The following is a 144,179-nucleotide window of genomic DNA, read 5'->3' on the forward strand; positions in this document are numbered from 1 at the left end:
TTGTGCTCGAATTTGATTTTTAGAAATGTATTAAAAAAATCGATAACTGCAGTTCAGCACCAGAAATTTTGGTTGCTGGTGTTTTTTTGCATGCCCTTTCGATTTGGCTTTGTCCAGTTTAAACGTTTTCTGGAGCACCCTCAGTTTTTATTCAACTTAAAATGTTCTTGCAATGCCGACGAATAAAATTTTGATTCAAAATGAATTAAAATTGAATTGCCTTCATTTTCCTTGTAAGATTTTTTTTAGGTAACTGAAATAGAAAATTAAAAAAAATTCAACTGCATAAATAAAAACTGAATAATCTTTATCTAACGTTTAAAAAAATTATAAAAATTAAAAATCCATCTATACTTAAAACTTGATTTGATTTTCATTCCTGACAAATTCATTTAAATACGTATACGTTTTTGTTGGATGTATTTCTTAAACCACCAGGTGGATAACAGTTTCATATTTCTTCTTGCTTTTGTGTTAAATATTCTTGAAGAAAGTTGAAGAAATATTAATTAAATTGATTGAATATTTTACTGGAAACTTTAAAACAGCTTGAAACCTTCGCCACTCAATTTGGGTGTTTGAAAATGGGATTCTTGTTTTAATACACCTTTTCAAAAAAATTCTTCTTCGGTTTGATGTAAAAAAAAAAAAGCATAACGTCCTCAGGTCCAATTTAAATATTGAGCATTTAAAGACGTTTATCATAGACTGAAGTTGAGGGTGAGACTTCTGCATACTTTCGTGAGAAGCAACGAATTATCCAGCAAGAAACGAGTATTCCTATGAATTGGTGTAGTCTATGAATTTTTCGTCAGTTCTGTTCAATTCTGAAATTTCCCAATTTTCTGCGAGGAAATTTTTTCATTTCTACGAGGTAAAAAAAAGTAAATCCATTCAAATGAAATTTAAACAACTTTTATTTTTAATTCCTATTAAAATCATTTTTTACTATTTACAAGAATTCATAAATAAATAATTTAAATGTTCATAATGCGTTAATTTAGAATACATCGATGTCATTACATTTACTGATTTTTTTTTTAATTACAAATAGCAGTGATATGGCATACCATACCCATTCGATTAAATCTATTTTTGGTAACTGATAACATTAGTTAGGCGTATTAGGCCGTTTGATATTTTTATTTTTTCCTTCAACAGTTACATTTTCTCGACATGTCGAACATTGTATGTAAAAGTTATTTCCTCTCAGTAGGTAAATGATCGACAATACCTAATTCTTCGATTAAAATTAGATATTACACACATAGGTAACATGATAAAATTTTTGGTAAATAGGTTCGCATTACGGAAGATACATCTTTTTTAAAAAAAAAAACATTACAGCAGATTTTTTGTTTGTTTTGTTTTCAGGCAGTCAAGTCTACGATAAAATGAGAAAAAAAAAGGGAAACAAATTCACAAACACAAATACAATAGTAAGTAAAATATTTTGTACAAATATTGCACGTAGTACGTAGAATAAAAACCCAACAATAGGTCCTAAACTATATGAAGTCCTTTTGCTATCGAATCAACATGTTCTTTGGCTTTCAGTCTTAGCGCTGCTATAGACGTGGACTGAGGATCAACTGAAGTTGTAGGTGATGGTAAACTAGTCGTAGGTGAAGTATTTCTTGCTGACATACTATTTACTGTGTCCATGACACTGGCCACAACCGGTGGTGTTAGATAACTAGGATATCCGGTTTGCGGATGGGATAGGAATCCCGGCAGAGCTGAGAGTAAAGGTGGAGTCAGCCAGGGATCCATGGGTAGTGGAAGGCCAGCTCCTGGTACACGACTTAGAGAGTTTACACCGTGTTGGTATTCGCTGATACCGAGTCTTGCAGCTTCCATTTTCTCTTGGCGGCGCCATTTGGCTCGGCGGTTTTGGAACCATACCTGGAAAAAAAGAAAAATATTTGGTTATGGAAATTGTTGGCTGTACGGTTTGAGGTTACATTGTTATTGGGAAGTTGAGAAGGGCGAGGGGATGCGGGAGGGAGAAGGGTTTCTCATAGAATGAAATATGTACATGTAGAATAATACTCCTTCAAATGTGCAATTATGCAACTTATTCAACATCGTTTTTCGTCAACTAGCCTTTTGAAAATATATACCTGCAGTTCAAGTTAAATATCAGATGGGAATATTTTGAGGAAGAAAATACCGTTTCCTCGCAAGAAAAATATCTCCCAAGTCTCAATAGATTTGAAAACTAAGAAAATATCACATGGATGAATTGAAAGACACGAATATGACGGTGAATGATGTTGACAATTTTTGATTTGAGTGTTTCAAAAAGTCATTTTCATTTGCCCAAAAATGCAGAAATCCTCATAATATTCAATTTTAAAATATTTTTTGAGAAATTAGCAGTGAGAGTAACTTTTACTTTTAATATTATTGAAAAAATTATGAATTTTTATTCTGTCAAGAGAACCTTTTAAACTCATGCTCTTCAATTTAAACGAACCCAAGCTGGATCGAAAAGCGCGTTCTAAAACCTTCGTAACAAAAATTTCATTCATTTATGGATTTTTGAAGAATTTTTGAAAAATAATAAAAACTCAAAACAGCTGTTTTAAAAGCGATTTTATAAAAATCTGAATTCAGTACCCCACGTCTCAATTTTTCAGTATTTTGATCCTCTTTCCTTGTCAGATTAGCCCAGTTTCATGGTTACGTCATTTAATTTTGCTCAAAATTTCTTGTAGGTTTCTCATATTGAAAAAAAAAGGAAAAATCGCCATCATTGGCTCTGAAAGTTGAGTGTTTTTTGAAAGTTCAAATTTTAAAATCTTTCCAAATTTTTCAGCTGTTATTTTAAAACTTGTAAAAAAAAATTGAGAAGCATACATTTTTATGATATTTACAACTAGTTATGAACTTTTTGTGAGGGGATAGAAAAATAAGATTAGAAGAGAGGGGTGTGGAGCCCCAAAAATTTTAGTCAAAATGTAAAAAAAAAATGTCAAATATTGTGTGACATAACGTTTTATTTTTCTACAGCGGCGAAATTAACTTATTTTTTTTTAATTTGACTTCCAGTTCCTCATTGGAAAAATCGTGTTCATCAGGTTTTTGTAAACGCTGCATGAATACGAATATCGACTCATTTTTCAGATCCGGTCCCTCCAGCGCCCCAATTGGCCCCAAAAATTTCCTAAAAATTGAAGATATTTTTGTATTTGACCATTATTCAGTTTGTTTTATGGGCTCTCATTTTGAAAAGTGAGTATCTAAAGGGACACTAACTCAGCGATCTTGAATGAATGAATACATGAAAATCGATTTGTCACTTCCGCATTATTTTTCAACCTTTTTTCAAAATCAGGGGGCTGGTGGAGTACCGAAAAGTGTATTTTGAAAAATGAGAGAAAATTCGTAGGTACTCATTTGTCTTGAAAACTCAGTAAGAAATACCGAATACCTACGCCATCTTTGGTTATAGAAAAATTTTTTCAAGTTCTCAATTTATTAATAATACCGCCAATTTACGTTATTTTTTTACCTCATATTCATTTTAATACACAAAATTGACATTTTCCCACCATTTTTTTGATTCCATTTCATTATTCGACTGAAATGAAAAAATCACATCACCGTCAAAACTACGAAATCTATAACCGAAAATGGCGTATTTCCATACCTAAGTAAACGACACATCACTCCTCATGGTCAGATAGAAATAAATCCAGTATTTTAACTCAGCAAAAATTTTATGTGTTGAAATTCATTTTTTGATTTTTAGCGCACTTTTAAAAATTAATGTTTGTCCCATTTTTCTAGAAAAAAAAAATTAAAATTTGACCAAAATGACAGAAAAGACTGAAATTTAGCTTGTACCATATTTTGAACCTTCAGAGTTGATTGGTGATGGTTTTGAACGGTTCTAGAGCCCCTAGATGATTTTTGAATCCCCCATGTAGTTTTAGACCTTATCATCAAAATAATATTTTTATGCCAGTTCAAATCCAAAATTTTCTTAAGCGATTATTTTTGAAAAAATGTTGAAAATTCAAAAACTTTAGATTAAACCTACAGCAATAGATTTTTAAAATGTATGATGAACTGATGAATCAGTCGAAAGGGCCTCAAAGATGCTAAATCCGAATTTACAGGTGCTGAATTTCATTTTCATCTTACTTGAAAATGTTTTTCAAAAACTTGAGTATTCAATCGATTAGGGAAGTCGAAAATAAGGTACCTACGAAGCAAATAGCCTTTAATATTAATTTGATCAAATTTTAATTTTTTTTCCACGAAAAATACCTTTGAATTTTGAAAAATTCTACAAAAAATCGAGAAATGAATTTCAGATCCTGACATTTTTGCTAGTGGTGTATTTTGGGGTTCTATTTCGATTCTTCGTTGTCTTGTTGAAAATTTTTTGTGTGGGTTGAGGTACTTTCCGTATCAGGGAAATTGAGATCCATTTTTAAAAATAGGTTCATTAAAAATAGAGTAGGTACTAAAGAAGGGTTTCACAATGATTTATTTTTAAAATTTTTCAAGTGTAGGTTTCAACTTATGCATTTGTTATGGAGTTGAGCTCTCACCTTGAAAGTTTAGTTTCAAGCTTTTTACTAATAATTTTAAACCTCTCATATGTATAATATTTTCTACAAAACTACACAATCACATTTGTTCCAAATTCATTCAATCTTGAGATAAAATCCTTCAAAGTTTGACAGTTAGGTACACAATAAATCGCAAATGTGTGAAAATTATAATATGAGACCTTCACAATCCTCCCCCAGCTTTTTCAGGTCAAAACATACTCTTCCAAGGAAGTCATTTCCCAACAAAAAATAACGGAATTTGGCCAAACTATAAAATTAGCTAATTCTTCGATGAATTTTGACAAGAAAAAAATCTAACATAACCATAAAGTATTTTATCGCAGAGCTCATCACATTTCAATTTTGAGACATGATGTTTCCAGACATATTCGTCCGATCATTCAAATTATCAATTAAGCTTTGAAATATTAATGCGTCCTTTTCGTTTACTCCTGCGAAACGACTATCGCGTCATTCAACTTCTCGACGTTAATAAAATTGCCTATCCGGATCGCCGTAAATATCGATTTTTCGCATTAATAAAATTGGCTGCTTAAAATGCCTCATAGTATAAAAATATACAGGCAGGTAACTTGTTTTTAGGTACCTAATACCTATCTAATCTACTATATTTAGTTTGAAAATCCCACTATCCTGCTAAAACCCTAAAGCTGACGACCAAATGATGGGACTTAATTAGCTACGTTGTTATTTACTTAGGTAACACAGAGAATAAACTTTATTTCGGATAAAAGTGAATTTTGAAAATTTAAATTAAAATAGAAAACGCTGCGAGTTATCCAAATAGTGCGGTTTTTAATCATCAATACGATCGCGTAATATACACTATCGATGATAGTGCGCGGTGAAATGAACGTCGTCGTCGGTCGGATACGTGGAATGGAAAATTAACTAGAAATTAGAACCGACTTTCGTTGTTCGATTCTAACAATTTGGGAAAATTAATTTAAACAAATAATAGCTGAAAGCATAATACGAGAGAATTATAATTACGCTGAAATAATTTATTACTAAACTCTGTAAATTAAGAACCGAAGTTTAGAAAACACGCTAAATACAAAAGAGAATTATAGGTATCTCGTTTCAATTGAATTTTGTCACAGTGAAATGAAATTTGTAATTAAAAACTTCAACTTGTAATTTTATTTATTTATTCATGTCGCTCAACGAAAATAATAATCTTCCTTTTAACGACAACGCGATGGCCAGAATTAAGTTATTTGCTCGAATGGAGAACTTTTTTTTTTACGTTATCGTGTATCGTGTAATTTACCTAAAACGAGAAAGAGAAAAAAAACAACGCTGAAATAGAAAGTCAACTTTCAATAACGTATACGTCATGAAAAATTACTTCGTATGACAGCTTTTTTTAAATAAGTTGAGATTTTTTTTGCAACGAAAAAAAAAATCAACTATCGAGGGAGAAAACAACTTTGATGGAGTTTTTTTACGAAAATCTTACGCCGTGTGCACGTAATGAATAGAAACAATTACCTTGTTAATTTATCAAGAAAAACTTTTCTGAAAGGTTTCCGAAACATTAAACGTTTAATCAATTTTCAATTTAAGTTTTAATATAGAGAAAGGTAAAATTAACCGAAAAAAACGCCCTAGTTAATTTACTCTTTAAAGGAGAAAATTAAATTTTAATTATTTTATCGATAATTTGAATAAAGCAAACTCGAAACATTTTCTTTTACGCAGTAATTATCGAGGAATTTATAACGTTGCTGAAAAATGACGGTGTAGGCTTAAGAGACGTGAGTGTATCCGTCAGAAAAAGCTAAGTGAAAATGCTTCAGTTTTCAAACTTCAAAATCAATCATGTTGAGAACTTTGCTTAGGGCAGTATGAAAATTTTTTCTAATTTTGATTCTCAAAAATTTTAACTTTCATGGAACAGGAGGAGGTAATCTTGAGCTAAAATTTTTCATTCTATTCTCAAATCTAAAGCATATGAGAAGTTATTTCATCATTCATTCTGCAAAATGGAGAAGGAGGGGCGGGGGGTCATCATTGTGTAAACAACCTACAAACAAGGCTCCATAATCCATCTCTCGTTATTGTGTCGTTTTAATAAAAACTAAACCAGGTTTTCTATGTACAAAAGTACTCGGCGCATCGTACAAGTATACACAAAATATTGTCATCCTACAAACATATAGAAAATATTTACCGTAGTCGATAATAATTGCAGTTGTTATCATGTAAAAACTCTAGCCACGTGTGCGACACGTGGCCGAACTAATGTCACTGTATTATGCCACCGTTTCGACTATACTAAGAATACTAATTTACGAATCAGACCTTCGGCTTCTGCTACCCCCAGAACGGTGGTTAAGCGATGTAAAGTGACATATCAAATACGTACTCGTTATTAAATAAGTCCGACGCCTTTCGGCAATGCTAATTAAATTCGCCTCCGGCTAAGTAATTGTGTTTTCGAGAACGGCAGCGTGGAAATTAGCGACGCCCTTTTTGTAAATAACTTTTGCGGGTAAATAAATTTAACAATTCGGGCTATTACGCGCTTTATTAATATTTCTAAACTATGACAGAATTCTGATCGTGTTTCAACGGCTGGCTTTTACGCGAATTTACGCCAACCGATTTGCATTTGTATGAGTACGATGGAAATAATTATTTTCCGATGTGTAATAATGATGAGGTGGTGGAGGTTTTTGGCCTGAGGACTAGAGAATAAAGCTTACTGCGTGGGGTGAGTGCTTCAAAAACGTATCACTATCAATGGCGTGAAAATGATGTTGTTGTGGATTATCTTTCAAATGGGTTATGTTTTTTTTCCTCTGCCGATAAGTAGGTCTTGATGTAAATGATGAGAGATTTAGTTTATTTTTAATTTGGTGATTTAAAATTTACTATTAGGGTAGTTTTTATTTGTATGCGTGAATTTTTTTTCGATTTTTCTTGCTCATACCTACTCTGAGAGTGGGAGCTTTAATTTTAAAAAAATTGAAAATTGCATCTTGCCAACTAAAAATCAAGTCCAGTCAAATTCTAAAAAAATTGTAAAAAATGTGATAGAAAATTTTCATTAAAAATTCTCAGTTTTTACGTCGAAATTGTTCTAACCTAATCTTTTAAAAAATCATGATCTTGATCGTTCGAACAATGTTGGTCCTCTTGCATGGAACCCCTCTCCAACGTGAAAAAAAAACAAAAAAATTGATATAGAACAAGTCAGTAAACATTGTTTAAGAACTTTTAAAATGCATTTGTTGTATGTAATTTTTCTGAATAACTCCTTTTTGAGAGAAAAATCACCTCGATTCCCCTGCATAGAGCTCCAATGTAGCTGAAAAAAGTTATTAGAATGAAATAATAGAAGTATTTTTGAAATATTTCATTTTTATGTCGAGAAATTCCTGTAAACTTTGAAATTATATTATCTCCTTTTTGAGAAAAAAAACTTCGCGTGATTTCTAGAACAATGTGGCGAGCCTCTAGAGTCAAAAAAAAAATCAAAAACATGAAATGGATCAGTTTTTTTTTAAAATAAATGACGGGAATTTTTTTCCTGAAAAAGGCATGATTAACGTACAGCAATTTTTAACACAAAAATCGAATATGTTGGAAAAATTTTTTTAAACATTTATTCATCAGATTCCTTTGATTTTTTTCAGTTTTGAAGGACTTCTCACGTCACTTTTTTAAACCTAAAAAAATTAAAATGTAGGAAATTCATTTCTCATCAAGTCCAACAATTTCAGAATGGGGGGAATTAGGAACATAAAAAAATGAAACTTCTAATTAATGATTACCCTGTTGACTATAACTAAGTATACGTAGAAGACACATTGAGGTTATTTTTAATGGAAATTACAGAAAGGAATTATTAGACTGGTATGATCTTTTTTTTCCTTTCAAATTTTGAATATCACATGTAATTTTGTTCCAAGCATTTCTGATTGGTTGACTACCTTTCTCTCCTACTCTACTCCATATAGAAATGTTGTTCTGGTGACTCCTACTGAGTCCTGCCACTTTCTTTGTGATCATTTAGGCTTAATAGTTGAATAGTTATAAGCCTATTTTATCTTATTTTTGTCATAATCTGAACTTTTGAAGTATAATTTTGAAAAGATGAAGTTTTGAGGAACATAAAATTGAAGTTTTGCAACTTTTTTTTCACTTTTTTCAACATTTAAAACTCAAAATTGTGCAGGTAAAACCAAGCATCCTATCAACAAAATGCACTAAACTGAACCTGTAGAGCTGAAAATTTTTATTCGCCTGTGGCCATTGAACTTACAAAATTCAGGAAAAACTGAGTATTCTTATATTAAGAAAATACTAATTAGAACTCAACATTTCCTAATTGCTTGTGGTTGTTAAATTCTGCAGTGTTGCAAGCTCGGGGGAAAATCTCTTGTTCAAGGGATTTTTTTCAATTCTAGAGAAAAAAATATACAAGTACCTACCTGTGCATTTGCGTTTGTAGATTCAATATTTTAAGCATAAATAATGCTAAGTAAAAATACAACTAATTAACCTTCGAAGTTAATTTAAAAAAAAAATAAATAAACTGCTGAGAAATGGTCTAAATTTTTGCAACTTGTTTTTCATTTTTTTCAACATAAAACTCAAAATTGTGGCAACATCATATTAAATTGTAGAGCCTGATTTGCTTTCTGTTAGAGTTAATGTTACCTGTACGTTGGTTTATTACATCCTTCCGCCCCCCCCCCAATTATTCAATAGTTGAATAGTAGGTATATTTTAAACAATAAAACCATCCTGCAGAAAAATCAGAAGTAGGTGGGTACCTACTACCTAGCTACCTACCTCGCTGATATTAAACAACATTACAGTTTCATTTTCAAAATTCATTCAAACAGCGTACCCAGAAATTTTTGTCCAACGATATTTTGAATCATTTTAAATGTAAATAAAAAACATGGACATTTTTTGTCAAATTTGTGATTTTTTGAAAATTGGGTTGGCAACACTGCGATTTTGCTTTTCAGAAATACCATTCCCATTTTCGTAGGTAGGTATGTAGATACTTTTATAGAGTAGCTCATGTACTTCTTCTTGAGATTATAATGAATAGGAGTCAGACTGGTGCCAATATCACCCAAAAGAACCAATATTATGACAATAACGTGCGCACAACTTTCATTTTCGCGATGAATTTTTCTTAGATTTCAGAGATGAAATCAACTTCTGAACACCTTTACCAACTCAAAGTACTCCTACTAATGAATATTATTCAAAAATTGATGAAAAATTTACGCCCTAAAACGATTATACTCACTCATCAACCCCCCCCCCCCGCCCCCAATATCAACCCTTTCAACAAACCCGAAATTTTCCCAATTCAGTCGAATTCCGACTAATTAAACTAGTCGATCTTCGCGTGATTCAGAATCACTTAAAACCCACACAGGGAACCGCGGAGCGGGTTAACACTTGGCCGCGAACGAATTACCCGTCAAAATGATTAATCTTCGTGCAAACTACCACATGACTTTGACTGCTTATTCAACCCTTTAATTACGAAATCGTCAAATGACCTTATATGTACGATTGCGTTCATTGTAATGAAAAATTCAGCTAATTAGTAACAAGATTAATAACCAGCGTGATGACTCGAGTTGTTGTTGAAGAAATACTTGGCAATTTGAAATGACCTACAGTGTGTTGCTTTTTAAATTACGCATTCGTTGCTTTTTTTCTCTCTCCTTCTTTTTCCGCAACATACTTCACATTACAAAAAAGGGCGGTTCGAAATCAAACGTATTGTATTTCAATAGCAGTTTTTTTAAAGGACGAGTATAATAGATGTCTTTTTTTTCAAATAACATAAACAGCTGGTAACGTACTAATATAATACTCAAATTAATTCACTAATAGGTAGACAAATAATACCTACAGGGTGTCAGAAAAGGAAACATCGATGGTACATCTGTTATACTTTTGCTCGTACAAATACCAAATAGATGCAGTGAAATGGCAGGAGGGGAATAGTTGATATTTTTATAATGATCTGTGATACACAATTAATTTTGTAATCTTTGTGTCAGTTTTGTGATATCTCACATTAAGTTGCTTCAACTAAACCTGTAATAAAATCAAAATTGCTGAGAAGGGGAAAAAAACGCAGTCGAACTTTTCTGACCACCCAATGCGTATTACAACACTCTCGCATTTCATACCTATGTATGCTACACGTACTATAATAGCCGGTTGAATTATCGAAACCTATGTATTAAAACACCCCATGGATCAAATTACATACATAATACCTTTCGAGTTTATCTAATGTTAATATTTTTAAAACGGCTTTCGCACAATGCACAAATACCTATCGAAATTCCAATTGGAAATGCATTCGCAATACCTATGTAGGCCTATGCGCATCACAAATACTTATACGATAGGATGGTACTCGAAAGAACATAATTTTACACCAAATTACCTACAAATAAATGGAAAACAAGGCAGCGTATAGGCGGCTAACTGGCGAATGAAAAAATCGAGTCCACTGTATAATCGTAAAAGAGAGGTGACAAAGTTAAACAGGAAATTGTTCTGGACTGTAACCCGTCGTCGGCTGACAAACAAGCGAAAAGAAATGGCTGGAAAATATTCCAGTGATAACAAAATTCTCGTTCAATATTTTTTTCCATCTCTACGAAGTGAAAAAAATTGCACCCCACGAACGTGGCTTTTTTCTCGTCAAAACACATCCAACTGGTCAAACTAATACGGTACCAGCCCTTGGAAACGCGGCACCACCTCTTGAAATCTAATTTAAGCGAAACCACGTCGAGAGAAAATTTTAAGAATCACTGTTTAAACGTAAAATATAAGAATGAAAATGTGACCCTCTTATAGTATAACCAGGCCCAAAATATAACTTTCCTGCTCAAGGCAGTTTTATGTACATGGTTGACACATCTTACGATGTTACGATTTCATATAAAGAGAAGAGAGCGAGAGAGCGAGAAAGAAAGACACAACTGTGTATAGTACTCGTATACCGAAGCTGTATATATATATTTTCACGCCACGCTACAAAATGGACGGAAAATGAGTTTCAGATTATGAAAAATTGAGGAAAATTTAATAAAAAACGAAGCGCAGAAAAAGACGGGGAGAAAATGTATATAATAATGTTGTTTATGATATTTCTTTTTGTCAAGGTAACTCAATTTTGTTATTACCATTACTCCGTCTTTTTGTGTGCAGTAAAAAGAAAATAAATTGAAGCTCCTTTTTGAAAAATTTCTTTTGCGTAGATTTTTCTTTTCCTCAGACAAACTTTTTAAACGCAATTTTCCTTCCGTGCTAATGATAATCGAAATTCATAAATAACCTAAAAAACTTAAATATGCTAGATGTGAAAACGCTCGTAAATGCCATTACCTTGTATACCTAGCGAATTGTCTCTTAAAAAATTTCTCTTCTTGTAAAATAAAGCAGAGCACTATACGAGCATGACGGTGTATCCGGGAAGAACATTAATTTTTTTCAAAAGTATAAACGATTTGTGTAATATAAGATGAGTAAAATGTAGGATATGAAAAAGGTAGTGTTGATGAGAGAAAAGAGATTAAATTTAACGCGCTATTTCTTCGATCAAGCAGGGCTTTAATTTTTACATTTATGCTATCCTGTGTTGTGATTTTGCAGAAAATTGGCACTTTCTCATTGAATAATTATACATAATGTATGACTGAAAAAATTCGAAAAACTTTATTGAATTACTTAAAATGAGTAGGTAAGCACAAGTCACGTGAATTTTTTTAATGTTTAGATACCTAACGTGAAAATGAAAAGAAAAATGAATATTGTGTAAAGAAGGCAAGATTCCTCACTGACTCGTGCTTGACCTTACAAGAGAGGTATCCCAACCAGTAGAAACATCTTTTAACTAATAAAACAAAATCGAAAGAGCATGAAAAAATAAGTCACAGGTCAAATTTTAGGCACTGAAATGCATTTTTCCATTTTTAGTGAATTTTTAAAAATCAAATTTGGCCCAAAAATGTGAAAAAATATTTTTTACCAAATGACCAAGAAAGTTGTAAGTTGGTTCCTGCATATCCTGTTTTCGACCCCTCTCCCCATTAACTGGAAAAGGATTCAAACCACTTGAGCAGTTCTGGAGCCTCCAGCAGAATTCTGACAACATTTTACCCAATGAAGTTGAAAAGTTATACTTGTTTTTATACCGTAATTTCAACATGCGCAGTCAATTGAAGGTGGTTTCAAGTATTTCTTGAGTCTACTGCCAGATTTTGAAAATTCCAGATTTTTAAAATAAGTCATAAAAATTGTACAAATTTACGCGATTGAACCGTCAGTAACCGATTTGCAAAAATTACTTGTAATTGGTCAAGTAAGCAAATTATTTTGTCATTTTTTTGAAAATCTAGAATTTCCAAAATATGACTTTTCCAATTCCATTAGGTAAAATGTTGTGGAAATCTCGACTTTCAAAAATCTTAAGGGGACTCCATTGAACTGCTCAAAACGGGTTGGAACCGTTTTCGATCAATTTGGGGGGGGGGCGATCAAATTTCAGCTTTTTTGATCGATTTTGTAGAATTTTGTTTTTTTTGCATTTTTTGCCTTTGATTTTTCAAAAATTTATCAAAAACCGAAAAGTGCACTTTAATTAGCACTCAATTTTTTTGTGATTTATTTTTGTATTCCTACTCTCCGAATTCAGCTATCAAATTTTTTTGTGAACATATTTTTTCGTTAGAAAGGAGTTTTTACATTTTTCCGAATGTTTTAAGGGATGTTTTTCTACACTTTGAATCTCTGAAATAATTGAAGCATTTTTTAGAAAAATTTTCTGTTGTACATAAAATTTTGTATTTTTTGTAACTAAATTTAAGCTTTAAGAAACCGGTTCTTTTTTTGGAAATCCTCGATTTTTTCTTGCAAAAAAAAATTGTTTACAAAAGCCTGAATTGTTGCACTTTTTAGATAGGTAGAGGTACTCAGTTTTCTTATTAGAATTTAATTTTTTCAATTCGAAGATCCGTTTTGTGATTTTTTTAAAGCGAATACTTCTTTGCACCCTCCTCCATCACCTTTATTTGAGCTGGAATTTGGCTCACAAAAAGATCATGCTTATGTATGTACTGTTCTGGACCAAATTTTGAGCTGTCGAAGTTGATTTTTTGCCTATTTTTATTGAAAGCTGGATCATTTTCGAGTCCATTTCAGAAAAAGTTGAAATTTTTCAGTACATACCTATACTCGTATGTTGAAATCTCTTCAGAAAAGGTGCCTAATCAACTTCAACACGCAACACTGTTGCAGACTCTCAAATCAGTTTGAAAGTGGCTTCGATCTTCTTTTTTTTTTGTGAGGGGAGGGTCAGCTTTAGGATGTGAGAAAATTTTCAGCATTTTTTTTCAGAATTAGGCGATTTAGGGTTTATTATCGAACTTCAAAAAAATATATATTTTAGTCTCTCACTACAGACTCATGAAAATCTTGTTCTAAAATTGATACAGGGTGCCAAACTAATGCCAAGATCAAATTTTCAGTCACCGGCACGAAAATCCAACATTTAAATTACGAAAGAGGGTATTTCAGGGATTAAACTATACCCTCAAATTTGAGGAAATCTAGAAAATTGCACAAAAATTGATAACTCATTCTCAGTACAGATTTTAAGGTCGGCCCAAAATGAGAAATTATTCCTCTTTTGTACCCCTCACTCCCTCCCTTATAGTTTACTTCCCTCATACTTTTCATTTTTTTAATACCCTATTTCTCATCAAGAAGAGTAGAATTTCTCAAAGTGAAAGCAAATTGAAAATTTATTACAACTCCAAGCTTAGAGAGGGGAAAAATGACTAATACTGCTAAAACTATTCATTTTGAGTGGGAAAAATTTTTAAATTTTGTTTTGGCGGTAAAGTCGAGTTTCAAATTTGATGATTTTTATTTTTTTTGTGCCTGAAATAATTTTTATTTTTGTACCCAAGCCTCTCAAAATTAAAATGAGGGTAAGTAATTTTACTTTTTCATAACCGTATTTGAAGATTTTCAAGCAATTTATTTTCTATTTAGTATCAAATTAGTGCAAACAACCACAATAACAATTAGATTTGCAGCTTCCAAGTACGAAATAATTTCAACATGGAAACCTCCACCCCTCCTTCCAAAAAAATCACCAAACTATTTATTTTACAAACCTCGTCACATTTTGTTGCTTTCACAAGCGGCAAGAAGTTTGGAAGGAATAAAATGGCGTTTTCATTAGTCGTTGTGCAGAAAAGAGCGTGGGAGCGAGAGAGAGAGAACGAGAGAGATAGGAGAAAAAAGGCGTTAAGGTTTTCGCAAAAGACGCCGTTACTTGATTAATTTCGCATAATAAACGCTTAATTAATGTTCGATTAATAACCGCTAAATTGAGCGTTAAATTCGTTATAAACTCGAGAAGGGGAAGATATAACGTACTACCGCGCCATTTTCTCATTTTTCGAATACCCCGCGAGAGCACCTTGCTTTAAAAGAAGCCTCCGAGCTGTTCCTTTTCTACATCGTCCGTTTTATCGAATTAAATTGTAACGGGCGTATGACGCATGCTCGTTTAACGGAACCCTCGAAATTATTTCCTGCGAATGTTCCCTGCCTATATTTAAATTTTGCCAAACCGCTATCGTCCGAATTATTAAGCAAAGTAACCCTTGTAACTTTGATAACGGTGGCGTTAACAACGCAAAGCAACTTCCATACCATCACATTGCATAGACTCTTATACTACATAGGATATGAAAAACGATGCGTTGAGAAAATTCTACAGGTTGCTCAAGATGCCATCTCGTCGTCACTTAAGGGGTTATTTTTGCCGAACCGAGGAGTCTCGTACCAGGCGTATCCTATACAGTCTTCTGCTCTAATCGTATCCAAGTTCAACAACGTAAACGCCACCGGTGTTTTTTGTTGGAAAATTTGCCCCATACAGGTAGGTACCCTTGATTTTTCATCTTTTCTTACTTAAATGCTGAGAAAATTGAAAATATTTCCATAATAATAGACAAAAAATTAGTTTTCCTTATTCAATAAAATAAAATGGTTAAAGATATTGGAATATGTGTAAAAGCGAATTTTTATTCTCGTTTTACTCGAGATAGTTCGAAACACCCTACCTATCGACTCAACGCAACGTCGTCGTCGCATGGCAAGTGAAAAAAAGTACCTATACCTATGTAAAATCCCAATGTATGTACAAAAATAATGGTTTCGTATATATCGTAAAACGTATATAGATATTTTATTTTCTCAGCAAATAAATGCCGAAAAAACGCAATTTTTTTCACTAAATAGTGAAACAACGAAAAATAACAAAAAATCGAATTCAATTCTTCGCGAAATATAAAATAGTATTAAAGTAATGTAGCAGAAATTTCAAAGTTTATATATTCGTGTAAAAATACGTAAAGAAATTGTTTAGTCTTTTGTAAAGCGCAATATCAAAATGAAAAAAATAATACCTACGTGAAATTTATTTTTATTCTTTTGAAGTATGTACATATTTTTACCATTTCGTTCGCAGGCTGAAGGAGGAGACTTTTTATTTTATTTTCCAAATAAAAGGGTAGCTCTAGCTCAACAATATGAAGTATTTAGAATCGATGGATTTGTAAAATCTTTCGAATTCTTTTGGCAAAGTGAAAAACTCCCGAATTCAGATTCGGGTGAATGAAATTTTCAAGTGTTTTTCGAGGTAAAATTATACGTTCCGTTCCCTATAAAAAATTTTTATGCAATAAAGTATTAGATTATGATCAATTTCCTCGAAAATCAAATTTTCTGAAATGAAAATGACCCAGTATAGAAATTATAGGCCTATTATATTTGAAAAAAAATCATCATCGTATCAAAATACCTGTGCATAAATGTCTAGGTGTCTGCATACATGCAATTAAATCCGATTAGAAGTGCGGATAACGTTTCAAGCACACGCTATTACACGTGATTACATCTACTCTATAGTCTAGTTTTGAACTTCATAAAATTGCATTCGTATAGAAATATCGATTTATGAGTGTCTAGACGACAATTTTTTTTTTTTGGCAGGAAACTTGCATTAGGGGGGTATGATACTTGCCTATGTTTTATCTGATTTTCACACAATAACTATGCTGGGAAAAATTTTACAAATGAAATGTGCCTATGTAGTTAGGCCTAATTGAATCTGGGAAAATTGTAGATCGAAGATATAATCGTGTAAAATTTATAAATTCGTGTGGGATTTCCCTTTTTTTTAAACCACGTCTGATCCAATTAAATTGATACCTACAATTTTTCCTTTTAAAAATCCACGTTTAATTTTTCCCTTGTATTATTGACAAATCGCTCTTAATTGAACTGGAATAACTACAATTTTGGGATATTTTTATGGCAAGAAATTTGGTTTTCACTCTTTCAGGGAATATGGAGGGAGGGTACCTCACAAAATGCGATTTTCAGGTTTATATGCTATCTTCTGCTGCTTGAAACTGATAGGAATGACCCTAGATTTTTTTTCAAATTTTTAGTCTTTTTGAAATTGTCAAATTAATGTGAAGAGTGGTCAAAAATACTAAAAGTCGAAAAAATATATTACCTATATTTTTACATTTTTCAGTGTTTTTTTTTTACCACCGATAGTTTGTTTCTAATTTTTCGAAGCTAGATCAAAAGAACATACCCTAAAACTCTCCTCAAAATTCCAAGAGCCGAAGTTAATTTTTGTATTTTTGGCGAATTTTTTGAAAACTCGAAAACTTTTTCAAAACGTTTATTTTTTTAACGGAAGAGACCGATTAGGATTATTACTTAATCTATTTTAAACCTCTTTCATAAGTGAAAGACAACCACTTTTGAGGCATTCTGAGCCTACAGTAAGTTTTCAATTTTCCTCTGGAGTTTCAAATTAAGTACTCTGAAAAGCCAAAAATGAACGTTAAACAATGCCGAGATTACACTTGTTGCTCTTTTGCTATCTGAAGTTTAGGTTTTTTTCTAAAATTTTGCTAGAACGAAGTCCACAACAACTATCGAAATCAATTTTTACCTTGTAAATAAACTTTGAAAAATTTTTCTGTAAAATGTCACGATTTTTTTGAAATCACTCCCGTTACAGAACCCTCCTCTCACCAAAAAAAAAGGTCCCTTGAAATAATGTAAAAAATAAACGGCCAAGTGTTTATGATCCTTCGTTCAATAAATTCACCATTTTTTTATTCAAACATATTTATGGCAGAATAATTTTTATTTTATGGTTTTTTGAACGTACAAATTGATCTTGATCAAAGAAAAAAAATTATTGAACATTATTCAAAAATAGGGAAGCATATCGTTGTACAAAAAGATTTAGCGCTCATTGCCTCACTCCTGTTTTCAATTTTCTTGACGAAAGAGTCAATAATTCATTGGAAAAACAACATATTTCTGCTGAACAGAGGTATCCAGTGTTGCCATCTGCATTTTTTTTCTATGCCAGTATGCCAGATAGAGGGGAAAAGTATGCTGAATTTCCAAAAAGCAGAATAATAGTGATGAATTTTTTCATATCAGATTCCGAAAATATCCTCTCAAGTCTATAGGTATGTCAGTTTTAGAAATTTTCGACCGTAGTTATATGAGGAAAATTTGAGTTTTTTTCGCTCCTTTATAATATGCCAAATTATGCAAAAATCCCAATCGAATTATTCCAAAACTTAGGTCAGGTTATTTGCATTATTTTTTACTCTCTAAATTTGAAACAGTGAAATTTCACTGCTTAGCAGTCACGACATTTTGGCTTCTTAAAAGCAGTAGTTTTTTACTGCAAAGCAGTGAAAAATCTACTGAATTGGTCAGTAAATATCATTTTTACTGATCAAATCAGTAAATTTCTTACTGTTTTGCAGTAAAAAACTACTGCTTTTAAGAAGCCAAAATGTCGTGACTGCTAAGGAGTGAAATTTCACTGTTTCAAATTTAGAGAGTAGAACTCTTTTATTGAAGTTTTACCCCCCCCCCCCCACCCACCCCGAAATATCAGAAACACTTCAACTCAGAATTTTACGGAGAAAATAGCTGTAAACTGCACAAAAAATTATTAAAAGTTGAAAAACCAATCACAAAAAGCTCTAAAAAAGTTTTACAGCTAGTTTTTATTTTTTGCAAACAATTTTGCTATTTAACCTAAATTTTACATTCTTTAATTTTGATGAGTAATTTTCAGTGAATGGTTGCAACTGGTTTTTCAATTAAGTTGGTGAATTTCTAAAGCTGGGGGAAATAGCCCATCAATATGATGAATTTTTCGCAAAAAGAGTTGGTAGGTTAAACTTGAAATGTAAGCTTGAAAATCGGTTCATTTGCTTAAGACACACTTTCCCTTCCCTTCCCCCAGAACTACATAGAACTACTTTTGAACCAATCTGGAGCTCGTTTTTTATCAACTTTGAAGGCTTCATTCAGGTTGAAAGTGGTTGCATGCAATCAATTCTGGGGACAACTTTAGAGAGTAAAGAAAGTTTCCAAGCAGGTAAGTATGTTTTGCAAAAATATGTGATTTTGGAACTTTTTGTAGGTAAACATAGGCACCCAGCAAAAAACTCTTCTGGGAACTTTGAGCAAATTTTTAAGCGAAACGTACCATTTTATGAGAAAAAAAAAACGTAGAATCATATAAACTCAACTTACCTATTCAACTAGAAATCTTCAACAATTTGCCAAAATATCCATATTCTTTTACGAAGCACAATCCAAAAATTTTCAAGTCCCCATGAAAAGGTTTAGATTTTCTCAATACACAAAATATGTCAAAAATGATTTTTCTTCCGTAACATAAAAATTGAAAATTATTAGAATTGTTTTGGTTCGATGTTTTCATGTTATTAGAAAATTCTCAGTAAGTGGGAGGGAAATGAAATACGATATTTTACGTATTTAACTCGTCCTGTTGATAGCAATATGATATCAGGGCTACAGGGCAAAAAGAAAGAGATGAAATGTATCCGTTGATAAGGCGATAAATGAAATTAATTAGGTGTTGAAGTACATTTAGATTCGAGGGGAGAACATGCCTTGGAAATGTGTATTCCAAAAAAAGACTAGATTTGCGAAAAAATTCCACGAGACCGGGTGCGATAGTGGCAATGCCGAGGGAATATATAGAGTAACCGTATCGGTGAAGCAACATTCAAACATAAACCGTGAGAAACGGACACGTGCATCATTTTCTCGCTTTTCTCGGTAATGGGATGAAGGCATCCATCCAGAAAATTCATTTGTTTCCATATTCGCACTACCCCTCGTGTTTTTGCGCGTTTTCGTCGAACCCCTTAAGCCAATGAAATGGCGAGGAAATAATGACTCGGATCATCGAGTAGGCTCATTTACTTAAATGGAAATACAAGCGTAGGATATCTACAAAAACAAGCCTTAATTTACTCATTTCTCGGTACTCGTTTTCAGGAAGCTTAAACGTTTTAACCATTAGCGATGCGCATTTATATACTTATACTCCCGGTGTGTAATGGAATTTTAAACGTTTAAATGTCGATTTTGTTTTTTTCGTTGACAGCCCCCCTCCCCTCCCCTACTATTCTTCCTCCGCCTCTTCTTATACTAACATAACGATGAAGCAGAGTTTAAATGTTTTTTTAATTATTCGCAGTTGTGTTTTTTCCTTTTTCCTATTTCACGCCGCCGAGAATACATCGTAGAATTTGGAAACGAGTTTAATGAAAGTTGAAATTAAGAACTTACGTTTACATTACTCAGCTATTTAATAAAAATTGTCCCCTGTGAAAAGCGGTTGAAATTTTTCGCAGCAGGGATTTTTATATTTTTTCATTCGCCAAGCAGAAAAAAAATTATCGAAAAGAGTAACAAGACTAATGCGGCTTTTCATGAAAGTTTTTTTTAGCCCTGTTCACCTCACGTTGCATTACATACATGCGAAAATTGGCCAATAAAAATGTTTATTTTATTTCCAGCCTTTTCACATCAAATAGAAACTTGAGGGAAATCTAGGGAAAAATTGCTTGTTAAAAACCTATTCAGAAAAAAAATCCAATTTCGTCTGTTCGACAAGCTTGTTACGTATTTTTCTGTCAACGCCTTTTTTAAATCACGCGGGAAAACGACACTGTCATAGCCATCACCACCCTTAATATACACTTTATTAACTCAGCACACAAATTTTGATTTTCAAACGCTCTCGTGGGATTTGTAATTTAAATTAAATTTCGCGCCACGTTTACGTGCGCTTAATAAGCGACCTATCTACATATACGCGGTTCATATTTAAATGCGTTTGCAAGATGGTTTTCAATGGTTTAGTCGAATTATAAACGCTCGGATTTAAGAAGTCGTCTAGAAAAGTAGGTATATTACCTGTGTGGGTTTAGTGAATTTTTAGATGTGTTTATTTCGAACTTTTTTCATAAAAATGATGTTATTTAACTAAAGCAAATGTTGACGTGTAGGATGTTGGTAAATAATATTTTTTTAAACAATTTTTTTGGAAGGAAATTAGTATTTGATTGTTTTTATTTGATGTTTACGACATGTAGGTTTTGGAAATTGTCAATATTTCCACTAATTCTACTGTATTTTTTTGCAGGACGTGCTGAGTAACTTGAGAAAATTCTCTGAGATATATTTGAAGGTGTCAAGACATCTTATGAAGTCAAAATCTCAATGTAAGTTTTTATAACCATGAAGTTTTTTCTTAAGCTAGATAGTCTTTAGTATCTGGAATAAAGTAGAATAAAGCAGGGTTTTTGTTGTTGGGGGAGAGGGGGGGTCCTTTCAATTCCATGGCTACAATTTCGGTTAAAAATCAGTTTTCATTAAAATTATTTTTTTGACTGCAAATTTGAAATACGTGTACATATGTAGATTAGATATTATTCTTCAACGTTTCAAACATTAATTAAAAAAATTACATTTCTAAAAATTATTTTTTCCTGCCAAACTATTTGAAAATATTAAAATGAACCACCTGCCCAAGTATGACAATAAATTTGAGGCCTGATAAAATCTGCTCTTCATTGCATCTGGTCTGATTATTTCTGAAATGGTGGTATTGGTGGTATTGAAATTTCCCTCAAAAGACTTCACTGAAAATGGGACTTACAATCAATTAACTGTTTCCTTCATCTCACCAAAAATTTTATATTTCAATAAGTTGAATATCACATAATTTCCCTAGCAATTCTATAGATTTTTCAGCCTCAAAAGCACAGAAACGTAATATTTCCTCGCAAAAATGCTCTACACTGAGCTTGAAAAATCTGGCTCCGAGGTGTTTTCAGAAGCCTCTTATCAGTTTTTTTAGTCAATTTGTATTTTGCTCCATTTCTGTGAATTTTTCCTTGCAAGGCTGTAAAAATAGCATGAAAATTGACAGAAATTGAAATTTTTTCAATCATTATTGTGAGTACTTACAAAAAGTCTTCAGATTTTAAAAATGAGATAGAATTAAAAATTTGTGTATTTTGTGCTTTTATTCATGCTGTTTTTGAATTTTAAAGTTCGAAAAGTCAAAGACGAAAAAAAGTTTAAAATTTTGTTCAAAAATCCTGAAAATTGAAATTTTTTATTAAAAAAATATTGCATCATTGTGAAAAATCAGCTTTTTTATTTCTTGAAAATTTTGGTTTTCCAGAACTGAGCTCTTCCTTTTTTTGGACGAATTCAACTTCCATTATGGAAACTCGTTCTGAATAGGTTTTGGATTAAAATAGAATTACAATCGATTCAGTTCAGTTTTTTCAAACTACAAACCCTCCCTTCCTTCCTTCCTATTTTTCTGAATTATGTATTTCGTTATTCCGTCACAATGAAATGTTGGGTAGTGATTTTCAAATTAAATTGTTTAAATGTAGGTACCTATTTTTTGATAAACTTGGTGGTGAGCAGGGTATCAAACAGGTAGTAAAGGTAGTGAAAAAGTAGTGAATTTGGTCAGAAAGATGAAATTGGCAACATTGTTGGAACATGTGACGTCAGTTTTAGCCGATAAATTTTCTCCCAATTTCAATTTTTTTGAAAATTTTCCTGTGAAAAATTTGACTGTTGATTTTTTTTGTGTGTGAGGACAGTGGTGTAGCCAGGGGGGCAAAGGGGGTCATTTCCTTCCTTGCGAGCAAAAATTTGATAATAAAATATGCAAAAATGGACGTTTTTTCGTTTTTTGGACTTATTTTTTTAAAACTTTTCGCCCACGCTTTGCTCGAACAGTAATTTTACCTTCATTTTCATAAAATCATCACACATCACGAAAGGTTTTCAGAAAATTACCTCTAATTTCGATTTTTTAATGCCTAAAAATTTGGTTTTGCCCCCTCCTTGAGAAAAAAAAATAAAAAAGAGCAGTTAAAAATAGATTAGGCCTACAAAAAATTTAAAAAGCTGACAGCTAAATTTCATTTTAAATTCTTGCTGGATTTTTAAAAGTCAAAATTTTCTACATGTCCCATGAAAAAAAATAAAATTTTAATAAATTGGGGTGGAAGTCCATTTAAACTATTCAACTATATATAGTTCAAATCCGTACTCGATTGATATTTTTTTAGGAAAAGAAAAATTCTTAAATCCATCGCAAACTTCAGAAAAATGTTTGTAAAAATTTATAAAAAAAGCAAATTTTGAATTGAAGAAAAAAATTCTGGAGAAAAATTCAGACTAGAATAAACAGGAACAGGTTTCAAATAATTAATAATTCAAAAAGGCCGCAATAATGGTTGATCCAAATTCACAGATGCTAGAATTTTTTGATGACCAAAGACCTCAGTCTCAGAGTGGTTCAAAACTACCATCAATCGATTTAAAAGGTTGAAAATAATATGTAAACTGAACTTCTGCTTTCTACTGTACTGGATCAACTACGTATAATTGGCCAATTTTGAATCCTCAAAAATTCGCCAAAAAATGAAAAATTTAATTTAGGATCATGAAATCTTGCCTGATGATGCATTTAAAAATAAGTACGATGATCATTGATCAATTCATTTTTTGTGTTATCAATTCTTTTGATTAAAAACGACGTTCTTTGGAGTTATGCAATCGTCCATTTGATTTTGAGCGCTGTTATTTAAGAAAACATAAAACTCCTCGAATGCCTCAAATTTTAAACTAGACAGTTGAATTCGATTTGTAAACTTCCGTGCGGGTCTCCATGCTCCGAAAAAAATTGAGAAAAATCAACCCAAAGGTTCCGTTTTTAAATGATGTGCAACTGTACCCCTTGCAACCCTCCTCTCATTAGCACTGCTCAGTGCTCATCTTCAAATAATTTAAGGCACCTATTTTTCAATTCGTCGCCTGTGCATTGGCATTTTACTTAATTAAGATTTCAGACGCTCTGCTATGCTGGCTGAATGAAGAGATTATGCAGCGGGTAATTTTCGAAGAGACCCTTCTTTTTCGTTTTATTTGTATACGAACGGACGGGCAATTATTATTCAAATTATTCAAAATGGCTACTTGAAGTTTTTCCTTGTGATAGTGTTTTTGACGGGAACGCCCATTTTCTGCGAGTATATGATGTGTTCGTTTTAATACCCACATGTTTCAAAAAATTCCTAGACTCGAGACCATTTTTGAAATAGGTACGTATGTACTAAAAATTAACCCATTACTCCAAGTTTGAAAAAAAGCAAGATTTTAAATTAATTTTAAAAATCTTTCATCGAATTCGCATCGCTGTAAATTGAACGATGAAAGTGGTGGGTTCAAAAGAACCCTACACAAAAGGTAAATTATTAGCACAAACGCGAGCGAAAAAAAATGGCAAAGTTTTCGAATCGGTCGACTAAAAAGCTAACGATTTGAATGCGAATTGAGAATATTATTTTATTACGAGAAGTTAAAGCTTTCACGTGGATTAAATTAAATTTCCCGCGCAGAAGTGTTCATCAAAACTGCGAAGAATAAACGCGATGTTTCTTAAAGCTTAATCTATTTTGGTTAATTTCCTCGTTTGAAATGTAATTCGAATCGAATAGCTCGAAATTATTATATCGAAAATGGCGCAACATCGTCGGGCATTTTCAAAAAAAGGAAATGATTTATTGAAAAGTTTCCTTTTCATCGCGATACATCATTTTATACTTCTTATAGGTATTGGTGGCGGGAATTTAATTTGCTTCTTTTATTCAACGTCTCGTATTAAAAACTTTGATGATGCTGAGTTAGGTATATTAGTAAAACTTACTTGGACTCGGACTTCGGGCAGGTTGACTTTCATGGCTAGTTCTTCTCTACTGTATACGTCTGGATAATGTGACTTTTCAAAAGCTCTTTCCAGTTCATGTAATTGATAAGTTGTGAACGTGGTACGATTCCTTCGATGTTTTTTCTTATCTGGAGATAGGCCATTGCGAGAGGACATTTGATGAGACGATGATAAGCCGGAGTTACTAGTTAAGTCGCATACTTCGTCTTCGCTTTCTTCGGCATTGACCGATTTACAGCTCAGATCTGATGGGTTATTAGGTGTACCCGAAGTGTCGCTCGAGTTGCAACTATTTTCACCTATAACAAGGGGCAAAGCAAAAGAATAAAGAATTAAATACCGATTGTATCTTAAATTGATTTCATTTACGAATTAGTAGGTACTGGTCTCTTAGCATTGCTGGGTTAGACGAGATGCTGTCAAATTGATAGCTTCGAGTTGGAATTATTATTCGACACAATGTTTTAGAAGTTATTCGAACCTCGTGCTACCACGCCTCGTTCTCGATAATTGCTTAATTGGGGAAAAATACGCTGAGTAATCTTCACAAATACAGCTACTTTCAATGTCAGGGGTTACAACAGACTATATACTCGTAGGCACATTTTTCCTCAACAAGTCCGCCGTAAAATCCCGCATTTTACCCTTAAATCCCTTTACGATGATGATGATGATGCTGTCCTGCGGTATACGAGTACATCTAACCTCCCATTCCTTTCGCCTGCGTCGCCAATTCACTTAGAAGAGTTCATCTCGAGTAAAATGTGTATACTCGTATGCTATCCCTCGATGTAAAAATATTGTTTGGCCAAAAGTATCGAAATGATCTTCGAATCACTGACTCGGTAATTCGAAATTTATTAATATGTTTACATCTAAGTGCTTTTTGACACGCGCAAACGGGCATTTAATTCCGTTTGATTATATTGTGCTGCCGCTATAACTGCAGCGGTGAGGTTCCTTAGCTCTCGGGATGCTTTTAACAGAAGCTACCTCTTCTTTTTTTTTATTCTTTATTTTGATGAATCAGATTATCTTGTCAGACGGGCTTTTTATTTTAGACTATATGGACTGTCAATTCCGATTATGTTGTTCTCTATTATGTATTCTCTTTTTATTTCTCGCTCGATCTGGTTATTAATTTAGTAGCAGCTGATGTCGAATTATAAGAAAATTATTATCGATCGATGTCACACTATACGCATACCATGTACTCGTACAGAGGTACCTTATCGAACAGGTAGGTATATACCTATACCGTGTGTGTGCTGCGTATCGAGTAATTAGGATGAGAAAAAAACTGCTTCCTTATTTATGAATCTAGCGCGTCGTTTTTATGAATGCAAATTATACTCGGGGTAGAAAAAAAATTACCGTCGTTTATCAGCCTCGTTACCTTATATTAACGTATATTATTCATCGACTTAATCGCTATACCGGTATGTACTTTTAATATGGCACACAATGGTACAGGTACACGTAACGTAATGTGAAATCGATGATGAATCAAGTAAAACTTTTAACACATTAAAACAACTGTCATAGATATAGGGTATAGCTAGATACTACTCCATTAACATAAAAATAAAATTATATGTATATTTTCTTTTCAATTTCTATCAATAACTTACTCTCGAAGTAAAGTTTTTCCATGATAAATTGGTCTATTACCTATCGAAACTTTAGTTCAATATTTATGTGTACATATTACTGTAGAATAGGTAAGTACTTGCGGTTTATACTTTTATTCTTAATATGTACTTAGATCAAATTCCAATTGTTTTCTGATCTGACATCGAGAAAAATGGGTGATTATTGAACAATCATTGAGTGATTTTGATCCAATTATTATCTATCTTTTACCTACCTATTCTTTGCGCCATTTAATTATTTAAGGATTGGAGGAGGAAAGGGTAGCGAAGTCTCTTTTGAAAGAATTACCAATTATCAGAATCTGTATTTGGCTCCTATGTAAGTGATCAATATTTAAAACCTAAAATTTTTTGTTTCACGAACGAATGAAACATCGAGTATTTTAACGAACAAAAGAATAGTCAGAAGTCATGGGTACTAAATTGAGGATAATTACAGACAAAAATTTCAAGTTTTCAAATAATTTTTTGATTTGAGTTTTTTTGGCGAATGAATTTTTGTGTAACTTTTGGAGACAAAAAAGAACAGTTTTTTAGAAGTTTGAAATTTATTGATAAGATTCGTGATTCACCTGGAAATTCGAGCCTAATAACTCCTTCGAAGCCATTTTGTTAGAGAACAGCTGTTTTGTTCGTCTCGGAATTCTGGAAAATTATTTTGAAACCACTTTCCTTTGAACTTCATCACCAAAAACCAAAATAATGAATTTAAAAAAAAACAAATACGAAGTGCGGGTCCATTCTTTTGTGCTCAATGCTTGACATTAACAAAAAATTTAATCAAGAGAGGCGTTTTTGACTATTTTTTTCCTAAAAAAATGATCAAATGGGATCATTTCGTATAAAATCAGCCCTATTTTGAGTTTTAGTCCTCTCATTTGGGCTCGGATTTTTTTTTTCAATAGGTTCCTTATATTGGGAGAGTAGGAAACCCGCTGTCCTTGCAGGCAGGGATGGAAAGCTAGCTGAAAGGTAAAAGCTAAAAGCTAAAGCCGAGGAATTTTGGGGGTTTTGAAAGCTAAAAGCTATAGCCAAAAGTTTCATTTTTTTCAGCTTTATTTCAGCTTTTTTGAAAATTTATTTGGTTCGGTTTCTGTTTGAGTTATTTTTCCAATTTTCACATTTTACTTTTCTCCTTTTTTCAGTTTTTTCGTTTTTTTTTGTTGTGGTTGTGAATTTTTATTTTTCTTTCAATTCACCTGATTGAAAAAATTGTAAAGCCAAAAGCTGAAACCCAGAAGCTAAAATCGAAAAGCCAAAGGATTTTTGGAAACTAAAAGCTAGCCGTTAGAAAGCTTTATGAGTTTGAAAAGCTAAAGCCAAAAGTTTCATCTTTCAGCTTTTCATCCGTAGTCTTCCAGGCTCCAAACCTCTTTGGGGCAAGTGGGATGTTTTTTTTTTAGAAAATGTTTATCGCCATAATAATGCTGAAATTTGGAGTTTGATTTCTCGAGACTTTCGATTTGGGAGAAAATTTGTTTTTGAAATTTTGAAAGTAATTGAGAGAAGTTTCAAAAATTTTCGTCAAAAGGTTCAAAAAATCAAAGTTCAGTTTTAAAAAAAAATCTATAATATTATCAAATGATGCCAAATTGTGGAGCTATAATTTAGACATTTGGAAAAAAATCTAGGAAGCTTTCAATCTTACAATATTCGCAAAGGATGAAGTTTTCGAGGCGTGTTTCGCAAAAATTGTGGGGGGAGCTTCAAAATTTTGGTCAAAATGTAAAATTTCAATTATCGAGTGACATATCGTTTCACGCGTTTTCGAGAGCGCTGAATACGAATATAAACTAATTTTTTCGATTTGATCCATTTCAACGCTGCCAGATGGTGCCAACATTTTTTGAATATTGAAAAAAAATCGTGTCACGTGTGGTTTATCAGGTTTTTGCGAGCACTGAATACGAATATAAGCTTGTTTTTTGGATTTGAGGTCTTAAGAGTCCTCAAATACTCCAATACCTAATTTCATGAAAATTGAAAAAATTGTGTGAAGTATTCTTAGGTTAGATATTGAGATTTTAACCATATTGTTCATGAATTATTGCATAAAAAGATCTGATGAAACCGATTTTTCCCCTTTCCGAAATCAACGAACCTAGAAAAAAATTCCTAACAAAATCGGAAAATCCGAATCCAAAACCGAGCTGATTTGACAAGAAATTTTGACTGCTGAGGGGTTTGACCTTTTTTGGTAAAAATAAAAAAAAATAATTTCAAAATGGTTAAATAAGTCTTTTTTTTTCTTATGTGGAAATACTGGTGTAATGGGGTGGGAGGGGAAGGGTGAAAAAAGTTTGTTACAAAATGATATCAAAGAAACCTCGCAAAACAGGCAGATCTTTGTTTTAACCTCAATTCGGGGATGAAGAACCATACCTATTTACCAAAAAAGAAATAAATCGATGACAGAAATTGTACATAGGTAGTATAGCATATAATAATGATAAAACCGATGGGAGTTATTCGTGATGTTTTATCAAGGGTGTTGTGTTGTTGAAAAAGGGGTGAATTCAGAGAGTGTAAACTGTGAAGCAAAGGTTGATCGAATTTCGACTCTCTTTTTTTACGGATCAGTAACGAGTTGACAAGAAGCAAAAAAATACTGTCGAATTGCCGGCTCTTAAAATTAATATCATTTTCCTGTGATTTTTAAACGAGTTTTTTTTGTTGTATGTAATTGTTGATTAGAGATCATCTTACTCCCTCCTCTCTATCACCAGAAAAAAAATCATAAAAGTTTTAGGAATGAGATAAAAAGTGAGAGGACTTTGACATTGAGATATTTCGTTAAAATATCTACCTGTTAAAAAAATTGAAAGATTTTCTGATTTTACAAATTCATGTTCGAATGAACCCTTGAAATTTCAATTTCATCTAATCCCTTCTCCAATTACATATTTTATCTGAAAAATTCTGAAAGATTTTGAGATCAATCTTGATCTTGATCAATGTGCACGATATGTGGCGATAATATCAAAAGCACTTCGCAAAGGGACCGATAGTTTCAGTCCTGTACTTAATCCAAAAATAGGCCATCCAAGTTTAAAACGGCCATAAATAGGGTATAAAACAATATACAGCGTTTATGTAATTCATTGCTTGTAATGGTTTTAAAAATTATAATTGTATTAATAATGAATGTTAATATCGTTACGTCCGTTATACACAATTAAGTTTATAACTGTTAGAAAGTTTGCTGCTGGTAATAAAGAAATAAAAATTTGGTTACGGGGATGTCGTCACGCACGTTATCGAAGCCGGGTATTTCGCTATGTATTATAATGAGTAGATCGCGTGCGGAAGCTTTACCAGTTAAGTTTTAACTTAATCTGATTAATTTTTTCTATCCCACTTTGACATTGACAAATTTTATTTTTACAACTCGATTACCAGTCTGATTTATTTAAAACGTTTTTAGAAATTCTGCTCGCTTAATTTTCATATTGTACGAAAAAGGCTGTAATGATTGTTGTAAAATTTAATGGCTTGATTAACGTGTCGTTATGGTCGAGCCGAAAAAAAAAACTTATAGAAAATTATTAGTTTTACGCCTTATATTTTCCTATGCTCTTGTAATGCTCGTTTCTCGTTGGTAATTACTTCCGTTTTTACCAAAAATGTCATTAACCTGATCGATTCAGAAACGAGCTACGATTAATTGAAAATTTACTCGTAGTTTCTTCGAATTCGTGCGTGGACGTTGTTTATTTGCTAGTTCAAACGGAAATCTCCAGATGGATTTGTTTAGTACGTCAGCGTATAAAAGGTTGAAATTTCATCCGACAACAATTTGCCATATACGAGTACCTTCCACGTTCTCCGATTGGTATATGTTTTCTACCCGGATGAACATTCCTTTGAAATATTTGCCATCGTTGGTACTCGTAACTTGGTACCTATTTGTTTGGAAAATGAAAGAAAAACCGTTGCGTGGGTAGCTTGTAGCTGCGAAAATTGTTTTACAGATCATCCATCGGCATATTATTATTTGTAAATTTATGATGGAATTCTTTTCAGAAGGGTCATTGACGGCGACAATAAATTGAGTGGTGGTGATAGCAGGACCTGTGTAATATTATTTATTGAAACCCTTACCTTTGGAAAAATTATTCTGGATTATTGTGGCCATAAGCTTTGGCAATATGTTCAGGAGGTGATTGCTTTGGTCAAGATGGACATGAGCTTTCTAAACCTAGCTCCAGAAAAATATCAATCATACTCAATTTGTAAGAAATTTTATGCTCTGCAATTTTTTCTCTCTTTTCTCTTAATTTTTTTTTCAAGTTATCCTTAATTTTTCTCAAAAATTAATTTTTAAGATCAAATTTTTGATTAGTAAACAGTGATTTATATTTGACTTGGAATTGGAAAATCCAACTTATACGTATTATCCATTACCTATTTTAAAATGGTTGAGCCATAGAAAGGTACTCTACTTTTCAGAAATTTTATTTTCTACAATTTTGTTTTTCTTCATTTTTTTGCAGGATTTTCCATTTTTCTCGAAAATTATATTTTGTGGTCATTTTTGATTAATGAAGAGTGATTTATTTTTCCAGAGCGAATTTTGTTTCTGAAGTAGGTATTTGAGCTGATTAAGGAAATTCAACTCGAATTATTGATTGTGATGAAGATTTTATTTTCAATTTTTCTATCCCAAAAATCAATTTTCGAGAGCACGAATAGTCCTTAGTGGTTTTAGGAGGCTTTGGTTTTGAAATACTTTGAGCAGAAATTGGGAAGTTCAACTTTATTGAATAATTCCTTTTTGAAATCTTGCAATACGAGTTACCCTGCACATTTGAGAGTTTTCAGCTCCAAAATTTGTGCGATAAGAGATAAGACCTCACATCACATCCTTTCCATTTCATTTTTTGTGTTTTTGGTCTCTTTCGTTGAAATCAAGATCATTATGTGATAAAAAATTTATAAAAATGTCCATTTCCACCAAAATTAAAATTCCACGATCGAACTTGATGCCAATTTCATTGCGAAGGGGGGGGGGGAATGAGACCAACTTGTTTTTCAAAAGTTCGTGAAATCAAAAATGGATTCCAGTTGAAAACTTTCAGAAGAGACAATTTATTAAAAGAAAACTAGAAAAACTGAGCACCTTATTTTTTTGAAAACTTGAGAATTAAAAAAATTGTGAGTTGATGTAAAAGAAATTCAATTGGACAATTTTGGATTCCTGACTTGAGCTCTTTATTATCCAGGTAGAGATCAAAGATCGCAAATTTTAAAAGTAAGTAAGTACCTAAGTACCTACTTACTTAGAAGTTATAAAAAAAATTTTTTAGTCTTGAATTTCAGTCTCAGGTACCTAAATCTTCTGTAAAAATTGCAGGTATTTTGGGGTAAAAATATTTACTTAGCGTTGAATAAATTTTTTTACACAATTTTTTCTGATTTTTTTTTGTAAAACTTGTAATATAATACCTACTTATCTTTTAATAAGTTTTTCTGTGAAAAAGACGAACGTGAAAAATTACCATTTGTGAAATGACGATGCACAAAATATCTCTACTACAGCAGGTTTTGAAAATTTCAACTTTTTGAGTCATAATTCAGGAAGCAAAGATTTCAAGATAAAGATGCAAAAATTTTGCCTCACCCCCAAATTTTTTCAAGTAGGTAATTATTTTTGAATTCAACAAAAAATAGTATATGAACGACGATTCAGTTTCGTTAATTAAGCATTCAAGTCATGAAAATTTGAGAGGAGAAATTTGAAAAAGCACAATATTTTGTTTGAGAAACCCTAAGAATTTTCAATAATTTTTTCCTGTACTTGAGTAGAGAATTAATTAACAGGAAAAACAGTTTTTCAATATTGTTTAGGCTGAAAAATTTGTTTCTGCGAACTCCAATTTAATATAAAAGGTAGATTCCAGATACTGCCCCCTCCCCAAGCTTACTGAATTAATCGTATCGTTGTTTAGTTCCAAATGGTAAATTTTCAAACGCGATGAGGTTTTTATAGGAAAGTTGAAAACAGTGTTTATTGAGTTGAAAAATTCATTTCTGCCATTACAAGATTTCTACACACTTTTCAATGCTCCCTCCCCTCTCCTCTCCTCCCTCTTCATTTAATCTTAATTGACCTGAGACTTCAGCATATTATTCTTCATTGAAAAATTATTGAGTTGACTTAGATTTGTCTACTGATAGCAAGTTTTTCAGCTTTGTTTTTTACTTTAAAGAAAATATCATAGAAATAGGTATTAGATATTTTAATGACAAATTTTAAATAATTTTTTCTTTTTTTTTCTTTTTTTTGCCTTTATTTTTGAATACGGAAGTATAAATTTTGCATTTTCAACAAAAATTCCAAACTGTGATAAAATTAAAAGAGTACCTAGTTTTTCCAAAATAAATTTTGAATTGCCATTCATTCGAGATCATTTCTGAAAAAGTTAGTCCTGTTTTTAGTTCAAGCCGAATAATGTTCGTTCAAGGTCAAGTCAAGCTGAGGATGGGAGACCTAAAATTAATTGGTTTTCAAGTCGAAAAAACTGGACTTCCAGGAGTATAAAATGTTTCGAAGAAGCAGACTTGAAAAATTGACTCTCATTTAACAATTTCGGTTTCCCTTCGGACACTACTCTTTGGACTTGTCGATTCAAATACCTACCTAATTGAATTAACTGCAAAATTAATTTTTTGGTGTTTTTTTAAAGGCAATACTTAGTCAGGAAAGTAAAAATTACACAATTTTTGTAGAAAATACCTCGTAAAAATTTGTAAGTATAAACGCACACCCAACTTCGCTATATAAAAATTATACCTATACGCTTCCTTATTAAAAATTAAGCATATTAAAGAAGGTCTTGACCCGAGATATTTACTACCTAATTAACACCGAATTAAAAATTGATTTCAAACATGCCATAAGCTCATAGATATATTATAGACATATTGATCGACACATTGACGAAGGTCAGCTCGAGACTAGACCTAACGTTGATTTCATTTAAACTATCGCGCACTGTCTTCAATTCTATGGAATATTGTGTGAAATAAACTTAATACGTACAAATCGTTTTTATTATTAGCGTGATAATGGCGAAGTTCGTGCATGTTGCACGCGCAAGTAAACATTATTAAAGCAGCCATAAGGCCGAAGACGGGGGTGAGTTAAGCGATTCCATAATCGCGTGCTATGGCCCCGACTAATAGACAACGTTGTACCCTACTTGCGACTAACCGAGTACACTAACTGTTTTAATTGAAGCAAACAGATGATTTGATCTATAATAAACCCTTTCCTAATATAATTTTCGCTAATGTTGTGTAATGCAATGTAAACACGCTCGACGTCTCTCTCTCTCCTTTCACGCGCGCTCTTTCTTTCTCTCTTTCTGCGTTTATTTTTTTTGTTATTTTCTAATTATATTCTCTTTTTCTATTTAATGGACGTATATTTTACTAATTTTCGAGTTTCCTTTGCCGCTCACGTAACCCGTAATTGCTCTGCTTAGTGTTATCAAACTTAGTGAAGTGGTATCCGCTCTAATGTTAAAAATCAGCCCATAGACTAGGTGTACAGGTAGCGCCAATATGATGAATTCTCTCAACTTCTAAACGTGTCAGCTGTGAAAATGTACCTAGGCTGCAATAAAAATTAAAAAGTGGCGTATTTTCTCACCTACACTTATTGCTTACTACGGGATAGGTGTGACTTGTTAATAGAAATTTCCCGACTATAAGTCTATAAGGGCGGTCAAATGGTTTTGCCTCGTGACTGCCGCGTTCGGAGCCCGAGTAGTTTTACGAACTACCTACTTTTATTGGTGTTATCGTGTTTAACGGAGCTTAATTGGTAATTGTTTTCCGCTTTCTATTAACTTTGCCAATTTTGCTATTTAACGATATCTATCGTCTCAGTAGACCTTTTTCCTCTTTCTTCCTGACCTAGCGTTGTTAGTACTTTAGGGTAGGTGTTCGATATAGGTATTGATGTTGGTCTTTTGGTCAGTGGGTTTCGCTTTGTAGGAGAAAGAAAGAAGGTAAAAAGTGTGAAAATATTTATAGAGGCAATTTAAAAAATCAAAAAGAGGGATTTGAGCAAAAAAAAGTGGAAAATTGATGGCTTAGGTACTTACTTGGTCAATTTATTGTGACGTGAAATGTTGAAAGGGGTCGAACAGGCACATTCTGATTTCAACGAATCCACGATAGATCAAAAAAATAGTTCTAGATCCCATGTGACCAAAATTTTTGATTTGAAGTTGATTTTCAATTTTTGATTAATTTTTTAAAATTCAAGGAATGGAAAAAAGAGATAAATTTGCGTGAGGAATTACAAATTACTTACTTACTTACTTTCGATGGGCTGAAAATGAACTTCAACATGTAATATAACTTTGATTGATGTTTCTTGGTGAATCTCTCGACCATTTTAAACCATTTTCTTGAAATTCCAAGGCAATGTAAATTTTAAAGTGAATTTTTGATCTACCAATATAAATCGATTTCAGGAAAAAAAAATGGATTTGTTCAACCGATCGACTCAAAAAAAAATCGCTTTAATGCCATCCCAGACCCTGCTCACTCCTGCTGCAAAATTTAAAACTTTTTCCTGAAAGTCAAATCACTCTGGAAGGATTAGAAATGAGCTTAAGCTCACATAATAGCATAATTTCTTGATCAGTGGTTTGATCACATGATTTTGTAACAGATTAAAATAATCTTACTTATGTAAATTTAATCTACTAAAATCTGCAGAATTGCTTCTCTCCCTAAAGCTCTAAGGTATTTCTACTTGGTAAACAATTTCTTGAGAATTTGATCACCTACTCCCAATTAAGTGCTGAATCGGTACATTTTGGTTTGAAAGTGCCATTTTTGATCGAACCCTAAAAATTTGTGTGAGGTGAACTTTGAGGAATAATTTAGTTCTCTTAGGGACTCATTTAGAGAGGAGGTCATGTGCTCCGAAATTTTTGAAAACAGCCAATCAGTCCCTTGATTAGATAATTTTTTCACTAAAATGTAGGTAATCAATAATCATATTTGCGGTATAAAAGTCTTGACGAGTGACGGTTTGAAAATGCCGAATAAATCAGTTTTGTCCTTAAAATATTTTTCTTTCCATTTTTCATTTCCCAAAAAATCGTGAAAATGAAAGTATTTGGGCCAAAAATGTACCGTTTTTCATGTGAAAAAAAATGTGGATTGAAATTTAATGGTTAAATTTGTACTTACCTAATGTTTTGTACCATTTTTTAAAAAAACGTAGGTACTTACCTATTTTAAAAAAATATTGAATTTCTGAGTGGAGAAAGGTGTCAACGTTTTGAAGCAATAAATTATTTTAATTTTTAAGATTTTTAATTTTTTTAAATTTATAATTTTCTGGTTTAGACTTTAAAAAAATCCCGACGCGAGGCAGCAAAAAATATCTACGAAATGAATGAAGCTTTGATGGCAATTTTTTGATGTTTTTAAAGAGCTCCACGAATATGAGCCCAGTTAGGTAATTTTAGTAAATAGAAAAGGTGTAAAAAAAAAGTATTAATTTGTTATAATTTCTAATTGAGCATTTCTGTTTCATTACTTGAAATGCTATATTTTGGAGGGCTAGGATCCTAAACCTTTAGAATTTAGGTTCTCAAAACTCTGAGCATAATTCTTCGGTTTCCATGAATTCGGGCCTTTCAGGCATCAGACTAATGGAAAAAGTATTCAAAAGGAACTGATTTGTTGAAATTTAAGGGTAACACTATTTCCTAGTAAGTATGAGTAGATATAAAATGTATTTCCTGGCACTGGAGTAAGAATTCTTACAATACTTTTTAAATTCAAAAGTATGTGGAAACTTATGTGAAAAATTTCACATAAACCTTCACATAGTTTTTCATTCAATCAAATGCAAAAATATTTACAAAACTTAGATATTGAAATGAAATGCAAAATTTTTTGCAATACTTAAACATTTCAAACAAATGCAAAAATTTCATCAAAACTTGAACATTTCAATGAAATGCAAAAATTCATTCAAAACTTAAACATTTCAAACAAATGCAAAAATTCATTCAAAACTTAAACATTTCAATGAAATGCAAAAATTCATTCAAAACTTAAACATTTCAAACAAATGCAAAAATTTCATCACAACATTACCATTATACCACTAGTTAAAGAAAACGTTATCTCTAATAAAGTGGTAACACAAACACCAACACCTTTATCATAGAAACTGATTCTTTTAACTAATGAATTTTTTCCACTGTGAACGAATTTTTTTGCATTTGAAGTACACCATCTTTTAGAAATTGATCCATTAGTTAAAGAAATCAATTTCAATAATAAAATGGATAACCAAGCACCTTTAAGAACATGTGAGAAGTGTATGTGTAAAATTACATACAAGAACTATGCCAGACATTTAAAAACAAAGAAACACAATGAAGTCAAGATTAATGTGAAAGAATTAAAGACGGAATTGAAGTGGTATGGAATGAAAAATGTTGATAAAATGAAAAAATCAGATTTGTTAGTGAACAAAGATAAAATCAAGGCTATTAATATTGATAGAGAAAAATTGTTGAAATTATCAAAAAAGAAATTGATTGAGTTTATTCAGGATAACAATTTCAATATTAATAAACAGTTGAGAAAAGATCAAATAGTAGAAAGGTTACTCGATTTTCACTCAAATAAAACATTACCTCTGCCCAAATGGGAATTTGTGGATGAAAATTTTAAATCAAGACATGCTCAATTTGATATGAAAAATAACTGGGATATTAAAGATATGTCAAAGTTTTTACATTTTATGAAAAAACATGTTAGTTCTTTACTTCAAGAATGGATGAAAAAGCATAGTGGTATTAAAGTGAATTTTTGTGTTTCTACAACTTATGTAGACACTCGAGATGAAACAAAAATTGCATACAAACATTTGCAAACTAAGAATGATAGAATTACTAATAGAAGTGAATTAACAAATGGAATTTCAACTTTAATGAAGAGTGTACTTGATAGACATGAAAATATCATTGATGAATTAACAGGTAGTCCATGGCGAATAATATCAATCAATAGTTTTAGAGTAAATATAAACAAATATGACCCGCTTAGAGCAAGTTCCTATATTGATCTTCCAAAAATTTTAAAAGATAAGAAAGCAATTATAAATGTTAAAAATACTGATAATAAATGCTTTTTATGGTCACTTTTAGCATGTTTATATCCTGCAAAAGATAATCCACAAGAAATAATAAAGTACAAAGCATATGAGAAAACTTTTGATAAAGCTTTGAAAGATATTGAATTTCCGATGAAAATTAAAGACATAGAGAAATTTGAAAATAAAGTGAACCCAGCTGGCAAAGAATTAGCTGCGCTACTAGTAGCGTATGGTAGCACCGCTACTATTACTAACACATTCACAAATTTTTAAGTAAATTACACTTCACTTTGCAATGTTGTAGTATGAGAAGTGGCGGTGAAATTGGCAGTGTATAGCTGTGCTCACTACCATGGCGTAAATATGCCATGCTACCGTTGCGCTACTAGCAGTGCAGCGATTTCTGCTCCTATTCGCCCAGCTAGAAGCGTTGTTGCTAACCATGCTGCTAGCGGCAAAAATAGGTGCGTTTGGCAGCACTCACCACCAAAGAAAAAAAAGACTTGTCACGGTAGCGCAACCAGTAGTGCAGCTATCTACGCTCCCACTCACGCTATGGTAGTGAATACCGCTTTGCGCTACTAATCACACAGCTAGCGGTGCGAATAGAAGCGTACAGCGGCATCGCACCTCTATAGAATTTGGTGGCATCCGCAGTAGCGCAACTAGTAGTGCAGCTATTTATGCTCCCACTCACGCTATGGTAGCAAATGCCGCTTTGCGCTACTAATCACACAGCTAGCAGTGCAAATAGATGTGCATGGCAGCACTCACTGCCAAAGAAAATATCCGTGAGAAAAGTGTGTTTTAAACATATTTTTTAAAGGTATTTTATGATGAAAAACACATTTTACAATATTGAAAGACTTTCTCAGGTAAATGACGAAAATTGACGAATATTTGCAACGTAGTTATGTGTCGTAATAAAAAGGCAATGACTTAGCCAAGTGTGAAGTGTGGAAGGAAGGGGACCATCCCCCCTCTTGCAAGCAAAACTTTGAAATGAAACACGCAAAAATTGACTTTTTTTTTTAGTTTAAGATCCATATTTTCAAAAAATTTTCACTCTCGCTTCGTTCTTGCACTAATTTTTCCTTCATTTTTACAAAATCATTATTAAATCACGAAAAGTTTTTTGAAAAGTACCTCTATTTTTGATATTTCATGTTTAAAAATTTGGTTTTGCCTCCCCCCCCCCCTAAAGAATCCTGACGACATTTTTTCAAATATTCCACCAAAATAAAAAAAAATTGAAAAATCATAAAAACCAATGAAAAGTTTTTTTTAAAATGACTTTTACCGGTTTTACCTGTAGGCCACAATTTTCATGATTTCCCCATAGGCTCTTTTGAGCCAGTCCGCGCCCCACCACTGTACAACTGGTAGTACAGCTTTCTACACTTCGCAAACTGTGCTGCTGGTGGTGAAATACCGCGCACTGCCCTAATAGTACTAATCAAAAAATTATAGGCTGCCAATTATGGGTCACTACAACCAGTTGATATCCTCCTACCTATAATTAATTTTTAATAACATCATGGAACAGTCAGTTAATGCGAATACGTAAATTTTCTCGTAGAATCTATTCTTTCTTTTCAGTTCTAAAATGTACATATCTGACAAATTAATTTTCTGGTTGGACTGTTCGCGTTCGCGAAGATTCAACATAAAGAGTGAATCACCCACGCTTCCACTTTTCCCCTCCATTCGACTTCCTCTACCTCGGCCGTTGTGGAATTCGATTCCGGTTTTCTTCAGCCTATTTTTCAAAGCGCGTTAGCACGTTACATACTAACTACAAACACAATATACAGAGACAGACAACAGACAGTGTCTGTTTCAGATTTTGTTGAAGAAACTTGCATTAGCAGGTAGAGGTACTAGGTATACGTAAAGGTGAAGAAGCACAGATGCTATACATAAATAGAAAACATGTGAAAGAAACAATAGGTTGAAATCGTATTGTTTTCAATCTGGTAAAGGTATTGTACAATGTACAGGTATGTTGCAATGATATTCGAGAGGAAGACTTTAAAATATATCAGTCTGAGACAATTTAAAATGAAAAAAGATCGGCCTGCTTGTAAAATATCGGCGAATGACTTTTTTTTTGATTGCTTGAATAAACTCTAATGCCATTACGATTTTACTACCTAGCTGAAAAAAGTAGCGCGATTCTAGTCACTGATTTGTTCACTTTGTACTTTGACATACCAGAAATTTAAAAACACATCGCAGACCCCATTACTGTATGGTTCAATTTTACAGATAATTTTATTGTCGTTCTAATAGTAGGCCTACTACATTTTTTAAAAAAGTCTTCCTCGAGGAAATCACGATCACGAATTTACGAGCTGAAAAAGGTAGAGAGAAGACCATTTTTTGTGCATTTTGGAGTATAGATAATTAATTTGTACCAACTTTTATACCTATCAGTTTGAAAACCATGTTTTTTGAGTCAAACAGCGCCAATAAATGCTATATTGAAATTGAATTTTCTTTTACATATGGTCTCAAATTTATACGAGCACCTGTTCAGTCTGTTACTTAGTTTTGAGATGTTTAGTTGACTGAAAAATAAAACATTTTAATAACATTCCCTTCATTTTGACGAAAATTCGGTAGAATTAATATTTTTTGAGGGTACTGCTGCGTAGAAAATTTTACCCCTCATTCAATGATACCAAATCCAGAAATATCCATACGATAGTTCACTCGTAAATGCGATTTTTCTATTTAAGCGCTGCAATTTCCCCAGAACAAGTCACTTGAAAGAAATTCCACCAAAACCAACATTGAATTGCTCTCTAAAAAAAAATCATTTGGAAAATTGTAATATTTTTTTCAACCATTATGAAAGAAAATTTCGAGCTCTTTTCGAATATGCAATTGAAGTTTCTTTTAACACGGTCCTTCATGTATTTTTGAGGAATTTTGGCACCTTAGATACGCAAAAAATAGAAGTACCTACCTATCTAATGAAACAAAAATCTAATTTTTAAGAAAGGAATCGACATAATTTCTTTCAAACGGTTTAAAATTTAGGGTCATCCATTCGTCGGTTTTCATACTACTTAATTCGAGAAATTTACTTGACCCCAATGCCATACATTTATAAGAAATTCAACTTCATTATCAGGAAAATTGAGTAACATGAATTCTTTACGATTATCATTCTGCAGAAAATTGCATGTCTCATGCAATGATACCGAAATCATTGAAATCTAACTCGATAGTTTCCGCGCAAACGCGATTCTGTCTTAAATTTGAATATTTGAGTAAAATCTTGCACTCAATTCAATAGTAGGTATTAAAATCATTGAATTTTGCCTGCTCTTTCATTCGAAAGTTTTTTTTTCTCATTTTGGCATAAATGCTCCTGGGAAAGATAAATACACTCCGTACTCCGTGCAAAATGCCAAATAGGTACTCTATAAATCGGTCTGCGTAGGCACACATGAGTGCCTAATAATACAAATAACTATCAAATAGTACCTAGGTACTTATTATATGTTTTTATGAAATACTTACTTGAGAGGAGTGAGAGTTCTAAATAGGTATACGTAGTTATAAACTGGTACCTACTTCTGAATCACGATAATTTGCCACAATTTCTGAGAACGAAACAATTTATAGAGGTTTTTTGAGAGGAAGAGGCTGGGATAGGGTTCGACTGAAAATTTGATTACTGATAGAGGGGGAATTAGAAAATATCCATTTTGCCGATTGATAGCATATTCATAACATCATAAGACTCATAAAAATTTTCATTTCCTGTTTTGGATTTTTGGGAGCCGAAATTGGTAGAAATTTCTTAAATTTCAAAACAAGAAACAAATTGACACAAGCGAAGCAAAGGTGACAGTGTTCGAAAATTTGATTTCCAGAGGTCTAAGAACAATGTTTTGTTAGGAAATCGATTTTGAACTTTTGAAAATTTTGTATTTTGAGAAAACTACGAGTAAATACGAGTACGATGTTTTTTCATGGAGCAGGTTTATTTTTTAGCTTTTAAAATTTTATAATTTGAAAGATTTGTTTAGGATGTTAATTTTGAAAAAAAAAAGAGAACAGGTCCAAATGAGGGAGAAAAGCTCTTGAAGATGTGTAATTCGAGATCGAGAGGCATACACATAATTATATAATAACTCTTAATATTGTTCTGTTGATTAAATCAATGAAATATTGTCAAACATTTACAAAAATTTCTCGAATTAGTAGGCCTATAAAAACAGGTGAATGGATGACCGTAAATTTGAAACCGTTTGAGAGAACGTATAATTTTATCGAAATAATAATGAGTAGGTAATAACGGAAACATTATGTCGATCCCTTTCTTAAAGGACCATGTTGAAAGAAACTTCAATAGCATATTCAAAAAGAGCTAGAAATTTTTTTTCATAGTGGTTGAAAAAAATATTACAATTTTTCAAATGAATTGAAGAGTCCACGGAAAGAATACCAGGTAAGTCACTTTTTTAAACGTTTGTGTTACGGCGTTTTAAAGTAGGTATCAGAATGCTCCAATTTTGTAGTGAATTTGAATTTCATCAAAGTAATGGCTGGAAATACATCACACAACATCCTACAAACACAACTTGAGGCATAGTAGATAAAAAATGAAGAGAAACGCCAGTCACGAGTTGAAAAGTCACTCTTTTCGTGAAAAAAATCAAGCAAAGAATCGAAAAATTAGTGTTTCGCAACAACTTGAATTCAATAAAAATCGATTATTATGATGACATAGTGAAAAATGTTCGCAATTTAAATACTTAACGATGTTGAAATTTTCTTCCTGTCGCCTCACATTTGGTCTCAGCTCATTTCTCTATCCTCCTCTTTCTTTTAAAGGCCATTTTAACCACAAAGAAATCGATTTTTTTCAAAATCCAAATGGACTACATTTTTCTACTCCTAAGCGTGAATTTAATTCAACCATAAACTCATTTTTGAAAAAAGTGACTTATCTGGTTCTTTCCGTGGACTCTTCAATTTTTTTTAGAGAGCAATTCAATGTTGGTTTTGGTGGAATTTCTTTTAAGTGACTTGTTCTGGGAAAATTGCAGCGCTTAAATAGAAAAATCGCATTTGCGAGTGAACTATCGTATGGATATTTCTGGATTTGGTATCATTGAATGAGAGGGGTAAAATTTTCTACACAGCATACCCTCAAAAATATTAATTTTACCCAATTTTCGTCAAAATGGAGGTCATGTTATTACAATTTTTGTCTTTTCAGTCAACTAAACATCTCAAAAGTAACAAGGGTGGTGGCCCAAGTGACATTCGCCGATTTCAACGATTCTTACACCATTGGATAGAGGACTTCGAATATAGCGTAATCTCAAATTTTCAGCTGCTGAAGTTGATATTTCGATTTTTGAAAGCAATTTTTCGATTTTCACGTACCTAGCAATTTTGAAAAACTGAGCAAAAATATTCGGTGCCGGTCGCATATCTAAACCTTCCAGATTATTTGGGCGTTTTAATACATATGATAAGACTAGCCCACGGTGAAATTTTCAGCTGCTGAAATTAATTTCAGCGATGTTTCCGGTGGAAATATCAACTCCAGCAGCTGAAAGTTTAATCATGGGCTAATCTTACCGTATGTATGCAAATGTCGAAATAATACCAGAGGTTTAGGTATGCTACCTGCGCCGACTATTTTTGCTCAGTTTTTCAAAATTGCTATGAGAAAATCGAAAAATCGCTCTCAAAAATCGAAATATCAACTTCAGCAGTTAAAATTTTGGGGTTACGCTATATTCGAAGTCCTCTATTCAATGGTACAATTGTTAAAATTGGCGAATGTCACCTGGGCACCTCCCCTGTATGTAATAGACCGAACAGATGCTTGTATAAATTCGAGACCATGTAAAAGAAAATTCAATTGCAATAGCAGTCGGTGCTGTTTGACTCAAAAAAAATGGTTCTCAAACTGATAGGTATAAGTTACCTATACTTCTAAATGCACAAAAAATGGCCTTCTCTCTACCTTTTTCAGCTCGCAAATTCGTGATCGTGATTTCCTCAAGGAAGACTTTTGCAAATTTAAAAAAATGTAGTAAGTAGACCTATTATAAGAACGACGATAAAATTCTCTATAAAACTGCACCATACAGTGATGGGGTCTGCGATGTGTTTTTGAATTTCTGGCACATCAAAGTACAAAGTGAGCAAAACAGTGACCAGAATCGTGCTATCTTTTTCAGCTCTTAAAATCGTAATTTTCTCAAGGAAGAATTTTGAGGATTTTCAAAAATGTAGTACCATTAGAGAGATCGGACTACATCTTGTCTTTAAAGATTTCTTGATACAATTGAGCTTCAACCTAGACCAGACCTTGTAGTATTTCTCCAATGAAGCTTTTGGCCCTCCATCCCCTCTTTTGCCTCAAAGAATTCTTTTTATTCATTATTTTCGCTCAGTGAACATCGTATTTACTTACAATTTTTTGTAAGTGATCACTCTGCAATCTTCCAAGTAATGAACTAAATTGATTGTATACTGAGTGCTTGTAATATGTAATATGATTACATTTTCAATCTTTTGTGGTTAAACTGCTCAGTCGGGAGCTACGTAAGCAGCAACTAGAAACCATTCATAATTAATGATGGGTTGCTCTGTTTTTTTTTTATTTTTTAAAAAATTTTAATACCTACTTATTGGTAGGTATAGTCGAGTCGAAATTCTAGAATTTTGTTGCTGGTTGTCGAGTGGTTGCTCATGTTTGTGTGGACGTGAAGCTGGTATGCGTCCCTGTTTTTTAAACACTAGAAAAGCTATATTGTCGAAATTTTATTACCCATATTGTAAACCTAACCTACATCTGTATTGTGTCTTTGGTAATTCCAAGAATGGACGTTGACGACGTTCCAATATACTCGTATTCGAATACCTGCATTGTATACAATAGCGCGTTCTTCAACAAAACACGCGAGTGCGCGTGCAAGTGGGGGGTGGAGTTCATCCGGGTCAACTTATTTTGTCTTTTTATCTATTTTTGTTCGTTGAGGGTGTTTTTTTCTACCATTGTGGAAGGGAAGGAGATCTTCTAGCTGAAGAACATTTGCCAAGACGCCAAGAGTACCTACAATCTACATATAGCTACATTATTTGGTGTGTTAACGTTGTGTTGTGTTCAAGTGACAAGTGCCTTATTAATACTGATTTCATCATCAAAGTCAATAAAACGAAGTATTATTTTCACGTAAGTAATTATATATTCCCTACCTATGTAATTATAACTTAGAGTAAAATCATTAATTTTAACAAATGCGTGAATTTGAATAGCCTGTCGCGTATCTACCTAGACTCACACAACACCGAGGCACTACAGTTATATTTTCCAATTTATAGTCATCTTATCAACTACTTGCAATGTATACAATTCAAACTGACGATGGTAAAACTATTCGTGTTGGTAAAACAAAATTTTATCAGTGGTTGAATTCTCAATGTGATGCAGAAATTGTAAGTTTACGTAATATTATGATACTATGATCATTATGCAAATAACTGGGTAAACCTAATGTTTGTGTTGGTTCACTTCTTCATAAAGGAACTGTACTTTTTCAGCTATTTGAAACGTCTGCACAAAACTAATCACTATACCTATACCTACCCTGTGTAAATCTTTGATTAATTCATTCCTTACTTTGAAATAACATCAAGCTTTTTGGCTTACGTTTGTGGTTAGGTATTACTTATATCCGATTCAAATTGCAAGAATCATTTGACAATGATAGGTACCAATGACTTTCAAAAACGAGTGTAATTTAAAACACAAATTTGTCCAATTTTGAAAGGTGCCTACAATTTTATTTGTACGAGTACCTAATTCGCAGAGAATTCGATGAGCCAAATTTTAAATTCGCTCTTGTTTTCTTCTAATTGAATTATTTTTAAATGATTGTTAAGAAGAAGAAGTATTTGTAGAAGGAAAAATAGAATCAATTTATTTTTGTACATCTAAATTTTTTTCATAAGGTCCATAAGGAATCACTAGTGGGTTGGAAAAAGATTGATTATTTTTTACCAAAAAGTTAGATCGTTATCATCTTATCTTGCGTTGTTTTCAAATTGGATTAAAATTACATCCATAAAAATTCATACTTTCTTGCAAACACTTCAAATTTATTCAGGCCTAAGCACGTAAGAGGTCACCAATGTAGATTTACTGAATTCAATCGTCAAGTAGGCATTTTCAAGCTCCCATATGGTCGAAAAAAATGTTGCCTGTATGGATTTGAGAACTTTCAGATCAACCTAATAATGCAAACTAAGTATTTTGAGATTAAATTTATCGAAAATTGGCATATTTTGTTTATGGAAGAGGAACAAAAGACTTTTTTAAAAAAAAGAAGAGGAAACCAAAACGTCTCTAAATATTTACCTACTATAAAATATAATGACCAGGGCTCGGATTTTTAAGCTGGAGCATATTTTTTTTTATGCATAGGGGATAGGGAATTTTTCGATTATTTCCACGATTTATGAAATTTCAAGTAAAATGAGCCTAATTCGTTAGAGCATATTTTGGCATAATTTTGCGTTTTTAGTGCATATATTTTACGTTTTTAGTGGCTTTTGGAGAATATTTTGCTCAATTTCAAATTTTTGTATCAAATTAGTATTTTTGGCTATTTTTCATTTTTTTCCTCGCAAAATTTGTGAAACTGGCAATAGCTCACTCGTGCCTAATTATTTTTTTGTTCATTTTATTTGGGAGTTAAAATTACCTTTTTAAAATGCTCTGTTTTGTATTTTTTGTTCAAGAATTCGTGGTATTATACAGCAATATTACTAAAATCGTATAAAATTGATTTTTTCTGTAAAACAAAGCCCACATCGTTAGTGAATATTTATGCGCATATTTTGGGTTTTTGGGGGAAAGAATATTCGAGCCCTCATAATGATCGAAAAATTAACGATTTAAAGTAATCAAGTGTACTAAATGCGATTTAAGGAATGCATAATTCAACTAGGTACTTATGAGGATAGTGGGGGGGGGGGAGACTACCGAGTGCGGTTTGAAACCCTCCATGGTCAAAATTTCAGCTGCTCAAATTGACTTTCTGATTTTTGGCAGGTTTTTATCAATTTAAAACGGATTACTTTAGACAATTTATTTTGTTTTCTTTTTTTTCTTCTATTTTTTTGTAAAAATTGTCAAATTAGTTGTGAAACAAATACCTATGGAGACTTTACTTTTGTGGTTCCATTCGATTTATTGGTGATACCTATATGGTATAATCTGTGCTTCCTATTAGGCTTGTAACTTCATTGAAAATTTAAATTGCTTGAAAATGGTACTATGATGCTCAACTTGTATCCTACAGGCATCGTAGCGGGTCACTTTTAAAATGACTTATTCACTTTTTTCACGAAAAGTCACTTTTGGTAACTTTTATTCATCAAAAGGTCATTACATGGTTACTTTTCTTACAAAAAATTCACTTCTTTGATTTTTTTTTGTAATAAAAAAATTGTTTTTCATCCAAATTATCATTTTTGTACTCGATTTTCAAAAGATTTTATGCGAATCTTGTTCATTAAACAATTTCAAAATTTCAAAAACACAAAATTTTACTTTTCGAAACATCAATTTTTGAAAGCGCTTCGCTCGGGCTTGTTTTCTTTTTTTTTTTCAAAATCAAGATGGAAATTTATATTTTTAAAAAATCAAGTTTTAATGCCAAAAAATAAACTCCTCACAAAAAAACATCGTTTTTATGCCTCTCGAAATGCAAATTTTCTAGAGCTTTCAAAATCAACTTCCTTCAAAAAAACATTAATTAATTGAATAGTACTGATTTCTTATCGAACGTTTTTTACTTTTGTTTTTCGATTTTTTGCTCTTCTGAACGCTGGAATAAAAAAAAATGGTCACTATTTTGGTTACTTTTTTCACTGCTGAAAGTCACTGAAAAGTCACTTTTTTTTAGAAAAATTTAGCTATGATGCCTGTGTATCCAAATGTTGCTTATGGATACATAATTCTATTGACTATAACTTCAACTTGGTCGTGCAAAGCATGAAAACTGATAATTTTTTTCTCTTGACGGTTGTAAGCAATTCCTTGGTTATGGTTTCACGAATAAAAAAGTCATTTTATGTAAAAATTTCAAGAATTTCTCTTTCTCAATAATAGATACAAGATGAATTTGATGTTGAAATGGATTATGAAATGGAGTCTCAACTTGAGGTCGCAACAGTTGATAAACCAGGTGGTCATTCTCAATCAACGCCTCAATCTAATCAACTTTCAGTTTTACCCAATGTCTGTCATTTATCATCTCCAATGGGTCATCAGTGTGATGAAGATGCATGTTCAACTGTATTCTTTCCTGATGATAATGATGGCGATGATTATGATCATAATGATTACTCCACTGATCATTTACGCCAGTTTTCTGAACTGGGTAAGTGAAAAGGCGCAATAGAAAATTAGTCTATGAAATTTTGCCTTGGTCAGGGTCGGGACGAATCACTGGAAATCCAAATCCCTATCGCCATTTTTTTTTTCGTGATTCGAATCATTTTTTTGGTAATTTTCGAAAAGCTGTGTTTGGGAATGTTCAGAATGTTTGAAAGTGCTTCAAAGTAACGTCCTTCCGTTTGCATGTAATAATTGTTGAATTTGGCTTCTGTTTCAAAGAGAAAAGTCATTTTTTTCAAATTAGGTAAATACATTACAAGTAATGACTGATAATTTATAAAATTACATACTCCCGTTTAATTTGAAAACTTGGCCAAAAAAAGGAATAACAGTTCACGATTTGTGAAAATTGATTCGTGATTTGAAATTTGTATCAATTTTTACGAGATTCGTAGGTTTTTAAAAATATGGGATTCAAAACGCAAAATTTAAAAATTGTTCAAGATTCGCGATTTGAATCGAATTTTCAATGATTCGTCCTGACTCTGGTCTATGTTCATCTCTTTTTTGACCTTTTTTTTTTTTTTTTTTTTTTTCATGTTGAAAGGGTTGGAGCAGAATAAAATCGGTAATCGTCAGCTGTTTAGGATTTTTGTAGAATTCAATTTGTCCAGAAGTTGCATAAATAAAATCCTGAATGTTCTCAGAAATTATACAGACCCTTCTCATATTCATCAGCTTCCAGCTGATTTTCGTACAGCTGTCGGGAAATACCCAAATTTTAAAGAGATTGGCTCAAAACTGGAAATTGAAAATAAAAATGCTTGTGAGCAGGGAAGCAATGGTGAAGATGAAAATCTTGATGATGAACTTGAACTTGAAATTGGTAATTCAGATAAAAACCTCAAAAATGATGATAATTTCATTTACTTTGGGTTAAAAAAGTCTTTGGAAACTGGCGTTGCTAAATTTGACGAAGCAGAGAATAATCTTGGCCTCTCTATTAATATTGATGGTGTTCCTGTCTTCAAGAATTCAACCAAACAGTTTTGGCCCATTTTGGGGAAATTTGGAAAGAATCCGGTATTTACCATTGCATTGTGGTATGGAAGTAGTAAACCACTAGACATGAACGATTTTCTAAAAGATTTTGTGGCAGAGATGAATAGTTTGGTTGAAAATGGCGTCCTTATAAATGGAAAGAAATACTCAGTTTATTTAAAAAGTGGACATTTCGATAGTCCTGCGCGATGTGCAGTTTTGAATGCACCAGGATTCAATTCCTATTCCGGATGTCATAAGTGCACTGTTGCAGGCACTCACATCAACCATAGAATGTGTTTCCTGGGCATTAACGCAGAACCCAGAACTACTGAACAGTTTTCTGACGTCTATCGGCATAAAAAAAAAGTAAATAGTTCTGAATTATTGAAAATCAAGAACTTCGACGTGGTGAAAAATGTTCTTCTAGACTCTCTACATGTAGTTGATTTAGGCGTGATGAAGAAATTGATCACAAAATTTTGGATTCCAAAACTACGCCCAACAGATAAACAACGTCTATCCGGTATACTAGCATCACTTCCTCAGTACTGTCCGAAGGAGTTTCAAAGAAAGCCACGGACTTTACGACATCTTGCAAATTTCAATGGAAAAGATTATAGAATGTTTGTATTGTACACTGCTCCTCTGGTGATGAAAGATTTTCTTTATGATTCTGAGTACTGTCACTTCTTATATTTGCACGTTGCAATTCGGACGTTGAATGATGAACCACAGATTAAAAGTAATTCTCGTGTTGCTTGGGCTAAACAATTACTGGAATCTTTTGTAAAAGATTTCCCGACGATTTATGGAGAAGAACACACCTCATACAACGTGCATGCTCTGCCACATATGACGGATGACGTAAAAACAACGTCAAAAACGTTGATAGAATTTTCCTCGTATGCATTTGAAAGCTACTTGGGTTTCTTGTGCAAATTGGTTAAATCTGGACGTCTACCTGCCAAACAAGTTGCAAGACGCATACATGAAAGCCATGTTTTTGAAGTTGGGAGAGAAAGTAACCTCACTATCAAAGGATTAAATAAGCGCATCAAAGACGGAGTTCTTGAAAAAGTGCCACAAGAATTACAATATGGCTATGAACACTACCACAGTTATAGAACTTTTGATAGTGAAAGAAAAGCAGATCGTTTTTGTGAAATAAGGGGTAAAAGGGTTATGAAAATTGAATACTTTTCAAAACATTGCATTTCTGAAGAAAAATACGTTTGTGGCGTATACTTGCCACCTGGAAAAGCCTTTTTCGACGTACCATGCAAGTCCACCGAAGTACATGAATTTGTCACACAATATCCCAAAGACTGTGAAAAAATATGCTTTACTGAAGTAGAAAATATTACGGGAAAATACTTTCACATGCCTGTAGGCCTCAACCAATATTTATTTTCAAAATTGCTTCATAAGTACTGCTGTACGTAATCATTCTTTCTGAAATATGATTGAGCTGTGACGTAGTTTTATTTATATATGTACCATTGTTTTCTTTTTTTCACATTAGGATGTCAAAGAAATTGGTCGAATTGGGGGAGTACGTCTTATTGAAGGAATCGCCCTGCGAAGAAAACGATTTCCAATCACCTTCAACCACTGTTCATAAGTCCTGGATTGATCCTAAAGAAAACTCGTTCTATTGGCCCCCTGGATCTACTGTTGTAATATCGAATTTGATGGCAAACCACACACCGCCAGAACCAGGTTGGGCAAAGATCCCCTATTCCAAAATTTTATTCCACAATGGTAAGTATGATATTATCTGAATAGTTTTCGAAAACGTGCTACTAAACATTTTTTCAGGTGATCATTTATCAGATTTCTTTATTTTGAAAATTCGACTAAGACTTTATAATGGTATTCATTTTTCTTTAACAATTTCAAGTTTGAGTAAAAACATTGAAAACAGGTATAGGTACCTGACCTACCCGATCTTTTATATTTTCAGGATGTCTTGTTTGCATACTTAATGATGAAAATGAGTTTACAACAGATGGATTAAGCTATATCACTTTTTGATTTTGTACGAGCCCTGCAGTAGTGTGAGAAAGCAGGGATTCATATTATGAGTAACAGTGCCTAATAGCCAAAAAAAAAAAAAACTGTCATTTCATTGAACACTAATAAATCATCCTCTCACGCAAGCAATCATCAAGGTTCATCAAAATTAAGTAATTTTCACCGATGTTATTTTGGAAAAATGGAAGAAAAATATCGGTTAAAAAACTCAAAAATTTGAAATGAGAAACTCCTACGTAAATTTTTTGCCAAGTTTTAAATATCGCATTGGTAATAATTAATAAATCTAAAACAAACTTGAACAGTAGGTATTCAACTAATAAAAACAGAGTTACAGCTTTTTATAATTTTCCAGTAATTCACATTTTGTGAAATGTGGTACATTTTAAGAAAAAATTATCATATTCTTCTTCATTTTTATGATTCAAAATTTTTGATGAACATGTAGTTCATCTACTCTTATTGGGCGGATCGTAGAAAAAAATGTAGGTTAGAGGATTTTGATGAGATTCTTTGGAAACGTTCATTTTGAGTAGAAAGTCATTCAAAAGGATTTCAGTTTTGGAAAAATTTCAAATCACTCATTTCTAGATAAATTCGTCTTTTTAAAATATTTTCTCAAATTTCAGGCCTTAATATTTCTCAATAATTATGCCAGAACTATGCCAAAACCTTTGAAAGTAAAACTTCAGACGCTAGATAGGTACCTGCTACCTACGTATGTACGTATTTGAGAATGAAAGTGAGGCCAATTTTTTCATGATTGCAAATTTCAAAATATCAGAACAAACATAATATGTAGGTACCCAATAACTGATAATATTTTCAAAAATATTGACTTGTTTTATGATAGCGATAGTCTGGATTTACGCGGTATCTAAAACACTAGATATCTTTTGGAAGTATTCGTAGTTCATTGTCCTCTTAACAGGTTGGGTAGAGGCTACAGCCAAAAAACATGATTTTTCTAAAAAGCTCGCTCTCTGAGAACATTCATCTCCCCTCTAAAGGTACTTTCGGAGCTAATATTTTTTCTGAGTGACATTCAGCTTGAAATGAATAATTATGTCGATGTGTATTTTGAAAGTGCAACGACGTATGTGCATTGTGCATACCTACTACATATTCGACTTTTTTTTAGCGATCAGCCTTCATTATATACCTATTTATTTTTAGATCGCCTTGGTACAGTAAAAAAGCAATACGCAGATCGTGTTGGAGGTCTTGTTGAATCGGATGGGAGCTCTGATCCGCAAAAAGATCAACCAGAGAAAAAGGAGAACAGTAGTCATTCAAGGAAGAGAAAATCACCATTCAAAAATTCATTGCCAAGGTTTTGTAGAGTCCTATTCATAAAATATGAAATACGCTTTTTAAGAAGTATCGAAAATACTATTTTTTATCGTATTATTTATAGCAGCAGAGGAAAACTGATGACCGCAAACTGCCTTCTACCTCCCAAGTTATCCGCAAAAAAGATGACCAAATTATCCAAATCTACAGCTTCAAAAAATGGTACATTTATCAGTTCAAAGAAGAATAGGCCTACTGTGCAGTCAGCGACGTAAGATGAGAAAATTTTATCAAAATTCATGTTCAGCATGTTCCATTACAAAAAAGTACTCGCTACAAGAATTTTCATTTTTTATTTCAGACGGAATTTAATGAATTTACTTGATGATACGCCTACTCAGGCTACGAGTACTTCAGAGCCTCAAACGTAAGTGTGTGGAGATCAGAATTCATGTTCAGCATGTTTCATTATAAAGAAGGATTCGCTAAAAGGATATTCATTTTTCATTTCAGACGGAATTCAGTGCACGATTTATATGATGATACGCATATGCAGGGTACCACTTCAGAGTCTCAAAAGTAAGTCTATCAAGATCAAAATTCATATTCACCATGTTCCATTATAAAAAAAAGTACCCGCTAAAAGGATTTTCATTTTTTATTTCAGGCAGAATTCGATGCACGGTGTACTCAATGATACGCCTATTCGGAGTAGTACTCGTATTTCAGAATATCTAAAGTAAGTCGTGGAGATGTCGAGTTGTGTGATATTTATTAAAGTACACATAATTAGTGTAGGTATAATTTTTTAATGAGTACTGTGACATACTTTCAGTGATGAAAAATCAGTAACCAAGGCAATTAGGGATGCAAGACATGCACTCCATGGCACACCTTTCCAACCAGAAGATTTCTTAATTACTGGACCACAGTATGAAAACCATTCTTTGGATCGAACACCAAATTATCAATCTGAGAATGGCTATGCAAATGACTACAACGAGGAGCAAGGGTAAATATTTCAGTAATTTGGTAAAATCGACGTTATAAGTCATTATCCTCCTCACTCCTCCCGTTATACCAATTCCCAAAAATCCAACTGAAATTTTTCTTTCAAGCTAACTTTGGTCAGAATCTCAAAATCGGTTTTCATTTTCTTCAATATTTCGTGGGAGATTAAAAAAAATGATGTGAAGTAAGTTTCATCTGAGAAAAAATTCCAACAAAATACGTAGGTATAAAGCAAAGGTACCTAATTCTTGGATATTGAGTTCTCATGAAAAATTTGGTAATTGTGATTTTATGCCCGCATTGTATTCTCAAAATTTCAAATATTTGACTTTATAGCCACAAATCTACTGTTGACTGAACTCAAAATGTTGGGAAATTACCTAACCTTTTTAAATAATGTATTTCGTATTTCCTACATATAAATGACCAATTTCTGCCAAGTTTTCAAGGGTCCGCCGATAATTATGTGTATCATTATTCAGTAATCTTCAGCTCGGCCGAATTTTTTTTAAGTTTTCGAATGTTTGATGAAATGGTAAATAACTTACATATCCATTTTAAAACGTACATACAAAAAAAAGTTGATTCAGTTTTAAAAATTATTGTGAAAAAGTCTGACAAAATATTAAACAGTCATTTTTAAAAGTTTGATTAGTAGTACCTATGCATAAAATTTTAGTAATTTATTGATTTTTCCCCTCAAGTCAGACAAAAATCGCCCCCCCCCCCGTTTTTAAAAGTCAGCATCTGTGAAAATCGTTCAATTTTCGCTTGTTTTCCAAATTTCAAAAAGTTGGCGTGATATTTTTTCAAAAATCCATCCTTTTAGAGGACCCATCTTCAGGGGTGTCTTTTCTCAAGGGCTAAAACCTTTTCTGAATTACTTTCAACTAAAAATTAAGGTCTCCACTGAATTTGGTCAAAATATGTACCATGAAATTTTTTTGGTGATTTGATCTGTTGAAGGATGTACATATTATGTATTAAATGAACCGATCACAGAGAACGAAAAATTGTACCTAACTTGAAAGTTGAAAGATTGTGAAACAGCTAAAATTATTAAGTATTAAATGTCACGATCAAATTTTAATAATTCTTCAACATGATTACAAAGTTTGAATGCATTTACCAAATTTATTTATTAGAAAAATTCAAGTGATAATTTTTTCGCTCGCTCGCTCCCATGATTGGTTCATTTATACACCCTGTATGTATCATGATTAAATGGAATTGTGACACTGGTTTCTATTTACCTGTCTTTAGCTTTCATGCACTTGAAAATTCAATCGAGAATCTGGACAAACAGTAAGAAAAATTAATGTTCTGTTCATTTACAATGCATATCTGTACATTTCTTGTTCCTATGAATGATCCTTATTAATTACATACTCTCCTTCCTCAGGAACAATTCAAATATAGTACCAAAGGACGTTGATGCCACTCCTGAAACTGTGCAGCCGCATAAGGATGATAGTGAACAAAAATTAAAAAGAATATGCAATAACCCGATATCCGCAATTCAAAATAAGTTGAAGTAGGTTTAAACGCTCCTTCAGGTAATACGTATAGTGACCTCTAAAATTTTCCCAGAAATGTTGTGAACTTTGGCAAACTTACTGCGAGAATTCTGATTAGAATTCACTGAAGTTCACTTTCATTAATCTAATGTGCATTCAAGTTTTCTGTGGAAATTTTATGTATCAACTAAACATGTAGTATTGAAACAATCAATCACTTAGAAGTTCAATTAATTACAAAGACAATGTTTTATTCTTTGTAGAGTCGGAGAAGATCCCTCCCCAACAGATATAGGACTGGCCCTTGTTGGTATCCATAGGCAGAACGGTGAGATCCGAAAACTTCATTTGTTTTAAATCAGTGGTTTTGACACATGATTTTTTTCAAATTTAAAATATTTAATATTATGTATTTTGTTGCAGTGCGAACTCAAGTACTGTTGGCAAATCTTATAAAAATAGTAAACTCATCATCAGATAACCAACAGCCCACCATAGTTCAACCGGACTATGGAAAACAATTTCCTTTCACCACTCTGCAAGATTTTGAAGCGTTTAACTCTTTACTGTCGGATTCTGCTGAGAAGAAAAAATTTGTAAGCAAATTTAAGACTCATCAGATAATTTGTCTTACCTATTTAAAAATCCAATAATTCATTACAATTTTGCTTTTAGAGCGCCTATGTGACAGCCATGTTTTCCAACTTGAATAAAAATAATGCCCAATCGACTGTATACGATACGACAAAGGCACTGTTCAATGATTTTATTTTCGAACATTATCAATGGTCTTCAAGGAAGTCCAAAAATGAAGAACTTCTAAACAACAGATTATTAGTCTTCAAAACCACAACATTTGCTGAATGTTTCTTTGGTATGTATAAAAAAATGTCTTAGCAATCAAATACAATGAGTTTTTTTTTTTTTTTTTAATTTTTTGATATCTACCTACTGGGCGTGTATGATTGCCAGGATTTGTGAAATTATATTTTTTTCCTCATGTTTACAGATTCCATCAAGACTTTCTTTCCAGAACCTGTGTATCCCATAATACAAGTTGTGAATTCCATAACGAACAATGCCCAAAAAGACAATGTGTATGTCACTAAAAAAAACTACCATGGGGAGATGATGTACAAGGCATGGAAAAGCCGCGATCAGGTCAGGAGAAGATATCATGGAAAGAAAGTATAACAACCAATGCGAGTTTGAGACGTGGTGAAGCCTCCACTGGATTCTTAAATATTTGTACCTTAGTTTTGGACATTAGGTACAGTTTCTTCAAAATGTACTAATATACAGTAAATGTTAAGTTGGAGTGAATATTTTGAACCTACCTCACCCTATGCCATCAAATTCCATTATCTGAGGTATTTTTGTGACTTTTCCCTGTATTTATACATATGTTATAGTGTAAGTATTATACAATTATATGATCACCAGTGGCGTGCACACGAGGGAAAGAGGTCGCGCGACTTATTTGTGCGATAGGTGGTACTGGTTGGAGGTGTCCAAAATAAAAACGATTGAAAAATAAAATCGGACGTGGGTGATGTGGGACCCAGACTCAAATCCAAACAAAAGACTTGATAAAAATTTCCATTTCAGAAACCAACGGTATTGTTCCATGGGTACCTCTTGCATACCTTTTCATTCTCCTTCGTAAATCATAAATTTTCAAAAACTTTTGCCCTCGCTTTGCTCGAGCTACGAGTAAGTATTTCCCCCATGAATTACATACTCATTAAAAGTTGCATCAAAAAACATTTTTTCAAACAATTAAAAATATGAAGAATACCTTCAAACTAAACATTACTCAGAAAAATGCTAACAAAATCAACCTCCTGTATTAAAAATGTTTCATTTCTGCAATTATGAATTCTCGAATTTTGCTTGTCTATTCCAATACTGAAACGTTTAGAAAAATTATTTTTTTGAAAAAACAAATGCCCAAAACTGGCAAAATAACCTCAACGTAGTTTTATTACTTCAATTATAAATTTTCCAAATCTTTTCCCCTCGTTTTGCACGTGTTAATTGATCTTTCTTATATTCTATGTAAAACTGAGATTCATGAAATTGGTGGCAAATTTTGAAAATGATGAAACAAGAAATATCAAATTTTGAAACTTAGAATTATGTTTGATTGTTTGAATTCCAATTTTTCAAAAAATTTAGCCTCGCTATTCTCGAGTCAATTGACTTTTCTAGTATGTACATATTTAAAAATTGAAATGATTGAAGCTGGTGGTAAATTTTGAAAATGCTAAAATTAGAAAAATCAAATTTTATATAATGTCGTTTGAGTTTTGTATAATCAAACTTTTCTCGATCCTTATCATGCTATATTTTGTCTCTTCAATTATAGATTTTTGAAACTTTTTGTACTCGCTCCACTGGGGCCTTTCTTTCCAAAATGAAATCGCTAAAATGGATACGATACTGCTGTTCAAAATTTCAAGTCTTGAAAAATTTGTGCACGCCACCGATGATCACCCTTCTCATCATGGGCCAATACTGATATTGTCTACATAGGTACCTATCTACGTATGTACTTGAGCATTATAGTGGGCAATATGCGCCTGTGTATCTTTTCTTGTTTCAATAGTTTTTTTGTTTTGTCATAATGGAATTCGAACATTCTAAATATTTTTTTTATTAAATTTCTCAACTTATAATTTTTATCATTTCATTTGTTGTTTACCTGTATAAATATTTTTGGTAATATATTAATGTTCACGTACCTATATGTATTTTACATATGTCCATCATTTTTTCAAAATTTTAATTTTTGAATTTGAAATTATTCTCACAAACAAACCTAAGCAAATGCTACGTCATGCAGCAGCGCGCATAGCAGCGCTACAGTAGCGCATATAGCAGCGCTACAGTAGCGCATATAGCAGCGCTACGGTAGCGCATATAGCAGCGCTACAGTAGCGCATATAGCAGCGCTACGGTGGCGCATATAGCAGCGCTACGGTGGCGCATATAGCAGCGCTATGGTAGCACAAAGAGGAGTACATATATCAGCGCTATGGTAGCATGAACAGCAGTGCATAGCAGCACTATGGCTGTATACATAGGAGCACTATGGGAGTGCAAGGTAAATGTATAGAGAATGCGGATACTTTTTAACATTTGGTAGTGCACACCCTTACGTGCCGCTAGTGGTACACCTAGTAGCGTATGGTAGCGTAAATGGGTGCAAAACATAGCTGCACTGCTATGAATCAGTTCGCGCGCTGCTATCCATGCTTCTAGTAGCATGATTAGCAGCATTTCTTACAAATTAGCAGCACTTTGCCAGCTGGGAATGAATTGAAATTGGTAGAAGGTGGATTATCTATTAATGTTTATCATCATGATGATCGTTATAAAATTTATCCCTTACATATTACTAAAGAAGAGAAAACAAAACATGTTGATTTATTGTATTTATGTGAAGAGAGTAATGATAGAAATACTCACTACTGTTGGATTAAGGATCTAACAAAATTGATTAAAAGTCAATTAACCAAAAACACTCAAAAAATACATTTTTTGTGCAAAAGGTGCCTTTGTCATTTTTACAGTGAAGTTAAATATTTAGAACATAGAGAAAGCTGTAAAGTACATGATCCAGTTGCAGTAAAACTTCCTCTTAAAAGTGATAACATTTGTGAATTTACAAACTATAATCGATCAATGAAAATTCCTTTCACAATAATAGCTGATTTTGAGTGTATACTTAGAAAACTTGAAAAAACTAAAGTAGAGGAAGATGCTAAAACACAAAAAATTCAAGAGCACGTACCAATTAGTTGTGTTTATTACATTTTATATGAGAATGGAGAAATATCAGAGAACATGTTTGAATATTTTGGAAGTAATACCCCTCAAGTATTGTGTGAAAAATTATCAGAAGATGCAGTACGTATTGCTAATGAATACATATATAATTGTAAAAAAATGAAGAAACTGACCAATATACAAAAATGTGAATATAAAGAAGCAACAATATGTCATATTTGTGAAAGAAAATTGAGTGATTTCCCACCTATGATGGAAAAAAATATTAATAAATTGAGAAAAGAAATAGAAATTACTTCAAATATTTTAAAGTATCATGATGATCAAACACTGACTGATAGACTAGAGAAATTAGAATTAGATTTGAAAGAGAAATTAGATGATGAAGAAAAAAATAAAAAGAAAGTTCAGGATCATGACCATATAACAGGTGAATATAGAGGTGCAGCTCATAGTCTTTGCAACTTGAATTACAATGTACCTAGTTTCATACCCGTCTTGTTTCACAACTTTTCTGGTTATGATTCCCACTTATTAGTCAAAGAATTTGCTGGAACTACAGATAATTTAAAACTAATTCCAAATAATGAGGAATCTTACATCAGCTTCTCAAAAGTTGTAAAGTTTCAACACTATTCAGGAAAAGAGGGTAAAATAGAACTTAGATTTTTAGATTCATACAAATTTCTATCTGAACCACTTTCTAAATTGGCTAAAAACTTGGAAATGTGTCATTTCAAAAATTTAAAGAAATGGTTTGATAATACAGTACCACCTGGAAATGATTCATTGTTCAATTTGTTGACTGAAAAATTGGCTTACCCTTACGATTATATGGACTCATTAGAAAAATATGATGAGGAAGAGTTACCATCTAGGGGAAATTTCTACAACTCCTTGAATGATGAACATGTAGATGAACAGGAATTTTTACGTGCTCAAAAAATTTGGGAACATTTCAACATTAAAAATCTAAAAGAGTTTACAATGTTGTACAATAAAATTGATGTACTCTTGCTAGCAGATGTGATTGAAAATTTCAGAAAAACTGCACTTGAAATTTACAAGTTAGATCCACTTTGGTATTATACTACCCCCGGATTTGCTTGGGATTGCATGTTGAAAACAACAAAACAAAAATTGGAATTGATAACTGATGTAGACATGTTGTACATGTTTGAAAATGCCAAGCGTGGTGGAATTTCCCAATGTTCAAATAGATATGAAAAAGCCAATCATAAGTACATGGGTGAAAAATTTGATAAAAATAAAGAATCAACATTCATTCAGTATTTGGATGCAAATAATTTATATGGATGGGCTATGAGTAAACATTTACCATATGGAGGGTTTTGGTGGGCAAATCCAAACGATTTTACTTACAGTAGAATTTTGAAAATGAGAGATAACCAAAGCAAAGGATATCTGTTTGAAGTTGATTTAAGCTATCCAGAAACATTACATGATTATCATTCTGATCTACCTTATTGTGCAGAAAATATTATTGATGAAAATAGACTTCCTAAATTATTCACAACATTATATGATAAGAAGAAATATGTTTTACATTATTTGAATCTTAGACAGGCTCTTGAAGCAGGTTTGAAATTGGAAAAAATTCACAGAGTTATTCAATTCAACCAATCAGATTGGATGAAAGTATATATTGATAAAAATACAAAGCATAGACAAAATGCAAAAAATGAATTTGAAAAAGACTTTTTTAAATTGATGAATAACTCGGTGTTTGGTAGAACAATGATGAATGTGCGAAATCATGTGGATATAAAATTGATTAGTGAAGGTAAAAAATATACAAAGTATGTTTCAAAACCAAATTTTGTAAAATCAACATTTTTTGCAGAAGATCTTGCAGCTGTTCACATGAAAAAAACTCACATCAATTTCAATCAACCAATTTATGTGGGTGTTTCTATTTTAGATATTTCAAAAACATTGATGTATGATTTCTATTATAGGTTGAAGAGAGAATATAAAAATGATGTTAAACTTTTGTATACTGATACAGACTCATTAATTTTGTCAATAAAAACGCCAGACTTTTACAGTGATATGAAAGGAATGATTGATGAATTTGACACATCAGACTATCCTGAGAATAATATATATGGTATTCCTCAAGTTAATAAAAAAGTTATTGGTAAATTCAAAGATGAAATGAAAGGAAAAAGTATTGAAGAATTCATAGGGTTAGCTTCTAAATTGTACTCCATCAAAGTATTTGAAGAAGATGAAAAGAAAAGAGCAAAAGGAGTGAAGAAACATGTAATCAAAAATCAAATCACCCATAATGATTATAAAGAATGCTTAGAGAAGAAAATAACAAAGAGTTTCAAGCAGAAAATTATACAAAGTAAAAATCATAATATTTACACATTTGAACAAGATAAAAGAGGTTTATCTCCATTTGATGACAAGAGATGTATATTTGACAATGAAACTTTACCTTGGGGACATTATAAACTAGAAGTAGAAAGACAGAATTTTATCACACATTTGAAAACTCTCTCTTCACTAATATAAATAACTTTGGTTAAAATTTTTTTTTTCCTTATTATAAAATAATAATATGATCAATAATGAAAAGGGGCATCTTAAATTATTACTCTCTCATGTAAATTGGTATAATGTTTCAAGTAATCAGGAACTATCAGAAAATTTAATCAGAGAATTCAAAGACAAAGTATATTGGTGTGCAATTTCAGTTCATCAAAAACTGTCAGAAGATTTCATTAGGGAATTCAAAGACAAAGTATATTGGTTTGCAATTTCAGTTCATCAAAAACTGTCAGAAGATTTCATTAGGGAATTCAAAGACAAAGTAAATTGGGAAGAAATTTCACGTTATCAAAAACTATCAGAAAACTTTATAAGGGAATTCAAAGGCAAAGTAAATTGGGAAGAAATTTCACGTTATCAAAAACTGTCAGAAGATTTCATCATGGAATTTAAAGATTGTGTAAATTGGCATTGGATTTCAGGTCATCAAAAACTGTCTGAACATTTCATTAGAGAATACAAAGATCAAGTAAATTGGCATTGGATTTCATGCCATCAAAAACTGGCTGAAGATTTCATTAAAGAATTTAAAGACCAAGTATGCTGGGAATGTATTTCATGGAGTCAAAAACTGTCTGAACATTTCATTAGAGAATTCAAAGACAAAGTAGATTGGAAAGAAATCTTAGAAAATCAAGAACTATCAGAAGATTTCATATGTGAATTGAAAGATTGGGTATCTAGGAAAAAAATGTAATAGTTAAAAGAATTGTTTTCTATAATAAAATGAGTTCTATTATAGAATTGGATGAATTTATAACAAATACTTTAAGGAACAATATTCAATTATTTCAAGAATCTAAGCAAAGAGTGAAAACATACAACATTGAGGATGGAAATCTTTCTCCAGAAGTTGTGAATGATTTTAAAAACATGGACAAGTTTCAATTTTCAGAAAGCATATTGATGTTATATTTGAGAACGAGAGAAAACTTGATGAAAACAAATGTGAATACATATTTGAATGAAATGAAAAAAATCATTCCTTATGAGATTATGAAGGAAGCTTCACAGAGATTTGGTCTCATATGCAATGTATCAAAAAAAGAGTATTATCCATCCAAAAGGTGTCAAAACTGTGGAAGTACTCGAGAATTTTTCAAAGATCGAGATAATATTTTAATATGCAAAAAATGTTTTGCCGAGGTAATTCACTACAAACATAATTCTAAACCTCATTGCTTCAAGAAACAAAATTCAAACTACAATAGGTTAAGTAATTTCAAAAAGTGTTTGGAGAAATATCAAGGAAAACAAACTGATTTTATAAGTCCAGAGGTTTATATACATTTACAAGAAGCTTTATCTACATTTGGACAAGTGAAAAAATCAACTGTTTTTTATTTCTTGAAAGAACTAGGTTATCATAAACACTATGACGATTATATTCTAATTCATTCTAATTTAACAGGGCAGAAACCAAGTGATATTTCCCATTTAGAACAACAACTTCTAAATGATTTTGAAAAATTTTCCAATCAATTTGATTTGATAAATAGCCATAGAAAAAACTTTATAAATATGAAATTTCTTTTACATAAATTAATGTTGAAAGATGGTCACAATTTTGATCCAGAAGATTTCATTTCACTTGGCAACAAGAGGGAATGTGATGAAATATGCAGAAAAATATTCCTTTCTTTAGGATGGAAATATTCATCTAATTAACTGCTTTGTTCTTTTAGAACACTGTTCTAAAAGATATTACCACTTTTTATAATTTTTTGTAACCACTAAAGCTGTATAAAACTCATTGTTTGGACTCACACATCTGTACGCATTTTGATCTGTAAAAGTTAGATTTTTGATTTCAATAAACAAGTCTGTGGTACGAATTCGCTCATTAGAAATGATGGATTCATTGTTATAATTGAACCACTTATTATTTGACTGAAATTTCTCAAAATTATAAACACATTCAATTTTTGTATTGACTCCCTCTGTTTCCATAAGCAATTTTACCCAAGTTTTTGTCACCAAATGCTGTTGACTCTTTAAATTTTGCTGCGACACTACCAAATAATCATAGTAATAGTTACTTGAAGATTCACCAAATTTTTTTGTTCTAATTCGACACATGTATTGTCCTTCATTTATAACTTTCAAAAATGATACAACCTCAACCTTTTTCTTCGATGTTGAATTCAAATATTCAAATTTATTGATACTTAAACGTTCTGGAATGTCAAAAGGAACATCTTTAAGCCATTCCAGCTGATACACAAATTCTTGTTCTGAAAATGTAACGTTACAAAATAGTGTAACTCCCTCATTGTTGACTATTTTTTGAGATCTGAAGAATAAATCATGTTCTTGTAAAGTTGATACAAAAAGGGTAAACAGAATAATACCAGCACACTTCATTTTATAATAGGAAAAAAAATTTTTCTACTATAAATGAGCAATAATTACAATTTAGTAAATGAAAATGTTAATATAAGAAAGGAATTGAAGGCAATGTATCAGGCAAGTAAAGCAGGTAAAATTTATAAGCAAGAAGTATTAGAAGAACAGTTTAAACCAATCATTACACCACTAGAAAAAATTAGAAACCAAATAACTCAAAATGTTCCAGAAACCTTCCAAATACCTTCCCAAAATCTTCCAGAAACCTTCCCACAACCTACCCAAAATATGCTTGAGTGGAATAGTTCTCATGAAAATGTTCTTGGCGAAATAGCAAAACAATATTTACAATTTTATGCTGCTGATGATAAAAAAGAAATTTGTGATACTACTTTTGGGATTCGATATGATCCAGACATTAATAAATGGATGATTGGCAATGAAGAAATTAATTTTAATGGTAATAACATCAAGTTTAAAGGTGGTATTGAATTTAAAGGAACTCATGGTTTATGGCAGTTGTTGACATTAAAAAATCCAGATCCAAATGAGTATGATTCTGAAGATTTAAAGGATTTTTGGAAAATTATTGATAAAACCAGTAGTTATAAACAAAATAATAATCCATCTTCCAGAGTGAAATCAAGTTGTGGAATCAAATACATTTCTGTAATAAAACCTTTACTGGATAAATATCTGAAAAAGGGGGGAGGGTTGTATCAAAGTGATAGCATAGATAGTTATCTAGAAAAATTAATCACAATTTACTCAGAGATTCAAAAAGGATCTTTAGATGGTAAGGCAATAGTACCAATTTTAAATCATCTCAAAAAAATGAATTTGTATGCCAACACATCTGGGGATAAATATATTTATTGGGATAACTTGCCTGAATTGTTTGATAAATTAGTTGTTTTGTATGGTGAAAAGAAAGCTGGAAATTCCAACCCTCATTTAAGAAATGAAATTGTTAGGATTTTGCAAGAACTTAAAGAACTTTGAAAAAAAAAATTTCCTATTATAAAATGAATAGTGACTCTCCATGTAGTAGTGAAGGAAATAATTCTAATACACAAAGTGGGAGAACAAGCTCCCAGCATCAAAATATGAAAACATGTATTTTCTTGATGACGATTCTCTTGAAAAGTATTTGGAAATTTAGAAAAAAAGTGATTAGACGCAAAAAGAAGAAATGATATTTTTTTTTCTGTAATAAACATGAATAGTAACAACTTTAAAACTATATTGAATGACAAAATTCGACAAAGAATTCCCAAGGTGATGTTTGATGGTGAAGTGAAAGAAGGTAGTGGTATGTTGGGTACAGTTGCAAATTGGGCAATAAAGAAGCTTCCATTACCTCCCATGCATTTAGAAGATCATAATTTTACTGGACCCTGGACAAATCCAACTTTACAAATATTGAAAGGAGTTGAACCAAGAAATAAACTGGATTATGCATCTAGGAGACATGATGTTGCTTATGAATTGATGGAAGATCCTGCTGAACTTCATGAAGCTGATTATATATTACAGAGAGAAGCTTCAAATATTGCACGTGATAAAGATACAAGTAAAAAATTGGAAAAACAAGCTCAGCTTGTGGATGCTGTCATGGGTGCAAAAAGGTACTTTGGTACCGGTATGAAAAAGGAAAATTATGAAAAAATTCCTGTCAATTTAGATGAAAAAGAGCAACTGTTAATTCTAGAGGGAATAAAGTTAGGGAAACCAATTACTTTAAACTTGGATCACAAACAATTGATTCGAACAAAAAACAGTGTGATGAAAGAAACTTATTTACCAGTGACAACATATCAAAAGAAGGAAATCAGCAAAGCGCGTACTAAAAAGAAATCAGTCAAGATAAAGTTGTCTGCAAAACAATTGGAATTTATCAACACAAATAATAAAACTGGAGGTTTCTTACCTGCTCTAGTTGCTGCTTTACCAGCTATAGCTGCGGCATCATCCATAATTAAAAATGGTTTTGATGCCTATAGCAATCATAGAGCAAACAATCAGTTAGTTGAAGAAGTTAAAAAAAGATATAAAGAAGAAAAACCTCTTCACAAACAACTAACTGATATACTAGAGGAACCAGTAAAGTCTGGTACAGGTTTGGAAAACAACGAAAAGGTTTTGCAATTTATAAATAATTCTAAAGATATCAAATTAGCTATGAAGAAAGTAGGAAGAGGATTATATTTGAATCCAGCTTCTCATCGAAAACCTGTTGAAGGTGAGGGGTTATATTTAAATCCAGCTTCTCATCGAAAACCTGTTGAAGGTGCTGGGGTTAATGTGAAAGCAAAAAAAAAAAAGAGGAAGGGAGGTTAATAAAAATTCCTATTAAACCCTTATCCAATATGGAACTAGAATTATATGCAAAGGAATTGTGTATACCTTATTTTAGGGGAGTGTTTATGAAAGATCAACTACCAAAACAAATTGGAAGAAATGAAAGCATGATTATCAATTTAGATGATTCTATTGGATCGGGATCTCATTGGGTTTGTTTTTTCAAGAAAGATGATTATATAATTTATTTTGATTCTTTTGGTGAAAGACCTCCTAGTGAAGTACTAAACTATTTTCAAAAGAATGTATATTATAATGTTGACCAAAAGCAAAATTTCAATCAAGTTATTTGTGGACATCTTTGTTTGAAATTTTTAGCTGAGTTCTAAGTATTTTAAGAGAATTTCTCTTAAAATTACATTTCTCTAATATCCAATGCTACATAAATTTTTTCATCACCAAAATCCAACAGATTACCATCTTGATCTACAATCTGAACTACAATTTCCCTGAAAGAATGTGTATTTATTTCATAGTATAAGTAGTGATATGGGATTATCCAATATTTTTCACCTGTTGGAGCTGACCAGGGGTGGGAGTATATTACACCACCTCCTCCTTCTCCATTTTCATAATTTGTATTCACTAAATTACATTTTACTTGAATAGCAGTAAGAGGAAAAATGTCAATCATTCTATCTGAATGATGTGTTACATCTTTTTCTAAAACCCTTTCACTATAACCCAAAACTCTACAAATAGAGTTGGGTACACTAAAGTCAACTTTTTTACCTTCAGATATTATCTTTACTTTATGAGTATATGGTGTTAAATTCATTTTCAATTTATCTGCTGCACACCTTCTCTCTTTAATTGCTTGTAAGATATCTTCTACTTTGTACTTATCTCCAGGAATGTGAATGTAATGACGACACTCTTTATCTAATAACTTATCTAGATGTAAATCTTCCCTTTTTTGTATTATTGTACTTAGTTTATCAAATTCCTTTGCTTTGATTGTACTCTCTAGATTATCCACATCATAAATTCCTTCTGGAACTGGTATCATCTTCTTTTCATCTTCTGAAAGATCAAATCGTATATTTTTTCTCTCAACATTATATAAAGAGTTGAATTTTTTATCTCTTATAGCGTTGATAATATCCGTAACTTCGTAGGCACCTTCTGGAATATAAATTTCCTCGTGATTTCCTTGATCATCTACAAGATCAAACCTGTTGTTATGTTTTCTTACATTCATTAAAGAATTAAAGAGACTAAGAATGAGTAAACAAACTCCATAGAGTTTATTAGAACACAGATTAACTCTATTTTTAAATATTGTGTGAATGTAAGAAGATAAAGTTTCTCCTTTACGTTCGCCTATTAAATCAAATCTCATATTTATAATACAAAAAAAAAAAATCCTAATATAAATGAAGAAAAAACGTATTATAAAAGTAGTTAAAAGTGATATACCTATTGAAATTGAAAATTATGATTACAAGGAGGTGGGTCCACGATATAATAGAAATTTTCCAAATGTAATTCGAGCTGGTATATTTGGTCCATCAGGTTGTGGTAAAACCAATCTTTTAATTCAAATCCTAATGGAAATAAATACATATACCCATATTTATCTTTGCTCAAAAACATCTCATCAAGAAAAATATATTCGATTGAAAAACATAATAGATATTATCAACAGAACATCGCCAGAACAGAACATTGGTTTTAGTACTATATTACCTCAAGATTTGAAAGAACCTGAAGAAATGAAACCAAATTCAGTTATAATTTTTGACGATGTTTTGACAGACCCTCAAGATAAAATAGCAAATTTCTATCTGAGAGGAAGACATTACAATATTTCTTGCTTTTATCTAGCTCAATCCTATTCAAAATGTCCAAAACAATGTATAAGAGATAATTTTAATTTACTGGCAATTTTTATGCAAGATCTTAGAAATTCGAGACACATCTACGATAATCATGTCTCACATTTAGTAACATTTGATGAATATTTGGAAATGTGCAATATTTGTTGGAAAACTAAACATGGTTTTCTGGTAATTGATAAAGATTGTGATAATGTGAATGAAATTTTTAAACAAAGTTTCAAAGGATTTTTTTATATACAATAAATAAATGGAAGAAGCTAAAGAATTACATGCACCTATTAGGAAAAAGTTTTGTAAAAGAAGTATTGTAACCAAAGGTATTGATGATTTATGGGCAGCTGATTTATTAATTATGGACAAATATTCCAAAGAAAATGATGGTTTTAAATATATGCTCAATGTTGAAGATACATTTTCTAAATTTGTATGGATTGAACCTTTGAAGAATAAGTCAGGCAAAGCAGCTACAGATGCTTTTGAAAATATTTTGAAAATCTCGAAAAGAAAACCCAATTTACTTCATGTGGACAAAGGTGGGGAATTTGTAAATCAAACTTTCAAGACAATGTTGAAAAAACACAACATTAAAATGTATCATACCAATAATGAGGAAAAGTCTGCAATAATTGAACGTTTCAACAGAACATTAAATCAAAAGTTGAAAATTTATTTTGAGATGAGGAAGAATTTCAGATGGATTGATATTTTACCTAAAATACTAGAAGAATATAACACAAAAGATGTTCATAGAACTATTGGTATGCCACCTATTAAAGTTGATAAGGATAATGCAGAAGAAATTTTGATGAAATTTAACAAAAATAAACCCAAATGTAAATCGAATCAGAAATTTAAGCAGGGAGATAGAGTTAGAATTTTTGCATATAAAAAAGTTTTTGATAACAAGTACAAGAATAACTGGACTAAAGAAATTTTTGTAGTTGATGAAATATTTCACACAACTCCTGTAACTTATTCTATTAAAGATACTGATGGTGAAGAAATTGAAGGGAAATTCTATAATGAAGAACTTTTAAAATCCAAGTTTTAATAAAAAAAAATTTTTCCTATTATAAATATGATACAAAATTACATTGAAAGTGAAGACTTTGTAGTCTACAGACCCTCTCCACAAGATGACATAAATAAACCAAACAGTAAAATTCGTATAAGAACATACAATGAAGATGTCATTACCCATCCACATAGAAGTGGATTACTTGTGAAAGGAATTGTTACAGTGACTAAAAATTCTGACAAGAGTGCTGTACCAGAACTTGATTTGAAAAAAATATCATTTGTTACTAATCCACTACCACATTTATTTTCAAAAATTGAATATTTGGAATGTGATAAAATAATAGATTCAGTTGAAGAGCCAGGTGTGGTTACTACTATGAAAGGAATTGTTTCATTTGGTTCTGATTCGATTCACAATGATGGAGGTTGGAATATCTCCTCTCCAAACTCAAATGTTCTGAACAAATCTGGGTATTTTACTTTGAATAATTCTTTAGAAACACTATTTGGTTATCATGAGGATCACAAGGATTATGTATTTCACGTCCCACATGAATTAAGGTTAACAAAAACCCATCTCAATAATTATAATAATATGTTTCAAGTTGATAGTACTTTTGCAAATGAACATACTATTACTATAAAATTTACAGATGTTGCACTAATAATGTCACAGGTAAAATTGAGAAGAGAAATGGAAAACAAATGTCTAAAACAAATACTGGCTTCAAAAGATTTACCACAAATTTTTAGACATTGGGGATATGAGTTTAAAACTGGTATAACAACAAAAAAGTATACATGTGAATATACTTGTGATGGGAATCCAATATTTATTCTTATTGGGATGCAAAAAAATAGAAATGATAACATCAAAGTGGATAATAGTCAATTTGATTTATGTGGCCTTGAAAACGTTCAAGCTGTTCTCAACAATAATGAACATTATCCTAAAACTGAACTAAATATAAATAGTTCAGAAAATGATTATAATAAAATTTATCAAATGTTTAAAAATTTCAAACTAGCTTATTATGGTAATGAAGGGAAACCAATTTGTTCTTTAAATGATTATGTCAACAAATATCCCATAATAGCTATTGATTGTACCTGCCAACCTGAAAGCATAAAGGAGAGTACCACAAACGTAAAATTAAAATTTAGATTCAAGGAAGCTCTTTCTGCTGATACAGTAATACACATTGTAACTATTTATAATGTTGTTTCTACTTATAACCCTTTCACAAATAGAGCTGTTGTAAATTAATCTTACATCTTTTATGAAAAAATTTTTCATAAAAAAGTTTTTTATTCACATCATTAAAGTCTGACAATATGAATATTACTTGAGTCTAAGTTACATAAAATATGTTCAATTAAGCCTTTTGAAATATTGCGATTTACTATGTCTTTAAGTTCTTTTGGTAGTTTTTCATTTTCTGAAATTGCGCACTAATTTACTTTGTCTTTGAACTTTATAAATATGAAATTTCCTGATAAATATTGATACCTTGAAATTCTATACCCCAATCAACTTGATCTTTGAATTCTCTTATGAAATCTTCTGATAGTGTTTGATGTTTTGAAATCCATTTAAAATCTACTTTGTCTTTAAATTCTCTTATGAAATCTTCTGATAGTTTTTGACGCCATGAAATCCTTTCCCAATTTACTTGATCTTTGAATTCTCTTATGAAATACTCAGATAGATCTTGATGAACTGAAATCCTTTCCCAATTTACTTGATCTTTGAATTCTCTTATGAAATACTCAGATAGATCTTGATATCTTGAAATCTTTTTCCAATGTACTTGATCTTTGAATTCTCTTATAAAGTTTTCTGATAGTGTTTGATATTTTGAAATTGCACTCCAATTTACTTTGCCTTTGAATTCCCTTATGAAATTTTCTGATAGTGTTTGATATTTTGAAATTCCCTCCCAATCAACATAATCTTTTATTAATTCAAGGTGGCTCTTTTCAATAGTGTTCATTATTTATTTTATAATAGAAAGAAAAAAAAAATGTCAATTTGTTTTAATCAAATGCAAAAATTTCTCTTCAATAACTACCTCCACATGTGGTGGGTGCATTAGTTAAAAGAATCAGTTTCTATGATAAAGGTGTTGGTGTTTGTGTTATCGCTTTATTAGAGATAATGTTTTCTTTAACTAGTGGTATAATGGTAATGTTGTGATGAAATTTTTGCATTTGTTTGAAATGTTCAAGTTTTGAATGAATTTTTGCATTTCATTGAAATGTTTAAGTTTTGAATGAATTTTTGCATTTCATTGAAATGTTCAAGTTTTGATGAAATTTTTGCATTTGTTTGAAATGTTTAAGTATTGCAAAAAATTTTGCATTTCATTTCAATATCTAAGTTTTGTAAATATTTTTGAATTTGATTGAATGAAAAACTATGTGAAGGTTTATGTGAAATTTTTCACATAAGTTTCCACATACTTTTGAATTTAAAAAGTATTGTAAGAATTCTTACTCCAGTGCCAGGAAATACATTTTATATCTACTAGTATGTGTTCTCTATTGAAAATACGTATAAACAGATGAGAAAAAATATATTTGCCTAGGGCTCTCTATTTAGCAGTCCCAGGAGGGAAATCTCTCTACTCATCGCCCCCTAGTTTTATCTTCTTTTAGGTCTTGGAATAAAATGGGAGAAGGGGGGTGAAACCCTTGCATACTCGTATTTTGAAAATTAATATGTATTTTCTGTAATTTTCGTAAATTTTACTACCGCTTTGATTTTTTCTGCTCTAAAATTGAACGAACGGTCACGCCTTAAAACTCGAAAAAGTATCCGATACAAGAATCCTTGATTTATGGATTGTAAAGTAAATACCTACTTTAATTTGGGGCATGAAAGACTTGAAAAGGGCTGAGGGAGGAGGTTTGGTTGCTCTCAAATTTTTTAAGCATTTTTGAGACGTCGCTGCACAATACGAGTACTTTTAGAGCTGAAAAAAACATAGCGAGTACAAAATGTTCGAAAAAGAATGGGTTATTGATTTTGCAAATTTTGAGGAATTTTAAATCCAATCCCGTACCTCCCATGGGCCCCAAATGTACATACTGTCTCCGAAGTATCCCTTCTGAATTAGCGAATTTTCGCCGTTTTTAAACTAATCTGGTGGGCAGCATTAATTCCATTAAATATACCTTCAGATCAAAATTATTCTCTGGCGTTCGCTTTTCATGTATTTTTTGGTTTTTGGATCGAAGAAAACAATTTTTAAGACGGAGCAATTTAGCCATTGGTGACTCGGGTAAATAAAATTCGAATTTTCGAAATAAAAGAAACTCCACTGAAATACGTCGCAAGTTAAATTTGAAAAAAAATTGACCTTCTCCCCTATTCTGTGTGTAAACTGTAGTGTACCTAGAATTGGTATTTGAAAGATCTGAAAAAATTGGAATAAATTGGTCTGAAAATTTTTTGATAAATAGATACAATTTCTTGTTTTTTTAATTCACGAATCGAGTTAACGTTTCTTAATTGAACGCATAGTTATGGTACCTAAAAAAAATCAATCTTTGAAAAAATTCCACACCTACTCAAAAACTATAATACGCACTCGCATCTGCACATACCTAAAATATTTGGAAGAAGTTTATATAATATTATAGCCTAAGGAAGAAATAATTCTAAAATTAATACCTACCTAATGATTAAATTGAGCGGAAGACCTCTGCCACGTGTTAAACACATAATTTTTAGGTGGCGTATAGAATAAATTAAATTGTTAATACTAAATGATTGAAATCATTTTGCCCTTATGCTTAATGTTACATACATGTATGGGATAAAAATTGATTGTTAATTTTACACATCTATACATGTTAAATCGGATTTACTCGGAAAAATACACAACTTAGCGTGGGCACGTTTTGATATGATTCGAAGAGGATTTTCCCGGTTTGTATATAAAATCCGGGCGGCAAGCTTGTTAAGAAGTGTCAAGAGATTTAAGCACTTGCTACCAATATTCGTTGTCAGAATGAAGCGCCACAGTCCAATCATTTGTATTACTCTACAGATACATACAACAAATCTCTCCAGTCTCCATTCATGTTTAATACCACGCCGCTCTTCGAACCATTCGTATAAGAAAAAGAAGAAAAAGGATTTGCTTTTTTTTTTATAATCTGGATAAAGCAGTTGTCAATCATGTTTACATATTACAATGATTCACCTAGATTAATATGTTCTTCAAGGGAGTCAGTTTTTTTTTTGAAGATTTGTGAGTGTATCTAAGTATAGAATATACTTGGTGGATGAATGCAGGGTGCTAGATATGTATAGTTCAAAGGGGCAGGGGGTGTTTGAAATTGTAAAGATTTAATTTCAATTATATTAAGTATTTTTTAGTAGGTAATTCTCTGCAAAATTTTTATTTGAAAAAAAGAAAGAAAATGATCATGCTAATAGATGAAAGAAAACTGAGGCTAAGCAAAAATCAATGTTTTCACCAAAAAATTATGGAGCGCTTTTGCATTAATTTTTTTTGAATAATTTCATCATTAGAGGAACAGTTTTCCAACTGTACATAGATTTTTATGCCGAAAATCGATTTTACCGCTCTTTAATGAAAAAAAAGTTTAAAAAAACCAACCCTCTGGTCAAAAATTGCATCACACACATGATAATGGAAATCTCCAGTCGATTATACCGTCGTCGTTACACACTTTTGTAAAACTATAAATAACAAAATGAGTAAACAATTTGATGCGACATTATTGAATCGCGAGTACAAAACGTCAAATGATTTTCAAACTCTCTTGTTTGTCTAAACTTCAAATAAATAAGCCCTTTTATGTCTCGACTATGTAAAGCTGTCATTAAGTTGTACCATGCGCTTTCGCCCGTCAATTCAAAATTGATTAAACTTTATCACCGGTTAATACTTAATTAAGTTTTGTAATTAGTTTATCGTTAGTTTACTCCATATTAGAGAACCAACTCGTCGGACTAAGCGTTTAATTGAGTTTCATATGATTTTCAATTAATGTTGTTTTCCTGTATTTACATAGTTTCCGGTGCTAAAGGACTTCATAATTCGAGTTGAACAAACTAACTGTGTTGCGCAAAGGTTTGATACGTTGTCGTAATCAACGCACCGTTTTACCTACCAAGTACCAACTTTACCTATCTACATCATTTTCATAAAATGTTTTCAACATGCCGTAAAAAAATCACAGCTACCTGTCTACGTTCTGCCCCCCAACTCCCCTTTTATGAAAAACTTATGTAAGGTGCAAAATCTACCCACTTATTCGTCTAATATTGATCCAAAATATACGAAAAACGTGTTCGCAATCTTATTTTTTCTGACTTTTTTTTACGTCGAGAAAAAATTAATTTTTTTCTGAGATTGTCGTAAAATTTGATTTTAATATTAGCAGTTATTTTTTTCATGGAGTTGAAAAAAAATCTTTAATTAAAAAATGGAACTAACTTGATGAAAATATTAAATTCGTTGAATTAAGTTCGCTGCAAACGCGTTTAATTGTATTAAAATAATAAAAGCATTTTATAGCTTTCAAACGTTTCTATTTTGCTGCGATAAAAATTACGTAGCTTAGGATTGAAAAATTCTTCATTATATTAGGTATTCTATTGAGGCTATTCATTAATAATACTGTCTATCGTTTAAACTTTACTAATCCAATTCTTTTAATTTATTTTTTTTCAAACTTTCTTTCTGTAGTTACTCTTTTTAGCTTATTATTTCACTTGGTTAAGTTTTTTCTCTCTCTTCCTTTGTTTTATTTTGTTATTCTGTACGTATTTCGTTCTTTTGAGCTTTCATTTAGTTACTTCGCGGTGTGCGGTGTGATTAAAAATTAACTTTTGTTGCGATACAAACAAACGTAAGTAGGTACCTTTAGCAATTTCTTGCCTAAAAAGTCTTACCTCTATTGCATTTCCCCTTTCCTTTTGTAAATGAAATGTATTCTTTTTCGAGTTGAGTCGTGACTTATAATTGTCACCGAAAATTAGATAGGTGGGTGGGTAATTCTAGGTACATTTAGGTGTAGGCGGCTTTTAAAGTTGTAATTTTTTTGTTTAGGCTTGAATATTCAAGTGAGCTACAAGTTTCAATAACTTTATTGGCTCTGGTTTCTTGAATTTTTAAGATAACTCAGACACTTTTTTCGGTCTACAAAATGACATCGAAAATCTTAAAAAATTGAAATTTTTGTAAGCATGTTTTTTAACTGGCTGTAACTCTTTCAATTTTGAAGATTGGTGGGCTATTTTAGCATAGAATCTTTCTGTTTACCTTTGAAAGTAACATTAAAATTCATTATTGAGAAATTTCAATTTTTGGCTAGGTATTTATTATATTGATTTTTTTGGGTCGATTGGGAAGGAATAATATGTAGAAAATAAGGAGAAGAGGGAATAAAACAGTGTTGAAGTTGTGGTGTGTTTTCTCATTAGACGGACTTGAAATTTAAAAAAAAAACAACTTTTTTCTAGAAAGAGGAGGAAACGGGGAAGGGGGGGTCATTGATCTGGAAAAACGAGCTTGCTTCGTTCCTTTAATTTATGAATAGTTGAATATGGATGTTGCAGAGTAACATAACCGATATTGAATAATATCATGGATACCAAAAATTTTTAACGTCTTTATCCTCCACCACCCCTCCTTAATTTTGCCACAGGCTTAGATCTAATGCGAGTAAGATTATTACGGTTGAAGAAAATCGATCTCAACCAAATCTTTTGTCGTTTTTTCTCAATTTTTTTTGTCACTTTTAATCTGTGAATGAATATTGAAGAAATCATTAAGTTAATGAAATTATGAAGCAAGAAAGCAGCACGACTTCATTTTTTGTCGAAATTTCATATTTTAATTAAAAAATAGATACTTATTTAGAGTGGGTCGTTTTTCAGTTTTCATTTGAAATTCGATGGGGCCCAGCAAAACCATAGGCAAATGAATTTTCGTGTGATTTTCTCAGTGAGAGCTCAAAGTTTGCAATACATTTCAATTGTTCTTTTTTTTCAGTTTGAGTGGTCTAGTCTCTTATTGATGTCTTGATGTCTTTAGTCATCAAAGGATCACCTGAACCGAAGAAAATCGAAAAAAAAATATCAAAACGTATGAAAAATTTTCAAAATTTTCAAAAGAACTAAAAATTTGAGTAATTTTTCTTAGGTACATCGTAATGATTAAGTAAGTATCGTATTATCAAAGTAAATATACCTACCTAATGCATGATGATTTTTGATAATTTTTCCCGAAATGCCCAATTTCTAGAGATATTATTTTGATGGGACCTGAAATTCGTCTGTGGAAATCCACATCAGGATGTCTACAGGAATTTGTTGACCGAAAATCACTACCTTTTCACTTCTTTTTCGCCAACTTGAAAATAAATCACTACCTTGAAAAATATTTTTCACCTCCCCCCCCCCCGATCTTTTTATAGAGTTTTGACCAAAGTAATGGGGATGGGAAAATGGTTATTAATTTTGATTTGCGTATTATTCCCTTAGGTGCCTATGATTTATGAACTCTAATATCCATATTGAAATAGAAAGAAAAGATTTCAAATTTCAATTTTTACTATGTACCTACTCGTAGTTCAAATTTAAAAAAAAAAGAAATTTTGTTTCATATCATTTCATATATTTTTTCTTAATTTTTTCTATGTTCAACTTGAAAGTAGGTAATTACTGAATTTTGTTTGATTGGGTTTTCAAAATTTCCATACCTACCTAATATTTTTTTCAACCCATGATTTGAATTATTTCCTCCTTTCATGTTTTTAGTTTTTTATAAGCTTAGAGATATACCGAAGGCACTTTTGAGGAAGGGCAAAATTAGTAAAAACACCAACTTGAAACGCGTAAAATTTCTTAAACTTCAATCCAACTAAATTTAATGCGATGATACACCTGCATCTGAAAAATGTACCTGCCTAGGTTTGATATCAAAAACGAAGAAAATTTGAGGGGTTCAAAGTTAGGTTCAAAACAGCAAAGAAATCAAAATTTCAAGCAGGCAATTTATTCAAAATTTGTCTGTTTCAATGAAAATTATCTTTGGATGGAATAATACGTAGGCACATTAAAAAATGTCAATGGATTTTTAATTAGGCAGCTAAAATTCGTATGGACATTTCGTGTTCGTGAAAGAGGTTCAAGGATTTAAAAAAAAACGGCAAAGCGAAGCGAGGATAGAATTTTGAAGAAAGTTTTGATGAATAGTATTGATACTTACTGAAGTTGGAAAAAATTGATTTTTTTGGTAATTTTTAATAGGCTGATTAAGGGGCAGATAAAATTGCACCGTCGCCAAAAATAACCTCCACCAGCTTTAACTGCAATCGAACTTAAAAGTGGACCTATGTATTTGCGAGTATACTCGTATAGCTATAGCCCTACCTATTTTTTTAAACAGAAAAGTCAGTAATTCTTTAAAATTCTGGAAAAAACGAGAGGTTATCTTACGTATGAATCTAAAAAGGAAAACGACTATATTCGAGTTACGAATTGTAAAAGTGGTGGTGGCGGTGGGGAGGGGATTTGTATGCCGGGAACATCGTGAATTTTAGTATATTAGGCCTACTGATGAACTGGTTTTGCAAACCTAGGGAAAACATTCTTCCCCCCCCCCCATTTTTCTTTTTTCCCTTCAATTTCTAGTGTTTCGAATAATTTCTAAATTGTACTGTAATGAAGATTTAGGGTTTCAATCGATGCTTTATACTTCATCTGTACTATAATTTTATCAAAAAATTTTTTTTCACGACGTAAATAGGTAACCCCATACTTTTTCCATTGAAGAAAAATTTTCAAAGAACAAGCGAGTTTCCCCTCTACCTATCTTTTTTCAAAATTTCATCGATGAATTTCTTGATAAAAAATCCAATAGGCTATGAAATAAATTTCAAATTTCCGTTTTCTTCTTTTGTCAAAGTAGGTATAAGTAAACATTTTTAAAAGTGAGGGGGGTCACATTTGTTTTCCTTTTGATCTTTAGAAGAGCGAACGTGAATGAAATTGCTTATTTGTTATGAGACAAAACCAGTTCCAAAGTGTTGGAAGTTCGGATTTTACAGTGTTAATACGAACAAAAAACTTCTGGGACCCCCCCCCCCATCTCTTCACTGAAAAAATTATGTGAACCTGTAAGGATTGTACGTTTGACTTGACGTATTCTTGCTACTCCAAAATTCAAAAATGTAGTCTTGTGGATCTTGCGGAGGATAAAAAATCTCATGGGTAGATACGTTAGGCTTGTTGCATTGAAGACGTAACATGATTCGATTGGTACCTAGCATTGAATAAATGCCTAGGTAATGGAAAACTATTTTAAGCACGTTTTCAAATTGCAATGTTTAGGCCTTTTGAAGATATGCAAAGTAAGAGACGTAAGTACATTTTTATGGGAAGAAACTGTAATTAGTTTGGCAATTTTTGAGCTTTCTTTCTTTCTCTACAAATTATTTTGGAGGAAGTTTAAGAAAATTTAAATATAAATCATCGGAAGTTTTAAAAAATTGAATCGAAAACATTGGTGCAATTTGAAAGTGCATAACCTAGGCACCTTATCTATTGTTGTTGGATTTTATTTGTTCTGCAGGGCTCAAGTAGATGTTGATTAATTCACAAATTTGTATGAAATTTGATCGCAAAACATCGAAGATCAATAAAACATCATCTTCTTCAGCTTTTGTTCAAAGGTATGTTCAATTGGGCCATCCATCAAAACTAACCGGTTTCTTATCAAATTTGATAAGAATACTTCAACGTTAGCGTTACCAAGCAAAATATTCATGGCATATTAGTTCAAAGGCTGTGCTCAAAAACACTCGAGTATTGAAAAAAAAATGGAAAAAACTCACCACTAGATTCGTTTCCGGTAGCATTTCGATCATGTTTGGCATCTTTTTTGGATTTTAACCCTAGTATGGCGTCTATGGTATGATGCTTGGGTGGCGTGTATTTCTGATGATCGGCGGTATTGGCGGAGTTGCAAAGATCATTGATGCTGTTGGGTGTCGATGGTCTTAAGTTTAATCCGAAAGCATTGACTGTAGCTCGATGCTGCCTTATGAACATTTCGAAATTCGCGAAACCTCTGGCGGTCGGAGCCGACATATCGTCACTACTGTCCGTATCCATGGTTGGCGAATTACTGGTTGTTGTGCTGCGGTGGCATAAGGGACAGATATTACGCTGCCCGGCGTTACTTGTAAAATCGCGTGACTATTTTCCCCTGCACAACGACGGTGGCGTAGGTATACAGTCGTAGTTAAAACTTTTATTAATCACGATTACCGTTGAAAAAAAAAATAATACAGGTATATAAACGAGCTTAAAAGAGCGAAAGAGCGAGCGAGTGAAAAAAGAACCTTTGATTTGGTATTTTTCGAAGCTTTTTACGAGCTCTTCTAAACGATATACTAATTAGAGCAGAGCGAAGAAAAAACAGAAGAGAGAATTACTACGTCGGCACGACAGAGGCGCATACACACACACGTCACTATAAAGATTGAAAATCTTCTGGTCCAGAGATGCAAAGGCGGAGCCTGATGTATCCGCTGATAAGGAACCGACCAATAAAACCCGCCGTATTGTTGCTACTCTCCCCAAAACTGTCAATATGCCATCCTTATCGCGAACCTAACCAACCATACCGCGTTTACCGGATGGGTGACGCTTTATAATAAAAATATTATCGTAAGGCGACTTTGTTATAGTAATCCCTTCGTCTGTAAACCGCTACTAGATAAAGCGTTATTGTAGTATTTTGTAGTACAAGACTTGGGATAATGTTAGCGTTATTCTTCGACACACCTGTCCCTCCGCACGTTTCCTCTTCATTTCCTTGTCTAGCGCGTTCTGCGCCGATGTACCTATCGGTTCTCTACGATCCTTTTTCCAAGTCTCCTCTTCTAATCCCTTCTCGTTATACCACTTATCACATTATTAAATTGTTAATTTTTTATGCGAGTCGTTGAACGCGATTTTTTTTCTCCACGCATTTTTTCAACACCTTATTATATACTTCGCTTAACTTTTTCTCTTTTCTTATGATCTACGTCATAAACATTTCTATACAGAATGTACCCAACTACCTACTTAGCCTTTAATGTTACTACCAAAAATCTTCACCGTAGATTTTTTGCTCGATAGTCGAAGTCGACCCACCTATAGGTACCATTTTTTCCACCATCGCTGCTTCTGTGCACTTATGAGCTCTTCAGTGTTCATATGCCTGGAATTATGTGATTTTACAGCGGTGATTTAACGTTGCGATGGAGTCGCTGTCGCGTGTGTGCAATGGTACCAGGCTGCTAGCCGCTGGGTTGGTGTACTTGAATGTGATTCGATGGCTGCCAACGATCAAAAGACACTCTTTAGACTTGGACGATTGGCTGCTGGGTGAAAAATTTTGCCTGCAGGAGGCTTATGACTATAGTGCCTCGTTCAAAATGGAACGTTATTCTTCTACAGGGATTTCGCGAAATTTAAAGTATCTGCACGGATTATCTTACAAGAACTGTTGGTAAACCGCAACCAGACTCATACACTGAATCTGACAAGCTCCAGTCACTCACAGGAACTGAGAACTGAACTCTTCTGATTGTTAAACCATAAAGTTAGAAATTGGAACCAAAAACCCAAATCTCCCATTAAGCTCAGCTGAAATCTGAATTTCGAATTCCCAAAAATATACTCAACCAAGGCTGAAGGCTTAAACATTTTTCAGAGCTCTCTATTACACTTAACAGCAATTTATCAATTTTAAAGTCCATTATCTATACTAAAAACAAAATTTGAATCAGAACCCATGGAATTTCGAGAATAGAATCATAAAAATTATGGGATAAACAGCCAGCCATGGATATCAGTAAAAAACTTGTTCATTGGGGGTGGATCGCGAAAAAAAGAAGAAATATCGGGTGTTTTTGACCAAATTCAGTGGAAACCTTCACTTTGAATTAAAAATCGTTCAGAAATTTTTTTTAGTTCCAGTGGTGCCTTTGGAGAGGGAATATAATGGGACCTCAAAAAGGAGGCATTTTTTGAAAAAATTAGTTTTTTCGCTCTAACCCCTACCCAACATGCTTTGAGGAAAATGGCTCAGTTCCAAAAGATCGCATTGATGTCAAAATCCAAGACCACTTTTAAAGTTTTACTGAACGATTGAAAATTTGAAATTTAAAATTGCTTATTTCATAACCAAAAAATTTGCACCGCTGTGGTCAATTATTTTCTCAATAATTTCTGAAATGATATATTTTGATGATTTTTGGCTTATAAGTTTAATGCGTTTCATGGCACAACTGGATCATTTTTCTGAGACCAGGTTGAGCGAGGGTAAGAGCGAAAAAACCACGATTTTTTCGCGAATGCTTCTTCTTTGAGGACCGACATTTATCCTTCAGGGGCACCTCATGTGCTAACATTTTTTACCAGTGGATTTCAACTCAAATTAGTTGAGATCTGCGCTGAATTTCCCCCCTTTTTTTCGCGATCTACTTGTAAATATTTATTTTTTCTAGATTTGATGTTGCCTCTTACGCTGGGGATAATTTTTCTCTCTTTTACAAGCTACAAATTTCATGTTTGAAGGTTTTAAAAATTCGAAACAGAACCATCAGTTTCGTCCCTGTTCTATAGGTAGATATAAACGGAAAACCCCTCGATGATTCTTCAATGAAATTCTATTTTGTTCCTCACTACCCTATTTGGGCTTTAATTTTCCACCATTTCAATTTTTGGATGGGATTATGGTTCATGTTATGTATGTAGAAAATTATGAACAACTCAACCTCAATTATTGAAAAGCTTCATACGTATGGTACACGTTTCCGGGATTAGATTTCCACGGATGATCATAAAGGACCTGAAAACAATAAAATTAAAATTCAATGGCCATCAAATTTGAATTACAAAAATGTGATCTGTGACGAGAAAACCAACCTAATGTCCAAAACGTAAATTTTACAGGAAGGGCATTTGAAGTTTTGAGTCTATGTATCAGGCGATCAAAAATTTGTAGGTTCGTGAAACTTGCACCACTTTTGGCCCCCATGAGTGCCAACATAACCTAATATTTTTTTTCAGAATCATCACAGTCAAGGTTGCCAAGTCCAACAATCAAAATTTCCCTAAATCAATTTTTTCGATTTTTTTGAATTTTTTGCCAAAAATGTCACAAAAACTACCCGAGTATGAATTATTGATGAAGAATAAGTTATTATTATTAAATTTATCACGTTTCTTAACAAATTTGTTTAAGGTGAAAAGAGTTGATTTTTCCAGCTCAAGTCTTACTCAAATTTCAAAATATGGCACAAATCCTCCAAATGTGGGCCGATTGTTGCAAAAATTTGCATTTCGACTCCCCAGAACATACCTTTCAAGAAAATCAAAAAAAAATTTTTTTTCAACTTTTACTGTAGTTACTCTATTTTTTTGACCTCAGATTTAGGGTCAAGAGAATCGTTCGCGAACGTTTCAACCCCCACAGTCGGATTCAGCACCCTAAGTACTTACTACTAATATCCACCATAAAAAATATATAGATTTTTTGGACACTAAGCTGGTTTTCTCGTGACAGATCACAAATTAGATATTTGTTATTTTCTTGCCTTTTGAATTGTAAGTACTTAAAGAAATTTATTTTCAAAAAAAAAAACAAGTCACATGCACTTCAAAAAAAAGTTCAATTTTTTGACTTCCTATTGACGAATTTTAAAAAACTGATGAAAACAGCTCTTACGAGTAGAGTAGGTAGATAATTACGAATAATTTTCTTTCCTGCCTTTCTCTGGCTTTCTCGGCCAACGGGCCAAGATTTTTCAATTTTCCGGACCTTTCAGTTATCAAACTGTGTAGATACAATAACCTTGTCGTGCAAAAAACATTCTCCCAATAACTACCCACAAAATAGCGGGAAAAGAAAGGGGTCAAATTTTTTCAAAGATCAGAACAAAATTTTGTTGAGCTTTCAAAGAATAATCATTTTGGAAAATGAAAGTTTTGAAAAAGCTCAAATCCTTAATTTCCAACAAAACAAATGAATATAAATTGGAAATTTAAAAAAAAAAAATAATTCAACACGAATAAAAAACATTACTCAAAAGCATTGTTTAAAAATATTTTCAAAATGTGCTTTTGACTAAAGTTTTTTTATTCATGTTGTTGAATTATTTTTGAGAAAAATTTCCAATTTATATTCATTTGTTTTGTGGGAAAATTAAAGACTTGAGCTTTTTCAAAACTTTCATATTACAAAATGATTCATTTTTGAAAGTTCAACTTTTTTGTGATTCGGTCAATTGTGCTGGGTGGGTTAGGTACTCTATTACTTGTATACTCTTCAATTATATTTTGTTTCCTCAACCTGGGAACGTAGAGAACCTCCAGAGCATTAAAACGACATATTTCGAGCAATATTCACAGAGTTTTTTCGAGGTTTGAAACTTTTAGCTAGTTTTTTCTTCAATTTTAAACACAGTTAAATCCTGTAATAGAAAAAATCCCCTCTTTGGTGTGGTTCAAAGAAATTCTGTGAACCTCGTCAGAGGGAGGATCTTTTACTATCACAGGATTTAACTGGAAGTGTTTAAAATTGAAGGAAAAACTACCTAAAAGTTGTAAATTTCGAAAAAACCCTGTGAAGATTGCTCAAAATATGTCGTTTTAAAACTTAGGTACTGATGAGAATGCTTATCAAATTGATTTAGGCAAATGGTTATGCAACCGTTCTTACATAATCACCATCAGGCTTAAACGTTTAGCTCTACCTGGACTTGGCGGCGATAATATTCGAACCCACAAAATAAGAGATATCCATGGCAAATATTCTGACAGGAATTTCGGCCTTGTTTGGGTAGTTCTGGAAATTATTTATAAGTTCTATATACTTCTACTTACATCTCCTCAATTTTTACCACGACTTTTGACAGTATTTTACTCAAAGATATGACTTTTCCATCGACTTTTGACTTCTCCTAGATGCAAACCGTCAAACTTTCCAATATAGGTTTTATTATCCACTTCTTGCTCTTATCCTTCCCCTTCAACTGAAGGGCATTAGCTAACACTTCCCTTATTATACGTAATATAGCAAAAAGCATACTTACCTTTAACCTTCATGATCATGTAATGATACATTGAAAAGAAACTGAACCAAAGCATTCGAATTATGATTTTAGTCGCATAAACTCGCAATAGGCTACATTATGAACTCTGAACTGGTATCACATGGTAGTGAGCCGATTAACGAACATATAAATCTTGCAGAAGGGTTTTTACGCCAAATATCCAGCTGTGATATTTTATTGTGAGTTACAGCGTATGGTCGTCGTATTACATTTAAATTAGTCACATGTAACTAGTCTTCTTGAATGTTTGATATTTCAAGGAGAGCAATTTTCAATCTCGGCTATTTTAATACAAATGTAATTGCTTTTTCGTCGTCGTCGTTATACAATATAATAACACATCAGCTGAGCTTTCATCGTGCACAGAACAGCGAGCACGCGATCATGATACCACATAGGTAGGCAGACAAGTAGGTAGGCATAGAATAGAGAAACAACCGCAAGAAAATATAACCTACAGTTTAAGTTTAAACGCAACTGACGGCAAGATACGTATACCTACGTGAATAACCGAAACATAATTGAAATAATTAAGTTTGTCGTAAAAAGCTTCATTTTCATATCATCGGATGAAATTTAACCATGTAAAGTACGCACATAACATGCAATTTATCTTTTTTAAATTAATAAATTTTTTTTTGTTCGTTTTAGGTGAATTTTTTTCTCATATAAATAGTGTACCTATCTAATTCTATTCGAGTAAACTTTTAATAGTACCTATTTAAAAAGAACAAGCTCTATATACATAATATACACTTCATTCTATTTCTGTATAAGTATACCCTGTGCATACACAGTCTGCATGATATTGCAAATTACATAAACCACTTTTGATACTCGACGTTTGCCTTTGATTAGGATACGCTTGCAGCACAAAGCGCAGCGGGGTACGCACACAATGCTTTTTCAACGTTACGTTGATCCTTTGCAAATGACATTTCTGTTAAAGTTTCTCCGACCTAAACTTGATTTTAGTAAAGAAACACGCCTATATTTTATCCTTTTCGTAACGTTACCGTATAAATACAGTATATTATATAGTATACCTAGAGTATAAAATTTTAGATTTTTTTAATACAGCTGAGGTGGGTAGGGAAAGATGATTGGGAAAGGGGAAGGAGGTAGTTCCTTGTGTTGTTCGTGCACGGTACAGAGTAGGTTCCTATACGGTGTATGAAGTTGCAAAATTAATTTAAAGGTAGGTAAATTATAAAATCGTACGAAACTATATTCATTTCATAGTGTTTATGGTCAAAATTACCTGGTCAAAAAATTGAAATACCTTTAAGCATTTTGTAGTCTGTTTTATAATGTATCTACTTGTGCGCATGTATTGTGTATAAGTCTGATTACGGGATCATTGACAGACTCAAGTTGCTGTATTATGTTAAGCTCTTGAAAACAAAATAACAAATTTCATATGAATTTAATGAAACTACCATTATGAAAATCCATGAAAATGAATAATAAAAAACAAAAATACTACAAATTGAATTACTTCTTATTTTCAAAAACAACAGAGAATTGAGTAGATTTTAGATTAGCTCAATGATGGAAGAGGGCAAATGGGCGTAAGAAACACGAAGTATTTCAGATAAACTCTAATTGAGCTGATACGAATTTTATTATCTGAAAAAGTAAGTTATGTAGACCTCAAAACCAAATTTTGAGCTGCCAAACTTTTTTTCAATTTTTGGGGAATTTTTGAAAATGGCGGAAATAGCCTTTGATGAATTAATTTTTCACAAAAAGAGGAAATACGGAAATAAAAATCTGAAAATCGGTTTATACACTGAAGTCGACTCTCTGAATCGATTTCCGCCATTTTCAAGACTATCTATAGAGCTACCATCAAAATTTGGGTTTTCTCTAGTGACTTCAAATTATTGTTTCCGGAGAAGGCGTTGTGTAAGCAACTCTAACAGCTGGAAATTTAATCCAGTTGTAAATTTCAAATTCGGAATCGATTTACAGCAAATGAATCGCAAACTGGAAATGACGAGTCAAAAATAGTATTTTTTACAAGTTGTAAATTTAGAATTTGAAAAAATTTCAAAATCATCAATTTATTGCAAAAAATTACTCAAAACTTTTTTAGTTCCTAAAGTCGACCCCTTGAACAGATTGCCATCATTTTCATGCCAAACTGCAGCTTTCAGAAAAAGTTGACAATTTTTATTCTAATTGGGAAATTTCTAACAACGATCACTTTTTCTTTTTTTTTTTTTTTTTTTTTTTTTGAAAGCATAAGCAAGTTGAAAAGAAATGCAGGTATGGGAAAACTTGCATTTTAACTTGAGAAATTAAGGTTTACGAAAGACAATTCGGTAGGTACTTTATTCACTCCATAAATACTTTTTCTTCATACTTTTAAGTCTCAGCAGCAAATTATGGCATTAAAATGAAAAAAAAGTGATTAAACTAATTCTTCCAATTTTTTAAGGCCCTTTTGGTCAAAACAGATTTTTTTAGCACCGGTGGGGCCTTCGCGAGCCCCCAAAAAAACTCGATTTGAGGGTAACCCTCTCTCCTTCCTCTGAATAGGCCTGAATTTGAATTGACAATGCAAATAAGTCCCTGGACACTAAAAAAATTGCCTCCATCATTTTAAAAAAGCGTAAATTTTCAAAAAGAAAGACAACATACGTCTCCAAAAAAAAAAAGAAGTAGAAAATCACTCTGGTCTGAAAAATTTTGGGTCAAGACCAGAAAAAAAACGAACTCATGGTAAAGCAAAATTTTATGGGTCCTTACACAATTTTACTTCTAATATCTTGGAAAATTTGTGAATATTCGAATTGGCCTGTTTCGCATTGATTGTGGTTTTGAAGCATTCAAGAAATTCCACTGTTAAATACTTGAATTTTCTTGTTTTTTGAGTGCCAAATCAGAACACAGGAAGAAATTTATAGATATGAATCTGTTTTACAAATCTAGAAAAAATTGTAAAAACTAGCATAAAGATCAATTAAAGGATCGGTCATTTTGAGGTTTTTTATAAAATTCCTTCAAAGCTAAAAATAATCCGAAAATCCACTCACTGCTGTAAAATGCCTCAAAACCATCAGCACTCTAATTCATCCAAGAAGTCAATCGTTCTGGCTACCTTAAAAGAAAATGAATATCCTGAATACTTACCTATTTGTGATGTGCTCTGAGAAAAGGGACCTAGTGTGTCAAAAAATCGGTTTTGACTTAAGAGTGGATTCTGGCACCTGAAAGTGTGTAGAATAACATGGAATGAGCTAAATTTCTGATAAGAACATTTTAACATTATAAAAACGTAAAAAAATTCTATAAAACGAGAAAAAAATTATTTAAAAAATTTGAAATATTAGCGCTCAAAACTTTTAAAGCTCTCTGAAGGCGAATCGAAGTACTCTACGGAAAAATGAAGTCGAGGAAAGTTGTAGAGAATTAAATTTCCAATCGACGTAATGTCGTTAGTTTTTCTCTAGGATGCTTAGTTTTCGATATAATTGCAAAAGAACGTAAAAATCGAAAAATGTTTTTTTCTATTTTTTCAATTTTTACTTTCTTTTGCAATTATATCGAAAACTAAGCATCCTAGAGAAAAACTAACAACATTATGTCGATTGGAAATTTAATTCTCTACAACTTTCCTCGACTTCATTTTTCCGTAGAGTGCTTCGATCCGCCTCCAGAGAGCTTTAAAAGTTTTGAGCGCTCAATATTTCCAAGTAGTGCACTCAAAAAATCGAGCACCACAACCGCCGCAACGAGACGAGTAGCAACAACCGAAGACATTGTCACAGTAATACTTTTTAAAGCGAAACGACAGGCGAGTGATGTCACCAACGTTGGTATTCACAGCTCTTCTCTCAGCTGAAGGCACATTCACAGTAGTGAAACTTTAAATGCGTTTTTCTCAGAACTTCATTTTCGCACACTAGGTCCCACAGTGGTCTGTAAAAAAATTTAGCACGCCAAAAATCTAAAAATTGGTGTAGGGGGTATTTTTTGGTCGCTGAATCCATTTTTGGAGTCCATTTTGCCCTAAACCTAAAACTGGGTGGTGTGGAGGGGGGTAAATTTCAAAATTTTCAAAAAAATCGTGTGACATATCAAAAAACATGTTTTTAAACCTCCTGAACACGTTTATGAGGTTATTTTTACGAAATAGTTGAAGGGTAACCCAGGTGAAGGGAGGTAAACTTCAAAATTTTCAAAAAAATCGTGTGACATATCAAAAAACATGTTTTTATACCTCCTGAACACGTTTATGAGGTTATTTTTGCGAAATAGTTGAAGGGTAGCCCAGGGGGGCGGGGTCAACTTCGAAATTTTCAAAAAAATAGTGTGACATATCAAAAAACATGTTTTTAAACCTCCTGAACACGTTTTTGAGGCAATGTATATGAAATAGGTGAAGGATAACCCAAGGGAGGGAGATTAACTTCAGAATTTTCAAAAAAAAATTGCGTGGGGTATCAAAATGCATGGTTTTAAACTTCCTGAACACGTTTCTGAAGTTATTTTCACAAAATGGTCTAAGGGTAACCCAAGAGACTGGGAGAGAGAAATTCCAAAATTTTCAAAAAAATTGTGTGTGTATCAAAATGCATGTAACTTTAGGCCTATTGAATCTCCACTTTTGAGAGCAAAGTAGACGGAGCTTTGCATGAACTGGTTTTGTGATATGTACATATTAGTGTACCTTTAACGCGTTTCCTGCTGGAATACATTGTGCTTACAAAGTGGACTGGTTCTGAGGCTTGATAGTTTTTTTAATGACGATCACCTGTATTCATTTTTAAGTTTTGATGTATTGGTGGTCCAGCATTGAACACTATATAAAAGTAAACATTTTTACTGAATTTTTTGAGGTACTTTTTCGATTATGTTAGGTTAATCAAGTCAGGTTAAAAAAAAAATCATGATTAGTACCATTGAAATGTGTACTTACTTTCACATGCTATCTCCACTCCTGAAACGTAAATTTTCATTCTCAAGATAAATTTGATATTTGTCATGAGAAGTACCAATTCGTGAAATTATACAACTTCCGGCATACTTTTACCCACAAACCACTTTTTTTTCCAAAAATTTGATGATTTACAGCAGTAATACATCAGCTTTGGATGTATATCTCATGTTACCGCCCAATGTTGCGAGTTGTGGCAAGAATTGATAAAAGCATGTGAAAATATACATTTCAGTGATACTTTTCGTGAAAAATTTTTTTTGACCTGACTTGACCAACCCAACTAACCCAATCAGTACACAAAAAAAAATTCAGTAAAAGCACTTACCTTTATAGTTCAATTCTCGGCCACCAGTGCATCAAAACTTGAAAATGAATACAGATTTGAAATCAGCGTTAAAAATGCTATCAAACTGTGTAAACAGTTCACTTTTTAGGTATAATGTATTCCAGCAGGAAACGCGACAAAGGTACACAATATTATCACAAAACTGGTTATTTTAAACTCCCCCCACTTTGCATAGCTCTGTAGTCAAAATACTCTTGATCAAGTCACCCAAACATGCAAAACTGAATGCTTTGGACATTTCTAGATATGTTCCCAATATCATTTTTTGACCGTTTCGACTTTGCTTTTTTTGATTTTTGGCGTGCTAAATTTTTTTACAGACCACTGTGGGTCCCTTTTCTCAGAGCACATCACATTTACCTAATTAAATGGAAAATTGCAAATTTTTCGGCGAATATTTAACCTAAACCCCACCAAATGACAGCTTAAAATTTGAAATTCAAATTTCAAGCTGTTTGATCCATTTTTTCTTCTTCATGATATTACTTTGAGGTCGTTAGAAAGGCTCAAAGTTTATAAATATTGATATTTTCCTTTAAAATACAAGTACGAGTAGGTGAGTAAAGTTAATAAACTTAACTTATAGCTTTTACTGGGGAGAGAGTTGAAAATTCACTTAAAAATTTGAAATGTTCCCAAAGTCTTGTTGAAATTATGTGGCCATGGTTTTTCGCTATACCCAGAACACACAAATTTTCTATTTGCAGAAATTCGTAAACAGAAAAACTATGTACTATGGATTCAGCCGAGCGAAGTGAGGGAAAATGCTTTCAAAAATGTGTAATTTAAGTTCTAAAAAAGTTTACAAGATAGCATCTAAAAATGTTTATAATTTGCGAATTTTGTCGAAATTTCCCGACTTTGTCAAAATTTGACAACTCTGGTGGGGTGATCCACCCCCCGCCCCATCCTTCCTCTTAGTTTCGTCTCTGATTTAGAGAGATATGTATTTTCGAATGTCTACAAAATGAAGAAACTCTCTCACATTAGGGTTCCTATTTTGTAAAGTTCATTCCGTCAACTGCTTAGATACGGTTAAGATAAATAAGTAGGTATTCGACGGGTAATAGTTCTGTTATCGATACATTACAACCTAAACCTTAAAATCACTTAGCGTAATCTCATCGAAACACGTTTTGAAATTTAATTAAACAAAACGAAGAAGATGCTCCAGAAATGTCAGCCGAAATTAAAGCATTATTCGTCGAAGACAGCTGCTCACCGGTCGAGGACATTATCCGGTATTATTCGAAACACTCGAAAAAAGGACCCATCCATTAAAAAAGGGGTGACAACGTCAATTTGATTTGTTCTATCCGCTCGTTCGCGTGTAAATTTGTTTATTTTTTCACGAATAGTTGTTATTGTTGGGGTAACAGAGACAGTTTATTTTTAATACATTGATATATTTACTTATTTTCTGCACCTATGTATACTGCTATGTGTTCAGTGTTATGTCGCGGTATAGAGTATAGAGGGTTTGCTTAAACTAGCTGCGCCTATGTATAGTATAGGATAACGATCGCCATTTGTTGAGGCGATTTTACTCTATCGTATAGATACTTACAGTATTGACATCAATTGAAAAATACCTATTCCTTTTTATTGCTTTACAGAGAAGACGACGAAAACGTGCACGCTTTAGATCCTTCATTTGATATAGGTAATTCAAAAGCCGACCTTTTTATAACAATCGATAATTTTTGCGCTTTTTCTAGTACCTTATATGTGTACTACCTATTTGTATACTAATAATAGTACATGTATATTTTTCTATGGACCAGCACCAAACGTTCGTTGTTCATTTCTCAAAGTACCTATACTAAAGGATTCAGCATCGTGTTTGTTAGAAGATTTCGAGTCGAAATTTATATATTTTTATAATGATGAATAATGTTTATTTAACGGTATTTATTCATTGTTACGAATATTTGGCCTTTTTCGCCGCACGTTCGTCTTAATACCTACGTATTTCAGCGGAATCTTTCTTTTTGTATGCATTATAATTTCAAAGGACCGAGTGACCGGTAACAGACGGATAATCTTGTTTTTATTTATCATAATACACTCTGGCCATCCTTTTCAACGAACCGGTTCACTCGGCAAATGTAATTCGTCGTGACAAGGCGAATTTTCACCGACGAAGGTGCTTTTTAAAAATAATTTAAACTAATCAAAAAAACTAGTTGCTCTTCAGAAGGTTTTTTGTTAACTTTCAAATTCTGACTGTTTTTAAATTTTGGAGCGGAAAAAATTGATACTTAGACCTCAGTGCCATAGACAGCCAATAAGAGCTTCGGAGTAAAAATGAGCACAGGTTGCATGAGAAGGGAGGGGGAATCCATCAAGTGAAACGCCTCCTTTGAAAGTGTTTGGTGAAATTTACTTCCTGGATCATTCTACGTCAATTCGTCCAAAAAGTGGTAAGGGGGGGGGGTACCGATTTTTTTTGAAATTTTTCCTGTGGAAAGACTTTTTGAAGGGATGACCAATGGCGCAAATCGCAGCCCTCTAGCCCTTTTTTAAAGACTGTTAGGGGGTGTCAAAGTTTTCAGTGAACTTAAAATATCACCCATTTCAGCAGTGGATTACTTTTGATAACCGCGATACCTACCAAAAAAATGGAACTTTTTCCAATAGTTAGGAGTTTTAAAAGGCTTTTTGGTGATATCATAAAAATCAGTGTTGCCACTTTTTTTCGTACGAAAAATTAGCTCGAAAAGTCCGACTCTAAAAAGTTCTGAAAAAAATATGTTATGAACCATGCTGAACAACATATTAAAAAATTGGGGTACTTGGCGTTATTTCGTAAAGTCGATTTTAAAAAATTGAAAATTTGCGAAAAAATGCGATTTTCTGATTTAAAACACGAAAATAAGTTTTGATTGGTCAAGTTGACCCATTTGACCCCTATTTTTGCGTATCCGTTGAGAAAGTTGAAAAAAAAACTTTCACTCAATGAAATAAACTCATCACAAAAAAATCAAAATTCGAAAAAATTCTATTTTCAATTTCAAACATCAAAAGAAGTTTAAATTTATTCAGTTGTCTTATTTAAATGTTCACATTTTTCTGCAATAACTCTCGCCAGGGCCGACGAAAAAATGTGGAAAATGACCAAAATTATCTAAAAATAGGACACTACTCTTGCCAGTGGGACTATTGACTATTTCTAAACCAAATTGATTCCCACATTGTTCAAAACAGTTTTTCGTATTAACTATTCTTAAAACTGTTGAAAATCAAATGTTGCCTTTTTTTATTCACCTCCTCATATTTTCATAAAAATCCAAGATGTGTTTTTTACTTCACTCCACCATAATGTATGTATGAGTTTACATCATATAGGTACGTTTAATAAGTTCAAAAAAATAATAGCCCACCTCTACATAGTATAAAAAAACGACAAATTTGCCACCTCGAGAAGGGGAAAACCACATCATTAAAATAAACACAAAAGTCGCGAACGTTTGAACGTCGACATCGTCACCGTTCTATGATGGAAACATCAGTCAAGTGATAGTGAGACATTATACTCGAAGCTTGTTTATCCCTCTCACCCTATTTTCTGAGTAGCTTTTATCAATAAGGCGTTAAAAAATCAACTTCATTTTATATTCTTACAGGTTATATAGTTTGAGTCATAAAAATATCATTCGACGCTACACAAATCGGTAATATCGAATTATGCGACGAAAAAAGCGCGAGCTAAAAAAAAAAAAAAAGAAGAAGAAAAAGAAAAGAAAGAACGAGAGAGGAAACTAAATTAAGAGCGAAAAAACAATTTTACTTACCCCCGAAGTAATGTTTTGAAAAAATAGAATTATTATTTAATACACGATTAGGGGAACAATATATTTGCCATTTGGGTCCTCGAAATGAGCTCCAAATTGAATCGCGTTTCCCTCACCCTTGACCACCCTTTAAAACGCCGCGGGATCGTTTAGTTACACGTTTATACAATGCTGCGCTAACGGGCGTATTCCTCTCTTACACTAACGGATACATCATTAACTGCAAATAAAAATAATAACGCCAAAATGATATTAAGCATTTTCCGGGTCGACTTTGAATAAGAACTTAATTTGACAGATGGGTTTTTCCTGAGTTATCAAGAAAGCTAAATGATTCTCGTTTTTGTATATACAAAAAACTGTCGTTCGGCATCTAATTTGATTTTCATGCACCCCAGTTTTTCTATTTGTTTCAAAATAACACGAAAACTTTGGAATTGATTTTTTCTCTCTCTTCTCTCGCGATATGCGTTGAAAGAAAATGGAAATATTGTTTTATATATAGAATATATATAAAACGTAATATAAAAATGTGAAAAACAATTGTATAGATAGAATATATGAGATCGAGTTATACGGCAAGGCGATATATCAACCTACCTACGTGAATTTCTTAACGTAACGAGATGATTCGAAGGAGCTTGAAAAATATTACAATTTTTCATGCAGACAAATAAGTAGGTACCTATACGATAGGTAGATAAAGAGGTGAATAAATAAGTACGGAGGTGGGTGGTTTATTTCTGTTTGTTCTTGTACAAAATGATTTTATTTTGAATTCGATTTCAGAAAGTATATTGAATGATTTTCTGAAAAAATGACAGTTTTTGGAATTTTTCAAAGTGTATATGAAATTTTTGACTCGTAAAAAAATACACTTCTCAATCCGTCGATTCAGATTAGTGATTCATAATTTCATAATATTAGACTCATGGAATAATTAAGTGTTGAGCTGTCTAAATTGATTGCTGTACCTTCCAGAGCTATTTGAATGCACTAGAGAAAAATAAACTGTTTCTATGGTCTTCAGGTAGGCTCAAAGGTAATGCAAAATCGATGAATGGGAAGGGAAAAAATTACATTTGGAACATAAACTGATTTCTAGGATTTCTTCACTGAATTTCTTTTTGCCAACGTCTGATGGAGGGCAGCCACTCTCTAAAAAAAAGTCTGAGAATTCCTCTTTTTTTTTTGTTTGAAATTTCAAGAAGGTAATTTTTACAATTTTTACTGACAAACGAACCTTGTTAACTCATAACCTCCGATTTGACTAAAATTCCACTCACTGAAAAATTTAGGTATGTCGCCCACACCTCAGAACCAAATTTTCAGCTACTGAAGTTGATTACAGGGCTTTCTGGAGCGATTCCAGTGATCTGGAGAAAAACCAACTTCTGCTGGAGGCTCTCGATTGTCTCGAAAAGGATTGAAATCAATTTGGGAGGTTGATTTTAGTATTCAAACCGAATTTCAGATTTTTATCGTGTAATTTAGTATTCTTATGAAAACCTCATCGCTATTTCAGCCATTTTCAAAAATTCGCCAAAATTCAAAAAATCAACTTTGGCAGCTGAAAATTTGGTTTTGAGGTGTGGGTAACACTGATATGATTTTTCAGTTAGCCTCTCTCCTCTGTAGTGAGCGTGATGCAGGTTTTTAATTAGAAAATTGTCTATTTTAAATTTCGCTTCTTATTTTGTCACATAGGTATTTCAACAATTTTACTGACCTAAAAAAAGGATAAGTATATACCTACCTTCGTAGATACCTAATTTATTACTTAAAGGTCTGTAAATCGTATAACCACGCTCTGCTACCATTTTTCGGAATCGTGTCACTGTAACAAATAACGTGTAACTATACCATTCAATAATTAAAATATGCTTAGCTAAGAAAATTAACCCCTCTCCCCTTCTTGAAGTTCCAGCCGGCCAGAAACAAAATACTTGATATTATTTAGGGAAAAAAATGAATTAATACGAGGAAAAAATTGAAGTATTAATTATGTCTGCGGGATATTAGATTAACATCTTATACAGTCCCTCCCTGAAACGAATGTTTCATGTTGACTAAAGAGTAATAATGAAATTACAACGATTTAGAGTTCCATTGATACGCAACGCTTGGTAGTTGATTGCTGATAAGTTTTTATTACCAGCGTATATATAGTATACAATAAATATACCTACTATGCTGTACATTACATTCGCTTGTAAAAATATAAAATCAATTTTACTCTTGAAACAGTTAGCTACAAAATGAACATTAAATAAGGGTCGTTAGCTTAGGTGGTTCGTTGAAAGTTTTGTCATATAAATTAGGAGTTATTACCTATTTATAAAATCGTATTGGCCAGTGTTTTACATCGAATCGTAAAAGTAGCGGAGAAATGTTGGCAATTTTTATTCGCCTACTGTAATTACAAATTATCGATTTTGCCCCCTTGTTCTTTGTTCGTGCGAAATTATTTTTATTGCCGAGTTGGTTTCACGAAATGCATAATCAAGTGTCGGTAAGTAGGTATAAGAAAAAGCAAAAAACACGAATTATTGTAGTATTTCACTGAGAGAAAAAAGTGGTGTAGAATTGTGTTTCAAATTGAGAGGTAGGTAGCTAGTACCTGAACCTGTAAGAGAAAGGCTATTGGGATGGGAGATTGAATCATGCGTGTAGATTTTCTGGTCGCGTGTCAACCAGGTTTGATGCTTCAAGTGTCAAAGAGGATTCGATGATAGGTATATAGTGAAATGTGGAAAGTGTAAACTGATTCTTACGTTACGTTATTTGATCAGGATTCTCATATTTTTGGTCAACATCTTATGGAAACAGCAATTTATTGCACATAGGTATGGTACCTATACGAATCAAACAATTTAAATGACATACCCAATAGGTACCCATTACACTTTAAATTAAATTCAAGTTTTACCGATTTTTACTGGAGGCTTCATATCGTTTTGAAAAGTGTTGGAGAGTCACGAAGTAAATCAATTCAAAATTATTGCTTTTGACATTTTATAGAGCCTTTGAGGAAAAGCTTGGGACGATAATCATGATTTCATTCGAGTCACGATTCGAATCAGAAATATCGAGATTTTTTGAAACGATAATTTTTCTAGTTGAATTATGAGTCAATGTTCACGAATTATTTTTTTTCTTTTTGTTCTCTTTATTAGACGACATTGCTTCTGAATTTTTGCAATTTTACTTAAATTTTGAGATGCTGCAATTGCCAAAATTTCATCAATTTTTGACAATTTTCTGTTATTTTTATGTCCATTTTACTGTTTTTTATGATTATTTACTTGAAGTAATTTTTATTACTTTTTGGTAGGCAATTTTTTAAAATCTTAACACATTAACCATATCTTATGAGATTTTTGCTGAATTTGAACAAATTTAATTGATTTTTGATAATTCTTATTGATTGTATTGCCTTTATTTCAGTGTTTTACTATACCTCATGCAACTTTTGCTGAATTTGGATTTCATTAGTTTTTGTTTTTTTTTTCAAATATTTTTATGTCGTTTTTTGTGATTTTGCGTAGTATTTAACATGTTTTCATCATGATTTGAGCAGATTTTTCAAAATTTTGCTGAGATTTCTCCAGTTCCTCGATAATTTTAGGTGGTTTTAATAATTTTCAAGTGTTGTGATATGATTTATCACATGTTGAATTTTTTGAGTAATTTTCACTGAATTTCACCATGCAATAGGTAATTGCTAAATTTTTTTTAACTTTCCGGAAATTCAAGTATTTTTAAGCTTTTTTTTGCATGTTTACAATTTTTCCTAAATTTGGTAAAGTTTTATCAGTTTTGATGATTTTTAATGATTTTATTTATTACATTTTCGTACCTATGATCATTTTGATGGATTTTGAATCTCATTTTATGCAATTTTTCTTCACTGGGATTTCATCCGTGTAGTGATTTTATATAATTTTAATACGTTTAGAAGTGTTTTTATGTCATTTTGAAATGCTCTGCCATTAAAATAAGCTGCTGAATGAAACCATTCAAATTGATAAATGATATACCCTTCAATCCCTATTGACAAAATTATGCATAAAAACAGGCGTGTAGATGCGTAATGCGTGAAAGTCCAAAAAAACGCATGCAATTCAGCTAATTCAGCCTGCGAATAGCATGCGTGAAAGTAAGCGAATAGCATGCGTAAAAGTAATGTTACAGCATGTAAAATAACAGGAAAATTGAAAAAAATTGAAAAAAATTTCTGCCCTGGGTGGGAATCGAACCTGGGACCTATGGTTTCCGACTTTCCGCGTTACCTAACCCACTCGGCCACTTCGCCGCTTGCGAAGTGAAGAGTTATTTCCACATAAATGCTTCTGCGTTGTGAACTTAATAAATTTTAAAATTTTTCTCAAGTCCAAAAAGTGCAAACGTTTATGGGGAAATAACTCCACTCTTTGCAAGCAGCGAAGTGGCTGAGTGGGTTAGGCAACGCGGATAAATCCATGCCGCGGGTCCCGGGTTCGATTCCCGCCCAGGGTAAAAATTTTTTTACAATTTTTATTTCACTTGACATGCTATAACATTGCTTTTATGCATGATAATCGCAGGCAGAATCGCATGCTTTTTTTGAAAAAAGTCCAAATTCACACATGCTGGTGCTATGCATAAAAGCATGCGTTTTAGCATGCTATCGCATAATTTTTGTCAATAGGGATGTATTGGAAATCAGACTATATTGAAGGAGTAAGTATGTTCTATTTTTGGTCAAAGAGCGAATGATTGATGACATTTGATATCAGCATCCTCAAAAATCTACATATTATGTAGCGTCTGTTTTAAACACAGGTCCTTATTTGGGTCTGAGAACACCCACCGATTGAAATAGTGTCTGTTTCAAACACAAGTCCTAACCTAGGTGTGAAAACACCCCCTGATTGAAACACTGAAACAGTGACTGATTGTTTGATTTTGGCCAGAGTGTGGAGTAGGTTTTTAAATATTGTCTATGTCCTCACTTGGATCTGAAAACACCCACTGATTGAAATATTGTCTGTTTCAAACACAGGTCCTAACCTGGGTCTGAAAACACCCACTGATTGAAACAGTGTCTGTCTCAAACACAGGTCATTACTTGAGTCTGAAAACACTCACTGATTAAAACAGTGTCTGTTTCAAACACAGGTCCTAACCTGGGTCTGAAAACACCCACTGATTGAAATAGTGTCTGTCTCAAACACAGGTCCTAACTTGGGTCTGAACACACCAACTGATTTAAATAATGCTGGTCTGAACCACAGGTCCTTTTCTTGAGTCTAAAAACACCTACTGATTGACAATTCTGATTGTTTGATTTTTTGTAAGGCAAAAAGACGAAAAGACAAAAAAGACTGAATAAATGATTGAATAAATTAATAAACATAATGAAATAAAATGAAATTTCAGTATTCAGTTCAGTTCTGTTCAGTATTCTGTCCAGTTCAGCATTCATTTCAGGTTCCAATAAAAAATCTTTGAGGGTACAAAAATGAAAATTTTAAAAAGTTTTTGAAAAATGATGTTTTTCTGATTTGTTTGATTTTTGCCAGATAGTGTATTAGGTTTCTTCGCTCGGTCTTGTTGGTTTTTCTTTTTCAAAATCAAATTTTCTAAAAATCTATTATTAACGCTCCAAAAAATTTCAAATAAAAAAGTAGCCTAAACATTTTTTTACTTCTCAAAATTCAAATTTTCAAGCGCTTTTGGCCTCACTTCGTTCGAGCTTGTTTGCTTTCCTTTTTAAAAGTTGGAATTTCTAAAAAAAAACCATCATTCAAATTCTTAAATTTTCAAACCACAAAAATCAAGCTCCTCACATAAAAAGCATTGCTTTTTCACTTATCAAAGAAAGCTTTTGCCCACTTTTTGTTCGGGCCTATTTGCTTCTATTTTTCGAAGTTGGAATTTCTAAAAAACCATCATTCAATTGAAGGGCTCAGTTCCAAGTCGGCCTAAGTCCATTTTTTCCGTTTCGAGAAAAACGCAAATAACTGTTTTTCTCGCCCTTCCGCTTCAATAATGAATGATGTGATTATATGGTTGTGAAGCTTGATCTTTCTGCTTTAAAGTACCGTATTGGTATTTTTTTAATTTTTCGTATTTTCAGCTCCAGAGCGCGTCAAAGAGTCAGAAAAAGTGGACTTAGGCCACTTTGGAATTATCTGATGTTAAAAATTTCGGAAAAGAGCTGAAAAAATGCGTTTTTTCAAAAAAAAAATTCACGAATCATTAATTTAATACATTTTTGAAACAATTTTGTGATATACTACCATGCCTACATTGTCTACGTGAGGGATATTAGGAGACACAGGTTGGTAACACTGGGATATTCGCGATATCCTGGTCCTAGACCAGGATATGAGCAAATATCCCAAGCTAGTTCGCTATCCTGAGTCGACGCAGAGTAGTGTAATTCGCGGACAAATAGTACTGTTAATAACTGACCCTTAAGGTCGTTCATTCGATCCCTTCTTTCATTAGAGTTAAGGTGTTTTTGTTATAATCTTTGCGGTAATAATCAGTTGTGTATTAAAGTGAATCGTTCATATTTGTTATTCCAAAATATATGGTATTTGGTGAGTCACTACGGTGTTTGCTTATTTATTATATATTTACGGGAGTGTTAATAATTTATTGCTGTTTGAGCTAGTCTGGCCCCTTTGAGGAATTATTCCCGGTGAATAATTCCAGGAGTCAATTCGTGTGCTTGTTACTAGTTATATCCCATCAAGTCCCTCCGGCAATAAATCTATTACTATCTCTCATTGGCGCCCAAACGTCAAAAGAATAAGTCTCACGCAAGTGCCACTTATTCGAAAAAATTTATTTTCTTAGAAAATAAATAAAATTACTCTCGTTTTCAAAAACGCCAGTAATTTATACAGATTTATTCCAGTATAAAGATCGACCGAGGTCAGTGTCTTTGAAAGAACAAATCTAACACTTATTCCAGTATAAAGGCCAGCTCTTACCAAGCCAGTACCTTTGAAAGAATAAGTTACATGCTAATTCAATAGGAAACAATAAGCTTGTAAAAAACGCAATCGTGTACCTTTCTTCACGCACCGAATTTTCTATACATTCAACACAGGTAAAAAATACCTGTACTGGACAACAGAAAACAGGAGCCACACAGTACGTCGCGGTAAAACCTCCACTACCCCGCCACCACCCTATTATACACACGAGTGCATTTCTTTAAAAAAGGTCAATACCTATTGTGTAGTTTTAAACAAATAAGCTATTGTTAAAGAAACATTTATTCTCGCATTACATTACCCAAACCACTTTGCCTTTTACGATGAATGCAAAAAAGCAAAACGGTCCTGCCGGAAATCTGAGAAATAAGAGTAAAACGATGCCAACCACAGCTGGCATGTGTCTATGCAAAACCACGCCACACAGCTCTTTCTGTCCACGCTATAGAAAGAGAGGTAGACCTGTTAAAATAGTTAAGTTAAAAAACCAAACAGCGGAGAAGTCCAGGACCTCTCCACTCATATCCTTCGATAACTTATTCGAAAGCAATTCGGACCGAAATGCTACCGACGCTGAATCCGAGATTTCTGACACACCCCAAGTAATACCTCAGAGTGCATATAGAGAAATTCCGAACCAAAAAGCTCGTTCAAGACAGCCTCAAATTCCTGAGAATTTGACGCCGGAAAATCCAGCTCATGATCTATTCCAACAAACATGGAAATGGCAAGCTGAAATGGAATCGGAGATTCAAACCAATTACGCGATTCACGAAGGTGCCATTCAAGATTTGTCAGAAGACCTCGATAAACTATCGCTTAACACGGAGGAAAGGCTATATCAAATTGAAACCAAAGCGAACCAATTTGAAACCACGTGCAACGCTTGGTCCGATAAAGCCAAGGAGTGTGCTGCGTCCATGAAAGAAGACATAGCACACAATAAAAGGACATCGGACAAAGCTCTAAAGATAGCCACAGATGTTAAGCTTGAGCTCAGAGACAAAACTGAGCACATTGTAGAAAACATCTCGAAACTCACAGAAGATTGCAAAAAGATGGCAGATGACTATTACAGTCGTCCAAATCAACGCAACTCTGGAGGAGGATACAGCAATGTGGAAAAAACCAAAAATATGCCCATCGATGTAAATTCTGTACGCAGTGCAGGAGCATTTTACAACGACGCGAAACGATTTTTTCCACACGAATTCATAACGGAATTCGAGACATACTTCAGACGTACGAACGCAAATGAAGACCATATGCGTTGTGCATTTAAAAGCAACGTTCTAGCGAATGATGCAGAATTATGGAGAAATAACCTCCATGATTCACTCACATATGAGGAAGTAAAACAAGATTTCCTCAGGCACTATTGGAGCAAGCAACGACAGAACGACGCATGGGAAGAGTGTACAAAAAATTTCACGTACGCTCCGAGTCTCGAAGCAATGGCTAAAGAAATGGCAAGATGGGCCAGGCAGCTAAGCTACATGGACTATGCTGTACCCAGGCAAATAATCGAAATGCTAACGAACAAAGCTCCATTCACTCATTTCGAATATTTAATGTCAGCTGGTGATTCGATTGACAATTTCATTGGATGCCTAAAATATCTAGGCAACCATCAAACAGATCCAAGGCGTGAAAGAAAGGTTATGATCGGAGAGGAGCCCACAACCTCCAAAAAACCGATCACAACCAACACAAATTTGAACCAAGCTACAGGCCAGGGCTCAAATGTCGACAAATTGAACGATGTGGAATTCTTACGAAAAGCACTAGCACAGGCGCTACTTGCCAAAAAGAAACCGAGGGCCCCTACACCCCTACCAATCGAATTTCATAAGAAAAACTTTCACAATCGAAACAAAGACGACCGCCAGAAATCTAACACCACGAGCGATACGAATGCGGCGACCACAACTCCAAAGGAGCAGCAGCCCATAAAAAAGAAAAAATTCGACTTCAAAATGCCCTCAGGAGCCATACCAGTACAATGCCTACAATACCATGAAGAAATGGGATGGGTATACGTACCTCCAGAACCAGAATCGGAAGAGGAAGCAGAACAAGAGATGGACTGCAACCAAATTCTGAATGAATTACTAAGTGAGCCCGAAAGTGACAATTTCCCGGGAAACGACCAAAGCTAGACCTGGTCGGGGCAATGTCTAGCAACTTGAAAGCCCTCGGTAACACAATTTTCACAGAATTCACATGGATAGGCGACGGCTTAGTTCACTTCATGAAACGAGGCGAAATAGTATTCCCCGTCAGCCTACCACCGTACTTACGCGATCAAATAACGCTAGAAAACTTATATGATCGCATACAAGAACAACATTTTCCAAAAAATGGAAAATACGTATTATCAGCCGGTCAACTCGAAATAAATTTCTCAAAAAAACCATTCAGGTTGATACAAACGCTACTCACACGCATCATAGACCTACTACTACAAAAGAAAGCTGAATTAATTATCTTACTTTTCCCTCTCGTAAAACCACGCGTCAAAGAAGACGACATAGGCGCAATCAACGAGAAAGAGGTAGGCCTAGGTCGATATATCCATTTTCGTAATATATACATGAAAATGGCCGAAGACCCGAGAGTAATCTTATGGAAAGAACCATCACTAAAATTTCTTCTCACTGAAGAAATTGAAAACTCAGCTGGGGTAAAATATACGAGACCACTAACAGGGCCTTACAAAAATATTTTACCAAACCCATTAAAATTCCACTATAGCAAAGCGATAAGACGTTACTTTCCTGCAATTTCAACCTACAGAGAAACATACGAGACCATGTGTCATGGAATCCAAGATCTTGTAAATAAAAGACAAGCCAGGAAAGAGACAAGAGAGGCTTGTAAGAACGATCAAACAAAGCCCATAATAAAACAATTAACTGAAACAAAAACATCGCAAGAGACTGAAAGACCACTTGCGATTACAAAAGAAAATACTCAAGCGGGAGAAAACAAACCACTTGAGGAAACAGCTCAAGTGACAAAACTCGAACCACTTGAACAAACGCCTGCAGAACTACAGGTAGGCAGCATTAACTACGCGCCTGCCAAAAAGGCGGCTAGCTACAAAGGCATGTTTAGAACACTAAATGCACATAAACAAGCCAAAGCAGGACAACTTTCAAAAATACAAAATATCGATGAAAGTTCAAAAAAGCCAGAATCTGAAAACCAATATGATATTCAGAACGTAGATTACATAGACGCGATCAACAACACAAAATTGATCACGCCAAACCAAATGAGTTCACAAGCACGATCCCATTTGGTCACGGAACAATGCACCGATCCTACATATGTAATTCCTATCAATGTAGGTCCGGCGGAAATGCTCTTACAATTGGACACAGGAGCACTACCCAATGTAATCTCACACCAAGTGTTAGAATACGTGTATAGAAACTCACAAGGATTTGTCCAATGTGTATTACTGGACAAACCTGTACTATTACGTATGGCTGATCACTCGATTGTACGATGCACACACGCCGTTGAATTAACATTACTCATTGGCACCGAAGTCATACAATCTCCTTTTTATATTATGCCAGCATCGGGACGCACATTTATTATGGGCAGGGTAGCAATACACGAGTTAGACATCACCCTCAAAGCACGTGATAAATGTGCAGTGTACAAACCCAATGGCAAAAAAGAAATCAGGATCCCATATTGCGATCCCAACACATACCCTAATGCTATGGGATGTTTTAGCGTAGATAAAGTACATCACGTTGAAGAATATACCCATACCATCGTACACCAAATAGGTAGAAACTCAAAACGTATTGGTCACAAAACCATAACAGCAGAGGATCAAGAACAATCATTTCAAATTTTGAAAAAGAATTTGAAAAAAGATCTCGACGAAGCTCTGAATGAAAAACGCATCACCCCCGAAGAAGCCAAACTGGGGCAAGAAAAGATTGAAAATTACAAAGATATTTTTAGTCTAAACCCAGGTAAATACGTTGGAGAAGAGGTGAAATTCAACTTCATACCAGGTAATGGACACCTAAAGAAGTTTCGAGGAGAAAAATTCCGACCCTCGAAGAAACTAAACCCTGCACTGAGACAAACAATAAAAAAAATGTTAGCCTTAGGTATCATACGTCCGTCACGATCTACATACATTAACACGCTGGCACCAGTCATTAAAAAGAATGGTGACATCCGACTATGCCTCGCAGCAGATGAGCTAAACGCTTTCTTAGAAAGCGTTTTAACGGAACCTGCCACAATTGACAGCGTCATATTTGACAGGTCAGGTGACAAATTCTTTTGTACACTCGATTTTACAGCCGGTTTCTGGCAATTAGTTCTCGACGAAGAATCTCGCAAATACACTGCATTCATTGTTTGCGGTCAAGTTTACGAATTCTGTCGACTGCCATATGGGCTGAAAATATCAAGTGGCGAATTTGTTCACATGATTAATCAAGCTATACCCGACAAAAACGGCGTGACAAAGTTCGTAGACGACGTGAAGGTAGCAGGAAGTTCATTCACTGAGACACTAGATCGATTACTGCAAGTATTCGAACTAATAAGGAAGAATGGACTAAAACTCAACCCAAACAAAACCCAATTTTTCAAACGTCGTACGGATCATCTCGGATTTGTACTATCGGAAAATACGATTGAAAAACAAAGTGCTAAAATCGAGAAATTTAATAAATTCGAAAAAGACCACACGAAAGGTGGCCAGTTTAAATTAAAGACTAAAAAAGAGATTTTAGCACTAATTGGAAATACGGGGTTGTATCGAAATTTCATTCCGAATTACATGCACATAGTCAACCCGATATACGAGTTAACTAAAGGTAAAAATGAATCTGTTGAGTGGACCGAAACCCAACAGAAAGCATTTGAAATCCTAAAACGAGAATACAAAAAGGATTTCAAATTATCGCAACCACCTAAAGACGGCGACCTATACCTTGATACTCAGATCAAAGAAAACACCATGAGTGGAGTTCTCTATCACATGATAAATAACGAAAAATGTATTATCATGTTCGTCTCGGTAGCATTTAAACCTCACCAAGGCGAATACACTCTATATGACAGAGAAATGATGGCCCTGGTGACGTGTGTTAAAAAACTACAAATGTGGATTTACAACAGACGAGTCCACGTACGCTCAAATCTCAAACCCATCAAAGATGAGTATACGAAACTAGCGCAAACTCATCGCAAGGCAGCCAAGTGGATCACAACATTAAATTGTTATGACTTAATATTTGATATGAAATTATCAAATAGGGCACTATACGAGGTCGAAGCGCCTGAACTGCAAATAAATAGCATCGAACCAAACAGCGGCGTCTCAGACGATGCAAAATGGGACCAATTTATTTGTCACTCGATAAATTCACGCATTGAAAATGAACCCAAAGATTTACCAGCTTTATATCATACGACGAAGCTAGAAAAATTGGAAACAAATTTCATTGCAGAAAATACCCCCATCCTAATGAGACATTTAGAAAATATTGCGGATTTTCAAAAAGAAGATCCACAATGCAAAAACATCATCAAAATGCTAGAAGAAAAGGTACCAGCTAATAACAAAAAACAAATTAGCAGGCAGAATCGCAAAAAAGAAGTTTTTGCCATTCATAATGATAAAATGCATCGCAAAATTTTACTCAAAATTTTGGAAGACGGGTCAAAGGTACCTTACCTACCCAACAGGTTATTTTACGACACGATAAACTACCTACACTGCGCCTATGGTCACACTGGGGCAGCGCGTTTGGAGATAATATTTAAACAATTATATTACCATCCAGGCTCGCTAACGTACATACAAGAAATTGTAGGTACATGCATAATATGCAAGGTAAATAAAAATTACGCCATGCATAGAGTATTAGAATACGCACAGATCGAAGCGTACGCGATTGGAGAGGTAATTTCGGTAGACATTTACGGCCCAATACCAGCCCTAAAAAACGACCCGAAATACATACTCGTCGCAAAAGACATCTTTTCAGGCAGAGTCTGGTTACGCACGATGCACCAGATTAAGAAAAAGATAGTCTGTAATACAATGCAAACTATTCTTGACGACGTCAAGAAAAGTGGCATACAGATTAAAAAGATAATCACCGATAATGGATCGCAGTTTATCTCCGAGTCATGGTACAACTTGCTCGAAAATAGAAATATTAAAGTTGCGCACACAACAGCCTATAACCCACAATCATCATCTGTAGAAAGGACAATGAGATGTATAGGTGATAAACTACGTGTGAAACTAAACAAGAGATATGATCCATATCAATCACATCTCAGATGGAAAATATTCGTAGAACAAATTGAAAATGAACTCAACAATACCCCGACCTCATTCAAGTTCAAACCCAACGAAGCTTGGGGTATTTCTGATGAAACCTGTCCTGAAATACCTCACGACAAGGTAACTTTCAATTTCAAACATGAATTAATCAAGCTGAGAGAACGCCTAATCAAAGAAGAGGTACCCTCAGTTACGTCATCAATATGCAAAGAACAAAAACTCGATCGCGAAAACGATCTAGTCTTCGACACCGACGACTACGTCAGAATAACAGCGGACGGCGCATGTTCTAGGAACGGAGATCCATCCGCAATTGCAGGAATTGGAATCTGCTTTGCACCAGACTCCAAATTAAACATATCTGAAAAAATTGAAAACAAGGAATTTCAGATATCAAACAATTTAGCAGAGCTCCAAGCTATAATTACAGCATTGGAAATACTCAAGCTGAACAACATCAAGAAAGTCAGACTCCTTTCGGATTCTAACTACGTAATTAAAGCCCTCAACAACACTGTTTCGATCTGGCAAACGAATCAGTGGAAAAATTCACGTAAGAAACCTGTGCACCACAAAGCACTGTTTCAAAAAATCTTAGATATGAAAAAAGAGTTCGACGATGTACAATTTTTACACGTGTACGCACGCAAGTACGAACACACAAACATAATTGCAGACCACCTTGCCAAAAAAGCGGTCTACACAATCGAACATACAAAAATAAAAACCGACGACATGTCTGAACGACAGATCATCGAGACATTCATACGAGAGAAAAGGTACTTAAAAAGAATAGAAGACGAGTACCTATTCAACAAAACCCACCCTAATCCTACACTACTCGAACCAGGTGATATGGTGCTTATGACTAACCACAAACAATCCAGCTTCGAAAAACGTACGAGTGGCAAGTTATACCAAAAGAAAACAGGTCCATTCACTGTAATTAAACGCGCTGGACATAACAGCTACTTATTAGCACCTACCGACGGGAGCTCAATAAATCGTATCTCCAACGCACGCCAACTCACTCTCTTCATGACAAAAAAGACACTAGATAACATGAAGACTGATACTTGCCTACAATCTCTCACAGATAATCGAGAAATCGAAGAAAAAATTCAAGAATTTTTACACAGCTATGAAGATGACCTAGAAGACGAGTCAGGCGAGGAGGAAGAGATAACAATTCCACCTAACTCACCCCTAAATATAAGCATAAAAGACAGGGCAAAATCAGAACACTATGCTCGCACTCAAGCGAATATAGCACGTGCCGAAAGAGCACGAGCCAGACGAGCACAGGACAATGATGAGATCGCAGATAACCCTAACACAGCTTCCGCGACCACGAATGGACCACCCAGACAAATAGGTATAGAAAACCCTACACCTGTTAAAAGAAGCCGCGGAAGACCGAAAAAGATTAACCCTCCTCAGGTAGAAACACGGAAGCCAGAGCCTGTCAAAACAAATGAAGCGGTAATGAAAAACAATACCCCTTCAGACAGCACGAAGGCAACCTGTTCAACAGGGGCACCTGAGAGAACAGCCGAGGAAGAGACGATCACCCCTCACCTCAGCGAGAAAGACAGGCCCACTAAGACTAAGCCTAGTGAACCGGATAATAAAAATAATAAATTACCCACCGAATCCAAAATACAGCTAAAACGCTCAGCTCGCCTTTTAGCTAAACGAATGAGGATGGGTAGTGACGTAGAAACCATAGGTTGCCAAGCGATAGAACTAGGCAACTGGCAAGAACCTTACGAAGAATTTTTTCCCAAAGAAGAAGACGATGAATTACTCGGTTCTGAAATAAAAAAACTCTCTACCTTCTCAATCGAAGATAACTCAAAATTCGAAGAACATTTGGGTTACGTATACCCTGAAAAATGGTCATTTAACATACAGGCCATTTCAAGGGAGTTTGCAAAACAAAAACATACACCCCTAACAGAATTTTACAATTCGAGGAAAATAGATAAAATTCCACATATGCCCAAAAACACGGTACCTAGGATTTTGAAGAAAGGGGAACCATTACCTAAGGAATGGCAACCTACCCTAATGCAACGCATTTTAAAAAACATTACAGGTTAAAAATCTACGAATAATCAATCAGTAACGATTGACGATTCAAAATAACGCTTCATTAATAATGTTACGTTACGGTACATGACGAGGTAGTAACAAAAATCAAAAATTACATTTTTTTTTTTTTCAAAAAATTCTCACATTCATTGAAAAATACGTAATAATAAAAACCTCGTACACATGTACATAACGCGAGTACATTAAACTCCGACCACGTGCTATAGGTAATTAGCATAAAAAACCACATTCAACAAGTACATTACATGTTTACCATGCCGGTGTACGGTACACCGGCTACACGGTAAACAAATGCCATGTGCTTGACGAAATTTGGTGAAAATTCTAAGAAATTTCTCCAGCAATATTTCATAAGATTATTTAATGTGCAACGATTTCAAGCAAGCGAATAGATGCGGTAAATACTGGCGTACAAAGTGCTTTTATTGTGTCATATTTTTTTTTTTTTTTTAACGTAACACAAGTATAATACGTTTACACTGGCGTAAACGTATTAAGATCAGAAACCACCGAAAAACACTACACTGGCGTAGAAATTTTTCATCAAGAAATCATGACGTAAGTACAAGTGTATGGTAAAACTACGAAATACTCAATCACAATTTCTAATATATCACGCTTGTCTACAGATTTAGACTTAACGAATCCACCTACTACATGGATATCGATGGCCGGAGAAGATATTTATGCGCGGTGGAAGCCGATGAAAATGCGATAACCTTATACCTCACGATCGAAGAAATAGCTTACGTCCGTAGACTATTTGCTCTAGCAAACGCGATCCTCCTGGGAAGGCGGATCGCAATCCCGAGAAGAAGGAGATATTTTCATCGGCGATGAGGTGAAAAAACGTCTACAAATTCTACTACCGACAGGTTGTAAAGTTTAAAAAGTTCGCCTCGACATTTAGAATTAAGCGTTATCATTCCTATATAACTTTCATGTATATGACTTATCAGCATTAAAATTTGTTTTATTCATAAATGCGCAAAAATCTTTATTGGACTACAAGCTAGGTTTATTTTTCTTATCTACGAATAAAAGCTAACAAACAATACTGATGAGCAAAACATAGAACAAGAAATACAGGTACAGTAGTTATAAAACAATACAAAGTAAGTAAAGCAAAAGTAACTACAAAACAAGTAGCATGTACACACAAGTAGCTAAGCTTAAATCAAAATTATAACAATCAGATTCGTCGAGCTCAATAATATCTACACCGGTCACCTCCCTGAAGCGATACGATGAGGCTAATAACTCAAACTATTGAACTTGACACACTGCACGATAAACTTAAGCAGTTTATCAAGTTCAATAAATCGAGAATATCACTACATGAAGCAGGAACCGTAGCCAAATATCCAGCGATGACAACGATGATGACAACGAACAAAAAACTCACCGACGTACTTATGACTTGCATCTTAATGAAAGCCATACACACTCCGGTCAGTTCTTTGCAGCATCGATGATGGGAATCACTCAACGAGATTGACGAAGAAATAAAATTGGCCTACAAAAGCTATTTTTCTCCATTTTACTCTCAAAAGACAAAAATCACTCATCGTTATCATTCGACCATGTTTACCGATAGCAGCACAGATAAAAAGTTTGACAATACCCAGTTGTAATGCCAAACCTGTTTCAGTTCCTGTTCCACCCTACATTTCGGAAGTATCACCCTAGAGGGCGATACTACCACATAGGCAGAGGGGAACGGAAACGACAAAAACACCACTGCAAAGAACGCTGACTGATCTAAGATCAATCAATGTGTTTTTACAACTCTGTGCGATATCATCGTAAATTCTTCTATATTATCAAGTGTGATTTAAAAGTAAATAGTGAATTGTTACTGTTCAACTATATCATCGACAACATCGCGAGTGTCATTTTCACCATCATCGCTGATATTCTGAAATAATGTCATATTTCAATCGAACGTAAGTGAATAATTATAACCGGCACGAACACTTAGCTACTGATAACGAATTTTCAAAAATTTGTTAATGATTATTTCGTTACATTTCTGTTCTATTCACATGTTAAAATTTTTTTTTTTTTTGAAAAACATTCACAATATTCTAAGAAGATTATGAAACATACGATAATAAAAAGATATTCGTTGAACATCTTTTTCGGCATCGTAATTACATGTAACGGTGCATTTATTCTCACCCTTACATACTTATCATTCAAATTGATATTAATCATCATAAACTTAATTGGACTTCTCATTTATTAGGATGAAGACAAATCAAGTAGTGTGCGAACGGTGTGAACTGCCTATTCACCACATTGTGAACCCCCAAGCAGATCCAGAGGGGACGCTAGCAACATTCGTCTGTCAACACCTGTATCATTCTGCATGTGTGCAGAAAATGTTATCAGACAGCAGCACCGAAAGCGCCCCCTGTTCCCGAGAAGGATGCGGGGTAATGCTATGCGAGCAAACCAAGATAAACCTCCAAGCGAAGAAAAAATTCGTGGAAACGAATTTTTTCGAAAAACAAGACGTCATCGAGGATCTCGAAGCGGACAACGAGATCCTCAACGATAAAGTCAAGAACCTCGAGAATGCGCGCCGATCATACGAAACAACGATCAACGACTTGAACTGCAAAATCGAGAGACTCGAACATCGTCTGCGTATCGAGGAACGCAAATACGATAAGTTATTTAACGACTACCATCCTAGTACCAACGTCGCACCTGGCTCATCGAACGCATCGCAATCCGAGCACGCTCCGCCAGCCACGCAAGCACCGCCAGCCGCGCAAGCTCCAATTCTTCCGAAGAAAGAACCAATAGTATTGGGTAGTATCGACCTAACGTACGATACCAACGGCAAGCCACCATCGGGACAGTCGCGCATTCCGAAAGTTCAGAATGCGGATACACGGAGAACTCCTTTCGGTATCAACAATCAACAAAGAGTACTCCAAGACGCATATGAACAGCAACAACGAGCGGCGTACAACCGGACACGAAAATATTCCGATAGATCTAGTAATACGTCGCAGGAACGTAGTCCTGACCAAGCTGCAAAAAAACAATGTTTGCCGCAAGGGAAATCTCACCTTCGCTTTCGTACACGATTTTTTATGAGTTCTGATACGATAATCCCGTTCTACCCGCTTAATATTTACCCAGAGTACTTTACCGCTGCTGGCTTAATCGATAACCGTAACGAGGAAACGTCAGCAATCCTCGCATGCGACATTGCCATCCTCGGAGACTGCCATGCCAAGTACCTAGCACAATACGTACTACGCAACAGCAAATGTAAAATACGCCTAAATGACGTATTATACAACGCGAAGTATACGCTAAACGATCTGGTAACGCAACTTACGCGTTTCCACATCTTACCGAAGAGAATGTTGGTAACCATAGGCACGATGGATGTTCACTACGGAACAAGCCAGCAGTCATTTAAGAATGCGATGGAAAACTTAGCATCGCTACTCCAACGCAAACGAGTAAGAGAACTCATAATAATTCCACCTCTACGAAATGCCACTCCGGATGCGTCAAAATTTAAAATCACGGAAGTATTCGACACCGATTGGGGTAGTAAATACAACTTCATTTACTCCCTACAGCGGAACTTTCTAGCTGAGCTAGAAAGCTCCAAGGTAACTTTCTTTTCCGACGGCCCGAACTACGATATGAAGAAATATGTACACGTCGCCGAAGCGATTAAATTGGCTCTCATCCCACAAGTCGTTGGTGAAATTCGAAATGGCGTAAAACTCGAGAAAGAAGACGTACGTACGATGCTGCCGCCAAAGAACTACGTACCGCCGCCAAAACCGGCCTACAACGGCAACATCCAACAGCCAGCCGCAACTACCGCCACCGAAACACCAGCGGTAACGACACAGGCCAACAATACAGCTTCAACGTCAACGGCGTCGATGACACCGACAACACCAGCGACTACTCCCCAGCCAATACAAAGTATCGCGACAGGAAACCAACCGCAACCGATCGTAGCCTACAACTCGCAGAACCCGCTGGGCTTTTATACTGACCAGAATAACGCCATGGATACGAGCAATTTCGAAAACACTTCTTCAATCGACGGTCTGGGTGCTGATTTCGCCACACATACCAGCCTAAAAACCTGGGAAGGTAGCATTGGTACACGACAATCGTTCAACGCTCTGAACACGACTCCAGACAGCTCGTTCCATTTCGAGAATACATTGAACGTCCGTTCACAATCGACGTCCAACGTGTCACTAACCAAATCAGCGGACATTAACTTCTACCGTAGAACTTCGCTACAAACCAACGATTTGCAACCTACGAATGAACCTGCGGCGATAACTGCGACCGAATATTCAAACGATTCAACCCCGCTATCAGACGAAAATTGGGCAGAAGGCGATATCGAACAAAATATACCAACTCCCAATTTATACGATGTAACGAAGCATTCAGAACCACAGATTTAAACGACGAAACCTGGGGTAACGTACATCTGAACTATCCAAACTTACGTAAAAGCGCGCTGCCAATATATTTCGAATATATAGATACTCGACATATGTATAAAAACAATCATGCCCACTAATTATTCGGATAATTTTACTTCTAATTTCTCCTTTCTATTTTTTTTATTTTATTTTATTTTTTTTTTCGAGAGTTTTACGTTATTATTTATAGCAAATATATCATTTTCTTTTTTGTCTCTCAAATTGTCAAATATTTGAAATATTTTCCATTATTATCGTATCTTTCTTATTTCATTACCCAGATATGTTACTATAATTTGGCATCGTCAAAATATTTTTTTTTTTTTGGAAATACATTAGATACACTATGTTTTATTTTATTTTCTTTATACTTGTATTACATCGTCTTGAAGTAGACATATACCTTATTATTTTTTAAAACTTTTTTCTTTTCTAATTGATCATTTTTAGATATATTTTTTTTTTTGACCACTACCATATAAAACCAATAATCTTGTCAAAACTTTCCACTTTTATAACTATATCGAAATAATTCTATACCCTCTAGATTTAATTCATTTTTTTTTACGCATTACTCCGCAAATATTGCGACTCTACATTTTAATTCCTGATAATCAAGAATTAAAATCAAAACAGAAAAGTGTTGACCAGTCTATCTTCCTCAAGTATCTCTCACCAAAACACATTCGACCTTGTTTTGATAATGGGGGCTATGTTCAGGTTCTGGTAGAGGGTTCCCAAGGGGATTTTCGAAAAAAAAGCCACTTGGGGCTACCTACGGGATATTGAATAAGCCTCTCATACTCACAAAATCACACACACTCCAACGTGTCTCGCCTATCCTCGTAGCAACGCACGGGGGGCAGTTGGGGTGTCCTACAGGACAATGACATTAGGTACGTGGTAGTATACATTCTTACCGTGTGTTTCTCCGTGGATTGCCTAAGGGTAAACCCACGGGGGGCATATGTGATATACTACCATGCCTACATTGTCTACGTGAGGGATATTAGGAGACACAGGTTGGTAACACTGGGATATTCGCGATATCCTGGTCCTAGACCAGGATATGAGCAAATATCCCAAGCTAGTTCGCTATCCTGAGTCGACGCAGAGTAGTGTAATTCGCGGACAAATAGTACTGTTAATAACTGACCCTTAAGGTCGTTCATTCGATCCCTTCTTTCATTAGAGTTAAGGTGTTTTTGTTATAATCTTTGCGGTAATAATCAGTTGTGTATTAAAGTGAATCGTTCATATTTGTTATTCCAAAATATATGGTATTTGGTGAGTCACTACGGTGTTTGCTTATTTATTATATATTTACGGGAGTGTTAATAATTTATTGCTGTTTGAGCTAGTCTGGCCCCTTTGAGGAATTATTCCCGGTGAATAATTCCAGGAGTCAATTCGTGTGCTTGTTACTAGTTATATCCCATCAAGTCCCTCCGGCAATAAATCTATTACTATCTCTCAATTTCATTCAAAGCACCTTCAAATTTCGTCTATTCTGAAAAAAAAAAAAAAAATGAGTAAAATAATCGGTTTTTTCCCCCGAGCCGGCAAAACAGCGCTCCTGAGCGAAAAAAGTAACGTCAGGTGTTGGGACAAGGTGGTAAAGGTGTTAACCGACCTGTACCACCAGATGGCGCTGCTTACTCAAAAATGATAAAAATGGACTTAGGCCGACTTGGAACTGGGCCCTTCAATTTCTAAAATTTAAAAACCAAAAAAATCATACTCTTTACGTAAAAAACATTGTGTTTTTACTTATAAAACTATAAGATAAGATAGAAGACCTAGCTACCGGCTACCTATAATGACAAGTGGCAAAATTGTTTTCTCATCTTTCGTTTCAAATTTTAACGATAATAACAGCTCTTTAAATCTGATTTATAAGTCACGTAGAGAAGTTCTTATGTTTTAAAAAATCATATAAATAAACTCAATTTTTTTGACTTGAAGGTTGAAGGTGAAGAACACCAAAATCCTTCGGCGTGAAATTTTCTCGAATGAATTTCAACTCAAAATAAACGTGTCCATGAAACAATTTTCCGACACTCTTTAGCGATTCGCATTTTTTAATTGTTTCCCATGTACAACCACCCTAATTAATGAAGCACTGAAAAACCTCTTTAAAAGTGTTTCCTGTTTGGTAGAAACATCGGAACATTGATACTACGAATTCATTTCAACTTTAACATCAATTTTGAACACACTACGAGAAAATTTGACGACCAATACCTACGACGACGAAAGCGTTCCATTGTGGTACAAATTTCATCTTTGGTACACTACAACCCGATTACACGAGCACCTGGTAAACAAGCAAAAAGGTGGTAGGTGTGTTTAATACGGAATAATTGCGATCACAGCGCAGTAAGGGGGAAATTACATCGTTACTGCTGGGTTCCTTAGGTGAAATAGCTTTTCTGTGTAATGTGTATATTTGTAACATTGTTGTCAATTGTTTAGTTTTGTCATTGTTGAACCGCAATATCGCGTAGAGATCGGCTACAGAAGTTTCGAATTGCCAGTTTCCGGTTGTTTGCAAATAGTATAATTTTCACGGCGGGATGTCGTAATTTCGCTTTCGGAAAATATCCTGTTTTGCGTAATGCCAGCTCCGTTTCGTTGCTGATTTAACGTAGGTACGAGTACATTTCAAAATGATTCTCGAGGCTTTTGAGGAAAATATAGATAGACCTATCAAATACTAGGTTGTGGGATGAGTTTTTTTCTCTTTTTTTGAGGGCGAAACATGGAAATATTGGAAGTGTTACTGGAGAGCATTGGGCGCATCCGCGGACCGCGTCCTTAGTCGGCGCGTATTTTATAAGATCTTGTAATAATATAGGGAAAGAAAAACAAACATGATTCAATTACGCGATAACAGACTAGAAAATGCGCTTCTGCGGTTGATACAATTTCATAAAAAGGCGACCGGTTGTGTGTTTATAATAAGCAAATAAGTAGCATTCTGTGGTATTCTTTTGGCATACATATACATACAAGTATCTTTAGAGAAATACAGTAGGTACCTATAGAATACAATGCTAGTTTTTCTATTTTTGTCGCATAATGAAAAGGCGACCAAAATGTATACGAAATGGCGTGGAGCCGACAGCCGCATTTTCGGCCATCCGTAAAAGGAAATTCCGCCTTTGTGGAGAAAACCGCATAACAAAAGTACGATCGTGAGAGATTACAAATAACAACATATAATGTCCCACTCGACCTGCATCATTACAGTGTAGCGCCTGTATTGTGATCCTTGTCTGCTGTGTGTTTTTGTGTATTATAATACCGGAACCTTTTTTCGCTGCTTTTTAACCAAAATGCATCGAATATACGTACGATTCGAGGTGTATCTGTGAAACGAATATAGGTACTTCTACTTATATATTGTAGATACGCTAATGGATTACCTTATTTTGTACTTAGCTCGCTTCATTGCCTTTACGTAATGCTGACATAATGAAATATATAAAACATTTTACTCTCGTTTGTCAGAGCGATTTTTACACTCAAATTGGGTTATTTTCTACGGTGTTATACCTCTCTTTTAATATTATGTATACATCAAGTGCGTGTCCCTTCAGTGGCATGTACACGCGAATGATTTGAATAACGACCAGACGAGTAAGTCCTCAACTGAGGGTACTTGAATTATGCATCACTTAGGTACTTGGACTTACCTATTCGTCAATGTGACGACGACGACGACGACCTTCCTCGCAGTCGTGTCTTATGTATAAACACACCCCATACATCTGCGACCGACCATAAAATTTGCGAAGCACCTTCAAACAGTATGTTCAAAATTCTATTGTGCAATGATAGGTTGATGTTTGTCCAATGTCCATCACGTCCATTGAGTTCATTGTTGGGATTTTTCTTTCTTTATATCCCTTTTGAAATAATTTTACGTCAACTTGAAGGTGATAAGTCTTCAAAAAATTATTTTCTCTAGCTTGTTGTGATTGAGTTTATTGATTTTTTTTTCAAAGTATTGCATTAAGTGAAAAAAATTTAAAAATTGAGCCTGAGAGAAAATACATATTTTTATCAAATTTAGTGAAAAAAAACTTACTTACTTAATCACATCCATTCTCAAAACAAACCAAAATTTTTAAAGAATTACAGCACAATTTGGTGTTTTTCAATTAGATTTTATTTGGATATTTCTTATTGAATTTGAGAAATTGAGCCGAAAATTAGATTTAGCAATGTACCTTATCTTTGTTAATTACCTAAGGCATAGCTTGGGCGTAGAAAAGTACCCATTAGAAATATTTCGAACATGTTTTAAAATAAGTATTTGCACAGAAAATCACTTGAATTAATTCACACTAATCTAAACGAAACCCAGCTGAATTGAATGAGCACGTCCTGAAATCCTCACAATCAAAATTTTGGGTACTCAAGTTCTTTTTTAGAATTTCAGGTGAATTTTTGAAAATTCAAAAGAATGTTATGAGTAAATTACCTATTTATATTGTATATAATATAATGTATTTTTTAATGCGCAGATTCCCAAAAATGATCAATTTTGCATTTTCGAAAAATCTTTAAAAGTTGAAAAATTAATTGGGGCTGCTGAAATTTTGGTGAAGTGATTTTCTGGCCACGTTCTTTCCAAAAATGACACCGATTAGTGGTCGCCTTCAAGTGGGAAGTTGTAGGAAGTTTTTGGGTTTAAAAATTAAAAATTCTTAAATCTCTCCCCGCAGGTTAAAGTTGAACTGTTTAAAAAATAAAAAACTTTTTCACAAGTTCTGCAACGTTTTCAAGTAGGTAATCCTACCCGTACTTGTTGAGTAAGGCATTCTCTCTGAAATTTCCGTTCGACGTATTTGAAATTCTGCTAAAGGAATTTCTCTGATTAATTTACAATTTCAATATCTCGGAAAAAAATTGAGCTAAAGCCTTGAAAACATAATATGGAAGAATGTAGGTAGCTCTAAGTATAAACCATTAAATTAAGCTCCAAAAACTGACGACATTGTAATAAAATTTGAAAAAACTTTCAGTAAAATAATTATAAAAGTACGAAAATCATAAATCATGAGGATCACTTAAAATCAGCAAAATCTAACGAAATTCAATCAAAATTCACAAAAAATTACAAGCATTCTAAAAAATCATAAAAATACTTAAAAAGCGTAAAAATTACTAAAAAATTAAAAATTGATGAAACATTTTTTACATGAAAATTAATGAAATGTTGTCCAAACATGTTGAAAAAACTTGAAAATAAAAATAATTACTTGCTTGAAAGCATTAAAATCAATAAAAATTATCAAAAAATGATGGAATTTCAGGAAAATTTGTAAAAATTTAGTGAAAGTTGCATAAAACGTAATTAAAATATGAAAATACAAACATCGTAGGAATTTACAGTTACGAAATACTGATAGAATTCTAACAAAATTAGGTAAAACCCAATTAAGTATAAAATTTACTAAAAAAAATCATAAATATAATGTTGAAAATGACGCAGAAACCCTTGAAAAAAAAAACATTCAAATTTCGGGAAAATAGTTAAAATTAATTGAAAATTGATATAATATGGCGAAAACATCGCAGTACCTAATGCTCAAATATTATCAAAAAATACTGAAAATTAATACGAAAAAATTATACTTAAAATAAGTTTTAAAAATAAAAGAAACCATCATAAAAACTGTATACAATTGTCAAAAAAAAATCACTTGAAGAATATCAGTAATTGATGGGACTTTAAGAAAATTGAACAAAACTTTGCAACCATAGCTTAAAATACTGTCTAAACATCGTATAGAAATGGCATAAAAATGTTCAAAAACCCGTTTTAAAAAACTTGATAAAATGGCTCAAAATATGGCCAAAATCTTGCAAAAATCACATAAATTTATATGTAATTATTAGAAATGAATTAAATATTCCCAAAACTGGGATAAAATTTTTCAGAATTTCAGAATGTACCTACCTGTCGTAGAAATTGTCAAATTTACTTTTCAGTTTTTGAGAATCACCATAAACCAATAAAAAAAAAACAAAAAAAAAACGATGCCATCGAGCAAACAACATGAACTGATGAGGAAAGTTCTCATGTTCTCTTTCGACGATGTCATGATTGAAAACTAGAAATTCACTTTTACTACACGTCACAATATTTGTATGTATCGGACAAATTGTAGAAAATTACGAATCGAAATTGAATAAAATTTCATAAAGTATTACAAAAAAATTATGAAATTGAGGTTAAAATTGCTAAAAACTGCAAAAGAAATAATGACATTTTTTGCTAAATTTAGAAAAATTACATAAACTTGTTAAAATGGCATTAAAGTACCTAATTAAAATTGACGAGAAGTTAATGGAATATTCCAGAATTTGAGAAAAATTTCGCAAAAATCGCATTCAGCAGGTAGGCAGATGCATTGCGAAACATTTTCAATAAAATAATCAAATGTGATCAAAGTTGGATAAAATTTGACAAAAATTGCATGAAGAATCATAAAAACTGTAATCGAGGTGAATTTGGCAACGATTGCTTGAAATATTATTTCAAGTTGATAAAACATCTCAAAGTTCGAGTAAAATCACGAAAAATCTAAAAGTAATATCGTCCATGGAACATATACAATACTAGGGGGCTCTGCCCCCTGGCCGCTTTGCGGCCTCACCCCCATACTCGTTCCTCGGGCTTCGCCCTCGGAACTCGCTCTTGGGGGTTGCGCCCCAACCCCCCATCACTCTCCCTTTTCTCTCTTAGAGCTCGCTTTTTCAAGGTTGCCCCCAAGTCCCTTTCCTTACAACAAACTATATAATACTAAGCAAAATGAGTAATTGAAAAGAGAAATACTCGGCTGAGAAGTATAAGTTGGATTTTTTGTTTACTATTATTTTGATGATAAATAAAATGCTTAGCAAATTGGGAATATTCGGCTGAGAAATTAAAGTTCAAAGTTATGATTGTTCAAAATAATGCTTTTTTGATTTTTAATTTTTCATGCTTAAACTAAAAAATTTTGAATTACAAATGTTTTATAACATATCTACACGTCATTAGGAATATTTTGAAAAAAAATAAGTAAAATCGGTTCAGTTTTCATAAATTTAGAAAAGGGGGCCCAAAAATTGGTTTTTGGGCCATTTCTCCCTCTGTATGGAACCAAATTGGTCCAAATTTTGGAATTAGGTTTATAATGCAATTTGAAAGAAAACATATTTCCAAAATTTTTTTATGTTGAATTTAGTCCCCTTTTTCTTGAATTTGGGGCCCTAAAAATCAAAATTTGGGCTTCGCTATATTTTTCGCATCAAGTACTCGTCGAGAGCTTTCTATTAAAAAAAAAATTAGCTTCCTAAGTATAATTGGGGCTGAATGAGAGCCTGCTGAACTTTTTTTGCTTGTAGCTTTATACTATAGATACTTTGATTTTTATCGAATTTTTGAAAATTCAAGTGATTCATTTTCATGTGAAAAATATTAAAATTTTATAAAATTGAGGAAAAAAGCTGAAATCTAGTTCATGCTGTTTTTTTTAATCCTTCGAGTCGATTGAAGGTATCCAGGCCCCAACTAGTTTTGATCTTTTTTAGAGCATTTAGTAAATTTTTTAATTTCGCAGTTTCTGGAAAAATTATCAAAAAAAGACCTAAATGAAATTCAGCGCTTTTATACAACAAAGGAAAATCCAAAAATCTGTGGGGAGCCCGGAAAAGCTTGGAAACTTTCATTACAATCGATTTGTGAAGTCAAAAATAACATCCAAATTATGTAAATTGAATATCTTGTTGCAAGATCTTGATTTTTCCATAGAAATTAGGCCAAATTTTAAACATTTTTAGAATTCATCAAGAATCAAAAGATGATTTACAGCACTTGGTGGTGTGTCTTGTATGCTTTTCAACTTTTTTTTAGCTCGGTACTAAGAAATGTTCGCTGGTTGCGATACCTTTTTTGTTTTTCTGAGTGTACTTTTTTTTTTTTGAGTAGGTAGATACTAGGTAGGTAGTTGTGACAAAAAAATTTGCTTAGAGTGGAAAATATTTGGATGGGTGCAGCTTTGGGACCACTTTTGTTGTAAAGCAAATCAATACGTGGATACTTTTCATACCCTGCATGTTCAAGATCAAAATTTTAAATAAATTAAAATATTAAAAGAATGAAGTATCTGATGAAAAAAATGAAAAAAATAAAACTGCAACGTTAACCAGTTCATGTTTCTAAAAAAAAATTGTCAATTAAAATGTCTATTCCACCACACTCAACTACCAACATTACGAAAAAAAAACTTCAAAAATCATTCACGTATTTTGACGTCTTCCCTCATCTAGTTTTTCATTATGCTTCATCGATAGAAAAAAAATATCTTCAGACATAATTTTTTCAACGCAGGCATGCTTTTTCGAAACTGACATTTTGATCGTACTTGATTGCCAGAAAATTGAATTTTTCGATTAAGATAATAACAACACATTACCCATTTTTCCCTATTTCACCGTACAGGAAAACTTTTTTCAAAAAACCTTGGCGCGTTGATTCGAGAAGCAAATTAATTTATTTTTTTGCCGGGTATTTCGCGAGTAGTCCGGGCGAATTAATGTAAACCCCGGATAAACGACGTTGTCAAAAGTTATTCAAATTTGATTTACGTTAAAGCGATAATAATGAAGTGTCTAACGCTAGAAAAATCGAACTTTTGCGTTGTGGTTAGCAAGCTATTAGGGAGAGAAAGGGACTATTGAAAAATCCCTCTTTTATATACACTCCTCGTGAACTCGTACTTGGCCAACGTTCTCTTTGTTCGAGTTTGTTGCTGCTGCGAAAAAATACACTGCTATAAGGCAAAAAGCAGGGGAGAAAACTGTTACATTTTATTACTAGTGAGATGCTCGGTCGCAGAAAAAAGATGAAAAAAACAACGATTGGCTATAGTGATTATTATTGTTGTGAAATATAACGCTTCGGCGAACACTTATTACGCTATTATATTATAGATAGCCCATGTTTTCGTGTAAAACACATATGCATATTGCATATGTGTAATTGTGTGAGTTTCTGTATCGTATAATAAGTAATACTTATACTTATAATGATGAGGTTACGCGTAAATAAAAATATTATCCGAGGTATAATACGAGCACACGTAATAAATAAGGTCAATAAATAATAGAATACTGTTAAAATTTTACTCCTTTTTTCAACGAATTGGTGACCCCTGAATTTTTAACAAATTTTTCACACTCTTAACCCCTTCGCGAGCGTTGTAAAAAACCTCCCTGCGGTAAAATGATTCAATCAGGCGTGACGTCATCACCTATATACCACTTAGAAAAGTACAGTACTTGATACTTAAACATATAATATGTATAAACTAACCAAAGGTACACCGTAATCCATCTTTTCTTACGTTCTTAGCAGGGGTCTTAAATAATGAGCTAAATCTTTTAAGCCCTAAAACACGACCATGCATTTGTGGCAAAAATATTATTTATAACTCATTTATAAATTTATTAATCGAAAACACAAGCCTGGCATATTTTCTGCACACCGAAGTTGTGCACGGCACAATTTTACTATAACGTTATACATAGTTAATTTGCATGCTTTTTGTATAAAGACAATAGGTACCAACATCTATGTACATTTTAGTGCTAATAGGCTCGATGAAAGAAAATTCAAGGCGCAAAAATTAATTCTAAAGCGATTATTATTATAAAAGGAAACGTCGACGAAAAAAAAGTTCTTTTGCCGAGCTCCAGTTAAAAATTAATTAAAATACCTCGTCGAGTACTTTCGTAAACTTGATTAAAGTAATGTTCGAGAACAATGAATTAATTTGCTAAAAACATAATTACCAAGAGAAGAAATAAAACTTCTACTCGAAATTATTTTATAAAGTTGGTACCTAATTTTGCCGAGCTAAAATAACCAAATTAAGCAATTTGCAATCGAAATTTTTAAATTAGCCTTTGTCTGGCAGAAACCTCTTCTCGTAAACAATCAAAGACCACTGTCTAGGCGCGTAGGTAGGTAGATTAAACGATTATTAGACGAAATTTCATTTTTTTTCCTCAACAGCATTTCAGAGGTATTTATTTTACTCGACTTAACATCAAACACTATGTTCAAGTATATTGAGAATTAATCACCCTAAAAAAATGAATTTGGTTTTTTTAAAGAGCTATGCAAGGTATAAATAATTCGGACGAATTGACTCGCAGAATAGAAATAGGTAAATGAAATAAGAAATTCGAGAAGTGAACCGATGAAAAGGAAACTTTTTGCATTAGAAGAGTAAATCCCGATACAGACTAAATGTTTCGAATAGGTAATGTAACGATAAGTATTAAGATATCTAGAGGTATATTACATGTAACACGTGTTCGCTTCAATGATCTGCTAACAATCCGTAGATCGAATCCTTAGATTTCATTCTTAAGCGGCATAGGTACGAGTACGACGAGTATTATTATACACCGTGAACGGTTCGCGATCGTTGTCGAAAGACCGAAAGATCAGAATTGCGAAAACCATATTACTTAAGTGATCGGTAAGAGATAAAGTTACATAAGAGGATAATCAAACTTTTATCGAATAAGAAAAAAATGTTGGCCAGGCCTATGCATCTATCGAGTTTTAATTGAGAGATAACCTATTGGTTGAGGTGGAAAGAGGGATGAATCCACCCCCATAGTTATGATTATGAATATACTGGGGCGAGGAATTTGATACGAATATGAAATTATTATCCATCGTTAAAATTTATTACGCGGTAATGTTCTCGTAGGAGACTTGGTAATATACCGACGCTGAATCGAAAATTAATAATATAATGCCATAAAGACGCACGCAATATTGTAATTAAAAGGTAAATGGTTTAAAACGTGATTTTAAATCCTTCAAAGTCGATATCAAAAGCTTGTTTTGACGCAAAAATCTACACAAAGTACAAAGGTCGAGATAAGGAAATTTTTATCAAAATGTTGAAACATTTGTAAGCATAGAATTTTTTTTATTACTGTGCAGTATAAATAGTTACCTAAGTAACTACATTAGGTATGTACGAGCATAATAAAGCCTGGTTAAATTTTATTTTTCTCTTTAAAATTTTAATATTTACAAATACCTGAGTGCGAAACGCAAAACTCTAACGATAAAAAAATCACCAAAGTTGCAAATTTTAAAAAGCACGATTTCAGATTTCATTCATTTTGTTGTTGTCATTTTTTTTCTATTTTTGTTCCATTCTTCCCTACTTTTTGAGAACACATGACTGATTGAAATTCGTTATTAGTAGATTTTCTGTAAGTTATTTCTTCTTACTAGACAATTTTTTTTTAACCAAATGCATTGACCTATGAATTTATGTTGAAATATTGACCTATCAGTTGAGTGAAATCTCGCATGACATCAAATTTAAAATTTTAGTAGACATACATTTTTCAAGAAATTTATTGCAACATCATAAATTATTTGCTTGGAAAGTTGAAAAGTGCATTTAAGTAGACCTACATTCATTTCTTTTCTATTTGTATACTTAATGGAATCATCTTAAGCATGTGACGTATCAAAATACACGCCAGAGGTCGCTATTAACAAATAGATTAATAAAAACGCAGTCAAACAATGAAATGATTTGAGCCATTTTTATTATTCCATAATAATTTCTGGGTAAAGAGTGATGAATTTTGATTTTATTTGATTGCCAAAAATTGAACTATTTGAAAAGGGGTCCTTCAGAAAGTTCTGCTTTTTTCCTTTTTTTTTTTCATGATGCCTTGTTTGTTTGACACTTTGTATGTAGGTACTTACTTTGTTCTATTTTTTGATCATGCAACAAAAATTTTGACTCTCCCTTCCGAAAAATATTTAGGTAATCTTGGGGAAATGACTTTTTAAAAATTAATATTTTAAATAAAAATGTTTTCAATTTCCTATTTATTCTTCCATTATTTTGAAAATTTGAATTTCTAAAAATTTTCTCTCAAGTAAAGATAAATGTTTTGTGGGGATGGGGGAAGATCTAAACTTTTGACAATTTTGAATTGAAAAAAAATCGAAATGCTCTCTCAAATAGTGAAAAAAATTGATAGCAATAATATTTAACCTATCCCTCCTTCCATTCAAATAAAATTTGAGAAATTGTCCAGCTTTTTTGTTTTTTTTTTCTATTTTTCAATCGTGAAAAAAAATTGGGATTCCTCCTTCTGAAAAATATTGAGGTATTTTTGGAAAATTACTTGTTTTTTCATATTTTAAATCAAATATATTTGAATTTCCCTCTGATTCTTCCCTTATTTAAAAAATTTGAATTTCTAAAAATTGTCTCTCAAGTGATGATAAATTGGTGGGAGGTGGAGGAGATCTAAACATCTTGGGAAAATTACTTAATTTTTCATATTTTAAATCAAAATTATTGGAATTTCTCTCTGATTCTTCCCTTATTTAAAATTTGAATTTCTAAATTTTTCTCCCAATGTGATGATAAATTTGAGTGGGGGGGGGGAATCTAAACATCTGACAATTTTGAATTTAAAAAAAAAATCGAAATGCTCTCTCAAGTAGTGAAAAAAATTGATAGTAATAATATTGAACCTCTAGGTACCTCTCCTAAAGAAATTGCTGTGCTTTTGTTTTTTTAAATTACTTTTTAATCATGGAACGAAAATTTTGGGACTTCCCTCTCTGAAAAATATTTAAGTATTTTTGGGAAAATTTAACTTGTTTTTTTCATATTCTAAATCAAAAATTTTTGAATTTCGCTCTTACAAGTATTCTTACCTACCTTATTTTGAAAATTTGAATTCCTAAAAATTTTCTCTGAAGTGCTGATAAATTTGGGGGAAAGATCTAAACCCTTCCCCCTTCCATTCAAATAAAATTTGAGAAGTTTTCCTGCTCATGTCCTTTTTTAAAAAGTTTTTCCGTTTGTTGGACAACTTATTGAAAGTACAAAAACTTACACCCAACGATACCTTTGAGACTTGTAGGAGAAAATTTTGATTTTGAATCTGTAGAAACATAGATTTAGACGTTTTGAAGGTTGATGCCTGAACCGATTGAATAGAACAGAAAATCTAACCTATATAGATGCTTGATTTCATTTAGGTAATGTTTGTGGATTTTTTTTTTTTTAATTCAGGAGTTCAAGACCTAAATCTGTCAGAGACTTTCAAACGACTAGAAACTAATTTCAGTTTTCTACTTCAGTTAAATCAAACTTTTATTTTTTCATGTGATCTGTCAAAGATCGAAAAATTAAATTCAAAGCCTAAAATTTTACCTGATGGCATTTTTTTTTTCAGATGCTCTTTCGATTTGTCCGTGTCAGTTTCAAACATTTTCCTAGTACCATTCTGTATAGGTATAGGTACACTAACATCTCAGTAAAGAGAAATACTGACTCAAGTAAATACTCAGTATGAGTTAAATTCTCTATTTATTTATTGCAAAGTTGAATAATTATGTCTCCAATCTGCATCTCCATAAAAATGGTCATCTTTGCAATTTTTTTCTCAATTCCCTACGTTTACCAAGTAGGTACCTACATATTTCATTTACGTTAACGAATTCACAAAACGAATTATCTTTTCATTTTTCATCTTACAATATTATTAAAAATTCTCTTTCGTTATTTGTTTGACTTTCGATTGAAAGTATAATTTTTAAGAAATTCGATTATTTTTAAACGCACACTCGCAGATACTAAATAATTATTAATGCGAAAATCTATATTAGGCCGGTGCCTGTTATACTTACGGGTGACGAATGGAAAATTGAAAATCTAAAAATTAATTATTTCTCTAACGAATTTGTTAACAATGTTGCGCTGTTTTCGCAATGCTCACGTAGAAATTAGGTATAAAAAAGGAAATGATAATTATTATGAAAATAACTTATGCCTTTTAGACGATAAGAAATCATTTTGAAGAGTAAATTACCTACGACGTAATAAAATTGAAAACGTATTTTATTTCGTTAATTGCTTTTGTTTATTATAAGCGAAATCTTGATGAGAAATGTAAAACTTTCATTATATGACTGAGCGGGATTCATTTTATGAAATTTATCAACAAGATCTCAAAAGCGATACTCGAATTTATAGCGTTTTAATTTCAAGTAGGTAGGCTTATAAATTATAATCATAATGATGAATCATACGTTTGATAATATCATTTCATGAGAAACGAAAATCTAGAGGAAAATCCAACAGGAGATGAATTTATGTAGGTAGATTAGGTATCTCTAGTTGGTTGTTTCTGAACTATCGTTTCAGTGTTACTTATTTGCAGTAGTGTGGCGCCATCATCGGATGAAATTGACGAATACCCTTTAGAATGGATATAAATAGAACTTTTTCGTGCTGGGAAATTACCATCAAGTTTTTATAGAGGGTGTTCTTGTTCTGTTCTATTCGTGTTTCTTGTTTGGATTCATCCTCTCTCTGTTGTTCAATATTGTATGTTATTATGAATTCTATGAGGTAACATTGGAACTTGTGGCTCAGTTAGTTGGTATTTCTCAACTTTAGATAGCAGCCTCGACAGCTGTATTGTATATACGACTTGATTTTGCCTCTTAGCCTCTTACGATGTTTACAATTTTAATAGGTACTTAGTTTCACAAAAATCACAAATTTATAAAAAAAAGAAAAGTATTTCAACCCCTGATTTTTATTTTCCATGTCATCGTTAATTCGTTAGGAATTTTCCTATTCATTAAAATCTAATATTTTCTCTTTGAACATTGAAATTTGATGACCCATGAAAAATATCAGAATTTCATTGATGTGAAGCGCAGGCAATAGGTATCTTAAGAAAACTGAAAAATCAGTAAAATAAAATGTATAGGATGTCAAAATTTTTTACCTATAGAATGATATACTTAGTCGTGATTTTGATTGACAATTTTCCCCCCAAAAAAAAGGAAAAAGAAGAGGATAATCATTGTGAGAATGATGTTATTATTATTTTTTGGACTTTCCCCAATAATCTGTCAAGATCATAATTTTTTCATGGTGTTTGATTCGAAACCATGATTTTTTCACTGTCTTCAAGATGAAGTTTCTGGAGTTTTGGCCTTAAAAGCTCATTTTCATTATTGTCAGTTGAAAAAAATAGAATGACAACGCTAGGTTTTTTTTTTAGAAATTTCTCAAATTCAATTTGCTCAGTCAAATGAATGCTCGTTTCTCATTAAGTCATTAATTTTCATGTAATATTCAAAGGAGATCTCATATTATTAAAAAAATATATTTTTTGGTAAGAAAAAATGCGATAAAAACAATTTTCTAATGCTTAATTTTTCAAAAATGTGTTGACCTTATTCCACTTCCGGAAAAATAGGTTTGAAAAACGTTTTGTGGACGAGTAGGTAGGTACCTACCTAATATAAAAAATTCAAAGTTTCTCCATCATTGTTGTCAATTACCTACAGATCTATTGGAGAAATTCTCCAAATTTAAACATAATTATGTATTTTATCCCAAAAAATTGAGAAATTGAAAAATGGAAGGAGAGTGGTAAAATAGTGGAGGCAAATAAGAAAAAGAAAAAACATTTGTGGCTACCCAAGCTTTTATGATGAAAAATTGTCAGGGGTGGTCCCCTGAATAATTCCTGAGAACTACCACCCCACAGACCCCCGGCTAATTTTTTTATGGGGGGTTGAACCCCCCCAAAATGGGTTTTTTGCAGTTTTATCCTCAGGGGTTAATTTTACGTCGAAAATAGCTTTAGTATTGTGTTCTACGTCAAATTTCCGATCTAGTGATATATCAACTGTCCTTCTACCCTTAAGGGGGGTGGACCTAGAACCATTCAAAAATTAGGGGTTTTCTAAAAAACACAAAAAAATTATCGGTTCATATGAGGGGTGAAATGGCCCCCTAGAGCGTTCGGGTTGATACTAGCATGGAAGGTGGGTACCATCGAAAAACTACCGCGTGAAAAATTTCAGATCCACACCACCTCCCCTTATTGGGGGACCCCCCTTTTCGGAAATTTCAATATCACTTTTCTCAGCCCCATTTCAACCGATTTTGAAAATTTTTCAGTATGTTAGGTACATCCTTAGTAGTTATCCCCACAAAAATTTTCAACCCCCTCCCCTCATATTTACCCCTCAAAGCAGCGTTTTTCAACTCATTTCATGCTTTTTAACAATAGTAAAAATTGAGGGGGCCAAGTGCTCTGGAGAGGGCTAGATGAGTGTAGCAAAAAATCTGACTACATATTCGTGCTCAGCGGTATCGAATCATGAGAAAACGACACCCTACTCATTAATACTTATTTATTTTCCCCAAAATTCCCATTTTACCCCAACCCTCCCTAAGACACATTTTTACACCGTTTTGAGGGGTAAATATGAAGGTAGAGGGTTGAAAATTTTTGTGGGGATAACTACTAAGGATGTACCTAACATACTGAAAAATTTTCAAAATCGGTTGAAATGGGGCTGAGAAAAGTGATATTGAAATTTCCGAAAAGGGGGGTCCCCCAATAAGGGGAGGTGGTGTGGATCTGAAATTTTTCACGCGGTAGTTTTTCGATGGTACCCACCTTCCATGCTAGTATCAACCCGAACGCTCTAGGGGGCCATTTCACCCCTCATATGAACCGATAATTTTTTTGTGTTTTTTAGAAAACCCCTAATTTTTGAATGGTTCTAGGTCCACCCCCCTTAAGGGTAGAAGGACAGTTGATATATCACTAGATCGGAAATTTGACGTAGAACACAATACTAAAGCTATTTTCGACGTAAAATTAACCCCTGAGGATAAAACTGCAAAAAACCCATTTTGGGGGGGTTCAACCCCCCATAAAAAAATTAGCCGAGGGTCTGTGGGGTGGTAGTTCTCAGGAATTATTCAGGGGACCACCCCTGACAATTTTTCATCATAAAAGCTTGGGTAGCCAAAAATGTTTTTTCTTTTGAAATATGATGCTAATTTGCCTCCACTAAAAAGAGGGTATCAGTGAAATAAGGGGGTAAAGGAAAGAGTGTATTTGACGCACACTCCATTTTTTTTTTTTTTTTTTGAATTCTTAGCACAACTTATTTCACACGTCCTTCCTCACAACAATAAACTTTCAGAATTTTGATCTATAGCAATGTTTATGGGTGATTCTGAAAATATCTTCCAATATATATATTTTGTACTAATTAAAGCAAAACGTTGGCCTCTAAAATTTATATTCCCGATGATTTTGTGCCGTTTTAATATTGGCAATTTTCTAGTGTCAATAAATTTGAAACGTTGCTGAAAATTGAAGTCAACCTACCTACCCTTAAACTATACCTATTTTTCAATTTTAACATCGACAAGGCAAATAGGTGAACTTTGTTTATTGATTGTCAAAAATTAATCACCGGAGAAAAAGTCGATTTAGTCTTATCGAATTTCAAAAGTCACGTTCTAAGCGATCACATGATTTACAAATACAAATTAAGGATCTATTTTTAGGTGAGCCGAATTTCATCAAGATTTTTCTTTATGGAATTTCTTGAAAAATTAGGAACAGTTCACTATAGTGTTATAGAACGACTCAGAATTCTTCCATCAATTGATCCGAGAGGTGAAAAACAATTGATATAAACCAAATTGAAATATTATTTGCTTTTTAAGTATAGGTACCTTGTACCTATTTCGGTTTGATCAAATTTTGATTTTTCGTCAGCCATACTTACATATTTGAATTTTCAAATAATCAAAATCTTAAAAATTGTTTTATAGTTGTACCTACTTTTGCGCAATTTTTTTTCAATTTTTTTCATTGTAGTCCAAAATTTTTCGTTTGTTGGGTTGGCTAATAACATTTGGGATACAAAAGTTGAAGGGGGGTTTTGCTGATTTCTGAAGAAAATATTTCCAAACTTATTAGTGGATAAAAATCAATAAAAATGCCACAACTTGCTGAAATTTCACTAAAGCTGAGAAATTTTTAGTGAAAGTTGAAAACTGAAAACGACCAAGACTAAAAATAATTGAAATATCCCAAAATTGTTCAGCAAAAAATTACAAAACTGCTGTGAGAGTATGATACTTTCTGAAATTCAACTCAGAACCAATCCTAATAAATGTTAGTATTTTTATTCGTATTGAAAGAGTTTAAGTTAATCATGTTTTCTCACGGAGGCTTGAAGTGAAAGGCAAAGATGATGTTTAATCTTTCAAAATGTCTAAAAATGGGGAAAAGTGATCCAAGACAAAATTTGAAATAAGATTTTCATACCATTTACCTTACTACATATGTACTTCTTGCATTATTGATCTTTCTTCTCTTTTACTATAGCACCATCTATAATGTTGGCAACCCAAATCAAAAGTCTGTTTCACATTAACTTGGCTATATGAAATTTGCATAGGTATTACCTACTTATAATGTTTATTATTAGATACATTATGCGTATTTTGCATTCATACTCCTATTATCACGCGATGATGATATTTCATAAATAAATTCAGGAGAGAAAAAAAATGTACCTACGTATAGAAAAAGGGAACAAAATCAAGATTCAAATTCTGGCTCATACTCCGATATAACTGCACTTTATTGGTATACACTTGATTTAGCCAAATATTATTATCCGGGACACTTTTTCTTGTATACAACTCTGTATTAGAAAATATAACCCTACCAAACTGTAAAACTCTCCGGCTAAAGTTAGCTGTTGAACTTTCTCAATTTAAAAATCGGTTAGAAAGTTGTGGGTGTATAGAGTATAGGAATAACCGTGTACCCCGGATTACCGGATAATGTGTATTTTATGAGGCTGGATTTAAGTTACCCTTATTTATTACATGTGTAAAGCTCTACATGTATATGCGGTTTGCATTTAGTCCACCCTTAAAGAATCGTTTGGACGTGAGTTACATCGAGATACTATTCCAAATATTGTCTTCGAAGCTTACTGTATAAAACTAAATTAGCGTGTGCGTGTGTACTGCGTACTGTGTATGTCTGTCTATAGAATGGTCATTCTTATACACGAATGTGTTATTGCTTTATTCACGGGTCATTCTCTGGTCGTCTTTGAATAATGATTTACCAGCCGCTAGTGGCTGCCGACTTGCCGAGTGGCGGTGATGGCTTTATTAATGTTAAACGAATAATGATGGGGGTTGCGAGATGAAATTCGTGTGTCTGTGTGTTTTTTCTCGGTTCTTTGGTTTTCAAGCAGCAATATCCACCACAGTTTGGTTGAATTGTGTAGTTATGCGCGTGTTTTTTTTCGGACTTTTGGTGGAACTGTTAGATAGGTAAGTAGGTATACCTTTACAGTGTCCAGGGACATGGCAAATTTTAGTTTTTTCAGTCCAAATTCCAATCAGATAAAATTCAGTTTTTTGGCTCATAACTATTTTTGATTTGTTTTTTAATTTCCCCAAAATTCAAGAAAAATACTAGACTTTCAGGGTCAGAAGTTTTGACTGATGAGGTATTTTTGCACTTTTTTTTCGATCTACTGGCAAAAGAGGCAAGTATCCCAACTGCCAGAAAAATGTTTGGACCGTACAAAGCTAAACCGAAGGAGCCTACTTTGAAAATACGTACCTACATCTCCATCTAAGGTTTTCCTTCGACAGTATGTTGCAAAAATTTCATATCTCTCCGGTTTCACTCTTTTGTAAAAAGATGTGTAAAATCAATGATTTTTTTAGAAAAATTCGAATGGTGAATGCTGTAATAGGGGTTAGAGTTAACGTAATGGGGTTATGTTTGATATCATTCTGTGAAAAATTTGATGCTGATAATTTTGTTCATATGCCATTTTCAGCGTTGAGGCATATTTTTCGTGTAGTTATCGAAAAACTGAAATTGTGGACTTATTCTGCCCCTCAGAAAGGTTAGCTGCAGGGGTAGGGTGGTTGATTTTGTAAAAAAACGTTAAAGGAGGCCCTTATAAACATTTTCCAGCAATAAAATCTTCTATAGTATTCCTCCCCCCTCCCGAATTCAATCGCAAACACTACCTGGAGAGTTTTTCCAAAAGCTGGAATTTACAAAATTTGTTGGAGACCCCAAAACAGCTTAAAACCATCTCTAGTCTACTCGGCATGTCAAAAATAGTGTACAAAAGAAATTTTAGCTTTTCAGCTTGAATGGGTATTTTTTTTTGTTGAAAATTTCGACTTTCAAAAATCTTTTGAAGGTTTCAGAACGCTTAAAACGGTTTGAAATTGTTTTCAATCAATTGAGGCTTTCGAAACTCATTTTGTTCAGTTCAAAAATGTTTCTGCCATTTGGGATACCTATACCTAACTTCTGTGTTGGTTCATTTTTTGCTCGTTTGGACGTCTTCTTTCGTGAGATGAACTCAATAGGATGGGTAGTTTGACTTTTTTTTTGGAAACTGAAGGGGAAATTCGTTAAAAAGTTATGGGAAGATCTCAAAAGACTTCAGAAAAGATTTTAGATCCCTGACCCGGACCCGAACCATCCTTTTACCGACTTTGCCGTGAAACGGAAAAGTATTACCGACTTTGCCGTGAAACGGAAAAGTAAGGTATTGTATTTGTCATGATGGTTGAAGATTTGGGTGGGGGTGGGTTTTCTTGACGTTTTGGAGTGTGCTGATCACGATAAGACATATGGCGCAAAACGAGATAAGTTTATATATATATATATACTGTCTTATAGTACATTGCGAGATCCGACATATACACAGGCATTGCGAGATCCGACCCAAAAAATTTCGAAAAATGCTAAAATCTCAAATAATAACCCTACAACTTCGTTCGAACGCACGTTCCAGTGTGTAAACAGTGCCTTTCTATGCATTGCCGCCATCAATTTCGCTATCCGCATAAACCGAGATCCACCAACGGCCTAAACCTGATTTGGGGGTGGATCTCGCAAGATGCGTCGTTTATCTATTTTCAAAAATTGTATATAAGTATATAAATAGTAGGTAAAACGAGATCCGGCTGAAAATGTGTGTACAGGGTCCCCCGGATCTCATGAGTACCATGGCATATGAGAGAACTTGCGAGATCCGGCAAAAGGATCTCAGGATCTCGCAATGCCCGATTTTATATAAAACGGATCTCGTAATGTATGGTTTTTACATGTATATATATATATGGACCTAAGTATCCTCGACGTCACCGTACATAAACAGTACCTTTTGGTCACCAGGCTTTTAAATGCCTCCGGAGGTGTATTTACTTCATATTCGTAACCAGCACAGTTGTAATAGTGCTTATACTCTTTTCCCCACTTGATTTACATGCTTTAAGCTTATACAAAAAAATTTACGAGAATGGTACCAATTTGCCTCCGATTATAAACTGATCTTTTCCGTGACCTTGTGTGTTTAAAAAGATATTGACAATACCAAATTGTCACCCGCTGCCTTGCCTAATAGATTGCAACTGCGCTGGCTACGAATACGAAAATATAACACAACTGGAAGCATTTAAAAAGCGGTGACCAAAAGGTACTGTTTATATACGGTGACGTCGAGGGTATGTCGGTGTTGATGGAACAAAAATTTTAAAATCTGTATACAGTAGGTGTATACATGACCTTTTCGTCACCGGACAAACTTTTCCCCTTTTACGTTTCAGGGGAAAACAATCCGTTTGGACTTGTTATACACAGGGAAACGTCTTCGTCACCGGCAAAACGCCTCCGTCACCGATTTCGGTGACCAAGAGAACGCGTGAGTATATAAAAAGTGACGTAGAGGTACCGTTTGCATATCTATATTTATATATATATTTATTTATATATCAATTTATGTATAAATTTGTGTCACGCTGAACTCAAAAGCTCCGAACTTTAAGTCGAAACTGATGATGGCAAAATATTGCTTTGATACTGAACTAGAGAAATTTTTAATTTGGTCGAAATCGGTTCAGCCGTTTACGAGATATGAACGTTTAAGCGTGTTTCAACGTTATGGATAAGCAGAAATTTGTGTAAACCCTTATATCTCGCAAATGGCTCACCCCTTAACAAACAGATGGGGTGGTTAGGGTGTGTAGGATACGGATTGGTGCGCCGGAGGTCGGGAGTTCGAATCCCGCGCGAGTCAAAAGGAGAAAATTTTTTGTTGATTTTTTTGTTATTTTTTTTGTTAATTTTATCAGTCCAAAATTTTTTTGCTATAAAAAATCAAAATTTTTCAAAAATTTCTAGTGTAATTTTTGTTTCAACAAAAAAAATTAATTTTTTGGTAAATAGCCAGTAAATTTTGATAATTTTGTTTTTTTTTGGTGAATTAATAGTAATTTTTAGTAAATAAAATGATTAGTTATTTTTGGTGAATTACTCGTAATTAAAGTTGGTTGAAAATTTTGGTAAATTGCTTAGGTAATTTTTATTTCAGTAAATTAATGGCGTAATTTTTATTGGTAAATTGGTATTCCAATTGGTAAATTTTCGTAAATTGCTAGGGTTATTTTTGGTGAATTGGTAAAAAAAAAACGTTTGGCAGTAAATTACTGGGGTAACTAAAAACAAAGTCGGTAAAAGTCGGTAAAAATTCGGTAAAAAATTGGTAAATTATTGGGGGAAATGTCTGGTAAATTACTGAGGTGAATGTTGGTAAATTGCTGGGGAAATTTTTGGTAAATTGGAAAATTGGTAAATTAGTGGGTAGTGTCTGGTAAATTACTGAGGTAAATGTTAGTAAATTGATAGGGTAATTTTTGGTAAATTCTTAAATGTTGGTAAATTGGTAAATTTTGGTAAATAGGTAAATTTTGGTAAATTGGTAAATTTTGGTAAATTGGTAAATTTTGGTAAATAGGTAAATTTTGGTAAATAGGTAAATTTTGGTAAATAGGTAAATTTTGGTAAATAGGTAAATCATGGTAAATTGGTAAATTTCGGTAAATAGATAAATTTTGGTAAATAGGTAAATTTCAGTAAATAGGTAAATTTCGGTAAATAGGTAAATTGGTAAATTTTGGTAAATTGGTAAATTTTGGTAAATTGGTAAATTTTGGTAAATTGGTAAATTTTGGTAAATTGGTAAATTTTGGTAAATTGGTAAATTTTGGTAAATTGGTAAATTTTGGTAAATTGGTAAATTTTGGTAAATTGGTAAATTTTGGTAAATAGCTAAATTTCGGTAATAATTTTGTTTTTTGTCAACAATTTTCCTGATATATTATTCCACTTGTAATATGACGGTTACGTCTTCATAAGTACGCTAATTTTTATTTGAAAATCAATTTCATAAAAGTGTAATATGATGGCTACTTATGATTGACTATTTTATTTTGTCGATGTTTTCGACTTTTCGTATTAATTAAATCGGTAAATTTGGGTACTTCCGCGCATTTTGATAAATTTGTAAATTTTTAAGTAATGTCTGGTAAATTACTCAGATAAATGTTGGTAAATTACTGAGGTATATTTAGAGCAAAGTCGGTTGATCTTGCGAACTGCGCAAGATGTTTTTCTACTAAAATTTACATTAAAAATAAAAAATAAAGTTTTTTTTGAAAAAAATTTGTTTGATGATGATTAATTAATATGATATCAACATTGAACTGACAACACGGTTTTCGATTTTTTTTTCGCTTTTTCAGACCATTTTACACAACTTTTGAATGTGTCTAAAATTGTAGCCTATTGTTTTTGTAAGTAAATCATACAAAATCTTGAAAACGAGAAGAAAACTCAAAAATGCGTTCCTTTTAATATGATAACATGACTAATTTTTTTTCTTCAAAAACACTTTTTTTAAATTTTAATGTGAATTTTGAATTTTGAAACCCCAGTAGAAAAGTAATGGTATAAGTCAGGAGTCCAAAATTTTTCCGGCGGTCTTTTGAGGCCCCAACTTTTTATCGAACCCCCTCTCCAATTTTTCAAAAAAACCTATTTATTTTTTCAATTATTTTTAAATTGTGCATAAGTAATTCATTTTTCAACATCTATTCGGAATATCCCCGATTTGCAAGTTTGAATAAAAAAGAACTTATTATCTGATCAGATCATTTTTAATTTCTCATGTACTTGTTAGACTTACCACTTTTTCTCTTTTAATATGAACGCCTGTCCCTTCAATTTTCAGGATAGGCAACATGTTCGTCTGGGTTGTTTCTCATTGTCAGCATTACGCAATCGTGATAATATCAGGGGCATTTGGCTAGGCTCCTTCTTCTCCCCTCCAGACACTACGTATGATCAATAATAAAATTTTTAAATAGTCGGAGGGCGCATAAGGATCCATTGCACCCTCGCGCCCCCCTCGTCAATCCTCAGGGTCAACGTTTTTCTTAAAAGGGGAGTACTAAGGAACATTTCTAGTCCTTGTCCTAAAAAAAAGTGGCCCCATCTTACAAAATGTTGGCCATTTTGATTGACAGGTCAGCCGAAATCGCAGATTTTGCGTTCCAACTTAAAAGAGCAGGTAAAAATTTGTCACCTGTCAAAATTTCAAGTGCTAAAGTGTCTTTTTTGATTTTTGGCGAATTTTTGAAAATCGAATTTAGGCCAAAAATGAAGAAAAAAAAATCAAAATTTTACCAAATTGCCTTAGAAAACTGAAATTTATAGGATTTTCTCTATTTTCGACCTGCCAAATCGATTGGAAACTGTTCAAACCGTTTTGAGTGGTTCTGGAGCCTCCAGGAGAATTTTGAAACTTGAAATTGCCATAAAATTTCATCAAATGCAGTTGGAAAGCCGGAATTCATTCTGCAAACTAAAAAAATTAGAAAAAAATGGCGAAAAAAACGTCAATACGATAGGGACTGGGTATTTTGAATCTAGAGCTAGAAATTACTTTATACACGCCTATCTGCATTTCCTTTTTTTCATTGTATAAAACATCAAAATTGTATTATTTTCCCCCTTCACACGAGTATGTATTCGATTGTGCAATAAAATATATCTAGCGCATGGGTCATTAATATTACACGATTCGACATAAGCTGACGTCGAATTGAAGTTTACCTTTGATGTTAATAAAGGGCACGCGACTTGGGCGATGTTTAGAGGTATAGGTAGATACTAGATAGTAGGTCTTTTGCCACACCATCATCGTGCGTTCGGTATTCTGCGTCTCTATCTATAAGTGCTCGACGTTATAATGCATTTTCGCAATCTGCTCTCCAATACCGCGTTTATTATTAATCGATATACACTGTGCATTTTTTAACCAGCCGGAAAAAACTTTCAATCAATCTGATTCATCAGTGGTGTACAAAATATACCCTGGCTGTAAATAAATCATCTTTATAGGTACCTTCTAGTAAAATATACGACATTAATCGATAAAATTACTGACCACTTATCCTCACCGCGGCATTAATATTGACTTCCGTTCGAACGCGTATTCGTGTAAAATAAAACGGAAAAATACACGTTTAACCTTTTAGCGTTTTAATTGTACTATAGATGATATGTAAAATTTTACCCCTTTCGATAGACTGATATTCCATCATCATCGTCGAAGGTAAATAAGGAAACCTGGCTTTTGTAGAAACTTCATTCATTTAACCCTTCGTCGAGCTATTCACTAGGTAGGTAAATTGACCCATCTTGGGTGTTTGTAAATTTGTGAGTAAAAGAATTGGGAAAAGGATTCAACGCATTATTGATGTGGAAAATTTGATTCAAAATGGGATGGAAATTCAGGCTTTAAAATTTATTTGAGAAATTTCTGCATGATTGAATCGCTGAGAATTGAAAGGGATCTCGTCACATTTTGGCATTTTTGACCACCAAGTTTTGAACAAACGATTAAGAAAAAATTTCCAAAAATAAATCCTTTCTTCTACCTGCCTCAAAAGTCAAAAGGATTGCAGTCATCAACTGAAAATTGTTTTCAATCGTCATCTCGATTACTTACCCCTTTATATGTATGTCTCAGCAAAGGAGATATTTAGAAAGCTAAATTAGTGCCATACTGTAACGCGAGGATGTAAATCCAACATATTTTCGACAATCAACTCGCTAAATGGCGTTTCTCTATATTTAAAGGAAAAAGAGAAAAGTTGAGAAAAAAGCAAGATAAAGTTTCTAAAAGCGGATAAACTTTGCGTCCAAAAATATCCGTTGATTTATTAATGAGGATTCTTTTTTCTTCGTTTTTTCTTTTTTTCTTTTTTTTTACTCGAAGTTCATTTAGTTTTTGAGAGAAAAAAGTCTTTGGTCTGCGAGAGAGCGCGTGTTTCGTATGAGACTGCGCTGTAATTATTGGATTTCTCCTTGGGGAATCCTTGCTTTAGATAGTGCTGTTTCGTGTTCGTGCATTACTCTTGATTTAGCTGACGTTTTCCAACTTACGTTGCCTCTTTCCTCTCATCGTGTATACGCTGTGTTTCGTCCGTGCCGAGAAAAGTATTATGAGAAAAAAGAGAGAGAGAGGAAAAAAAACACGAGAAAAACTGCTATTTATAAAGGAGGAAGAACGTTGCGAAATATGGTGAACATCAACTGATAAGTCGTCCGCATGCAGTTTATTTTTCAACGCAATGGTCATATCGGAGTGAATTCATTTCTTTGGCTTTAGTGTTGTCTTATGTCTATGTCCGAGAAAGAGAGCAATTTTATTTAAGAGTATCCATCCGAATACTAAAAGTTTTAGGGTAATTTTTTTCACTGGGGTTACTTTTCGACGTGGAAGGATCGTATTATACGGCTACAAGATGAATTTTTTCCAAGATATTTTTGTGTTAGTTTACTTACTAGCAAATGAAATTCAGACTATGATTAAGTGATAAAGTTGTTTGGTTGTTGTAAATTTATTTTTGAATTTATTAATTTCATGTTTTACTAAATTTTTACTGCACTAAAGAAATATCGGAGGATTAGTGAATTTTAAGTTGAAAGTCATTCAAGAAAAATTTCAGCTTCCCGAGGGAAGTATTCCAACTGGCACGAAAAATTTTGAAACGAACAAAGGAGAACCAAAAGAGGGCCCCAACATGTACCACCAACCAACATTTCAGACAAGGAAACTAATTTTTCGAATTTTGGCAAATTTTTTAAAATTCTTTGGGCCAAAATCAAAAAAAAAAATCAAAATTTTAGCAAATTAACCTGGAAAGCTAAAATTTGGGTTTATGCCCTATTTTCGACCCCTCGAGTTGATCGGTGAGCTGACGGTTTCGAACTGTTCTTTTGTCTTCAGCAAATTTTCAAATTCTTCAATTTTCAAAAAAAAAAAAAAAAAATTAGATCGATTTAGACACGTATCATCAAAATCTTTTTGTTTCGCGTCAAATCTAAAATTCTCTCCAGTGATTGTTTTTGAAAAAAATCCAAAAAACATCGTTCGTGAACTCGTGAACAAATAAACTGGTTTTGTACTTACGCTATTTTTGACCTTCAAAGCCAATTGATGATGGTCTCAAAACGTTCCATAACTTCCAACAGATTTTCATTTGTTTTTAAATTATCACCGGAGAAAATTTTGGATTCGAATAACGAGCTCAAAAACGTTTCGAAAATATGAGCCTAAATTGCTCTTATGAGGCTCAAAAATGTAACTCCATGTTAATGCTCACTTATCTACGGCATTTTTTTGAAAATTGGAATATCTGAAAATCTGCTGGAGGCTCCAGAACGGTTCGAAACCATCTCCAGTTGACTCCTACAAACCAGATTTCAGCTTTTTCGTTCACACGTTCGCAAACAATGATTTTTTTACCAGATAAAATTTTGGATTTAAACCGTTACCAAAAGACTTTGACAATACGTGCCTAAGTAAATCGACCAAAAAGGTCACAAAAATGGAAAATCCGAGTTTATAGATGCTGAATTTCATTTTCATCCCATTTACGCCTTACGGTATGTTTTTTCGAAAACTGGAGAAACCAAAAATCTGCTGGAGGCTCCAGAACGGTTCGAAGCAGTCACCAATCGACTCGGGAGGTTGAAAATAAGATATAGGTAATCCAAATTTCAGCTTTTTAGGTCACTTTGCTAAAATTTTGATTTTTTTGTAATTTTTTGAGCGAATTTTTAAAAATTCACCAAAAATAAAGAATGAATTTCAGCACAAGAAATGTTGGCTGGTGGTATATTTTGGGATTCTTTCTCGATTCTTCTGTATCCGAGACAAAAATTGGGATCTTGTATCAAGAGTACAAATCGTTTTTTCTTGGGCAAATTCGCGTTTAGAAAATATATTTTTCTCGAATAATAGGTACGCCTACTTGTATGTCAAAACATTGAAAAACATGACGTATCATTTCTGAAACGGGAGCTGTATTTTGGAATTCCTACCATTAAGGTTTTTTTTTTATGGGGAAGCGTGGGGAGACGCAGTCATTCCAAAGGAAACTTCAAAAAACATTGAAAAATTGCCATATAAACTAAAAAAAATCAAAGAATTTGAAAAAAATTGTGAAAAAGTTAGTACCTAATTTTTTCAAAAAGTTTTGAATTTTTTAGGTCAAAATTATCCAAATATGTACAAAATCTATCAAGGTTGCCACATTGAAATTTTTGAATTTTGGAACATTATTAGACTAGGTACCTACTTGAAAAGCAAAAAAAGTGATCAAAATTTTTTATTTCAAAAATAAGCTTAAGTATATTTTTAAAAAATATTTTTCCAAACTATAAAAAAATAATTTAGATATGAAAATTAGGGACTTGCATCTTCAATTTAGCGCCCCCCCCCCCAAAGGAAGGAAATATAAAAAAACCTGCCTACCATGATGCCAGTTTTTTATCTATTATTGCCAATTTCAAAAACTCGAAAAAAATTGATGAGTTCTTGACTATTTTTCTTGATTTAACTCCTTGGGGATTTCCCTCAATTTTCACCAAAATAATTTTATTATGTTGATTTCCAAAACCATGGAAATTTGGTCATTTTTTCCCACAAAAGAAAAAAATGGTAATGTCTTAAAACACGTTTTCATTCCCTTTTTTCTACAACTTGGACAGCTCACAAGGAAAAATTTGTACCTACATCTACATAGGATTTGAACGAATTTCATACAGATTCAAAATACGAATCTTACTTTTGAGATGATCTAAGCTTTTTGTATTAGTTATTACTGTTATTAGTGACAGTGAAATTAAATTAAACGTCAGATTTGTGCATACCTATTACCTACCTAATAAAATTCTACTCAATAATTCAAGTCCTTTTTGCAAATGAAAATTTGATTCCAAAATTAACAAAAGTGGAGAAAATTTGATGATATTCCTCGCATTCGAAATTCCATTTCAAATTGTACAATTTTGATTCCTATGTTGTAATTTTATTCGTCGACAAATTCGTGCTAAACATCAATTTTACGCGAGATAATGTTTTCAAGTTGTCTCATTGATTATCAAACTTAGCTAAACAGTTCCACAGGGATGCTGTTCTCGTTACTGGGTGTTAATCTTTATTGTATAGGCCTAACTTGCACTTGATGGCGACAAAATGCTTTGAAAATTTCGCTCGTTCATCACCTTTTCGCTATCGGCCTAAAAAATAAATACGTTCGTCGTTCGGATCGCCCCTTTCTTTGATATATCGAATAAACAGGGTACATTTTAAATACCTGGTTGATAATCTCTTATCAGAATCCCCTTATGGTGGGCGCATAAGTGAAATGGCATTTTACAATGTTCGAATCAAGCCGCTGTTAGTTTTTCATTAAGTTGAAAAACGAGTGACGAATGATGTTTCATAGTTGAAAATTAAATTTAACGCACCGTTGTTATACTGGTACTTAACCGAGGCAATAAATCAATTCGTGCAGCGTTTTGCCGTGTATTAAGTTTGTAATCCGATATATATTAAAAGTAACAAAACGCTAGTTAGACACGTGTCATACGAGTTACCCCTTGACGTGTTGCTTTTCTTAAGCAATCGTATATAATTTATCGAGTACACTACTAGTCAGTTTCAAATTGAGATTTTAATGTTGTCTCTCTTTGCATTATGTCTATCTATATACGTCGAACTAACTAGCGTATGATGTTTTCAAATCGATGGATACAGCGTATCCAGGTACTTTGTACCTAATGAAATGAATATACTCAGATATAGGTGCCTACCTCAGTATCATATTGGTATTGAAATAAATTTTATGACAAGTTGTGCGACGCATTTGAAAAATGAAAAAGCATTTATTTAATTTGATACGTTGGAAATACGAGAGATTTTCCACAAAGGTATGTGATTTTTACTCGTAAAAATAACGCACTCGACGAGCAATCTGAATTATTCATATAGAAGATTGAAATTACCAAGTGTGCGCTGAATTATTCAACAGTTTTTATCAACGTTCTTCTATATGTCGGAATTTCATTTTTGCCGTTCATATCGAGTCGATACCTCGACGTAATAAATACCTGATGTGAAGGATTTACGATGGGGAAAGCTGCTGGAGAGATATTTTCCTATCGTATACGAAGCATCGAGTATAATATTGTGTTATACAGTGAAGCACTCGAAATTGCTTTTTTCTCTGCTTCGTATTGGGTTTGCTCAGCTTAGTGGGAGTTTTTCTCTCGATGAATGGAAAATTGAAAATGGCCGGAAATACTTGAAGAGGTTGTGAGACGATGTAATACTGAAGAAAAAACAATCACAAGTCTGAACTCTTTGTAAGACTGGAATGTTTTTGAATCTCTTGTACCTAGTTTTCCTTATTTGGCATCCAGACTTTTCTTTCGTGAATGACCGGGCAAGTTTCCCTTTTTTTTGGTGAAAAAGTGAGTGAAATTATGCCTCAAAGTTGAGTTTAATTGTATTTTTAGTAAGGAATTGTCATCTTAGTATACGATTGACAAAGAAATCTTTTGAATTGGCGCTCTGTGATTTGAAGGAAACCCAGATAAATATCAGAAGAGCATCTCCTTAAACTCTCTCATAACCAAAATTCCAGATCTTAAAGTTGATTTTTGGATTTTTGGCGAATTTTTGAAATTTGAGAATGAAATTCAAAAAAGATGTTTCAAGACATCCTTCAAACTTTTTATGAAGTATATATTTTTTTGATTGAAGTGGACATACGTGAATAATTCCTCCAATATAGTAGCTTTGGATCATTCTGGAGCCTCCAGCGAAATTTTAAATTTCACCAGAAATTGTAAATCGACACCACCTGTAAGTAACGTTATCCCCTCCCCCAAAAAACGCACGTAAATATACTTTTTTTAAAATTAGATTTTTTTCTCACCAAGTGCTTCTGGAATTTGAAAATTGGTCAAAAATTCACTTTCACTCTGGCTTTCCTGGAATTTTACTATAACCATCTTAAA

General features: G+C 33.2%; 2 protein-coding genes across 7 annotated transcripts; one reads left to right on the plus strand and one right to left on the minus strand.

The window, feature by feature from the left end:
- Positions 1–899: 899 nt before the first annotated feature.
- Positions 900–79,353, minus strand: LOC135836397 (retinal homeobox protein Rx1-like). Its single transcript, XM_065351213.1, has 3 exons — positions 78,702–79,353; positions 24,787–25,106; positions 900–1,905 (listed from the first exon to the last, which is right to left on the minus strand). Exons 1-3 carry the CDS (start codon positions 78,979–78,981, stop codon positions 1,504–1,506), a joined length of 1,002 nt encoding a protein of 333 aa, XP_065207285.1. The 5' UTR covers positions 78,982–79,353; the 3' UTR covers positions 900–1,503.
- On the plus strand, positions 44,110–57,631 carry LOC135836394 (uncharacterized). Of its 6 annotated transcripts, none has more exons than XM_065351207.1 (14): positions 44,142–44,812; positions 50,550–50,788; positions 52,238–52,394; positions 52,479–52,625; positions 52,716–52,781; positions 52,868–52,933; positions 53,022–53,093; positions 53,190–53,366; positions 54,629–54,670; positions 54,768–54,899; positions 55,146–55,210; positions 55,306–55,478; positions 55,558–55,756; positions 55,892–57,631. In XM_065351207.1, exons 2-14 carry the CDS (start codon positions 50,551–50,553, stop codon positions 56,074–56,076), a joined length of 1,719 nt encoding a protein of 572 aa, XP_065207279.1. In that variant the 5' UTR covers positions 44,142–44,812; position 50,550; the 3' UTR covers positions 56,077–57,631. The 6 variants fall into 6 exon arrangements, with proteins under 6 accessions (XP_065207278.1, XP_065207283.1, XP_065207279.1 ...); XM_065351209.1 differs by having other exon boundaries at positions 44,143–44,812; positions 52,482–52,625; XM_065351208.1 differs by lacking the exon at positions 44,142–44,812 and adding an exon at positions 50,327–50,462.
- Positions 79,354–144,179: the final 64,826 nt, after the last annotated feature.

The sequence above is a fragment of the Planococcus citri genome, chromosome 2, assembly GCF_950023065.1.
Source record: "Planococcus citri chromosome 2, ihPlaCitr1.1, whole genome shotgun sequence".
NCBI classification, from domain to species: Eukaryota; Metazoa; Arthropoda; class Insecta; order Hemiptera; family Pseudococcidae; genus Planococcus; species Planococcus citri.

Excerpts from the sequence above, each read along its gene's own strand:
- LOC135836394 (XM_065351206.1), top strand. The coding sequence starts at position 44,983 with ATGTATACAATTCAAACTGACGATGGTAAAACTATTCGTGTTGGTAAA. Across the intron at positions 45,076-47,755 it reads CTCAATGTGATGCAGAAATT|ATACAAGATGAATTTGATGT; the intron begins GTAAGTTTACGT and ends TCTCAATAATAG. Across the intron at positions 48,027-48,590 it reads ACGCCAGTTTTCTGAACTGG|GGTTGGAGCAGAATAAAATC; the intron begins GTAAGTGAAAAG and ends TCATGTTGAAAG.
- LOC135836397 (XM_065351213.1), bottom strand. The coding sequence starts at position 78,981 with ATGGATACGGACAGTAGTGACGATATGTCGGCTCCGACCGCCAGAGGT. Across the intron at positions 25,107-78,701 it reads TACCGGAAACGAATCTAGTG|GTGAAAATAGTTGCAACTCG; the intron begins GTGAGTTTTTTC and ends CCCTTGTTATAG. Across the intron at positions 1,906-24,786 it reads TGCCCGAAGTCCGAGTCCAA|GTATGGTTCCAAAACCGCCG; the intron begins GTAAGTTTTACT and ends CTTTTTTTCCAG.